At 39.2% G+C, this 124,871-nt stretch overlaps 2 protein-coding genes across 6 annotated transcripts; one reads left to right on the plus strand and one right to left on the minus strand.

Annotated features, from left to right (window-relative positions):
* Positions 1-8,133: 8,133 nt before the first annotated feature.
* Positions 8,134-76,831, minus strand: LOC131246419 (uncharacterized). Of its 3 annotated transcripts, none has more exons than XM_058246527.1 (16): positions 76,607-76,830; positions 75,628-75,795; positions 71,709-71,770; positions 63,161-63,198; positions 42,182-42,272; positions 39,009-39,114; positions 38,835-38,905; positions 38,181-38,247; positions 29,634-29,696; positions 26,325-26,396; positions 26,115-26,216; positions 25,699-25,773; positions 24,859-24,981; positions 14,447-14,563; positions 10,007-10,063; positions 8,134-8,369 (listed from the first exon to the last, which is right to left on the minus strand). In XM_058246527.1, exons 2-16 carry the CDS (start codon positions 75,766-75,768, stop codon positions 8,310-8,312), a joined length of 1,245 nt encoding a protein of 414 aa, XP_058102510.1. In that variant the 5' UTR covers positions 75,769-75,795; positions 76,607-76,830; the 3' UTR covers positions 8,134-8,309. The 3 variants fall into 3 exon arrangements, with proteins under 3 accessions (XP_058102510.1, XP_058102509.1, XP_058102511.1); XM_058246526.1 differs by having other exon boundaries at positions 76,614-76,829; XM_058246528.1 differs by lacking the exon at positions 26,325-26,396 and having other exon boundaries at positions 76,614-76,831.
* Positions 76,832-81,306: 4,475 nt separating this feature from the next.
* LOC131246420 (riboflavin biosynthesis protein PYRR, chloroplastic) lies at positions 81,307-118,467 on the plus strand. 3 transcript variants are annotated; one of them, XR_009171365.1, is made up of 9 exons: positions 81,307-81,731; positions 84,022-84,156; positions 86,177-86,276; positions 86,434-86,559; positions 86,673-86,986; positions 90,890-91,009; positions 107,145-107,390; positions 109,487-109,640; positions 117,791-117,811. XR_009171365.1 is itself a non-coding variant. In XM_058246529.1 (9 exons), the coding sequence occupies exons 1-9, from the start codon at positions 81,399-81,401 to the stop codon at positions 118,031-118,033; spliced, it is 1,743 nt and encodes a 580-aa protein (XP_058102512.1). In that variant the 5' UTR covers positions 81,307-81,398; the 3' UTR covers positions 118,034-118,467. The 3 variants fall into 3 exon arrangements, 2 of the variants coding, with proteins under 2 accessions (XP_058102512.1, XP_058102513.1); XM_058246529.1 differs by having other exon boundaries at positions 109,515-109,640; positions 117,791-118,467; XM_058246530.1 differs by lacking the exon at positions 84,022-84,156 and having other exon boundaries at positions 109,515-109,640; positions 117,791-118,467.
* Positions 118,468-124,871: the final 6,404 nt, after the last annotated feature.

Below are 124,871 nucleotides of genomic sequence, written 5' to 3' on the forward strand. Positions count from 1 at the left end.
ACTTGATTTTTATATGCCATCTAAACCGTTTATAAGGTCATTCACAATGGAATGAAGTGAAAAATCTATAAAGATAGCCTGATTCAAAACTTTTATGTCCATAAGAATATTTCAACGGTGCTCACTAAATCACCACTGTTTCCTCTCTTGTATCCCACTTAAGTTTTCGATGCACCTCATTTTTCTTAATATATCCTCAAATGAACTCCCAAAACGGATGAACAGGGTGGATTTCTCACAAGCATCATAGTGTGCCCCACCCAGCATCCTTGCTCAGGAACTTTTCCCAAGAAATCCGCTCTTTGGGCAGTATCGTGCTGCGCACCTATCTTTTATTTTATTTATTTTTGTTGCATACGTGGACGTGTATTCCAACCCATGGCCTCAGTGTTAAAACTCTTTATGAGTCTACCAGCATCATGTGATAATTAGATTGGCGGAGTGATGGGTGTTATTTTTATGGAATGTTAGACATGGAGCCACCAATGGATATTCATAGGATTCTGCCCAAGACCACCTGAAAGCAATAATATCATATTTTTAAAATATAAAATAAGCATATTCATAGATTAAATTATACCAAGACGCAATTAAATATATAGATGATCTCCACGATGGAGATATGCCAATGACAATCTCCTAATTCAAGGAGTTTCTTAGGAAACGCCAATCACCCACAAAAGTGGACCATAATGGGAAGGCTAGTAGACAATGCAAATGATAGAGTGAACCAATGGTGGACATCTCTCTCACTCTCTCTTCTCTTCTACCGATGAGACATCCGAGGGGAGCTCTCTGTCTCTCTTGAGTGATGTATCCTCTCTGGAATAGGATACTCAAACATATGAAGGGTTAAGTTTCAATAGTATGCTCAATATTATGCATTGCAATCTTGTAGACTTTGGTATAACCTACTGTAGATGAAGATCGTGAATCCACCTCTCACATGCACATACATATGATCTAATCCTGCTATTATTAAGTTCATCCAATTATGAATCAGATCTCATATTGATTATGAAGTGGACAATCAAATCATCATTGAGTGCGATCGAAACAGTTTTAACAATTAAGATAAAATTTTAACGATTGAAAATCTTTTGAAAATCTATGAAAACGTTTTAAGTGTTGGGCCTAGTGAAAAAATTATTTGATGAGTTCCCAATCTAACTAGATATTGCCCTAAACAAGTCCCATGGTAAACCAATGGCTTCCTTACTCGTGCAAGAATCAATAAACTTTGATGAACGTACCTAACATTACCTACTTTCAATGGCTTCTAAGAAACTTTGTGAAGTGAGTCAAAGACGTCTAGTTAAGATCCAAGACTCTCACATGTCTTCATGTCTAAGGATTGATCAATTAATATGCATTATCAAATCCTTGATCAAATGATTATAGTCCCGGCTAATAGGCCCCCCAAACTATTAACTTGGATTTCGATCCTCCAATGTATATGACCAAGAGTCCATACCAGGATCTCGTATCCATGACATACTTACATTCCTGTGTAAGCTAGGTAAGGATAAAAAGGCACGATCGACACTATGTTGATTATCAATGGTGAAAACTTTCCATCCTAATCCAAGTCAATTCCCTCATACAGTATGACCATAAATCTCAAAGATCAATGTTCACAAATGTGTTCCAAGCATCTGTGCCAATCATAACTCATCAAATACTTATATTAATAAAACACAACTCTCTAAATTAGTGATCACTTTGTCCAATTTCAAGTTCTCAAGGATCAGAAGATGTACTATGTACTATCTTAAAAAATAAGATTAAGGTAGCACTATATCTATTTAAGGCATGTAGTACTTATCCAAAAGAACCCATGGTTATCAAGATCAATAGGTGAGATCAACCCGTTCACATCCACATGTTCAGTGGATCAAGGCTCAAATTGGTTTTCTAGGGCACAAACTCCAACACCGCTTTTAGGCACACAATGATGGAGGCAAACAATTTTTACCCCTCTAATCTCTTTTTTCCTTTTATTTTAGGTTATACATGTGTGTATGTGCGTGCTTATTTATTTATTTTCTCTCCTTTTGTTATAAAAAATTAGGAGCATGAGAGTGTATGCATGTAACTAAGGTTTTCTAACTTCAACATGTTCCCATGCAATATACCTCACAGGCTGGGTGGGTTGGTCCTCAGGTATATGCTTGGGTGGTAGGCTTATCAACGATAAGATCATAGAGAAATCCCATACAAGTTCAAAGGGTTCTTATACAGCAAGATCGTGCTCATGTTATTCAATGTCAATAGCGTAATAGCTTCCAACATATAAGAAGAAAAAATTCAAAAAAGTAAAATACTAAAAGATGAGCTATCGATGACCTAAAGGGGGGTGAATAGGACTATACCAATTCCTTATAGTAAAATGCAGAAAATATATTCTCAATCGCACATTGTATTGAAACTTTGATTCCAATTAATTCGTAGGACAACATTCACCTGTTATTTTAGGCAGGACAACCTTATTTCATGACGTCCTTGAAATCAATCTTTTAAAATAGTAAAGGCAGAGAATCAAATAAATCAATCACCACAAATTCACAAAGAGTTATAGTAGTTTGGTGTTTAACACACTGTTCACAACCCAAAGTAAAAGGCTGCGATGTAGTAACAACTCGGCGAGACTGAGGTTGAATCCATAGGGATTTACCTTGTACGTATTTTGAAAATAATTAGAACCAGAACTAGAGTAAGATGTAAACTAGAATGTAGAATAAGAGAGATTAATTGTAAATAAACTATCAATAATAAAAGGGAAACTAGAGCGCCAATTATCCGCATGTAGCTATTAAGATGCTACCTTACTAGATCTAACAAACATAACTAAAATCGAAGTCTTATCCTATCAAGTTGGATGATAGAGCAATTAAACAAAATTCAATCTTTATATTGATTTAGTTCCCACATGAAGCACCATTGTGATGATCATAGGGAATTCAACCATCCACCACGCCCAGGAGATAATTGTGGATTACGAATTTTATAGATCTCACAATTACAAAACAAGATAAGAAGATATCAAAAGCTTTCTAAGCATTTATTGTAATTGAAGTCACAATAAACCAAAGAAAACTAAAAATATCCATTCATTCAAACATAAATCAATAGAAATTCAATATAAACATGCATCAAAGTAAGAAAATCATCTAAACAAACTACAAGTTTTACCTCTTAGCTCTAACTAAGAGATTAGCTAACCAAAGACATGATTGAAACTAAAACTCTTAAAAGAAAACATAAAAACTAACTAGAAGAAAAGGATTGGGAAAGAAAAGACTCCTTGGTGAATTTGACCAGTACTCAGTGAATTTTCAAGTTCTCGATGATTTCCTAATTCTATTCTTATATTAAAGAGGTACAATTAAAAGGCATGTGGATGTCTATTTAGGTACGCCCGTCATGTTTGAGCCCAAGCCAAAAAAGCATCCTGATCTAAAACTCAAGTGAGCCACACAATAGGCAACAGGAGAGGGCGCCGCCAAAGGAAAATCTTATATTCAACCATGAAGCCCTCTATGATGTATGTAAGCCACCCAACCTGTTCATCACAATTCGCCAAATGATATTCAAGGTGGGCCCAATGCCTCGAATGTTGCATACACATAATACGTTTGCCTGTATATGTTTATTGGATGTGAACATTCTGCACACAAAAAATGAGATGGATCCACTCATCACGTGGGCCACACCTTAGCAAACAATCTAAAGCCACTAAGGGATTTACTTAGTGTAGACATGTGGCCTATCTAAAGAATATATTGATCTCGTTTTCCCACCCAATGATCTTGAAAGAATCATCCAATGTTCTCAAGGAAAATAAAACCTATCGAAATATTTTCAACTTATTTATCCGCTTCATTTGTGCAGATTGCCTTCCACCTTTGAGATTATAATCCTTGCAAATGCAATGGGTAAAGTAATGGGGAAAGGTGGGGCAAACTTAGAAAATATTCGGAAGGTATGTTGTCCCCTTTCATAATTATTACTTTTATTTCCACGTCTCAATTTTAATAGTAAATTCGTAATTTCAATAACGTTTAAAGACATCTTACAATTAAATCATTCACCATCATATTTCATTCAAACATAAAATATATTTAAAAAAATACATTATTCTTGTGGTATTAGAAACTTGCACCTCCGTCGATTATGCCTCATTTGTTTGCACCTTCTGCACTTTACTATTTTTCATTCATCTCCACGTGAAGGATTTCTTATCTTTTTGGTCTTTCAGCTGACCTCTTTTGTCGTGGGGGTTTAATTTTCACACAATACTCCCTAAATTCATTTGATATTTTTCATTGGCTCTTGTCACATATTGGGTACACAGATTCGTTATATGTGATCTGGTAATTTTGTGCCATATATAATGAGAAATATTATATTTTATACATGCCGAAAGAACATGCAAACAAGGGAATCTTTGACGTTAAACTCCCGACATGTACACGAAAGCTCACCGAGCTTAACTGTGTCATTATAATATCTCATAACATAATACTCATCTCAAGAAATTTTATGACAACGGACATCTTGCATCTTCAATATAAGACCCTTTAGTTGCTCCTCTGCCCATGGTGTCAACGGTCCAGTATATGATTATGCAGATTCTCTTCTCCTATAGAACATTTCTTGTATCTTAAATCTGATAGCCTCTATCAGTATAGTCATAGGGTATTCTCGCTTCTTTAAACAAAGCATTAAGGCGCTCTGATATGTTAGTAGTGACCAAGTTGAATATTTTTTCTGAAAAATGCAAAGATGCTCATCTTTCGTATCCTATTTTTGTCAACCATGCATGTATTGGGGGGTTAACCATTTCGATATCATGCATTAACTTTTCAAAGGCATGCAGCCTTCCTACACGTCTTTACAACCTGCCAATAATGCATTTCCAATGACTTGTCTTTAAATGCGTCAACTAAGTTTCTTTAAATATGGTAGGTGAAGTGGCCATGGATTACATTTTGGAAGACTTCGAAGACTTGTTTCATTAAACCTTTATATCGGTCTGATATAATGACAAGACCTGGAAGACACCCTAACATACAATTGAGATAGGTGAGGAACTAATTCCAACTGCTACTGTTTTTCGATCTCTCGATTCCAAAGGTTACTGGAAAAATATGATTGTCTCCATCCAAGGCTGTAGCCACAAATAGAACACCCTTGTATTTACCTTTTAGGTGCATCCCGTCAATGACTGATATCATTCGCAAAGAATTTTAAAATTTTCTAACATATTGTCCAAGAGCAGCAAAACATCTCTCGAACCAGCTCATATGTGGGTTAACAAGCAAGGGAGTCACCGTCCCCAAGTTGACCCTCCTCAGCTCATGCAAATAGGCTGGGAGTTTATTGTAAGTCTTCATAAGATCTTATTACGCATTTGATTGCGATCTCCTTAGTCCACCATGCCTTCTTATAACTGATAAGAATAATATAGTTCTCATGCATAGCCAATATAATGTCACCCGGACTTAATCCCATGCGTTGCTCAATACAACTAATAACCAACTCATTAGCTAACTTACCACTTGCTTGTCGGTGATCCCTCTTCATTCATGACATTTCACATGTGCGTTTGGATGTATAAGTCTTTATCTTGAATATTCCTACATCATTCACCCTAGATGCATGAACTCTCCATTCACAATTATCTTCGAAACACACCACGGTGAATCTCTTCGATGATTGGTACAGTACCTTATATTGGAAGTTTTTGCGAATTGTAAATTGACTCAAAACATACTAGCACCGGCTCTTATCCTTAAACGTTTGTCCAACAGCTATCTCAATCGGGTCATCCAATGAATCTGAATATTCTGATAGATATGCATTGATGAATACACCATCCTTGAAAGGGACATTAACTTGACATGTTTGAGGCAACTCGGACAGTGGAATGTCACTTAGACGTACACATTCGTCACTAGTGGTGGAGGATGAAGGCACATGCACTATTGTAAATGAAGGTGATGTCATATATTCACATTTGAGGTTAAGCTCAGCTGTCCAGCTAATGCCACGTTCCTCACACGAATTTTCATTCTAAAAAAAGATGTTAACTTGACCAGTCATGAAGTTTAATGTTTGAGGCGGCTCGAGCAGTGGAATGTTACTTAGACGTACTTGTAAAGGTGATGTCATATATTCACATTTGATGTTAAGGTCAGCTGCCCAGCTAACACCACATTCCTCACACAGATTTCCACACTCAAAAGGTTTTCACACTCAAAAGGGACATTAACTTGACCAGTAAGGAAGTTTGATGTTTGAGGCAGCTCAGGTGGTGGAATGTTGCTTAGGCGTACTCGTAAAGGTGATGTCATATATTCATGTTTCACGCCACGTTCCTCACACACATTTCCAATTGCAAGGGCATCATGTTTAACACCACTAAAATCGACAAGGTCTTCGTGTATTGTCTCATTAATGCACTATACTATCTCTATGATTAAAAGCATGTATATATCTGAATGCTCCAACTGTGATGCCAAGAACACTCACACATCTTTGTCGTCTTTGATTTTAGATGGAGGGATTGATTGGTTTAATCATAGGTACAATACTTTCATCCTAATATCATAATCTTTCGGTGCACTCTTAATAATCATACACGTTTTATATAAAAGCTCTTATATGTAGTCTCGACACTCAAAACAATATTTTTTAACTTTCCACCCTTATACGTGTATCCATTATTTTCACATATTAACTCTCCACCATAAGAGCATACGATGATTCTCTAACCAAAAACAAATATGTTAAAATATTCTCATCGATTCTTTACGCAATAAGAGCATACTATAAGAGAGAACTCGGTCAAAATTCACATGTACTAGGTGAATTTGATCAAGTAGCAAGTGAATTTGACCGAATACTATCTGAATTTGCACTTTGACCGAGTACTAAGTGCTAAGTGAATTTGTACTTTGACCGAATACTAGGTGAATTTGACCGAGTACTAGGTGAATTTGTACTTTGACCGAGTAATAGGTGAATTTGCACATGTACTCAATGAATTTTCATTAACTACGAAAAAATACATTCATTCTTCATCCTTGCCTCACATGGTCGTTGTACCAGTGAAACACGAGTTCAAGAAGAAGAAGAGTGCATTGAAGTGAAACGCAATTTACAATCCTTTGAAAGATTGCATAAAAACCTTATGGGCAAAACGCAGAAGATTCCAAGTTTATTAATACGACCGGCTTGAAGCAATGAACATATCCCTGATAACGATTGCAGATGTAAAATGATGATTAAGTTTTTGGGTATAACTGAATAAAAGGAATATAACACAAAAAACAAGGGTATTTTTGTCTAAAAATAATCAATCTGTGCAGCACGGATTTAGAAATGGAAAGTAAAGTTTTAGATGTTTAAAAAAGCCGGTGGGTTAAAAGTGAAGTTTACAGTGGGAAATTTCTCTTTTACATCATTAACCGGTTCAGAGGTATAATTTTGGAAATATGAAAGTTGGAAGTATGTTTACAGAAAACCAGCATGATGAATTTTCCGGTAAAAATCCCAAATATCCATTTGCTATTAGTGATCGCTGAGCCTACACGCACAGGCAATAAACCTCATGTACGCACCCCACATTTGCTAGCATGGGATGATGGTTCCAGAACTCATTTGCACCACACATCTGACAGCATGGCATGATAGGTCCAAAATCCAATCCATCCATCAGAGCAGGAGCATTATATTAATACCATAGCTCAAAGAATCAATTTGTTCCACTGGTCAGGTGGGCCATAGCTTGAAAAACAAATGTACAGCTCTGAAAATGCTGTCGTGTTTTCTAACCCATCAGAGCCCACATGCTGATTGGAACAGATCTCATTTCTGGGAAAACACATTCATCGACAGACCAACCTGATGGATGGATTAGATCTCTCACGTATGTGCCATGCTGGCACACGTGTGTGCGATTATCAAAGTTCTTGCCATTATATACACAATCATGCGCCCAATCCTTCGCAACCATATGTTTTTAAGAACCATAGATTAGATGATTAGCATCATCAAACCAAAATGCTTCTTTCTAGTTATAAGAGTAGAGAAACCGCCAAACACTAGTCTCAAAATGATCAAGAGATCGGGAAACAGATGTTCCATTTGAAACCTCAAGAAATTAGTCAGTAAAAACATTTGAATCTTCATCTTACTCAGAGGGCATGCATGATTAGTGCATCCCACATCGCTATTCACACCTGTACAGAATAACTAAATAAAAGAGATGGGTAAATGTAGTAGTTCCGCGTGCATGATCGGGATCACTGTCTTGAATAGCGATCTACCAGCGCCTTGGCTTTCTCCGGTGCAAAGAATCGCGCCTGCATCCAACCACTTGAACTGGTTACACCAGTTTCATATTTTACATATAAGAAAATAACTGCTCCTTTATGACTAAAATACCCTGGACCCACATTAGAAAATGCAAAAACACTTGCTTCAAAGGGATGACCTACCAAAAACTGGTATAAGAATGGATATGCTCTCTAAGGGCTAGTATGAATAAGAGAATTCCATGGTAAAAGAAATCAATTATGCAATGAGCATGATTTCCTTTTCAATCATGCAGAACATGTCCTGGATACAGGAATCAAATTTTTTTGTTGCAATCCAAACAGATGAGAATTGTAATAATATCGCTTGTGATTTGATTTACCATGGAAATCTCTTATCCAAACAGATTAGGGCCAGTTTTGATAAGAGAAATGAATCAATTTTGTAACTGATTACACTACCCTTTTCCACCATGTAGGAGATCTCCTTGATTCCCTTTTTCGTGGAATCCACTGGATTTATCGCAATCCAAACGGAGGAGAATTGTGATCCTATCACCTGTGATTTGATTTACCACATAAATCTCTTATCAAAACTGGCCCTAAGAGCCTATTTCCAGTTTGGATGGTCGGAAAAGAAAAGAAAAGAAAATTATAATGATTATCCAATGATTGATTTCCCAATATTTCCCATGAGCATGGATTCCATTTTGGGGGTCTTGTTTGCATAACAAGTGGAAATCCAAATATAGTTCTCACAGCTTATATTTTGCGTGTGAGAATTTGAGTATGATGTTTGAGTAATGATTGCATTTTCAAATCCAATGTTTCCTTTGCTACCAAAATATGGTGAAATGTCCCATCATGGGAAAAGTCATCCATTTTATTCTTTTCCCACAATCCGAACATGTCCTAAAGGAATTTTAGAAATGAGAAAAACATTCTCCATGAAAACCATTAACATTTCAAATGTGAATTGGAAGTCTGCCCACAAATTATGGAGTCAATGGTTTCTTATTGTAAGCAGTTCTCAGTACCATAGACACAAATCTCAATCTAGGCAATGCCTTAGTTCAGGAATTTCTCATGAAATATTCAAATGTTGATGTTTTGATTGGTATATATTATCAGGAAAATCTTGCTGAAAATATAAATTTTAAAAATATTATTATAAATCAATAAATCATTTGAAAATTTTAGACAAAGTATATATCTACATAATGAAATACCAAAATTTAACTTAAAAAGATAATTCTGATACATTGCGAAATTTTAGTATCATGATATTAACATGATAATATCCTCTAGTTATTTTGTCATGAATTTATCACAAGATTTTGAAAATCTTAGCAATATTTGTGACAATGCTCACTAGATTTGGGGTTCTAGTCCTCATGTGAACCTTAGCATAGTCAACATCATGGATTTAAAGAAAGCTTAGGGCTTGAAGTAGAAGTAACCACAATGATGAAACTAACATCACAATTTCTCAAGAATGTTGAGAACGAGAACAGATGTCTAGGACCCTTTTTTTATGTAACTGCTGATAATGAAAAATGGCAGTCCAGAATTTTGAAGATCAGTGGCCCTTTTCATTAAATTTTGAAAAGAAAATAATGTTTCATTAATAATTGTGAAACGTGAGGAACTGATTACTACAATAAAGAAAAAATGTATTCACATACTTGAATAAACATCCTCTCAGCATCACCAACTTTACCATTTTCTTTCAAAATGATTCCCTGCAGAAGCATCAGTGAGAATTCTCATTCTATGAAAACCTTATCACATCATTGATGGATAGCAACTAAAATCGGTAATTCATTAGCGATACAAAGAAAATGGGACATGTTATAGAAGTATGCAGCCGAATGGGAATGAACGGTATTCAATGAAATAAAACACTGTTCAAAATATTGTTATCATTACATGTATCATAGAACCAGGATATGGAAACATGTAGTCACTATGGTTGATAATGTAACGGTCCAGCCCTAACAGTATAATATTGTCCACTTTGCCGAAGCTCACGGCTTTGTTCTCGGGGTCGCCCCCAAAACGTGTTATACTATTGAAGGCTAGATCCCACATATAACACCATAACTTCGGACAGCGCTTCCGATGTGGGACAAGTTCAACCTCCACTGCATACACAGTAGTCCGTTAGCACAGTAGTCTGCCAACCACTAGTAGCTCGCCCAGACCCTTAGGCCCCGCCCACATCAGGGTCCGCCCACGTGTGCCCGCCCACATGTGCAACAATGACGGAGCGTCACAATATCCCCCACCGAGGGCAGAACCGTCCTCGGTTCTGATACTATATGAAACGCCTCACCCAAGGACACAATATTGTCGGTCCAACCCCAATAGTATAATATTGTCCACTTTGCCGAAGCTTGTGGCTTTGTTCTCAAGGTCGCCCCCAAAACGCGTTATACTATTGAAGGCTAGATCTCACATATAACCACCATAACTTCAGACAGCGCTTCCGACGTGGGACAAGTTCAACCCCCACTGCGTACACAGTAGCCTGCCAACCACTGGTAGCTCGCCCAGGCCCTTAGGTCCCGCCCACATCAGGGTCCGCTCACGTGTGCCCGCCCACATGCGCAACAGTGATGGGGCGTCACAATCTTGCCCTGTAACAGCCCGACCAGCACAGTATGATATTGTCCACTCTGGGCTTGCGCCCACATGGTTTTGTTCTCAAGGTTTCCCCCAAAAGGCCTCATGTGGGGGAAGGATATTGGTAGCTCGCCCCAGACCCGGTGCTCCTGTGGTCCCACCCACATTAGCACATATCCCACAGATATTGTCCAACCTAACTGACAACCATCAGAGTACACAGCGGTGGTTTTTTCTCACGCAGGAAGGCCTCATACTATGAAGGTGCTAACTCCACATATAACCACCATAAATTCGGACAACGCTTTCGATGTGGGACAAGTTCAACCCTCACTGCATACACAGTAGCCTGCCAGCACAGTAGCCTACCAACCACTGGTAGCTCGCCCAGGCCCTTAGGCCCCGCCCACATCAGGGTCCGCCCATGTGTGCCTGCTCACATGTGCAACAGTGATAGGGGCGTCACAATATCCCCCACCGAGGGCAGAGCCATCCTTGGCTCTGATACCATTTGTAATAGCCCGACCAGCACAGTATGATATTATCCACTCTAGGCTTGCACTCGCACGGTTTTGTTCTCAGGGCTTCCCCCAAAAGGCCTCATGTGGGGGAAGGATATTGGTAGCTCGCCCAGACCCGGTGCTCCCATGGTCCCGCCCACATCAACACCTATCCCACAGATATTGTCCAACCTAACTGACAACCCATCAGAGTACGCAGCGGTGGTTTTGTTTCCCGCAGGAAGGCCTCATACTATGAAGGTGCTAACTCCATATATAACCACCATAACTTCAGACAGCGCTTCCGATGTGGGACAAGTCCAACCCCCACTGCGTACACAATAGCCTGACAGCATAGTAGCCTGCCAACCATTAGTAGCTTGCCTAGGCCCTTAGGCCCCGCCCACATCAGGGTCCGCCCACGTGTACGGGGAATGTGTTGTTGTCTGAGGGAAACATTAGGGAAAATTAGAAAAAAAAAAAAAAAAAAGGGTATACTGATACTTTATGAGATGTTAAAAGAGACATGATTACACACTCAAGACTTAAAATATTACCAAAAAAAAAAAACACAACTATATATAAGGTATTCCATTGTGTCAATGGCTCAAACAATGCATTGTCAGACAAAAACATTTAATTAATAAATATGATTTTAATGCACTAATTTTTAAGAAATAACGCAATAATTCAACACAATGTACTAATTTAAAACACCCTAGGAAGAGATCCCCCAATTTTTTTTTGAAAAAAATGGATTTTTATTTTCTAGAATTCCACAAGTATAACACTGGTATCATCAATATTATTGATAATATTAGCAATATTTTCACACGCATCAACGATACAATATATTTATTTCAAAGGGCACACAACATTGAAAATATTGTGTAAAGGCGATATTATCAATAATATTGATGGATACAATGTGCTTCTTATATTACACCTAGTATCTGTACCAAATACCAATATTATCGATAATATCAACGATATGAGGAACACTGGAATAAAAGAATAAAAGATACCTTTGATAATCATCCATCCCTAATTGAAATAATGTGCATGTACTTTTTCTTTTTCTTTTCCCTAAATCATCACAATTTGTCATTACTTTCTATAAATTAAATTGTTCAGTAGTTACTTACAAGATATGTCTTTTCTTTCCATCTCAAATGTATACCAACCTTACATGTACTATTCAAAATGTGAATCAATTGTATATTCCAAGTTTGCCTGTTTTCCCATGCTCATTCACTTATCGGAGCATTGTTAGTCATAGCCCTACAAGGAAATTGGTGAAATGTCCTGTTGGTGGGGAATGAAGATCAAACGCAGGGGGGATCCTCTTTTAGGAGGTACAGCTCACCATATATTGGGCCAGGAAAAGGTGATCCTAACCATTTGAAAATGTAATTCAACATAAACCAATGGACAACCTGTGATTTTATTCCCATGATAAGAATCATTTATGGGAAGTCTTATTCACGATTGGGTCAACCTCTTGAACTGTTCTAATCGTCCATACAGTACGGTAGCGTCTATGATTTCACTTTACTAGTTAGAGTGAACCTTCTTATTTAATTTATTTTTATCAAGATCTTTGTTGCATGCCTTCTAAGAGAATAAGTATCTGCATTGTCATAAGTTGGACTTTTACTAAGCATGAATTTCAGTGCAATAATTCTGTCAATTCTTTTTTCTCAGTTTTTTTTATTTTTATTTTGACACACAGATAAACATTAACCATTAGTTTTGAGTTCTTCCATATCAATATGAAACTCTACTATTAGGATTTCCTTTTTATTCTAGAAATACACCATTATATATGTGTACGTGTAATGAATATGATACATGCGCCAGAAAACAGCTCAGACAAGCTATCATAATGATGATGATTCGTTTATATGAACATTGCGCATGTGTTCCACAATGTAGACTGCTGGTCCATGATCATTTTGAGATCTCACTTCCTTGATCAGACGACCCATTGATCAAAAGAATATGGAGGCACAAACACACATCTGGAGAAACATATCGTCTTTGCTTTACATAAATAATATATACCAAAATAACAATAACATTTTAAAAGCTCCCCTTTAGCTATGAACAGAGAGCATGGGTAGATCTTCCCATGTGTAGAGAAGTTCGTATGCTTGGTTATGCTAACAGTTTTTAATTAAAAATCTGGTTTCATTGTGCTGTATGCCGGTGTCTGTAGTGATTGGAACTTTAACTGCTTATCAATGACCTGCATATTTATTTATTTATAAATTTTTGTTCAGGATGCAATCCCATCCTTTACACCTGCAAGTTACTTCTGTCTGTCTATTCAGATGAATGGGTCCTCATTTCTGCTTTTATATTCCATAAGCTTCATTGGTGAATACTCTTAACATAGAGGCCATATCCCCTACAAACATTTGTAGGAAAAAAAAAAATTCTACCACTCTTATTCACCTGCATGCAAAGGGTAGAACCAGTGTTTTTAGTATCGGTATCAACAGGTGTATCACGCCCTTCGGATATGGAAACATACTCGGTATCGCAAGGGAAACATCGCATGTATCGCGTAATATCTTGTTGTTTTTTGGGAAACATTGGCAACTTGGTTAAAATTTTCAATGAAATTTCAGGGGATGCTAAAAAAGACATTAATATACACTTAAAACTTAAACGATCACCAAAAAAAAAAAAAAAGAGGAGGAAGAAGAAGAAAAGAAAAAAGTACGCATAATAAGTTTCCTTTGTATAAGGTCCTAAAATGTGCGTTGTCTGATAGAAGCAATATTCCTGTTATCAGCAATAATATCGGTATTGCCTGGTTGGTGATATTGAAACCCATTTTAATCACAATGTATTGCCGACTTATCAATATTTTTCACATATTGCTATAGTATGATGATATTCTCGCCGATATTGGGTTGGGGATAAAAACTTTGGGATAACTGAAGAGATAATTACATGCACTATTTAAATTAAAAGAAGATAGATAAAAAGCACCTTTGCTAAGTATCCCCGAAAGTCATCTGGATACATAGAAATGAGTCTATCATAAACAGATACAGCATCACTGACATGGCCCCAGTCAGAATAGGCTTTTGCAAGAAGCAACTCAACCTGAAAGATACCTAATATCAATATTTTGAGAAGCAAATTGACAACTCACAAGGAAAAAAGAAAAGTTCAGTGATAGCATAAAAGATTCTTTTATTTTAGTCAGCCACATTATAGTAACTTCTCATATTCATAAAAAAAGACAGGTCCTTGTTGTAGTGTATTGTTCGTGCTTATTCACAACATTATCAAACTACATTTGTTTGAGTCTTATAGTTCATCCATGCTAAACAATAAAAGAGTGAGGTTCACCTTTAGGGTGAAATGCCTTCTGTATCCTAAAAGTATACTCTCATTTGACATCATTGACTGATATGCATGCCCATGTACATGTGTGATCTGAGTTGCACATCAGGTGACCCACACTTTATGTATGCTTTGGAAAGAACTGGAGTAAAACCACATATGGAGAGGGTGATCATTTTGATTGGGTTGTGGCCATTCATCAATTAGTTTTGCAAATGATGGACAACCTGAAGAATTGAAGTACCTCAGTTCTCCATACACTGAGCGTACATGCATGTGCAATGAGTAGAGATGTACAAGCCAACACGTGTCTGAGCGTTGAAGGAAGATCCCAGACACCCGGCTAAAGACGTTCCTCCACTCGCTACAGTGACACTGGACAGATCATGCTTGTGAAGGAAGATCCTCTGCCAGCTGGCGAGACCCTGCCCAAACAAGTCAGTTCTCTCCTCTCCATGAAATCCAAGCCGATTGCATCAAAATTGCTTTTCAGTAATTACCTATTGTCCTTCTTGAGGCGCACAAGAACTAATGATGTTAATTGTCCCCTTGTCTAAAACCAGTACAATTGTCATTGGTCGATCGCCCATTCACTTAGCCTCCACAACTATAGTGCTTTAGTCATTATCTACAGTTATCCCTTCCCCAATCCTAGTCTTATCGTTTCTTGTGTACATTAATTGTAACCAGTGTTCGAGTTGTTGGTATCGCTACAAGTTTCGCTGGCCAGAGATAAAGATATAATATCGTTACCGCCGATAATATCGCCGATAACCGGAAATGCAGGGAAAAAGGGGGAAATATGGGGAAAATGATGGAATTTTTCAGTGAAACTTCAGGACATGCCTAAATACACATATTTACATATTCAGGAATGAAAATTTTGCAAAAAGAATGCATTAAATTAGAAATTTTCATTTAATGGGGGCCAAAAAGTATGCGTTGTCGTAAGAAATCACTTAAATAGTAACCAAAATTAGTTTATATAATACAAATGCAGCTGGTATACAGTAATTAAGACATGTAAAAGTAAATGAACTCAAAGATGCCAAATCAAGGATGGATTAGATTATCCAATCAGTGTGGTATTTGATACTTTGGCTGTGTATGACGCTTGATACCTAACATTTGAAAATGGTACATGTGGCAAATTTTAACATAATCTAAACCGTATTTTCGCTTCATCAAGATCTATGTAACCTAATCAAGAGGTTGGATGGCAAGAAAAAAAAAAACCATTACAATGGCCCTATGAAGTTTTTAATGGTGAGCATTTAATCGCCACTGTTTCCTTTAGTGTGGTCCACCTGAGATGCAGTCATGCAAATCTGTCTCATTTTAGACTCATGCCTTAAAATTATCTATCAAAATAAATAGACAACAATGATAAAATATTTATCATTATGATGGCCCCACATAACATTGACCCATCAATCCACGGATACAAACAAGTGACACGTGCGCACCCTATAAATCAGTACGCTTATCACTGTGTGGGGCCCATTGTGATTTATGTATTTTATCCACCCCATCCATCCATTTTACAAGATAATTTTAAGGCTTGATCCCAAAGATGAAGCATATCCAATGCTCAAATGGACCACACCACAGGAAACAATGTGAATTGAACATGCCTACCATTGAAAAATTATTAGGGCCACAAAAGTTTTGGATCCATGTCATTTTTGTATCTTACCTTCACCCATCCCCGTGTGATCTTATGAACAACTTGGATGATAAATAAACACCACTGTGGGCCAGAGCGCCTAGGAAGGTTTCAACAGTAGGAATCATTGTCCCCATTGCCTTGGCAGTGTGGTCCACCCTAGCTTTGGATCTACCTCATTTTTGGGTTCACTACCTAAAATGGTCTCGCTAATTGGATGGACCATGTGGATATAACACATACATCATGGTGGGGTCCACAGAACTTGGTGACGTCCACACACCACTTATGTTAAAAGGAAGAGCGGATTGCGTACCAAGTAACTCAATAGGTTAAGTGTGCTGTGTAAACTCTGTGGGTCCACCATAATTTATGTATTTTATCTACTCCGTCCAACCATTTTAATAGATAAATTTTGGGCTTGAGCGTAGAAATGAACTATATCCAAACCTCAAGTGGAACACATAATGGGAAATAGTGTGAATTGAACATCTACTATTGAAAATTTCTTGGGGGCCACGGAAGTTTTGGATCAAGCTTGTATTTGTGTTTTCCCTTCATCCATGTCTGTGTGATCTCATGAACAGGTTGGATGACAAATAAACATCACTGTGGGCCCAAGAAATGTTTCAATGGTGGAAGTTATTATTCCAACTGTTTCCAATGGTATGGTCCACTTGATCTTTGGGTATGCTTAAATTTTGGTCTCAACCCCTAAAATAATATGAAAAAACGGATGGACGGCGTGGATGGACTAGATGCATTCACGGTGGGCCTACTAGAGTTTACTCTATACGATTAGAGCGTATAACTCAGTACGCAATGTGCTTTCCGCATAAAAACCGGACGCGGATTAGATACTGCCGTAGGGACACTCGCTACACGTCATCAAGTTCCGTGGACCCTACTAGGATGTACATGTTGTATCCACAACGTCCATTCATTTGGAGATATTATTTTAAGGCATTACCTAGAGAATGAGGCAGATCCAAAGCTTTAGTGGACCCCACCACACAAAACTGCGAGAAGATTGATGTACACAGTTGAAACCTTCCTAGGGACCACCGTAACGTTTATTTTCCATCCAATCTGTTCATAATGTCACAAAGACATGAATGAAGAGGAAAAACAAATTTAATATTGATCCAAAACTTTTGTGACCCAAAAACGTGTTTTAATGGTAGACGTTCAATTTCCCACTGCTTTTTGCAGTGTGGTCCACTTGATAGTTAGATCTGTCTTATTTTTCTTCTAACTCCTTACGACGAGCTCGCCAAATGGATTAACGATCTGGATATAACACATACCTCATCATCAGACCCACTTAACTTGCTGACGTCAATACAGCAGGTATACAGCTGGTGTAAGGTACACCAGCCAATCCGCGTCCTCATATCAAGCCCGAAATAAAGAAAAAAAAAAAGAGAGGAAGAAAACCCTGAAATGTCGTTCGCGAGGGATTCTTGCCGAAGAAAGGGGGTTTTTGAGGGAGGGTTTCGAAACCCTATATTATTCCCAAATCGCAAGGAAATTCCTAAAATCGCTGATTTTTTGCCGAAATTTCAAGCTTCAAATGGAAAAGGGAAAGAGGATTTTGCGGTTTTTCTTACCTCTTTGCAATGTTCGAAGATCGACAGGAGGCATTCTTCAGAGCTGTGAGTTTCAATTAACCGGGTACGCTATCACTCTCACGTATTTACAAAAACAGCGAAATCAAAGCGATTTTTTTATTTTTTTCCCCTTATTTTTACCTATTTATCGAAAAAATGGGCTGTTGGCTGCGTGGTTGGTGGCTACGGTCGATATTCTCGGCGATAATCCAAAATTATCGATAATATCTCCGTTTTTTGCCGATAATAGGGAGAGAAACGAAAAATTGGGGTTTCGGTATCGCTAGCCTAGCAACACCGATATTATCGCCGATAATATCGACATTTCGTCGACAATTTGAACACTGATTGTAACCATCATGAATCTCTTTGGCTTTTGCTCCTCTCCACTTCGTCTCTTGCAAGCACACCATCTTCATTTTTATTGGAATTACCAATTCCATACTCACGCCAAACAATTTTTGGATACTCTGTGACAAATTGAATTTTCATCATCTAGACTTGTTTCTTTACCTATGCTTGTGTAGTTTGATGTAGGAACCCTTAAATAGTTTCCACTATAATCAGGTAATTACATTTCTAGGTTTACATTTCTAGTTTGATGTAGGAACCCTTACATAGTTTCCACTATAATTAGGTAATTACATTTCTACGGAACAGCAGTCCCACTTGTTGTCAGATGTCTTCAATCTATACATGCAACAGGAGTTCGATCGATCGACCACCCTGGTCAATCAATTGAGAGCACCCCGAATTATATAGATTGGTCGTTGGATAGTTTTAGACACTCAATCGACAATATTCGAAAATACTTGAAAACTCTCTGGACAATTTTGAGCATGTTCGAGCGATCAAACATGTGGGGCTCGATCGATTGATAGTTCTAGATCAATCGACCCTTAGATCGAATGTGAGCATAGTTTTGCGTAATTGTGTAATATGTTTCCTATTTCGATTGTAACACTATATATATATATATATATCAGGTGTAATCAAAATTAGGGGATTCCAAAGCGTCATTAACGAGTTCTAGAGAGAAAGCTCGGGTTTTTCAAGGGGTTCACCGCAAGGGTTTTCCACGTAAATCTAGTGTGTTTTCTGTGGTGCTTGTTTACGTTTATCTCTTTCTTGTTTGATTAGAATTAGGGGTTTGCTTCCGCGATTCCCCAACAAGTGGTATCAAAGATAACATTGGCTTTTGAGTTTGAATCTGAAACATATCGTCGAATGGATCAAACGTGAAGTATGAAACAGAAAAGTTCCGAAAGAAACAATTTTGAACTATGGAAGGTGAAGATGAGAGGCTTTTTAGTTTAGTAAGGATTGCAACAGGCACTCCTTGGTAAAGTGAAGCGTCTTGAATCTCTGAACGATGTAGAATAGGAAGAACTTGATGAGAGAGCCACTACCTCAATACAATTATGTTTGGCAAACAATGTTCTTTATAATCTCCTTGATTAAAAGACCACCGCAAGGGTTTGGGCAAAACTAGACAATTTATACACGAAGGAATCCTTCAGCAATCATTTGTATCTTAAGAAACGGTTCTGTAATCTTAAGATGGCGGAAGGGTGAACACATTAGCATGTTCAGTGAATTGCTTTACAAATTGATGAATGTGGAGGTGAATATCGAAAAGGAAGATCAAGCCCTAATCTTATTAAACTCTATTCCAACGTCTTACGAGAATATCGTAGACACTATGTGCCACAGTAGGGAGACCATAGACGCCAAAACTGTCATCTCAGCCCTTCATGTGAAGCAGTTAAGAAAGAATGCCAACAGCGAGGGTTCTTCTACGGATGCGTTGGTCACTAGGGGAAGGAATTCTGATTAGGAAGAGGGGAACTCACGATCGATATCCAAGTCAAGGGGTAGACGCAAGAGGAAGTGTTGGAATTATGGCATGACTGGACACATAAAGAAGGATTGTTGAAATCCCAAAGCTCAGAAGGGAGAAAAATTAAATAATACGCCGAAAGAAGCCAACACAGCAAAATCCAATGAGGAAGTTGATGGTGGTGATGTTCTGACTACATCCAAATCCGGGTATCTCAGCAACGAGTGGATTTTGGATACAGGGGCCTCACACCACATGACTTTTCAATGAGATTGGATCACTAGTTACAACGAGTGCAATGGTGGACAGGTGTTTATGGGCAATGACATTGTTTGTAAAGTTGTTAGTGTTGGATCTATGCGCATCAAGATATTTGATGGGGTGGAGTGTATCCTGACGGATGTGAGACACGTTCCTAACCTAAGGAAGATATCATCTGATATCTCTGGGTGCACTCGAGGCACTTGGATGCAAGTTCACTGGTTTTGATCGGGTACTAAATGTTTTAAAGCGGCACTTATTGTCATGAAAGCATAGCAAAGCGGTAACCTTTACAAGTTGATCAGAAATACTGTATCGAGTGGAGCTACAGCATATGTAGCAGAGTCCACGTCGCCACGTTTGTGATATGTGTATCTATGCCACATGAGCGAACGCAACATGAAGGTACTCTCTAATCATTCCTTGATTCCTGTATTTAAAAGCGTTAATTTTAATGTATGTGAGCATGGCATATATGGTAAACAATCACAGTTATCTTTTAAGTCGGGAAAACATGTAAGGGTATGCTTGATTATGTGCATTCAGATGTATAGGGGTTGTCCCCCATGGTTTCTGATGGAGGATTGTCATTCTTCATCACATTCATTGACGATTACTCTAGAAAAGTGTAGGTTTATTTTTTGAAAAATAAATCCGATGCTTTTTGCCACCTTCAAGGTGTGGAAGGTGATGGTTGAAAAGCAGACAGGGTGGAAGTTGAAAGTGTTGTGGTAGACTGAGTGAAAGATACCTCGTTTCAACACCGAGGTCTTAGCATCGATTCCCTAGTGGGGGTGGCTAACAACGAAGTGTGATCTGACAGTGGGTGTACTAACAAGCTAACAGAAAAAAATAAAATAAAAATAAAAATAAAATGGTGGTGAATTCACTTCTAAGGAATTCAATCAGTTTTGTACATATGATGGGATAGTGATGCACAATACGGTAAGGCACACACCATAGCACTATGGTGTAGCGGAACGAATGAATCAGACTCTCTTGAAGAGAGCCCAAAGTATGTTAAGTAATGTTGCATGAGGCAAAGGAACTATAAACTGAGGTTGTAAATATGACTTCTTCTTTTTTTCTTTTTTTCTTTTTTACACGTACACACACCCCCACACACTCACACCGTAGTGGGATTTCACCACCTATGGAAACTCGAACCCATGACCGGGTGTTGAAACTCCTAAGAGTCTACCACCGGAGCAAGAGTAAGGATCCAGATTGTTACTTAGTGAATTGGTCCATAGATTGTAAAATTTCAGAAGAAGTGTCGAGTGGTTATGATATAGACTACTCAAAACTGCGAATATTTGGTTATGATGCTTACGCTCATGTACCTTTAGTTACGAGAGATAAGCTAGACCAAAGGGCAAAGAAACTTACGTTTGTGAGCTATAGTAATGGTGTGAAGGGATACAAGTTGTATGACCAGGTCACACAAAAGATCACGATTAACCATGATGTCAGGTTTGGTGAGAATTCCTTGTTTCGTAAACATAAACACAAGGAACCAGAAAAATCAACGGTGATTGACATTGAAATAGAAAAAGACGAGACGCAAATAGAAGCCGAACTGCATGATGAGGTATAGGAGCAGGTGGAGCAGCCACCTCTCAGAAGAAATCCGCCAAGAGATCGCGGATTACCAACGAGATACAAAGACGACTCGAACATTGTATTTGCCCTCATTACGGATGAGGGGGATCCGTCTACCTTCCAAGAAGCATTAGATGACAATGATGCTGAGAAGTGGATGGTGGTCATTCATGACAAGATGGATTCTTTGTACAAGAATGAGACGTGAAAGCTGGTGGAGCTTCCAGCTAGGTATAAAGCAATCCGGTGTAAGTGGATTTACAAAAAAAAAAAAGAGATAGGTAGAAGGCAAGATTGGTTGCGCAAGGATGTACTCATAAAGAAGACGTCCACTTCAGTAAGATATGTATCTATCAAATTTGTGTTAGCGTTGGTTGCCCAATACAACCTGGAATTGGAACAAATGGATGTGAAGACTACTTTCCTACATGGGGAGTTGGAAGAGCAAATGTACAAGAAGCAACCGAGGGGGTTCGAATTACAGGGTCAAAGAATAAGGATTGCAGGTTGAGGAGGTCATTGTATGGCTTGAAACAGTTGCCTAGGCAGTGGTATAAAAGATTTGATACTTTCATGACGGGTCATCAATTTATCAAAGGTGAATATGATCATTGTGTCTATTTCAAGACATTTGAGTAATGAAGAATTCATTGTACTGGTATTATATATTGATGACATGCTTATCGTCAGCCATAGCATGTCAAAGATTGATACATTGAAGACTCGGTTATCAGGGACATTTGAGATGAAAGATCTGGGGGATGCAAAGAAGATTCTTGGCATAGACATACACAGAGATAGAGAGAGGAGCAGCCTATGGTTATCAGATGCAAAATACCTTGATAAGGTATTGGTTAAGTTCAAAATGGACAAGGCAAAACCGGTTAGCACAACCCATGCTGCTCACTTTGGGCTTTCTTCAAAGCAATGTCCTATTACAAATGAATAAAAACATATTATGTCTCGTGTGTCCTATTTGAGTGCAATTGGTAGTTTAATGTATGTCATGGTCTCTACGAGACCAAATATTTCACATGCAGTGGATGTTGTAAGCAGATACACGTCAAACCTCAGCAAGTAACACTAGGTGGTAGTGAAATGGCTACTTCGTTATATACGAGGTACAACGGATTATGTCTTAACATTTGAGAAATCAGAGGGAAAGTTTGTAGGCTATGTTGATTCGGACTACGCAGGAAATGTGAACAACAGAATGTCGACTTCCGGCTACTCGTTTGTGCTTAGCGAGTGAAGCGGTCAATTGGATGTCGAAGCTTCAATCTGTGGTTGCTCTTTCCATAACTGAAACTGAGTATATGACAGTGATGGAGGCATTCAAGGAAGGTGTTTGGTTGCGAGGGATGATGAGCAAACTCAGGCTTCAGCAGGAGGTCGTGTTGGTTAATTGTAACAGCAAAAGTGCGATCAACTTGGCAAAGAATTTGATTTACTATTCTAGAACTAAACGTATTGATGTTCCTCATCATTTTATCCAATATGTGCTTGAGGAGAACGGTGTGACTCTCAAGAAGATCCACACGATCGTGAATCCAGCAAACATGTTTATAAAGGTGGTTCCCGCAAAGAAGTTCAGATTCAGTGCGACTTCTCTAGGACTCAAAAAGGTTTGATGAAGATAGAGTGTGCACGAGAAGTGACAATGAAGCTATGATAGAAGACGATTAGAGATGGAGCTTAGAGTTGTGGTTCATGATGATTAAAGCCATGGTAGAGATGTTATTAGATGTCTTCAATCTGTACATGCAATAGGGGCCGATCGATTGACCACCCTGGTCGATCAATCAAGAGCACCCCGAATTATACATATTAGTCGTTGGACAGTTTTAGACGGTCTCGATCAATCAAATTGTCAGGTCAATCAATCGACAATATTCGAAAATACTTAAAAACTCTCTGGACACTTCTGAGCATGTTCGAGCAATCGAACATGTGGGGCACGATCGATGTCAATCGATCAATCCTTAAATTGGCGACGCACGTAGTTTTGCATAATTACGTAATTTGTTTCCTATTTTGATTATAACATTATATATATCAAGTGTAATTGGCATTAGGGGATTCCAAGGCATCATTAAGGAGTTCTAGAGAGAAAGCTAGGGTTTTGAGAGGGTTTGAGAGGGTTCTCATCTCTGTGCAAGTGCTTCCATCTCTTGCAATTCGTTTATCATAATGGATTTGCTTGTCACTTTGTGTCGTGGTTTTTCCCGCAAGGGTTTTCCACGTAAATCTTATGTGTTCTCTATGATGCTTACGTTTATCTCTTTCTTATTTGATTCGAATTTGGGGTTTGCTTTTGCAATTCCCCAACACTACTTCCCACGGTAACTGATTGTACTTGTGCCACATCACTTCCACAACACACACATTTGTGGACTTTCCACCACAATTGGGATTAGAAGATGTGGCACACGCTTCTAGGCTAGGGAATGACCTAGCTTGATCAAGATGCAAAATAAAAATGCTAATCATTGCTTACAAAAGTTTAAGATCAGCTGCCTATGTGACTCCAACCCTCCTTTATCCAGGCTGGGGTTCAAGTCACGTTGTGCTATCAGGCAGAATTTTTTTATATATAAATTTATTTATTTTTTTACAATTATTAAATATCCATTCTTGACTTATAAGTAAAGTTGAATTGTCAGCTAAGTCTTCGAGTTGACTCAACTCAGTGGACTTTCAAGTCAACTTGAATCAAGTTTTCAGGTATGGTAACTATGATTTATAACCTCATATGTACCTTAACTATTATTACAAAAAGCATGAGGAATATAGGGGTGTAGCAATTGCCATGATTGTTGGGTTTTGCACACCATGTCCTGGACTTGAACAACATAAAGTATTCATATCTCAATTACATAAGCAGAAACACATTGAACAAAAATCAGAACATAGGTCATCTTTCCATGAAAAGCAAAAACAACATAAAAATAGATATCTTTTTAATGAAAAAAAAAAAAAAAAAGATACAACATGAACATGGAGAAATTGTGTTCTTCAAATTGCTTCTAGAGAATTTCCACCAAAAACAATTAAAAATAAAAATAGAACTCACTTGAATAGGATCGATATCCTGCATTTCCATGTTGAGGTTACTATTACCATCAACCTGAATGTTACGTTTGTCCAAGCTTCTAGAGTTTAAAAATTCACGAGAAGCCAGAAGTAATTGAACAGCCTGCCAAAAGACTTCAAACATGAGCTAACTATAAGGGATAAAGATTGACTTTAGGAAATTATACTACAGAATATGAACCCTTTTGATTTAAATGGATGTGAATCTAATGTATGGCCTAAGATATCTTTACTTTATAAACATTTTGGTCCAAATATGGATATCAATTAGATTATCCAGTGACTTTAAATAGCTATAACTTACAATAATCTAAAATTTTGCATAATCACCACTAATTAACATGCTAACATATTGATCTCATATACAGCTACATAGATAGCTATAAATATACACCAAAATTCCCTTCCTCCCTATCATGTTCTCCTTTATTTAGTATCAAAGACCTATTTGATCCCAATGTGTGATCCATCATCCTCTTCTTCGAACGTACCTTCACATTCCTTAATCTTCTTATTCCAATATCCCCTTACAATAACTGATTGGTCATATAGACTGTTAACTGAAATCTAGATGCCATACCTAAGCCCATTCTCAAAGATATTTGTTGCAAGTTGCAACCAATTCAATGATACACCTGGTTCTTATCTCTTTCATGTTTTGAAAGATTAATGTCCTATGCACTGATATTTCAGACTAGAATATAAAAACTTATCCAAGAACATCAACATAAAACAATTCATTAGAAAATAATTATGATAATATATCTCCACGCAAATGGTAAATATGTGACAACAATAATGACATATCTACATGACTAACCTCATCCGGTTTCTTAGCAGCAAGCAATGCATTTGTAAGGCCACGCAGAACCTCAAGATTAATAGTTTCAGAAGCCTGCTAGGCACAAGGAAGAAATTAACCAAAAAGTCAGCTAATTAAAAATTTTAAGTCACTAGAAAAGTACTAACACAACAAAAAGAAATAATTTCTACAAGGTACTAAAAACTGTAAGAAAATTTTCTTTTAGAACACTTTTTTATTTTGTTGATTTATCTGATTGTCATTTTTCGCATGCTCCCTTTTTAGAAATTAATGAGAAGATATATATTTCCAAAGTAGTCATCAATTAAAGATAGGTTCAAAGGGAAAGGGACAAGGGAAACAACAGTGTCTTCATTTGAGGAAGGAAATAAATCAACCACTATTCCATTATTGGGTCACTGGAAAATACTGACAGATGCAGATCTCCTGTAGGCAGCAACACTTCCATCATAATCCTTGAGCTCGTATTTTATCTCTCCAAGTAAACGATATGCATCTGAATCCTTTGGCCTTTCCTAAACAACAGAAAAAAGGTTTTTGACTGAAGTTATCAGTTTGAAATGTTCTTGGATAACAAAAAAGCATTTCTGACAAGATTCTAATAAATGCAAATCCATGCAAACCTCAAGAAGCTTCTCAAGTAAGGAGGCTGCTCGGCTATAATCTCCTAAGTCTGCCAGGGTCACAGCTGCTCCCTACAAGATCACTATTGCATAAAGTAAAAGTGTGTGTGATAAGATCGAAAAGGAAACATGATGCCTCACTAAACTAAACAATAAAGAAATTCGATCGGAATTATAAAACCGGTAGGTAAATGATAGCGTTATTAGAAAATATATAACCACAATATTATGATACAGATTTGTGACAAAAGAAATACAATTACATATAAAAAAAATATTCAGACTTCATAAATGGTTCTGTGACACTAGTTGACATGCGAGAAGATTTCACATGTCACTAAAAAAACCAGAGACTAGTAGGTAACATATTTCTTATATTTTCATCTATGGAGGAATGCCACTATCTGCAAGCACCAATGACAAGTACCCTACGCATGTCAAAGTGGCAAAATGCATGCAAAATCTAGAAAAGTACACCAGCTGGATCCCAAAGTGACTGTGTTGGTTAGTGTTACGAACCATATCTCAGCTCATTACTATGTGTTTAGCTGTCTTTACTTTATTTTACATGAGTTCAGTTGTAGCCTTGTAGGACATGTTGGGACTGACACAGTTCGGGCCAATTTGGTTTTCCAATTTCCTATGAAATGCAAGGTAAATGGGCGATCACTATCATTTCCAGGTGTTTGTTTAAACAGGAATTACGGCTCATAAATCGAGAGCCAAATAAACATATAAAGAAGGTAGGTAAAGTAAATTGCAATCATTACATTTTCACCTTATCAAACTACCATTTTTACAATGATTTCTGGGTGAAACAAACAATGTAGCAAAATCATCATCATAGTCAAATGTAAGTGATGTCACCACACAACTACAAGAGTAAATAATCATTACCCATTTACAACCATTTACTGTCGTAATTGGAAAACCTAACAGGCCCTTAGGTATTGTTGAGACATTGCGATACATAGAGATATATAGTGATACATTGCGATATGTCGACTGATATTGGGAAGTTTCCCGACTAAAGCCCAGTATCATATCAGTAGTGTCCGATATCGATAATATTGGCTGATATATCGGCCAATATTATCGATACTCTAAGCATTGTTCACATCTTAAAGGCTGAGCTTCATCATGTTTTCTAGGAAAGCAATCAAATCACTAATTCTCTTGCAAATTTTTTGCTCGTGATAGCAATCAGAGATAAGTATTCAATGGCCCATATTATCTTCCTATTAAGGCAAAGATGCTATTATTTCTGATAGGTTAGCCTGTTCAGGATGGTTTCATATTGAAGTTTGTAGTCTGTTCAGATTCACATTTTTTATGGGTTTTGGTTGTTTATTTTTAAAAGGTGAAGTCTGGTTCCCCTCTTTAATTTGTATCTTTTTCCATAAACTAATGAAAATATCAATGCCAATGGCTTGTCCACCTTCAAGAAAAATTAAAAAGAAAAGAAAAGAAAAGAAAAAATCACCAAAAGCTCCCAGATTGAGTAGGGAAACTAAAGATTAGGGTTTTTTGTATGATTTCAACTACTTACTAGTTAAGACCAGTATTCACACACCCCCTCCCTTGTACCCAAAAAAAGCAAACTCAAAATTTTCTTATTCACTTGGAAAGATATGAAAAAGTAGTCCATACATAATGCCCTTATTCTTTGTCTAGGCCTTTTACCTACAAGAAATTGAAGAACCTCCAACTCCATCTATTTTTTCATAAATGTCACTCATCTTTAGACTTCTTTTAATAGCTAAAACTTACAGATAAGTCGTAATCTCCTTGAGATAGGACTATAATGGAAATTAAATAACTAAGCCACTCCAACTATAACTAGAACAAAAAATACACCAACTTCTTACTCAGTTCATCCCCAATCCCATAGGCATGGATAATTTGGTGATTCTATTACAAACTTATGGCATGAGCCTTAGGATCCACGGAGATGAGTCCAACAACCTATGATCACAATTGTAGCCACACGGGACCCAGTTTGAGCTTCCTGTTGTACAATCATGTGATGGTAAGCTTGGATGCATCAACAGGGCCATGATGATTATTATGATTAATATATTGCAAGTTTTGAGCTATTTTAGATTTATTTTACATGGGGAAATGATCTAGTTGGCTGTGTATGGAAATGTTTCATGCACATAGTTGCATTTGGAGTTTTCGTCATTCATATCAACCATCTGGTCCGTCCATTAGATACAATCTAATCTCCTTTCATGCCTGTACAAAAACCACATCAATCAGATGGCCCTAAACATCCATGAGTGAACCTATGTTTAATGAACAATCTTCTCCATCAACTTTCGCAAGCCAGTGATGGATAGGTATAAATTTTTTAAGGCTGCTGCCGATGAAGAGCAGACTGACCTAATGGACAGTCCAGATAGGTGATATGGAAACAAACGAGTGAAGAGTCCGAAAGTGACCATGTCCATGGTAAGGTTCCAATACACTCAGCCCATGAGATCATTACTCTTCTATCTGATCTAATTGCAAAGAATTTAACTAGCCGCATACACATAACTTGTTCATGAACTATCCATGGTTAAATACCCTTCACCAAATGTCAAACAAACACACAATTGAAGAAAGCTTATTAGAAGGGTCTCCTTGATGATTTATAAGTTGCACTCAGCTTTATTAGGCCATAATAATAACAAAGCTACAAAACTTGCGTTGAATCTGTCAATTTCCATCTTCCAACCTGGAGTGCAAGGGCGTTGGTGATTGAGTGTCCTCTAATACTTCCACTATTTCATTAATTTCACCAGCTAGATTATCACATTACATGTCATAGAGGTCTTGGTGCTAACAAATCAGAATTTTCAAAGTGCCAGGCTCTCCCAAAGCTCATTCAAAATGATCAAGTCTGAGCAGGTACCCTGTTTCTCCAGGGTGCAGATTAGAGCCCTACCTCTTCATCAAATCATGGTTCTAAATATGGTTGATACCGAGGCTGGGTCAACTTGGTAAAGGTGGAAAACAAAATGAGTCAGTGGGCACTCCAAAACCAGCTTGATCAAAACCAAGAAGGAATGAGATGAGGCAAGTTTTATCAGTTTCCAGTCTCCAAGAGAATCGCACCAGGAAAATGATTTAAAACCATGCACTGGATATAGAGTCGAAGAGTACTTAATAGATTTATCACATCGATCAAAATATACACGAAATTAGTATGTTATGTTCAAATAGTCCAAAGTAAAATAAGAGTACTTCAGAACAAATAACGGACAGTACTATAAAAACAAGTTTAGAATGATTACAAGGTGTTATAGAATTATCATCACTCACTTCGATAGCATCTGGATCTTTTGGGGAGATCTTAAGCGTTGCCTCAAATTGTTGAAGCCTATTCTGAAATAGAAAGGTTTTCATATGAGTTAAAGAGAACCTCTTCAAAGAACATCAATGTCAATCTGCAAATTTGAAATATAAAACTCGTGATTGTAAGGGGAGAGGCATTAATCAAAATGTGTCCTGAAATTTTCCAAGGGAATAAATATGATGATAAATGGAGATTAGAAAATGAAAACTGCATGCAGAATAAAGGAAAAGACTCCTATGCTAGTTCACCAACATTATGCAAATGTTGGAGACTCATCCTTCTCGCATATCACACTCATGTACAGCTATCCAGACTATCCAAATTGTGGTGTGCACTGTGCATCAAATGGTGGTTATCAAATGGATTACACATGGTTACTTTTGGACTCATGAGATCATTACTTGGGTCACAAGATCATTACTCAGACTATCCAAATTGTGGTGTGCATTCCTCTTATTAGTGTACTTTTAAAGTTATGCTCCATTTGTACTTGGGTCGCATTTTGGACGGTCTCAATTGTAGTCCAATCAAGTCATGTGTATGATTGAAGAGTCGCCAACATTTTTAAAATGGTGGTGAGCTAGCATATTAGTCTAGGACAAAAAAAAAAATGATCAGAACAAACTGGCAAGTGGCAATGTGTAGGCTTGCCCATTATGCCCAACCAAATGGTGATCCAGGCCATTCATCTAGATCATCACAACGCACATAACCACATGGAAAAAAATCTCACAGATCATAGGTCGTCACAAACTGTACAGTGTTAGTTAGAAACAAGTGTCCAATTATCAACACATGTATGGATAACTAGGATCACCGATTATTGGGATTTTCTCTCTTTAGGTCATCAACAGTAAGACAATATATATTAATAATCCGAAGCACAACATGGTGAAGAAAAATTAGTGATCTTCCATGGCAAGCCTCGCATGCACAAACACAAAACACAAGCACGGGCGCCCACATCCACACACCCAACCACGCACATGCGCATGCACACCTCGCACCCACACGCACACACTCTGACACATAGGAGGGCTGCATGCACACACTAGGGGTGAAACTCGGACAAGTTGGGTTGGGCTAAGGGACAGTAAGGGTTAACCCAAGCCCAATCCAACCCATTGTTCTAAGTATCCCCCCGATATATTGATAATATCCTCGATATCATCTATATCTTCAACGTGGTGATACCAATAAAACTGGTAGCGATATCGATAACACTGGCAGTATCAGAAATTCCAAGTATTTGTGATATTATTGTAAAATACCGCTAATGTATCACCAATATTTTTTACTGTGTAAATTCAGTGTCGCTTGTATCACCAATATTTTCGACTATGTAAATTCCATGTGTCGCTTGTATCGGCAATGTATTGATATCGCCAAAAATCTATTTATATATATAATATTAAAAAAAAAATCCACTTCAAATTTTTTAATGGATGCATGGTCGTATGATGAAATACATGTTTGTATGTACATATATGTATGCATGCATGGATGGATGGATAGATGGATGTATGCATGGATGGATGGATGTGTGTATATATAGTTGTTGTTGTTGTTGTTGTGTGTGTGCACGCATGCATAGATGGATGGATCATGCATGTGTGCTTGTATGTATATATGTGCATGCATGTATGGATGGAATAACAATTTTTCCCATGTTTCCCAGAGTCAACAATACATGCTTTTAGGCCCAATTAAAGGAAAACTTATTATTCGATTCCTAAATATACAAATATGTCTCTTTTTCATTATTATTTGATTCTTAAATATGCAAATATGTTAGTTTAGCATATCCTGAAGTATCATTCAAAAATTCCACCATCTTCCCCATGTTTCTCTAATATTCCCTTGAGTCAACGTTACTTGCTTTTAGACCCCCATTAAAGAGAAACTTATTATGTATGCATCTTTTTTACAATTATTTGATTCATAAACATGCAAATATGCATATTTTAGTATCCCCTAAAGTTTCATTAAGAAATTTCACCCTTTCCTCGTGTTTTCCCATTGTTTCCCTCAATTAGTGATACATTTCCAGTTATCGATGATATTATCAGTGATAATAATGGTGTTTCTGTATCCCTGGCCAGCGAAACTTGTATCAATACCAATAACTCGAACACTAATCCAACCTCAAGAGGAGTTGGCCCAAGGCCCAACCCAACCCTACACAGGCATTCAATACTCAACCCTAAGGAAATTCCAGTTGGGTTAGGTTAAATTGGGGGTTGGGTCGAGTTAACACCTACAATGAGTAAACAAACACATGTAACTATTGAAATAACAAAAGCAAGATAAAGTCAACAATCTTAACCTTTGACATTTAATTTGACTTAGAACCCCTAAAAAAGTTCTCTTCATTGTTTTAAATTCATAGAAATGATGCTCACAATCATCCATTTAGTGTGAGTTTCCTATGGTGGCCCATATAGCAAAAAGTCCATAACAAGGACGGTTCCAATCATCGAACCACTCACACGTGGGCCCCAATGATTGACAACACCCCCTGGATCACGAGTAGTGATAGAGCCAAAACGAACTCTTCTAATAGATTCGTGAGTCGTGACTCATAAATATTCAATGACGATCCCTCATGTTGGGGGTGAAACACATGAGATATCCTAACGGACAGCATAGGTGCTAAAGATCCATGCCATTCATCAACTAGTGCGCAATGCGAACATGCTATGGACCAAAAATAATGTTGGTCGGTTAATCATACATGTCAAACTTGCATGAATCGTGTTGCTATCTAGACACAATTTTACATTCATATCATGTATTTTAGTCATTACTCACATGTATATGTACTGCACATAACGTCAAGTTCATTTTGGGTCGGGTTGCCCGACGCCTCAACCAAAACCCAACCCAACCCAACCTAGGCCATGTTGATGATTTTCAACCCAAACCCAAACCAACCTCAACCCAACATGACCCAAAGTTTGGGTTGGGGCAATCAGGTTTGGGTTGACCAACCCAAGTTGCACCCCCATCGCACGTGCATAGATAACATCATCATCATCATCAACAAACACAACACTATCATCACCAGCATCAACATGCACGCACTCGCGCAACATCATAGCTTTGTCCAAGCTAGCTATGGTCAGCTTTATGAATTCGGTTTCAACAAGCATTCCTATCTAAGGTCCTAGCCTCAATACGTGACACAAACAAACAAATATGTACATATATGCATACGAAGCTAAACCAGTGCATCGGCACAAAGGTTGTTGTGCCACTACATTTGTTTACTGTACATGTCGCCTAGAAGTACAAGATCCACAGACATTCATTCCATGAGCTTTATGATTGATCCAATCATAATGGAACAAATCAAATCACCAAATCGCTGAACTTTTTTCTCATCAAATGTAAACCACTGCTTTTTCATTCTTTCATTGCTTTCTTCTTCTTTTCAATGACCATTTATACACCACTTTCTGATTGTCCGGTCAATGTGAACTTGTCCGTGGTCCATTCATCATTGGACCAGCAGAACTTATGGCCTGGATCTCATCAACATACGCCATCTGTTCTGTGCATTGATATTCATGAACATATATGAGTATATGCCCATACCTATGGAAGAATGATCACCAACAATTCATTGTACACCCAACTCACTCTATCTATCCTTTGCACTATGTTTTCCAGGATCTAACAACGAAAAGGAGATTAATGAAGAAGATGAACATTGTCAGTGCACACAAACTCTTGTACACCTGAGGGGTACATAACACCTGTCGTGTACACATTCTCATGCACCAACGATGTATTCTAATTAACGTTAGTCTTGGTATTCTAATTTTATTTGTTCTCTTATTCTTTCAAGTATCCTATTGTAGTTAGGTGTTTCACCATCTAAACTTCTATAACTATATGATTGAAGGGGAGAGGGTGGATACAATCAACACTTCTCACCTCCTCTTCTTTCTCCCTTCCTCTTCTCCCATCTTTCATGGTATCAGAGCATCAAGGAATGAGAGTGTGTGTGTGTGTGTGTGTGTGTGTTGGGGGGGCACGCATGTGCATGAAATGAATGCATACATCCCATCTATGTAAAACCCTCCATGCATCATCATAAAATTTGCCAATTTGTTTTGATAGACATCCATGTCATGCATGCCACCAGATGAACGGATCAGCCTAATTTTTTACTCCAGTGATCTTCACGACTATTCCCACATTTTGCTTTGCTCAAATGTACACATAATAAATTGGCACATTTTATGTGGATGCATGTGAAAGTTCACATATGGGGATGTGTGATGATTTTCCTTCATAACAATCCAGGCAGTGTGAAATAATTTTATTGGACACATGGAGAGTTTGAACCATTAACTGGACCATCTATGAAGTTCTCCATGGGCTGCTATGCCAGAACCACACTGATTGGATGATCCTAACCACTAGAATAACTGTCATAATTGCCTGTTTAAGCAATTCATAGTGGGATCGAGACAGTCTAAGGTTATTGTGATGCTTGCAACAATCTTCTCACACCAATCCAGTGTTCGTGGCATCAGATCGTTACAGGTATCGCTAGCTGGGGATATGGAAACATGTATAAATATTGCCAATGTTATCATCAATACCCAGAAATGTATCTCTGACTAAGAGAAACATTAGGGAAACATGGGGGAAATGGTGAAATTTCTTAATGAAACTTCCGGAGATGCTAAAATACAAATATTTGCATATTTAGGAATCAAATGATTGCAAAAAAGATGCATGCATAATAAGTCATCCTTTAATGGTGACTAAAAGCATGTAACGCTAATTTAGGAAAACATTAGGGAAACATGAGGAAAATGGTAGAATTTCTCAATGATACTACCAAGTTCCCTTTAATAGGGGGGCTAAAAACAGGTATTGCTAACTCAGAAAAACATTGGGATAACATGGAGAAAATGGAGGATCCATCCATCCATGCACGCCCACACGCACACACATGCATGATCCATCCATCCAATCATCCATGCATACATACAATGACACATACATATATACACGCACAATCCATCCATGCATGGAAAGATACATACATACACACATACATGCATACATCCATCCATCCATCCGACCATCCATCCAACCAACCATCCATGGACGGATGCATATGTATATACATCCATGATCCAATCATCCACCCATGCATGCATACATACACACACATACATACATGCATTTCATCATACAACCATGCACCTATTAAAAAATTGAAATAATTTTTTTTTAAATAGGTTTTTGGCGATATCAATACATTGGCAATATAATTGATAATATTGTTGATACATTGACGAAACAAACAATGTCTGGAATTTATATAATCCAAAATATCCTGATATATTGGTGATATCGATACATTGGCGATACTTTGCGATATACCACTGACCTCGAATTTTTTATACTACTAGTGTTATCAATATCGCTGAGTTAGCAATACCAATAATATCAACGATATTATCGATAACATTGTTGATACCAGTGTTCGAATTATCTCTGATATTATCAAAATATCTCCGATATTATGTTTATCTCCAACTCAGCGATATCGATAACACTGGTAGCAATACCGATAACGCTTGTCGTATTAGAAATTCCAGGTATTAGCAATGTATCACTAAGTATCGCCAACGTATCAATATCGCTAATGTAATCGTCAATATTTTCAACTATGTAAATTCTAGGTGTTGCTTGTATTGCCAATGCATCAATATCGCCAATGTATGGCCAATATTTTCGACTATGTAAATTCTAGGTAATGCTTGTATCATTAGTGTATCGACGATATTTCCATAATATCGCCAACTTATTGCTATTGTCAAAATTTTGTTTATTTGAAAATTTTTTATTTCAATTTTTTTTCTTGGGCACATGGTTGTATGTAGTGTTCAATTTGTCATCGACAATATTAATAATATCTCGATATTATCGATATCGCAACATGCGCGATATTAAGACCACAATCTTTCATTTCTTTTCCAATTGTTGATGATTTCTTGGTGAAATATCATGTGTTGTTGATATTTTGCAATATCGATGGATGTTTGGATGGTTAAATAGGTTGGACAGGATGGTTGGGCTGATTTCTTACAACAACACATGCTTTTAAGGCCCAATTAAATGGAAACTTGTTATGTATGCATTCTTTTAATAATTTTTTTAATTTTTAAATATACAAATATGTACATTTAACATCTCAAGTTTCACTGAAAATTCTACTGTTTTTCCCATGTTTCCCTACATTTCCAATTATCAGTGATATTATCGGCAATATCGATATTGTTTCCATATCCCTGGCCAGCGAAACTTGTAGCGATACCGATACTTCGAACACTGGTTGATACTCAGAACAGTGCACCAATCAAATGATCCTATTCCTACCATAATAATAATTGATTGTTTTATATAATCACCTGAAACAAGGAATCAACAACGAAATTGAGACACAACAAATACAAGTGCTCGCATGCGTCTCTCGGCCACTAAAACCCTTACTATAGGGTTTCTCCAAACACAATGATAAATACTTTGGGGGTCATTGAAGGCACCAGTCTAAGCATGGTGAAAACAACAACAATGGAAGTTGTAGAAATGGTAGTAAATGGCAATGATGCCAATAGAAACTCTTCATATGCTATATATTTGATAATAGTGCGAGCAAGGGTTGTTGAAAAAGAAAGAATGGTCCATGTTTGGCACCTTGGTCCACTCACCATTCAGTATAGAACTCATCAAGTTTTTGGTCCACTCAACATTCAGTATAAAATTCAGTCAAGTTCACAAAACTTCAACAGAGTTTTGTAGAGGATGATGCATCAAGTGACATCACAGATTTTTGGCCAATCCCAGTTGACGTGGATGAGTCATAAGCCAATCCACTGAATTTTTCGACAATCAACCCACCTTTCTAAACAGTGACACACACACACACTCGAATAGGTGCGCACGCGCACGCACACACATACAAAATACTTTTTAGGTGAAGCTTTTCAATGAGTCAAACCAACCAAACAAATTTATAAACAATGAGTGTGCACACAAGCATACACAGGTGATGCTTTTTGGATGAGTCATAAGCCAACCCACAGAATTTCTAAACAGTGACAGACACAAGTAGACACACACACACACACACACAAATACTTCTTTAGGTTTAGGTGCACACACAAACTACTTTAGGTGAAGCTTCAATTATAAATTCCATCTCCATGGGCACACACACACATAATTGTAAATTCCATCTCCATGGCCACACACACACACACAGACACACACACACAACACTTCTTTAGGTCTTCAATTGTAAATTCCATCTCCATGGCCACACATACACAACACTGTAGGTTATGTATGCAAGCATGCATGTAGGTATGTATGTATGTGTGTGTAGGTGTATAGGTATGTACGTATGTATGAATGTCAACGTGTATGTAGGTAGGTAGGTAGGTAGGTATGTACATGTGTGTGTAGGTATGTATGTATGTATGTATGTAGGTAGGTAGGTAGGTAGGTAGGTATGTACGTGCGTATGTAGGTAGGTAGTAATGCGAGGGCATTTTCACACTGGGCTCAAGTAGGGTGGCCTGTGGGATGTAGGGGCACACTCAGGGTGGGCGGCCCGTGTAAGGCGGGTGGATCGTATGAGGCGGAACCCATAAAGTTGGGGGGGCCTCGTCGGAGCGGAACCCATGGATTTGGGGCCCACGAGGAGGGTTCGGCCGAGGACCTAACCCATGGATTTGGGGCCTGGGCTATGAGATAAAGGGATTAATTCATCATGCTCTACTGTTTGAGCTTTTAGAGCAAGTGGTTAATTGTCCTACATCAAATTGGTATCAAAGCGGGAGGTCTTGTGTTCGAGACTCCTTGTCGGGGGTGATTAATGTGGGCGTATTTTAGCACCAGGCTCAAGTGGGATGGAGTATGGGATGTAGGGGCACTCTCAAGGTGGGCGGCCTGCAGAACCCATAGATTTGGGGGTCATGTGAGGCAGGTGGCTTGTGTGAGGCGGAACCCATGGATTTGGGGCCCACGAGAGGGTGAAACCCATAGATTTAGGGCCCACAAGGAGGGTTCGGCCAAGGACCTAACCCATGGATTTGAGGCCTGGGCTTTGAGATAAAGGGATTAATTCACCATGCTCTATCAGTTCGAGCTTTTAAAGCAAGTGGTACATCCGTCCATGTGTGTGTGTGTGTCGGGGGGGGGGGATTCAATATTCAACTACAAAATATTTCTTTTGTAAATCCCATCTCCATGGCCTCTACAAGATGAATATGTTTACCAGTTTACGTAATTCAAAAGGTAAAGCAATCAGATGATAAGAAAACACATTCCAATCTTTTATTAACGGGAACATAATATTCTTGTTTACGTATAGTTGGGTTGTAAAGCACATAATGGTCTAGCCCCATAAAACTTAAATTTGTAAGCAAGATTCATACATCAATATTCTTAGTAAGTAAAGAAATATTTCTCAATCTTTCTACCTGCAGAGTTGCTTTCTCTTCATCTGTAAGCTTCTTTTCAACTGTTGTACTATCATTGGGGCCAACACTAAAAAAAATAAAAAATAGAGAGGGAAATGGTCAAACTCGAATCTCAACTTTTAGAATCCCGTTTTTATATGTGAAGAGATGCAATGGACATATTTTTGTCATTGTACATGTTTTAAACTCTTCTTTTCCTACCATTAGTTACTTTTTTAACATCGCTAATTGCACCCAAATTTTATGAGAATTCTCCTAACCTTACAAGGTGCTAGATGATTTAGAACTACCGAAAAGGTGTACCTTTCCAAAACATCAGCCCGCCCTTCTTCCTTTTGATCTCCAATTTTCTTATTATCTTCCTCTCTTTCCTAATCTCCATCCTCAATCACTCACACACACCCTCACCCAAACCCTAAACTTAAAACCCTAATTACTCTATACTCCAATCCCAATTCCAGTCACGTATTCTTAAAACCCAAAATCCCATTTTGAAATCCCAACCTCCTCACATGAGACTAGAATGCCACTAGAATATAGACGTACTATTGTCAAGATTCATGACAAAACTTTCACGCCGGCTGCCAGAATATAGACATACTAGAAGCAACAAAAGCCAAGTCATGGAAAACCACAAAATGTGTTATTCGATACCTTTCAGAAGGAAGAAAGTCTCCCAAAGCAAACACAAGACCAAAAACCACAACTGCTATTCCAACTCCTACCTGTTTTACAACCAAGTTTCAATAGGTGGCCAAAGTAATGCATGAACAGAAATGTAGAACTACACTTTTCAGTGAAGAAAGCATCCATTGGTGAACATCTTACCTTAGTACCAAGTCCAATTGAACCCTGATCTGACTCAACCGGTGCATCATAATCAATTGCTTGATAAGTTTTGTTCTCCTCTGCCTTTTTTTGCTCAAGTGCGGACCTGAGGACTATGGTATGACTTCAAAAGACCATGATAGTTCAACTAAAAAATAATGCACGAAATATGAGAGAACTGTCTTAACTACATGCTAACTGTGTGACAATTCCGAACCCAAGATAGGCTAGGGAAGCAGACCCAGAAAATGAATGAAAAAGAAAGAAGTACCAATATAGAGAAAGCACCTCTGAGCAGCGTTTAGAAGATGAAAATTTTGTTAGGGTTTGCTGCAGAATTTGATCCATTAACATGGCGGTTGCTGCAGATTTGGTCCATTAACTTACTCCTTTATGATGTTTCATTTCCATTTCCTCTAATAAAATCTTTGTTATTTGGCTATGAAGTCACAAAAAGAACAAAAAGAGAAAACTGAAACCTGTTGTTTTCTAGTCTATTCCACATTACAGTCTTATTGCTTTTAGAATTTAGATGGAGATTTTGAAAGGGGTAGACTCTCCAATGTTCGTCAGCCATTTGGTAATAAATTGTAGCTAATCATATGAGATACATGTGACATACATGAAGACCAATCAGAACACAAGACTAAGCATAGATCAAAATCACATCAATGGACAATCTAAACCATCTAATTTCTTCCAATGAATTGGGACCATTCAACATTTTTTTTCCCACACAACCATTTGACAGGTACCAACTGGAATGTTATTTTTTTTTTTTTGAATGGCAATGAGATATTTACTAGCATGAAACAAAAAGGAGGTACATGAAAAACATGAAAAGGTAATGGTAAGGAATCATCCTGCATTACCGTCAAAAAAGGAAAGACAGCAATACCTCAATTATCCAAATTATCTTCCCATTTACAACTCTTAAACTGGGTATTTCCCAATTCCCACAATATAACCCTCCACTTACAACCCTTAAACTGGATGATTAACATTATTGTAGTAAATGATAATCACACCAATTTAACCATCTGTTTTATGGTTGACTTCTATCGAGATATTTTCTTTTATGTATGCATGTGCATATTCTATTGTATTACTCTGGAGTACCATACACCTTTCTTTATCTCATACATAAATATATGTTAGTCATTGGGCTAAAAAAATCTCCGCCCTAAACTCTCTTAGCCGCTTTCCTCTCATATTTCCACCTTTCTCATTCTTTCCTTCCTCTCCTTTCTACTTGGTATCAAAACAACATTAGTGTGCCGACCGCAATAGTTTTTCGTGGGGCCAATGCTGATGTCATCACATTATAGAGGTGATGTCAGCAGTGTAGGGTCGGCTGTCCCCATGACCAAGAAAGTGTGGGATCTGAAAGATCTTCATTTAGAAGATTTATGGTGATTTTTCTGAGATTTTTTGGTAAGTTTTTCAGGCATCTCACGCAAAATAGAAAAAGTCAGGAAATGGTCCAGATTTTGATTTTCTACTGTACTGTTTTTTTTTTCTGAGGACTTGTGTGGTGTTTCTTCACATGGATATTCTGAGTGTTACGAAAATATAAAAACATGTTTCATGTATGGATGAGATATGAGTGAGTTATGAAGGTTTTTTAATGGAATAGCTTTGTCATACAAGTAACATAGCTACGTTTTCAAAATTGTTTTGAATTAGTGTACTAGTTAGGTGACCGTATACGGTAACGCGCGATGAATGATAGCTTTCGGTTAAATTTGAGGCTGCTTTATGATTAGTTGAGACAAGCTCTTCCATTATTGGATGCACTAGGGGTACTTTGCAATTTTTTGAAATTTTTGGGGGGCTGTTTTCCAAGGATGATTACTTGTTTAGTTATTGTAGTGGGTTGAATGTGTTCTCTTTCCGTACTTGGGGGAGAGTGTGGGCTGTGTGTAAGCTCATTTGTGGAGTGTGAATGGTGTATTTGAATTGGAGCATGCTCAAGTAGTGGTGCATGTCTTGATTGATCTATGAGCATGTGCAGTGCTATCTAGTGTGGACAAGACCTACAGCATTGAAATTTATAATTTGTGAGTGTGTGTGGTGCTCTTCTGCAATGAGAATGAACTATGGCCTTCATAGGCATGGCAATGGTGACAGTGGTAATTTCCCCACTGGTGTCAAAGACAAGTTGGCTTGCACTCATTGTGATCGACCTTGTCATACGAGAAAGATGTGTTGAAATCTAGTCAACCATCCTCAAAAGAAGGCCTATTTTGCTAGTGTCGAATTGAGAGACCCCTTTCACACACTTGCGTGTAGTGATCCAAATATCCCCGATATATATTGATATTATCGGTATCGCTAGACTGGCGTTACTGAAACCCACAGGAATCTCATTTCTTTTCTTTCAAATATTGCCAATATATCAGTGAAATATCGCCACAAGCCCTTTATAACTTTTTCCATGTATCACTTGTATCGACGATATTATCACCGATGACACAGGGGCAGTGTGCGCAAATACTGATAAATTGAGAAAAATTGAAAAAAAAAAATGATTTTCCTTTTTTATTTTTTATTTTTTTGGAGATCTGTTTGGGAGTGGATTTCAACCACTTTTCAGTTTTTGTGAATAATATCCCACATTTGGGGGAGAAATTGAGACGGAGTCGGTGGATCAAAACCAAAAAAGTTAACAGCTAACTTAAAAAATGTTTTCCCCTTTCTTTTGGCACAGACTTCACAACTAATCCATGTCGATGCATGATTCTCATGCATTGACATGGATTTGAGTTGAAAATCGAATATTCGAGAATCAAAATTGGGGGAAATTGGGAAAATCCAATATTCCCCCATTTTCTCACCTAAATTAACTAATTGAAGGCCCAACTTTTAATATGTTGGAAGGACCTCCATACAAAACCCACAACAAGATATCTAATGAGCACATATTATACAAATGACTAAAGTCGGAAGGACCGCCATACAAAACCTCATACCTACAAACGTCATTCTTATTAGGGTCATAATCATATAAACATATACCAATAATTATGAGTCGACTTTGCAAATCAAAGAAGCAATTTCAATTAGTCAATCCAAGAAATGAAGGCATAGATACTTCCATAAGAAATTTTGAAAATTGTATATATGTACTTCAAAAGAAAATGATGTGCATATTAGTATTGTTATAAACATACCTTCTAACCACTTCCAACCGCTCTTCAAATTGACGATCCGATACAACATTTCTAGATGTTCCGCTTAAACCACTAGCTAATCCAGGTGCCTCTACAAGTAGAAAAACATTCTAATATGAATAGATAAACAATGTCTAGTTAAGCACTCAAAAACGAGCAATTAATAGATCAACAAATGAATATAAAAGAATAATTTCTTCAATATCTAGTGGAAGCAACCTACAAAATTGAAAACGTGTAAAAACATTGTTGCTAAAAACGTGTGTGCATGGGTATACTATCGTTGTACTCCTGTGGAGTACCTTCCAATAATTTCATGATAACATATATTTGTTATGAGGGACCAACACAAGGACTACATCGCCCTATAGCCCTCTCCTTTCCCCTTCTTTCTACTTAGTACCAGAGCGGGATTCTTGCACTGATTGAACATCTTGTCGGTGGGACCCACTGCTAAAGTTATTGTCCATAAGGGTGACATTAGTGGTGTGTGATTGGATACCCCCATGGGGAAAAAACTATGACATTTGAAAGAGCATGTTTTAGAAGATTTATGGTGATTTTCATGGGATTCTTTGGTAACTTGTTGAAGGAGTTCAATCAAAATAGGAAAAACTAGGGGAAAAAACACTGATTCCCTTTTTTTTCTCTGTGTTTTTCTTTGGGGGTTTTTTCCTTCTTTTTTTTCTCTTTTTTTTTCGTAGGGATTTAGTGCAGTTTAGGTTAGGGCTTCCTATTTATTGAAGTAAGAACCTTGCTGACAGGGTGAGATTTGAGGATTGTTATGTGAGGAATAATGGTCGTACAACCCTATTTTAGGCATTTTCATGTTCTTTTGTGGTGTGATTACCTCATATGGTGACTCAAATGTATGTTGAGACCAGTGTTTAAATTATCGGCGATATTATCGAATTATCGCCGATAATTTCGATATCGCTAGAGTTACGACACCGAAACTCCCTTTTTTCGTTTCTCTTCCTAATATCGCCGATTTTATCGATTTTTTGCGAAAAGTCCAGTTGTCACTCAATGTTCTCAATATCGGCCGATATATTGGCCGATAGTGTCGGTATCGCAGTCCAACGATACGAAACATGTCGGAAGAAATATTCTGAAAAAATTGGGAAAAGAGAGAGAGAGAGAGAGAGAGAGAGAGAGGGAAACTTTCAATAGGGTGGATTTCTGCACCTGCAGAATAGATTACCCTGATTGGAAGCTGTATTTGGTGGGCCATTTGAATCGAAGCTCACCATTCGTAGGTTACCATAAAGAAAATCTCAATTCCCTTTTCTTTTTTCTTCTATTAGATTGTTAACGGAATTGATTTAGGAAGAAAATGAAAAAAAAGATCCAGAGAAATCCGAAGATTTGGGGAAGAATCTAGGGTTTCAGGGTCTCTCGGATGAAAAATGGGTTCGGAGCCCTTTTTTATCGAGCGCGGATGTGCTACTGACGGGTTGAGTAGCGAACTCGCTACTGAAGTGACGTCACCAAGTTCTGTGGGTCCCACCATGATGTATGTTTTGTATCCACACCGTCCATCCATTTTGAGAGACCATTTTAGGTCATGAGCCAAAGAATGATTCAGATCCAAATCTCGAGTGGACCCCACCACAGAAAAAGTGGAGAGAGTGACGCTCACCATTAAAAATTTCTAATGGCCACAAAAGTTTTCAATGAAGCTGATATTTGTGTTTTACCTTATTTAATGTTTGTGTTAACTTATGAACAGATTAGATCTCAAATAAACATTACGGTGAACCTTAGGAAGGTTTCAATGGTGGGTGTAACTCACTCCACTATTTTCCGTGGTGGCGTCCATTATAGTTTTGGATCTGCCTAATTCTTTTGATCATGCCTTAAAATGTTCTCTCCAAATGGATGGACGGTGTGGATACAACATATACATCATGATAGGATCCACATAACTTGGTGACGTCACTTCAGTAGCGAGTCTCGCTACTCAACCTGCCATATAGCAAATCTGCGTCCTTTTTCATCGGGCACGGCTACATGAGGCACGTACGCATCTTTTCACACATGTAGTGGGCCTCCAATCTGAACTATTCATGTGATGTGGCATCCCATGAAACTCCAAGGAACCAAATTTTACCCTGATCTAAAACTCTGGTGGGCCATAGCAAAGAAAGATGCAAATCAAGGGAGAAAATTGTTTTCTTTTATAATGGCCCACTGAAGTCTTAAATAAAAGCAAAAGTTGAACCATAGAAGTTTCATGGAGTGCTGCATCACTTAGACTGTTCAGATTTTGGACTCACATCACATATGATGAGTTCTCATAAAGTTCTCAGGTAACTCTGCTGCTAGGAAAATCGGCGTTGGCGCGGATCAAGAGCCTAGAGATGAATGGTCTGTCAGGGCTCTGTAAGGCCCACCATGATATATTTGTTTTATCTACACCGTCCATCCATTTTGATATGTTATTCTAGGGAATGAGCCCAAAATGTAGCCAGATATGAGGCTCAAGTGGTCCACACCACAGGAAGTTGCGGTGGGAATGATATCCACCGTTGAAGCTTTCCTGGGGCCCATCATGATGTTTATTTTCCATCCAATTTGTTCATAAGGCCTAATAGACCTAAATGAAGGGAAAACATAAATATTAGCTTGCTCCAAAACTTATGTAGCCCCCATAATTTTTTTAATGGTTGCCATTCAATGATCACTTTTTCATGTGGTGTGGTCCACCTAAGATTTGGATTCGTTTCATTTTTTGGCCCATACCATAAAATGATTTGTCAAAATGAGTTAACGGTGTAGATACCAAATCATTTTAGCTTATTATCCAAAAAATAAGTACATCCAATTATCAAGTGGACCATACCAAAGGAAAAAGTGGTGATTAACAATTAATGGGCCACGAAAGTTCTGGATCAATCATATATTTGTTTTTTTCTTTGAGTTCATTTACTTTTTCCTGTCTTAATTAATGTATGCCAGCTGCATTTGTAATATATAAACTCATTTTGGTTGCTATTAAAGTGATTTTTTATGGCATCGCATGCTTTTTGGGTCCCATTAAATGAAAACTTATTATGTAATGTATTCTTTTCGCAATTTTTTATTCCTAAATATGTAAATATGTGTATTTAGCCATGTCTTGAAGTTTCACTGAAAAATTCCATCATTTTCCCCAAGTTTCCCCCCTTTTCCCTACATTTCCGATTATTGGCGATATTATCAGTGATAACGATATCTCTGGCCAGCGAAACTTGTAGCGATACCGACAACTCGAACACTGGTTGAGACAGCTACCGCACCTCTATATGTGTAGTTGTGGTCAGCCCTGAGTAATTCCAAGTCGTTTGGAGCTGTGGACAGCTGTGTGCGCGTGTAGTTGAGAGTAGCTTTGGGTGGTTTCTAGTAGTTGGGAGTATTTTTTAGCAAAATGGAAGGCACATCTTCATATTCAAGTGATATTTCAAATTCCTCGGTCATTCCATGGGGAATTAGTCTATGTGGAATAGACGATAATCCAGGTTGGCAAATTACCAATGTTAGATTTGATGGTGCAAAATATCTGTCATGGTCCCTGTCAGCCCATATGTTTATTAACAGTCAAAAAAAACTTGGGATAAATATATGGGACCATTCTAGCGATTGAGAAGTCCAAACTTCCTATGTGGATTGAGAAGCCGATGATGTGATGATTATGGGATGGTTATTGCGCTTAATGAAGGCTGAAATTGGAGATACTTTTGGGTATTTTGTTGAGTGTCAAATATTGCATATTTCCCCCTGTTTATACCTTGGTTTTATGAACATGATAGCACTTAATCAATATATTTATACATGTTTGTCTTACAAGGTAATTTTGAGAGCTTGAAGTGAAAAGGATGCTAGAAGTATGGATTTGATGCTCAAGAATTGCTAAAGCAATGATTGGATAGTTGGAGGCCAAGATTGAAGATTTCAAGAGTCTAAGATCCAAGAAAACTAAGTGAAGAAAGAAGAAAATCGAATTTGCGAAGTGCAGAAATTCAAAGTTGTTGAACTTGACATGTCGATTGCAACAAACACACTTCAATGCTATTGAAGTAAGTGTTCGATGCCATTAAAGGACAATCGTTCACATCGAGATTTTAGTGAAAATTCAAGTTTGTTGCAGGACAATTGGGTGCAAAGTTCGATTCCATCAAAGACCCTTCACTCTCATCGAAGGCAAGGTTCGATGTCATCGAAGACAATTCGATGACATGGAGAATTCTAGATTTTCAAGCTCAACTCGTTGGATGGTTCTGGACCATTTTCGATTGCATCACGAACCTGTTCGATGACATCGAAGACTATTCAATGAAATGAAAGGCTACGCAGTGCAAAAAGGCGCGCAATTTGAATTCAACCTGAACTTCCATCTTCGATGACATCGAAGGTGCACAAAGTGTGTAAATTTGAGGTAGTTTCCAAAGTCAGCCGAACAAAGCCTGTATATTTGGGTTCTCCAAGGGATTCTAAACACGAATTAGGGTTAGAGGAGTAGAGTCAGGGAGTTCTTTCTTCTTCCTTAATTTTTCATGTTTTTCTTTAAGAGTTTTAGTTTCAATCATGTCTAAGATTGACTAATCTCTTAGCTAGAGCTAAGGGGTGAAGCTTGTAATTTATTTTAATGCTTTTCTTACTTTGATTCACGTTCATGAAGTTTATGTTGAATATTTCATAGTTATGGTTTGAATTAAAGAAGTGTTTTTTATTATTACTTTGATCTATCGTCGACTCCGGGCACGGTGGATGCTTAGGAACTTCATGAATGCTCTCTCTTTCATTTATGGTTGTTTGATCTATAGAATTCTTTAACTACGGGTATGGTAGATGCTTAAAACTCTCTACGATCAATTCAACAAGACTGTTATACCTGGACCATTACTATGAATGCTTAGAATTTGTTTTGGAACAGTTTATGATGTTTTAACCGCTCTATCATCCAACTGGATAGATCAGGACTTTGATTCGGGTTGAAGCATTGATTGAATCAAGGACGCATTAGGATATCTGCAAGTGGATCCTTAGCGCTCTAGTTCCCATAATTTGATAATTTTGCTTCAAAACAACATCTCTTCAAATACAGCATTTATTTTAGTTTCTAGTTCTAATTCTCAATTGATTCACATATATTCAGTCCCTATGGGTATGACCTCGGTCTCACCAAGATTATTACTACATCGCAACCCTGCACTTAAGGTACAAGCGAACATATTTTGAAACTGCTAAAGACGTGGGATTCTATTGCGACAACCTATTCACAGAAGAAAATTACAGCCTGAGGTTTTAGTTAACTCAAGAGATTGCTAACTTTCATTGGGGAGAGATCTTTGGGAGATTGTTATACCATGCTTGGAGGTTTGTGGCTAAAGTTAGTTCACCATAGAACAATCTGGTCATGTTGTGCTCAAGAGTGACAGGTTAAGATAGAGGAACAACAAACTTTTTTCATCTTTTTGCAAAGCTAAATTCGAAATATGAAACCATTCTTGCACAAAGTCTCAGTCATGAACCCTTCACCTTCACTTGGGGCCATCTTCTCTTTACTTTAGCAAGAAGAAAGTCGTCGAAAAGTTATGATGGAAACTACCTCCAATTCTTATGATCAATCTACCATGTTTAGTTCAACTATGAGCGGCCGTCATGGACAAAATAAAGGATATGGTGTCAAAGATGATCAAATAGCAATGAGCGTTTTGGATCCAGTGATTATATTTTAGGATACAGTCATGGTGTAGGCCTTGGCAACACTAGCCGTAGATATGGAGTTTTGGATCATGGTCTTATTGATCTTGGACGAGGCTGCAATAATTTATCAAATGATGAGCATAACAAGTTAGTGTGCACTCATTGTGGTCACCCCAAGCATGCTAAAGATACATGTTAGGATCTAGTGGGTCGACCCCCGAGGGAAGCGTTAATGGCTACAATGGACTCGTCTGACAGTGTTCGTAATGAATCATGAGTTTGAGATCTTCTATTGGTAGGTTGCCAGCTCACGAAATTGCTCGCTCGCATCGTCCTCTTCCTCTCAAAAAGCTTCATTATACCATTAGGTGTATCAACTTCTACACATTTAGTCTCCACCTCCACTACTGATCTGTGATTCTAGAAACTCATATCATATAACCAGTATGACTTCATTATTTCACTCTTACTCGTCAATATCCACATCTGATAATAATTTGAAAAAGGCAGATGGCTCCTAAATTCACAGTCTCACAGTGAAGGTGTTGGAACCACCAATGCCTCACCATCCCTTCACTTGTCTTACATTCTCTATGTTATTATTTTCTAACTTCTTGTTTGTTAGTCGTCTTACTGTCTCTTAACTGTAAAATCAATGTTCAAAGTTTTGACGAGAAATCATCGACAACTGGAAAGAAAATGAAAGACTATGGTCCTAATGTCGCCCATGTTGTGATAACGATAATATTGTGATATTATCATCGACAATTTGAACACTGACTGTAATGTAACCTTCTTTCCTTCTCATGATGCCTTCCAGGACCTAACGACGAGACAAAGGATTGGGGTTAAACACAAATAAGACAGACTTTGATCTTTATTAACCTTTGGATGATGTTGGCTAGACTCTTCAGACTTCAAGTTCTTCTCAATTAGCTATTGATCAGCTTTTGTATTACCATCTTTGTCTTGGGCATATACTGAGTAGAAGTCTCAAATTTGTTGTTTCCTTTTTGGGTTTTAAGTCTAAAAGTGTGAATGAATTGTTTTGTGAGACATGTTAATTACCTAAACATTATTGGTTATCTTATCGAAATAGTTTTAATGCAAAGTGTGATGTCCATTCACTCGTATATACTAATGTTTGGGACACTTCTTTGGTGCTTTCTGTGTTTGGTTACAAATATTATGTTTTTCTCATTAATGGTGGTACTCAAGGTACTTGGCATTTATCTTGTGAAATCCACAGAAGAAAGTTTTCTCCATCTTTCAAATATTTCATGAGATGGTTATTGTCAGTGTACATGGCCTTCTGTGCACCAGTGGTGCATTGTATTTGAGTTATTAATGTACACGGACTTATTTGCACCCGCAGTGTACCATAATTATAGATATCCTCTAAGGTAGATTTTGTTACAATCGTACTTATCTGTGTAATTTAAGATTCTTATTTCTTTTTAACGTTTTTTATTATAAGTTGAACTATTTGGTAGAGGGGGAGATCTCTCTCCGTTCCACATTCCCACCTTCTTCTCTCTCTTTCTTCCATTTCACATGATATCTGAGAATATCTTATTCCTTATTCCCCTAACACTACCTCCCTCCTTTCTCTAATCCCTCTTGTTGCTCTTTCTTTCTCACTTTTCTTCCGATTTGAGAATCATCTAATTCTTCCTGCTTCCCCGAACCTCTATATGACAGTGAAAGAGGGATGACTGATGGGGACATCATGCACACACCCCCTCTACACACGTATTCAAGGAGGAGGCGGGACCCGGTATTAATTTGGATCGATGACGTCTTTGGAGCGCCTCATAATTAGGGGGCTACATTATGGAGCATTGGAGTGGACCCGATCATCAAATAGATCCTACCATCGGATCTCATGATCGTGGCCCACTACTTTAGATGATCTAGGATTTTGAGTTTTGACTATTTTTGTCATTAGAAACATCATGAACGGCTTTGATTGCTTAGATTAGTTATTTTATTTGCTTTAGCATTGGTATTAGTGCGCGCACAAGATGCAAGGGTAATTTTGTCTTTTTTGGGTTTAGGGTTTTCTTATAAATATAGCAATCCCATGTAGGTATTGAAATGATATTTTATGAAGAAAAATTCATGCGTTTCTTCCTCTCTCTCTCTCTCTTTGGGTTGAAGAATCAAATTGGGTGCGAAGCCCTCCCTTCTTCGAAGGGTTAACTACAGTGGTGCGAAGCCACATCCGCTCCAAACCATCTCCATCTTCTTACACATCACATCCATCACCCTCTGCACCCCTTTCAGCATCAGTTTCATCCTTTTTCGCAGCCATGTTTTCTCTAACAACAGTGCACGAACAGATCTTCGGATTCTGGCCCATCTGAGGGGCTGAAACTTCGGCGGAGTACTACGCACACACCTTGCGACGGATCGACGTGAAACTTGGTATGGAGGCAGCCCATCCCTGGCCGATCCTAGCCTAGAAGTCGGTTTTCGACTTTGTGGGCCCCACACACATGCAGACGACCTGTCACACACGTGCGTGCCCATCCGCGATCTGGCGTGCGTGGCTCATCCCAGGTTCTCTTTTTCCTCTATTTCCTTCTCTTTTGACTATAATTTTAAAAAAAAAAAAACCCTTAATCCAAATCCCTAACCCTAAAGAGTCCCAAATCCCAATTATCCCCAATTTTCAAACCCTAGATTTTCCCCAAAATTGAAACTTAATGAATCTCTTGAGTTGAGAACAATCCTTTGCAAGAATGGATGATTCTTACACTCCTTTGGGCTTGTTTGGCTTATAATTTTATTTAATCCAACCCTAAAGTTGTGTAGGCTTGGACCCCCATAGATTCCCCTTTTTGAATGTTTAATAGTATATAAGATGTGGAATTTTGTGATTGTTTAATATTGGTATAATCACGAGCTTGATCTCTTGCACTTCATATTTAATTTCATGTCCTGCATCAAATTTGGTGTCAAAGCACAAGGTTGTCATAGGGGAATACAATGCATGATTAGGGGTTAGTTCATTTTTTTTTTCATACACCACACCGATTCAGTTAGGGCTGTTTAGAGGTCCATAATTCATGATATAAGCTGTTGAAATTTCTATTATCAAAAAGTTAGCAATTCACATCGCTGAATTTTCTGTTGTCCATTTATTTTGACAGCCATATTGTTGGATTTTTGTAGAGTTGTGTAATTTCGTCCATATAGAGTCCTATAGGTTCATCTAATGTCATTAGGGTGCATATAGTGGAGTCTAGGCGCATATAATTGCATCTTAGGACCCCTTGAGTTGTGTAGTGCATGCCCACATGTACTGGACGCGGCTTTGGCCTGCACCCCATCATGAACACCAACCAACTTACCGAGTCTCTTAGGAGAATAACCCTAAAGTTGGACACCAGGGATGCAAGCATCAAAGCATCTTCGCAACAAGTTAATAATTGATTGGACCAATTAGATGCACGCATCCATCAAATTGAAACCTCCACCCGAGCAAACACCACCATTGGTCAAGATACCCAATCTCAAGCAGGTGGTCAGGAGGATAGACATGGAAATGGGAGTGGCCAAGGAAACAATCATGGGCACGCACCCGTGCACCCACCCCGCGAGGGGCATCGTGATCATTATGACCCAGATGCGCAACTCCTCGAGGGAGTTAGGATAGAGGCCCCTACGTTTAATGGCCACAGGGACCCTAAAGCTTTTTTAGAATAGTTAGCAGATATGGACCACTATTTTGAGTGGTATGACATGTCAGATGCTCGCCAAGTCCGATTTACTAGGATGAAGCTTGTGGGCCAAGCAAAGAGGTTTTGAACTATCATAGAACGAAAGGAAGAAATGTTAAGGGAACCCCCAATAGTCCATTGGGAAGAAATGAAAGAAATTCGAAAGGACTTGAGGCTGGTTGAAAATTAGTAATCTCTTCGACAGGGTTCCATGAGTGTGGCTGAATGCATTGAGAAGTTCGAAGGGTACTTGACCCGATGTGAGGTTGAAGAGAATCCCGTGCTTACTCTTTGCTCGATTTAAGACGAGCCTCCGTTTTGACATGACGAGAGAGTTGCTCGCCAAAGACATAGACACTCTTGAATAAATGTATCAAGTAGTGTTAAAGGTCGAGCAATACCTCAAGGCATATGTGAGAAGGCGGTTTGAGTCCCATAATTCTGGCGCTAAGGCCAACCCTTCTGGGGCTAAGCCTGGCACTGGATATCAATACAAGCCTTCCAGTAGTTTTCAGTCTAGGCCCAAGGATGATAAGGGTAAAGGAGTAGTTGGGTCTAGCTCACGTAGAGGCAATGCAACTAGGTGTTTTAGATTTCAGGGGTTTGGTCACTTTGCCCACCAGTGTGGGACGAAAGAGGGCACCAAGGTGTTCTTTGTTGATGCACAAGTAGAAGTAGTGCCCCCAGAAAGTGATGGTGATGAGGAAGAATATGAGCCAGCGGAGATTCCTTGTGATGAGGAAGAGGGAGTGCAAGAAACTAAGAAACTTGCAGTTGTTCGTTACGCCTTTGCACAAACAAAGAATACCGACAATTGGCGCCGCAACACGATCTTTTATATCTATGCAAAATGTGGTGATCAGAGTTGTAAGATGATCGTGGATAGTGGTAATTATACCAATGTGACATCAACTGGCAATGTGAGCCGTTTGGGCTTGAAGCTTGAAACCCATCCTTAACCCTATAAAGTGTCTTGAGTTGATGAGACTTTCATTCCAATCTCGCACCGTTATCTTGTTCCTATTCAGTTTGAATCGTATAAAGACACTCTAGTGTGATGTTGTTCCCATGGATGTTGGCCACATCATTTTGGGTAGGCCCTGGCTCTATGACAGGGATGTCACCATATTTGGTCCTTCGAATGTGTGTACATACTGGTTTGAGGGCAAGAAAGTCAAGCTAAATCCTCTCCCACCCAAGAACACAACTGGAAAGGAGTCCACCACAAAGAGCGGTGTGAGCGGCCCGAAGGAATTGAAGGAATCGAAGTCCAAGTCTAAGCCTCTCCATATTCTACATGACAAAGACTTTGAACGAGAGACAGAGTCAGACTCGATGGTGTATGCCCTTGTGGCTAGGGAGAGTGCACCAGAGGCTAGTGTAGAGTTATCCACTGAAGCCATTCCGATAGTGAATGAGTTTCATGATGTCTTTCCTGATGATCTACCGAATGAGCTTCCCCCTATGAGGGATATACAACACGCCATTGATTTAGTCCCTGGGCGACTCTACCAAACCTCCCTCATTACAGAATGAACCCAGAGGAGCATGCAGAGTTGAAGAGGCAGGTTGGTGAGCTCCTAGAAAAGGGTTTCATTCGAGAAAGCACGAGCCCGTGTATTGTGCCCGCCCTTCTTACACGTAAGAAAGATGACACATGGAGGATGTGTGTTGATAATAGAGTCATCAACAAAATCACAATCAAGTATTGGTTTCCCATACCGCGTCTTAATGACATGTTGGACATGATGGCCAATGCTACTATCTTCTCGAAAATTGACCTCAAAAGTGGTTATCACCAAATCCGTATACGCCCTGGCGATGAGTGGAAGACGGCCTTCAAGATGAAGGATGGGCTATACGAGTGGCTAGTCATGCCTTTTGGGCTGACTAATGCCCCGAGTACCTTCATGCATGTGATGACCCAAGTGTTGAGGCCCTTCGTGGGGAAGTTTCTAGTCGTCTATTTTGATGATATCCTAATTTATGGCATGACCAAGGAACAACACATCAACCATTTGAGGCAGGTTTGTGGGATCCTTAGAGCCGAAAAATTGTACGCCAACCTAAAGAAGTGTGTGTTTATGTCTAGCAGTGTTATCTTCTTAGGTTCTGTTGTGTCATCTGAGGGTGTGTCTGCAGATCCCGAGAAAGTCAAGGCCATTATCAATTGGCCTAAACCCCGCAATATTCACAAGGTGCGCAACTTTCACGGCTTGGCCACCTTTTATAAGCGGTTCATTCGGGGCTTCAGTTCCATTATGGCTTCCATCACGGATTGCGTAAAAAAATGAGAGTTTCAATGGACGAAGGCAGCCTCGAAGGCCTTCAACGAGATAAAGGCTAAGATGATCGAGGCTCCAGTCATGCGACTTTCGGATTTTTAGAAAGTTTTTTAGGTCACATGCGACACATCAGGAGTTGGTATAGGAGTACTTAATCAGGAAGGGCACCCTGTCTCCTTTTTTAGTGAAAAACTAAATGAAGCGAAGCAAAAATACTCCACCTATGACAGAATTCTATGCGGTAGTGCAGTCGTTATGCCACTGGCATCACTATCTATTGCCGCAAGAATTTGTCTTGTTCTCAGATCATGAGGCGTTGAGATATCTGAACTCTCAAAAGAAATTAAACCCTAGGCACGGCAAGTGGGTTCAGTTCCTACAAGAATACACTTTTGTGCTTAAGCACAAGGCCAGTGTAGAGAATAAGTCTGCCAACGCGTTAAGTCGTCGAGTCACATTACTCAATTCCATGAGTGTCGAAGTCACGAGGCTCAAGCGTGTCAGAGAGGATTATTTTGAGCGCCTAAATTTTGGAGTTGTGTACGCATCATTATTAGAGAGTCCGTCAGGAGCTAATAGTGAGTATTTAATATTGAACGGATATTTGTTTAGGAGTGACCGTTTGCGCATACCTCGCACCTCCCTCCGTGATTTTCTTGTTTAGGAGTTACATTCAAGAGGGGTCGCAGGTCATTTTGGTGGAGACGAGACCATTGCCCTAGTAGAGGATAGATTTTATTGGCCAAGCCTCAAGCGAGACGTGGCCAAAATTATAGGGCAGTGTTATACTTGTCAACTGGCAAAACAAAAAAAGCATAATACAGGGCTATACACACCTTTGCTAGTTCCATTCGCCCCTTGGCAGGACATCAGTATGGACTTCGTGCTTGGGCTCCCCAAGACCATTCACAACCACGATTCCATATTTATTTTCGTGGACCGTTTTTCTAAAATGGCCCACTTCATCCCTTGTTCGAAGACCTCTGACGCATCCCCTGTTGCCAAATTGTTCTTTAATGAGGTTGTCAAACTTCATGGGTTACCCAAAACAATAGTGTCTGACCGTGACGTGCAATTTATGAGTTATTTTTGGAAGACACTATGGCATATGATGAGTACTAGACTCCAATTTTCTTCTGCCTACCACCCTCAGACTGATGGTCAGACTGAGGTGGTCAATAGGAGCCTAGGAAATTTGCTCAGGTGTTTAGTGGGGGAGCACACCAGGACGTGGGACACTGCACTACCTATCGCCGAGTTTGCATTTAATAGTTCTGTCAATAGATCCACAAGTTTGTCCATTTGAAGTCGTTACTAGTTATAAAGCTAAAAACCCTATTGATCTTGTCCCCATTTCCCTGTCTCATAGGCCATCAGAGTCTATAGAATCCTTTGCATATCATATTCATTCATTACATCAAGAAATCAGGCAAAAGATCAATGCTAGTAATGAACAATACAATTTTTTTGCAAACCAACATAAACGATTCAAGGAATTCAATGTAGGGGACTCTGTGATGGTACGCATCAAGCCAGAGCGGTATCCTCAGGAACAGTTCGGAAATTACACGTGAGTAGCACTGGACTATTCAAAATTATAAAACGAAAGTCCCAATGCGTATGTGGTAGATCTTCTACCTTCCATGAAAATTAGTTCCACATTCAATGTGGAGGATCTAGTTTCATTTCAGGGGACCACTGACACATTGTCAAGCCTTTCTCTTAACCATCCCAGTTCCCCAGATCTTTCCCTTGACCCATGGCCTCTTCCCGACCCATCTTCCCAGCATCTACCTCCTATGACTACCCTTCCCACATCCAGAGAGGAGATAGAGGATATTCTAGACCATCAGATTGTATCGACGCGAGACGGCAGTTTTCAAAAGTTCCTTGTCAAGTGGAAGTCACGCCTAGCTTCAGACAGTACGTGGCTTACTGAGGAGGAGCTTCGGAGACTTGATCCAGACATCTTGGAGCAGTTCAGGAGCTTTGTTTCGCCAGTGGCGAAACCCTCGCAGCCGCGGAGAGTTGATGGGGACATCATGCACACACCCCTTCTATGCACGTATTCGAGAAGGAGGCGGGCCCCACTTTTGATTTGGATTGACGACGACATTTTTGGAGGGCCTCATAATTAGGGGGCTGCGTTATAGAGCATTGGAGTGGACCTAATCATCACATAGATCCTACCATCGGATCTCATGATCGTGGCCCACTACTTTAGATGATCTAGGATTTTGAGTTTTGACTATTTTTGTTTATTAGAAACATCATGAACGGCTTTGATTGCTTAAATTAGTTATTTTATTTACTTTAGCTTTGGTATTAGTGCGCACACATGGAGCAAGGGTAATTGTCTTTTTTGGGTTTCGGGTTTTCTTATAAATATAGCAATCCCATGTAGGTATTGCTATGATATTTTATGAATAAAAATTCCTACGTTTCTTCCTCCCTCTTTGAGTTTAAGAATCGAATTGGGTGCTAAGCCCTCCCTTCTTCGAAAGGTTAACTACCGTGGTGCGAAGCCACATCCGCTCCAAACCATCTCCATCTTCTTACACATCACATCATCACCCTCTACACCCCTTTCACCATCAGTGTCACCCTTTTTCACATCCACGTTTTCTCCTACAGAAGTGCACAAACAGATCTTCAGTTTCTGGCCTATCTGAAGGACTGAAACTTCGGCGGAGTACTACGCACACACCTTGTGACGGATCGACATGAAACTTGGTATGGAGGCAGCCCATCCCTGGCCGATCCTAGTCTAGAAGTCGATTTCCAACTTTTTGGGCCCCACACACATGCGGACGACCTATTACGCACGTGCGTCCAGGCCCATCTGCGGTCCAGTGTGCGTGGCTCATCTCAGGTTCTCTTTTTCCTCTATTTCCTTCTCTTTTAACTTTTTTTTAAAAAAAAAAGGGAAAAAAAAAAAAAAAAACTCCTTAATCCAAACACCTAACCCTAAAGAGTCCCAAATCCCAATTATCCCCAATTTTCAAACCCTAGATTTTCCCCCAAATTGAAACTTAGTGAATCTCTTGAGTTAGGAACAATCCTTTGCAAGAATGGATGATTCTTACACTCCTTTCGGCTTGTCTGGCTTATAATTTTATTTGATCTTGCCCTAAAGTTGTGTAGGCTCGGACCCCCATAAATTCTCCTTTTTGAATGTTTGATAGTATGTAGGATGTGAAATTTTGTGATTGTTTAATATTGATATAATCACGAGCTTGATCTCTTACACTTCATATTTAATTTCATGTCCTGCATCAAATGACTTTTCTCCCATCACCATCATACAAATCTCTCTTGGATCTAATAAGATTTTCATGTTCTCATTTTGGTTATGGAAGTGTGTATTAGCCACTAGAACTCTCGTTGAGCAAAACCTACTGTTGCAGTGGTGGGATCACAAATGAAACTTGTTCATCGACAATTGGCACCTCTAACAGTGGTGCGGCCACCTAGGTCACTAACGTCATGGCATGAATTGTGCCCCTATGGTGGTGATGAGCGTCAACATGGCATCTAGGTTGGTTTCCATGTCTGCATTTCTCTGAAGATGTGGGCCATTTGGTCCTAAAGAGTACTAGAATCTTATCCTCTAGCCATCATGACGAAGGTTGTCTGCAAGTGGGCAAATCAGCTAACTGGCAGACTGATAGCACGAGCCAGCATGTGCAAAGATTGCTCGAAGGAGGAAGTTGTGTTGATTAACCCAAGTGATTGAGCATCCAAGGAACTACGTAGTGGACACAAAGGAGATCCTTAGAGAGAGGGAAGCAAGGTGTCCCGTATCCATTACGATATGGCCGTAAAGGCCGGTACGTATAGGTAACAATTGTGACCGTTACGTGATACGAGTGTGAAACGGGGCAGTTGTTTTTTTGGGGACCGTATCAGCCATTACAGGGGCCATAGTGGCCGTTACGGGGCATAACAGTCGTTACCCCCATAATGGTAAAAACAATGGCCATTTTTCTCCTCATTTTTACACTTTTCTCATTCCAAAAACTTTCTTATATCATTCTACAGCAGATTTCGACCACTTGTACTATAGTTTTTAGGATTAAAAGAGTAGATTGAAGTGATTTGGGCGAATAGAAGCTTCGAGGGCCATTTTTTCATAAAATTGAAAAAAATAGTATATATGCCTTTTTTCTAATTTGTAATTCTAATGCTTGATTATGATATGTAAACATTAGAAACACATAACCATGTTCATAAATTCACCAGACAACCCAATACAACACTCTCACAAAAAGTGGACCATTACGCTACCATAAACATGTTCAAAACAAAAAATGAATACATATTTAGAATATTTACATTATTATGGATTTTCAAAGTATTTTTTTTCAGAAATTTTCTGGCAAAAAAAAAATTCAACCCTTATGGGGTTTGTAACGGTTGTTACACCCCCGTGTCGGTCGTTAAGGTTGATACCCATATCGGTAACAATGGTTATTGTTACAGCCACTGTTACCGATACAAAATACCTAGGAGGGAAGGAAAATCCTATGTCGAAAATGAAAATTGTGATCGCGTCTGGACAGCCCATTGTTGGGAGATTGGCAAGGGCACCTTGTCAAGAAGGGCGCAGGCCAACCGCCTTGTGAGAAGGCCCTCAACACCCAAGGTGTGTGATTGACGACATGTCGGTCGGCAAGCGGGGGTGGAAGTAGATCTACCCCAGGAGCTATTGGATGTAACAAACATACATCTCTCAGGACCAATGGATTGGGATCTAGAATAGGCCGAAACAAGTCCGGCAAAGGCAATGGAAGCCATGGTTGTTAAGGTAACTAAGGCTCAAAAGAAGACTTCTCGGGTGCAACTTGGCTGCTGGAACTCAGGCTATTGCATGGGCCTTAACCCGAGTTGACGACTCATATGAGGAGGTGGGCTTAGTCATTAATGCAATGCTAGCTCGAGCAAAGGCCTTCACCGTTAAGGTAGTCTTAGCCATGGATGTTGTCTTAATGACGAATTGTGTTGTTATGGCAAAACCAACCCTACGAGCAGCCTTGGCCATTGAGTGGCCTTGGCTGGAGTGAAGGCCTTACCTATTATTGTGGCCTTTGCCTAAGCAAGTGCAATGGCGAACAGTGTGGGCAGCCCGAGTGGTATAACAACCGTGAATCCTCCAGCGAGGAGAAAGAATAAGAAGACCTCTTGAGGAGTGAATGCCAATGTTGTAGGGAGGTTTGATGTTGTTTCTTGTAAATTCCAACAATAACAATGAAGTCTTCTTTGAAGCATAAAGAGTGAGCCAGCCACATGAGGACATGTCTATTACGCTTTAGTTCAACCTTATAGATGAAGGAATGTCCCGTTAGGAGTTGCCATTTTTTGCACTAGGGAGATGTCAAAAATGGCACTAAGTTGTTATACTTTGGGTGTACAAGACATAGGCAATGCATGGTCTACAAGGGAGAATACTTATCAATTCTCTTGATGTAACAATGTTCTTTTTTGCATCATAAAACTCACGAAGACACATCCCCTACCCCAAATCACTAAAACATATTCTGGCAATAGCGTAAGGAAAGGTTATAGATTCCCCAGTGGAGTCGCCATTTTTGTTTGAGATAAAATGTATCATTATAATTAAGGGTTTGGAGGAGTGTCTTGACGTTTTTGGTAGCCGTTAGGCGTTAAGTGTTTCATACAGGCATGGTTGGTGTCATGGGCTTGACCATGAGAGGCGGTATCAAATAGCTTATTAGCCAACAAGGCACGAGAAAGGGAAGATTCATCGTGAGGGAGTTTCGTCATCCTTTGATTGCGTTGAGAAAACATTGCTCCCATTGGAGAATTGTCAAGTATTTTGGACTCTATTTGTGCACTTACGGAAACGCCTACATGCTGTGCACCCAAAGAAAGTCTGGTTGAGTAGCTTTTATTAATATCTAGGAATTATTACAATCCAAGCGATGGTTTGGCACGGGCCCTTAATTACATCCCTAGGGGTTTTTTTTTTTAAAGCCTTAGTTAAAAGGTAAAAATCAGAGTACATGTCCTACTGTGTAGTGTAAAACATGTTTTAGTTCTTAGTTCCTTGTCTTTGGAGTGTATAGAACCAAGAGGCTCGTGATGGTCATAAGCATACACAAACGGTTGTCATGACAATGCCATGGGGGCTTACACACCAGAGACAGGTGGAAGATGGTTCTCTAGCTTCCATAATCGGGTGATGAGATCCTCTGGGCCAAGCACTAACTATAAAGAAGTTTGTGCCCAGTCCAAGGCATGGTTGTGTGAGAGGTTTGTTGTGGGTTGTCTGTGCCCATAGTCCTTTGGCAGGCTAAAGGAAAACCCTGCACCTGGGCACAAATATTGTTGATAGATCTGCGCTTGGGCATAGAGCTCAATCCAATAGCGCTTGGCGCATGGCATCGAAGCTTGTATTCAAGAGGCCCTAACCCATGGCAAAAGGTCTCTCCCTTTGCTTGGTTCCTTAGTACATGGCACAAGGTCTTCCCAGTGAATGGGGCAGAATGTTTAGGTAAGTGAGGCTCACCTTATGACTATTGCACCTGAAGTTCCAAAGTCCAAGCCCTGCTTTGTCCTTGTACCTGTGTCATGGCATGTTATGCATATCTCTCTGTGTTGATCTCTCTCTCTTTCTCTTTTCGTATGAGTGCTTGGGGTATTTATAGGCTTGTGAGCCCAATTTTGCTAGCACCCGACCTCTACTCTTGCCCTAGCAATTTCCTAGCACAGAGCCCTCTGTTGGTTTTTGCTTCCTTGTCATGACGTTATGATATCATCGTTTGGCACAGAGCTGCTGGAGCTGAGTTGATGTGGCGCAAAGATGCCATTGGATGCATGGAGGCTCGTTTGGCTAAGTACGAAAATCATGTGTCAAAAGTCATCAAACTTTTCTCCTTTTTTGTATTTAGTTTTTTTTTTTTTTTTGTATTCTTTCTCCGCCCCCTTGCTTTTGCTTTAGTAGGTCTCTCAATAAATTTTGTATCTATAAAACTAAAAAATAGACCTTTGTCATTAGCAAGAAGCCAACCAAATGCAACCACTCAAGGACCAAGATGATGCCACATGGATGCAGTATGGGCTATTAAACCACTCATGGCACCAACTCTGAGAAAACAATAGAATGACCTAACCATGAAAGCTCCACAAAGATTGATCTTCCAATGACAACTATCCCTTGTCTGAGTAGAAAGGGCAACTATCCCATATCTAAGTGAAAGTGATCTCGCAATCTTGCCAAATCATTTGTTTAGGAATATAAGCCAACTAACAATGCTCTCATTTTGTTTGTAGTAATTAAATAAAAGCAAGAGAACGCAAACACCATTGAGCCATCATGCTAACGAAGAATCTATCCACCCCCACTCAAACCCAAACTGCCTTGTGATGCACTATCCAAATTTAGTTTGAACACATCAATAAGGGGACAAACCTATCTGCTTATAATCACCTTATGCTTTTCACAGGACAGAGGAATGCACAAAGAACTTAAAAGTCACATTATCCATGAAGCTGATTTCTCTAGGGAATTTGACACCCAACTAAGTAAGAGCTACTGGATGAACAATTCTTTGGCTAAAGATGCTATAACCAAGACTATGGCCATCAAATCTACGCCTATTGCATTCTTACCAAAGTTCACAAGAAAGGAGAATAGGAATGAGACCAATATAGTGCTTAGGTTGAGAAGAGGATATAGATGTGTGGCAGAACCACAGATTGCATCTCTCCTAAAAGGACTAAAAGGCATCAAACAGAATACCCAATATCATGCTAAAATGCCACCAAATCCAAATTGCTAGGTGCCATGTTCTCAACACGTGATCCACGAATTCATCATATATGGGAACCAATGTTTTCCGTATCGTTATCGCGTAATGTATCTCACCCTTGGGATACGGATACATATTGGTTATTGTATGGGATATATCGGTTGTATCGCGTAATGTATCGCTGTTGTTGGAAAACATTCAGAAACTAATCAAATTGTTCAATGTAACTTCAAGGATTGTTAAAAAAGACATCAATACAAACTTGGAAATCAAAACATCACCAAAAAAAAAAAAAAAAAGTGCACATAAGAGGTTTCCTTTGTATAGGGTCCTAAAATCTGTGTTGTCCGACTGGACTGATGCAATTATATTCAAAGTCAATTCATATAATTCACAAACGTAAGAAGACGCGTATGGTGAGCATTTAAAGAGTTAGGATTTCTAAACAGTCTAACCCTTTAAATTCTCACCAAAAAAAGACTTCCCACGTTTCTACGGTGACCAATTCAAATGACCCTTTAAATGCTCACCAAAAATAGACTTCCCAAATGTATATGGTGACCAATTCATATGACCCTTTAAATGCTCACCAAAAAATAGGCTTCCCATGTTTTTGCGCGATATCGATCGATATCGAGAATTCTATAAAAGGGACTGGTCGCGATATTCCGCAACATCTGCAAATTATGCAGTACATTGTGATACCATGAGATATCTTCTACAATACAAAGAATTTCAGAAACTAACTTAGAGTTTCATATCGCCTAGGTGGGATACAAGACATATCGTAGGATATATTGGCCGATATCATCAATACTGAAAACATTGATGGGAATAGACAGCACTGACAACTGGACACCATATAAATGCCAAGATACTGAATATTGTCATCTGTGGGAAGTTTATTAGCCAAACCTCAACATAAGAAACAACCATTTTTGTGGGCCTTCCAATCTCCAAAGGCAGCAATGACATTCATATATATCATGCCATTGACAACTGACATTCCAAGCAGATTTAGTCGTGAAAAGCCCATTTGTTCAATGACATTCCAAGAAGATGCAACCATGCTGCATCTTCTGCTATACGATAAAATTCTAAGTTGTCCAGCATTAAACAAACAAACACAGCCATAGTCAGTGAAAGATTCGAATGTAATTCTACAATTGCCTAGCAAAAAATCCTGCTTCTTCTTCACTCTGCAACTGCTGAAGTTACCGAAGCCAATAATTCAACAATATCATCATCATGATAGCCTTGTCCCACATGTGTGAGCAAACAGCAGTACAAGCATACATGTTACTGTCAACTAAAAATGGGCCATACATTAAAAGGCAACAAATATGTAAGTAAACACATTATAGAATTCTAGAATAATAAACCTAGCCAATATGATCATAAATAATAATATAATGAACGATCTGGAAAGTCTGAACATTGAAGTAACTACATTGAATGATCAATAATCAATACATCTAAAAGGACAAGTCAAATGATCGATCCACTTACGATCAATTATTGTATCAGATTTCCTAGATGTGGATTTTCTGCACCAAAGATAAGAACAAATGTGCTATAAAAGGCGAGCTAGTTCAGGTAAAGATATTATAAAATTTTACAATGGGTTAAAAATAAAAAAAATAAAAATAAAAAAATCAAATTCCAGAGAAAAATGCAAAACAGATACAAGACAGACAATTAATAATTCTAAATTGATCAATCACCTTCAATGTTAAGTTAACGGAACCAATATTAGATTCATGATGTGATTTTATTGGTAAGAAACTATGCCCAAAATCACCAGGATGATTTTATTCTCCATCCGAGATCCCACAAAATGGACACCAAGCTGAGCCATGCATTATGAAAGATCTTGATTGAACTGTTACCATCATTAGATCAGGGTTACATGTCCTACTGCAGTCCATACTTAACCTACCCTATGCAATGGATTTGAAGCAATGGTGGGTGATGTGGGGCCAATGGCCCCATCTCAAAACATCAAGATCCTTGAAAGAGGAAGACATTGCAAGTGCTGAAGTCCAAGTGGACCCCACGCAGAAAAATCACCATCCATTTGAGTATTTTGGGTTTAAATTGCTCAGCACGGATTTGGGGTTGTAAACATGGAGACAATAGAGTGAAGAGCTTGCTTGTATATTCCATTGATCAACTGAAATATATACAGCCTAAGCACAAGATCTAACAGCTAATCAAGGTATAATACAGCTATGTAAAGATTGTACTGTACATATTATCCTATCCCCTAACATCTGCCCACGAGTTTGAAAGGTGAAAAAAGTAACCAATTTTTGAAGCATTCTTTAGCAGCAGGAACAACGATCAGGTCTCCAACACCTAGAGATGGTTTCCAAGGTGGGTGTGAGAAGCAACAAGCAGTGACGAGAGCTTAAAATGCCATGAACAGTAACAGACATCTTGATAAGTGATGCCAAACTTCAAATTCTGACTACCAGATACCATTGACTGAACACTTCAAGCAACAGATACCAACAACAGGAGCATTGTTGGTGAGAAAAGCCTTCATATTCATGATCAACAAGAACAGAGGCGGGGATCATATCGGTGAATGGAGTTGACATTGACGACGAATATCGGAATGCTGATGCAAAACAATGAACCAGAGAGAAATCCATTAGACAGGAATTTGATCTGTAAACAGGAGATTAGATCAATGAACATAAGATCCGATCCAAAGACGAGATCATATCCAAATTCAAACACCGGTGACTTGCAATTCATTAAGCAGCACAAATGTACTGAGACAAGTTTAGGCAGCAGCTAGCAACTGCTTCAGGTGCAAAATGGCTTGGGTTCACAATGCTTTAGGTTTGCTGAGCCAGGATCCAATGAATAGTGGAGATCAAATCTGATTATACGAGGATGATGGTGAAGAAACTGATCCCCCGACCAGTGTGGCAGATCCAGTAATTAGTTTGGAAAATCAATCAAAATCTTTTTTTTCTTGAATATCCATTGAAATCCAATAAGTTTCCATGCTAGCAAGGACTACGGATTCTCAAAACCCTGCTTATTCAAAAAAATACCCACTCATGAAAGCATCCAAATATGCGATCTCGGCACCTTCATTGCCACCAAAATGGCCAAACTCAAACATAATGAACATGCTTGCACTGCAATGACAGCAACCAAATTTGAACACACCAAAACTAATTCTCACCGTGCAAAAGATGGCCATTCAGATGCCAATACTAGCAAAAATTATGAACTACAATTTTCACCTTCAAAACATGTATATATCCTCTACAAGAGTTCTGATTCTTGGATGGCAATAATGAAAAAGTTCCACTTGGACAATGATTTGTCATTTGAGTACGATCCAACATAGATGTGGAAGCATGGTCAATGTTGAGAGTAACAGAGGTAGCATGGTGATACGACAATGATAATACCAACAATGTGCATGGCAATGTGGACCCCACATTATAAGCGAAATAGCCGAAAGTGGAAGAAAGTCCAAGTTGTATTTTACACTAACATTTTAATAAGTTGTATCTTCCCCATTATTTTAATAAGTATAGAGACTAGAAACATGGAAATATGATGAGAATGACTTTACATAACATTATTTCATTTTTATTGAAAAGCATGGACCATGAGAAATTTTTTGTTCTCTTTTCTTTGACTATACATTTGATAGATCCTACCATTGGAGTTTTTTTTTTTTTTTTTTTTTTTGGCTTTGGAATTTCTCTTGTTGACTAACATTTAACCCTCTTTCTCCAAATCTTTGTATGTTAATTGCTATCAAAGCCGTTTGTTTTTGTTATCCTAGGGACTAATTGCATTTAGTTGATTCAAGGGTGTCCACACAAAAATCCACCGATGGGATTTGATCCAAATGATTCCGGACAAACTTAATTGAGAGGATCCAATTCCTGGTGTAAATCGATTGGCCCCACCTGATCAACTGTCATGGATTTGAGATCAACATGGGGCTTCTCAACCCTTTCATTCATCTAAACTAGATGGGGAACCAGGAAAAACCACCACCTACCCATCCAAGACATCTTGAATAGGCATATCATCATATCTCCAAGGCCAACTTTAAACTATTCAAAAAGGAGGGTCATCCGCAGTTGATTATCTTCATCATATTAAAGTCATTACCAATTCCTTGGCTGCCATAAATTACCCAGTTCCTGATCATGATTTGCTTTTATACACTGCAGAAGCCTGGCCCTCTTATTCGAATCAGTGTGAATCGGCTCTGTGATTCGCGCGAAGGTAGTTTGCCTGAACTGAGTCAACCTTCTACCTTGTACTTATTGACCCTATTAGACACTACCTCCTATAGATCCTACAAATCGTCCCTCACTGCTAAAGAAGTCAATATTAGATTCACGTTCCTCCCCCCCTCCCTAACGCTCATTTTGAATGTCCCTCCAAAAAGGCTCCACCATCTCATGTCTAGGGAAACCGTTAGAGACTTCATCATCATCTAAGCCTTATCCCAATTAATTGGGGTCAGCTACATGAATCTTGTTCCGTCATTCCCTCTAACAAGGGCCAGAACTTCAGTTAGACCATAGGCCAAGTCTTTTCTTATTACCCCTATCCATGTCCTTTTAGGCATTCCCCTTACCCTTTTAGATCCTTCAACATGTACTAACTCACTCCTAACCAAATCAGTTCTTAGTCTCTAACGCACATTACCAAACCATCAAAGTCTATTTTCCTTCATCTTACCCTCATCTTATTATCTATTGATGCTACTACTAAGTTCCCTCAAATGCATTCTAGTTCTATCCTTCCTCATCTTCCCATTCATCCATCTGAAGATCCTCATTTCATATGCACTCATCCTATGAACATGTTGTTCCTTAACAACCCAACATTCTGTTCAATAAAGCACGTTGGTCTTATATCTATCCTACAAATTTTCCCTTTCAGTTTGAGTGGTACAAGTCAATCACATAAAACCCCAGAGGTGCATTTCTTCCACCCAACTTGAATTCTAGGGCAACATCCTTCTCAATCTCTCCACTCTCATGAACTATTGACCCAAAGTATCAAAAGTGATCATTTTGGGATGCTTTTTGGTCAGCAATCTTAACTAATTCCTTGTTTTCACTTCGGTTGTTACTAAAATTGCACTTTATATACTCTTGTTTAGTCCATCTAATTTTAAATCCTTTAGATTCTAAAGCAACCCTTCATAAAGCTAGGTTTGTGCTTATACCCTCCCTCATCTCGTCAATCAAAACTATGTCATCTACAAACAACATACACCAGGAGATCTCTTCTTGCAAATGCCTCATTAACTCGTCCATAACCAATGCGAAAAAGTACGTTTTAATGTCGACCCCTGGTGCAAGCATATGGTAATTGACAACTCATTCGTCTCTCCACTAATGGTCCTCACTCACACACATCCTTAATCACATCGATATATCCTCTTGAAACTCCTTCCTTTCCCAAGATCCACTAGATTAACTCTCTAGGGACCCTATATTATACTCTCTAAGTCAATAAAAACCATGTGGAGATCCTTCCTCCTCTCACAATATTTCTCCGTTAATTGTCTGATTGAGAAAAAAAGCTTTCGTGGTAGACCTCCCAGGCCAGAAACCAAAATGATTTGTTGAGTCATTCGTCTCATGCCTTAGTCTTTGCTCAATTCTCTCATAGTTTCATAATATGGCTTATAAGTTTAATCCCACGATAGTTAGTATAGCTCTGTAAGTCTCATTTATTCCTATAAATAGGTACCATGGTACTTTTCCTCCATTCCTCTAGAATTTCTTTGATCATACAATCTTGTTGAACAACTTTGTCAACCAAAATAACCCAGTATCTCCCACACACTTCCAAACCTTTATTGATATAACATCTGGTCCAAGGGCCTTTCCTGCTTTCATCTTTCTCAAAGCTTCTTTTCCATCAGATATCCTAATCCTATGAAAGTATCTATGATCTCCTATATCATTTGAGTGTCTGGTTCCTTCTATCCCTACGCTCTCAAATTGGTTGTCATTTAACAAGGTCTGAAAATAGTTTCTCCACCTTTCATTAATCTCATTGTCATTTACTAGTACCCTTTGGTTATCGTTCTTAATCAAGGTATGTAAAAACGATTATGTGATGGCCATAACGATAATAGTGGGTGTTGTTATGCATTACGGGGCCGTAACAGTCATTTCAGGGGTGTAACAGTCCATTACAGGCCGATATAGGTCACCCCCCCTCCCCCCCCCACTAAATGTTGTTATGTCATAAACTTAACAGTGGTGACCATTACGGACACTGTTACCATTATTGAATACCTTGCTCTTAATGCATCTAACATCATCTACGTAGCTACCCATCCTCCTTTCTCTCATTTTTACAAGTTAGAAGATATTTTCTCACCTTCTTTTGACCCCAATCTGTTGTAAAGATCATAAGCCATACATTTAGTCTCACTTGCTACTTTCCTAGCAATCTCGTTGGGGACTATTGTCCTCACCACTTTTTTTTATATGAATATTTGTTTGTGTAGAATGGTTACCTCAGGGGAAAGGGGGGATGGTAAGAATCAAAAGCCAAATTAGCACCCATAGGAAAGGTAAAACCATTAGTGCTTCCATGGGGAGAGACCTAGGGATTTAAATCACTGTACTTGGGGATGAACACATGTCACGATTAAGCCTCAAAACATCCTATCATCCAGCTAGAAGTTTGACTAATATTATGAGCAAGCGACGCATCAAAAAAGGTGGTCGATTTGAAATTTAAAGGGACTGACCTAGCTGGAAAGCCCTAGAATATTTGAAAATTTTGGAATCCGAGGGCCAAGTGTCGCATCAGGTATGAGAAGGATTAATAGTTGCATGCAAGCCACATGCCACAACATCCATGCCATTGCCATGTAGGCCATTCTGTTGCAATATCTACCCTCAATCTCTCCCTCAGTTAAGAGCAATGAATAGGGGGATCCTTGCTAGACAATCTACTATCCTAGAAACCGTTAAAATATGGATTGGACTTCAGGGCAAACTGAAAGCCACCATTCACTAGAGCTAGCCATGGACCTGGCCCAGCCAAGCATAATCAATATTTTAAACAGGCCCGACCAAACCAGTTTATCTCAAGCAGCAAACCCTACTATCCGCCACCTAGGGAACACGATTAAGTGGCAGATTATATAAGAGGCTTCAGTAATCATGACAACCTGAAACAAAAGGCCACCCACCTCTCACTCAGTCACCTATCGCAAGTTAGTGACAATGTCTGCCAATGCCTTCACCCTTGCAAATAATAAGAATCTTCTCCCAGTAGCAGCAGGATCAATGTCCAACACCTTACAGAATCAAGAGGCAATTTCAATGAGAATTGATCCCATCCATGCGTAGTTGGGTACCAAATAGTCTGATCCACATCCCTGTTTAGGGCTACTTCTCATTGGCACTAGGCCCCAACTGTAGAAATGGCCTGGCTTGCTTCAAAGCCAAGGAGGGGAATCGAACCCTCACCTATAGGGAGCAAACCTATGGTGAAGACCATTCGCCCAAACCTCGTTGGGTGCTCTGAGGTCACCTTTGGATGGAAATGAGAGGAAAAAGATTGGGACGATGAGCAACAAAAACCTGATTTTACAGAATGGATATGAACTCAACCCATCCACGATGCCAATCAAGCTCAAATCACTTTCATTACCAAAATAACTAAACGGGTCAGCAGATACTTGCATCTTTTATCAACATCATCTAAGCCTTATCCCAACTAATTGGGTCAGCTACATGGAATGGCAGAAAGGATTCATTTAGCCAACCCGATTAGTTGGGATAAGGCTTAGATGTTGATGATGATGATGATGATGACTGGATGATGATGAACTCAACTAATCCACGAACCCGATCGGGCTCAAATCACTTCCATTAACAAAATAACCAAATTGTTCAGAAGATATTTGGATCTTCTATCATCAATGGGATAATGAATTTGAACCGTCAGATTTGCATCCAACCCCACCGGGAAGATCCAGCAGATTTGGATAAGTACAAAACATCAAAAAAAGATTCAGCCTTCCTGATATTGACCTTGTTGAGTACGAGGCAATGTTCTGAGCTATTCCCAGACAAACGTTGCTTCCCTATTCTAGCCTTGTTCACACGGCCGGGATCATTTCACAAACCAACAAAACTCTGCATCTATCTTTCTACCATTTATCTCCTGGATGGCCTTCTGAGCTTCGTCGATATACCACAACCTCAAAAGTCAAATTCTTTACTACTCCCAGAAATCATGTTCGCTGGGATGAACTATGAAGACATCAGAAATTTTGCCAAAGAAGATCTTTACAATCTCTTTCCGAGATATGGAGTAATGGATGTTACAAACAAATACGAGAACGGCCCCTTTTTTCTATTCTTTGCTTTGCTGTTCTTTACCAGATCCATTTGCCATCATCCTCTGCTTCACCCACCATCTTCCACACAAATCTGTAAGGTGGGTTTCTTTGTTGTATGGTATCCAATGGAAGGTTGCTAATTGGGTTCAATAAATATAAGAGTCCATGAATTGCTGCTCATCACACACCAGGAAAAAAATAGTGCTACATATATGCCGAAAATTCCAATCTTTCATGAACATACAAAACACATCAAGCTCGAGTATTATTCTGTTCATGAGAAAGTTGATTCAAGGCAGCTTCATACCACAATACCATGTTTGTCCCTTCTTCTCAACTGTCAACCAAAATGCGTGCTAAGCAGCTTCCATGAGATCATCACTAGACATGTAGCAAACTGGATGTCCAGCCTTCGCCCACACATAGTTTGAGGGGGAGTGTTGAGAAATAGTGATGTAAGTCGTACTGTAGTGCGAAGATCAAACTGCACAGGTTATTAATGTAAAAGCCTCCAAAATGCGTAAAGGAACTGATTTAAACAAGTTAGTACAATGGAAGAAGAGGGGGACTGTCTTCTGAAAGACTACCCTCCCTCCCCCCAGTTAATTCTATTGTTTTTGTGGTGTGCGACTCAACCATAAAGTTCTTCTCTTTAAAAAAAAATCCCAAAAAATGTGAAAACTCCCAAAATTTTAGAGGATTCTAAATATGTATTCCTTTTTTAACCATGTTTATGATAGCATAACAGTCCACTCTTTGATGAGAATGCGGATATGCCTAAATTTTTCCAAAGGTGATCCTCTTGATGGGGCAAACTTATTGGATGGAGTGGATTTTTCACACACAAGAAAGGTTGGAAGTTATCCGCCACTAGATCATAACTTATAGTCAAACTAGTTGGATGAATTTTTACTTTTTAAATGCATGGACACAAAGCAGCCATATATTCACTTCTTACAATAAAAGGAGAGGAAGAGAGAGAGGGAGGAGGGGGAAAGGTATGTTTCTTTTTTGTTTCTCTTTTAAATGGCTCTGTTACGACCATTCGAGTCTGTAACGAACTGTTATAGTGAGTTTTTAAGGAACACTGATTTGACCTCCTATCCAGTAACGGGGTCGGTCGATACTGTTACGTAACGGCTGATACGATCGTTACATAACTCTTTCGGCACACCTTGGATTCAACTATGTAAATACAAAGCTTTTCAAGGATCCTTAGTTGCATAACAAACATATCAACAAAATAAAGGAGACAATAAAAATTTTCAAAATAAAAATCAAGGGAGAGAAAATGTGTGTATTTAGAAATGCATTCACAACAAAACTACTCATACATCTATAAAATAAATAAATAAAAATTTTAAAAGAAACTCATATTTCTTACAAAGTTTCCAACCAAAAAAGAGCGCATAAATAGACTTTATTCAAACATGAGAAAATCAAAATAGTTTAAGCTGCATCATTTTCTGAGGTGAAAATCATGGAATACATTATAGATGGTTAGTCACCTACAAAAGGTCAAAGTTACAAATGAACGAACAACTTTAGAATATGAAGAAGAATGAATTGAAGAGGTGTTTAAATGGTGGAAAAGAAAATCTTGAAGGAGACCATTTGCCTACACAAAGCATTACTCTTAAATAGATAGCCTTATACGCATCAAGTATAGGTCTATTACTCTACCTTTGCTGCGAGTCTTGCGATGAATTATTCCCACCCTCTCTTGGGGCCTTGGCATTATTACCCTGTGGATAAATATCAAGCACTTAGTATACATAGTCTTGCACTAATAATATAAGGAACGATATAGCAAGAAGCCATTTCATGAAGCGTAAAGAAGCCACATTCTTGTGAAGTACAACTACACGGGACCCCATCCATTACTCATTTATTAATGAAACAATCAACGCCATCGGAGCCACAAAAACGTGACAAACATGGGGGATCTTATGAATTGGCATCTTACCATATTATTTCCTGAGATACAACTAAATTCAAACATGATTAAACAACATATTGAATCAACAAACAAGACCTTGAGCATAAATAATGGCATACTACACATGCACAGTTTGTCCAAAATAACTTGAAGATGGGAGGAAGGAACTGTAGGTTTTCATCAGAATGTCAGCTAACTAATTATTTGAGCAGTGAGATGGAGTAGACAATAACTTGGCAGAAATCTTCTCCAACAAAATGGCAGTTAACATCAATGTGCATGATTCTCTTTTGTAAGATTGGATTAGAGGCTATGTTAATTGCAGCTTGATTATCGCGATGTACGGGAACAAGAGTAGGAACACCAAACCCCATTTCCTGAATGGGAGAACAAAGCTATATAATTCCACACACAACATGAGCATTCAACACTATTCAGCTTCAGCAAAGGGTTCTGCTACCACAGTTTGTTTCGTACTCTTCTAAGTTACTAATTACCATCAATGAAGGTACCACGGCCGCTCATAGACTTCTTGTCATTGGAAGATTTTGCCCAATTAGGATCACAGTACCCACTCATATCCAAGGGGCCATGATTAGAATATTGTAAACCCTTTCTAGCAGCAAACTTCAAACAAAGAATACAATAGACAGCCTCAAGATGTGGGAGCATGGAAGCTGCGTGTTCTGGCATGTCACACTGACAGCATATGCAGGTAAATAAGCTTTCCCACCAAACAATGACACATGCCAGGTTCACTAAGGACTTCTGACTTATCATGAAGATTACGATTTACTTTGATAGGAGTATCCACTGGTCGAGAACCAAACATTCTCTATATCAGTAAGCACGTTAAGAAAATATTTCTGTTGCGAGATAAAGAAACATTGTATTGATCTAGCAACCTCATTCCAAGTAAATACTAAGTAGGCTCCAAATCCTTAATACTAAACACATTGGCCAAGGACTCCACACCATCTCTAGATCATTGTTACCAATGAGGACTATCATCGACATCGACAATTGGGATGGTCGTAGAGTCACCATTTCACTTTATGAGCATAGCGTGATCAAGGGAACTCCTTAAAAAACCAATCTATAAGATAGTGACACTAAACTTTTCAAACCATGCCCTGAGTGACTATTTAGACCATAAATTGCTTTCTTCAGTTGTACATCTTTCCTTTCTCTCTTGGTCGATGGAACCAAGGATGTAGGGACATGTACAGTTTTTTCCTTAAATTTCTCCATGAAGAAATGCATGTTCGCTTCAAGCTTATGAAGGGACCAGTTGTGAAATGCAGTGACTGATCGAAGAACCCGCACAGTGTAACTTTGCCGCGAAAGCAAACATTTCGGTGGTCAACTCCTCACTATTGGGTAGATCCTGTTGCCACAAGACAAGCTTTGTACCTTGCAATAGAGACATCAAGCTCATATTTGAGGGTGTACCTTACAATATAAACATCAAGCTCATATTAGGTAGGGGCATGCTTTCCTGCTGGCAACTCCACCAAAGCCCATGTCCCTATCCCTCTAAAGCTGTCATCTCCTCCATCATTGCTACTTTCTAGTGAGGATCAAACAAAACATCTGCAACTCTAAAAGAGATGGAAACGAAGGAAAAGGGAAGAAAGATTTGCCTTAAAGAAAGGAAAGATGGATCCATAGAACAAAATTATTGATTGGATGTGTACCTTATTGCTTTGTTTTCAAAGGGGAATTAGTAAGTCAGAAGGAACCAAAGGAACTAAATTGGAGGATGCCATAGATAGCGGTCATGATTGATTGTTTTGAGGGTTTGTCCTTGTCTTTCCTTCAAGGGTACACCTTCAACTGTTTCTCAAACAACTAGTAACATTCATGACCTGAACTAATTGGACCATCCACAATTGCAAGAAGATGAAATGCATCACCATAAGATGGAGTGATAAGAGTATCTCGTAACGAGAAGTGCAGTATAGTTTCAAAGAAGGCAACTTCCTTCAAGATAACAACATATTCTAGTCACCGGACAAGAACGCTTCTTCTCTATTGAGTGTTTGAATACCCTAAGAAAACACATTTTGTTGCCCATAGTCCCAACTCATGTTTTGATTGGCCTTGAAACTAGAACAAAACACACATCAAAAAAAAAAAGGAGAAATGGAGAACAATAGAAGATTGGGTTTCAGAAGCTTTAGAGGATAACTGTCCAGGGATAGGAGTCAGCTATCACATTTTTGGTTTTGGATGCAACTGAGGATTCAAATCTGGAATCCCAGCACTGCTCTCAAACATTCCCCTCCTCCTGCAATGAGTATATCGGAGTTTGTCTTTGTCAATGAATAAAGGGGAAGGAAGAGTTTTTCCTTTTCCAGAATGCTCACCTCTAGAGACTTTGAACCCAGCAGCAAAGCAATTATCTCTGGAACAGTAGAGTAAAGCCTTGTTCCACAGACATTGATTGTCAACTACCCTCTTCTCTCAAATAATTGTAACCTGATTCCAGAGAGGGTAAGGACTCTTTTCCAAAACCTTGCACCCGGTGTAACTCAAAGTTAGAGTGCAGGCCAGCAAGAGACTCAAAATTCTTCTTTGCTCTTTTTGCTTCTTGATATCTTCCGGGGTGGATGCTATAGTCTGGCAGTGATCTAAATTCTTCCCACTTCTGTCTCATCACTGCAAAATATTCCTCTGTTGGTGATTCTCCTTGATGCATGTTTTTTACTTCATGGTGCAATTGAGAAGCACATCCAAATCATCCTGCTAGTAGTATTCTTCGCAACAGTGCTCTGTATATCTTTTGGTTGCTTCAAAAAAAAAAAAACAGCTAATGTTGGGTTGCATGGAGTGAAGAAGCCATGCAATTACTGTTACATTCTCACTTTCCTAAACGTCATGGGATGGGTCATCTTTAGCAGGTTCCTTATTACCCGCTATATACCCCAATTTCCTTTTACTCCCAGCGAATATTTTGCCAACTCAGACCACTCCAAGTACCATCGAGTTTTATTATAGTAATCATCAATCCAGGGTGGTGATCTTGTTGAACTGTCCCCATTGGCATATAGGCCTGTACATCAATATCCAAAACAAATGTGATAGACTTTAAAACCCTGATACTAACCTAACTAGGAGACTAAACACAATAAGAAACTACTATAAAACAATTAACTAAATTGCAATGTACCATAAAATCTCTATACAGTTTATTTCCTTAACATACTCATAAAAAATTAAGAAACCACGCTACCCTTAAAATCATTGCTAAAATTGAACCATATAAAATAAAGTTGAAATAACTGAATTTGGTGAAAAAATTCAACAAAAATATCGCAGCCTCAGAGCAGTTGAAGACTAAAATGAGAAAATCAAACATCAAACCATGACGTTCCAACAATCTGCTATTACTACTACTTTCATGCTTGCATATTACCACCTAAAGCATTATAGCCATTAATCAGAAGGATTTTTAACATGTTAAATTAGTATCACAGCACAAATCTGGGCACAACTTTTTTATAAAACTAAAACTAGTCCAAAAATTACAATAGAAAGGACAGTACATCATTCAAGATAAGAGTACTGCAGAACACTGAAACAGAAGAGGCAATCCATTAATAAAAGCATATCAAAACAATTATGTTTCTGACAAATGAACGGGATCTATAATCTGAGTACCTTCTCTTTGCTTGAAGGTTGAGACCCAAAACCACGTCTCCCTCTTGAAGCTGAACAAAGAATGATACCTGCCTTGCAAGTTTGATCATTTGGGTAACCAAAACAAGCATCAACTTTTAAAAATCGGCCCTTGGTACGCATATCACATCTCCCAATTTGCACATTTACCTGAAATTTTGGCTGTTAACTCATCAGAAAATAGATAGATAAACTAAGCATACTAGCAGAAGTGAAAGGAAAGGAATTTTAAAAAATAATTACAAATAGGATGATATTCAAAAATTACAAAGACCATTGTAGCTTCCTAACTAATAGCCAACAAATGGTTGCTCAAAATGAAAAAAGAAGAAGAAGAAGAAATCAACAATCCAAATTCAACTAACAAATATCCATAACAAGAGGCTATGATCATCCAATCAATTGGGATACAAGTACAAAATATCTCAATGTTTAAAGTATCATCTGAAACCGGTACGTATCAGGAACCACTTTCGTCCATAACCGATGCAGCTGTATTAGCTCAATGTTGGGCAATGCGGCCCGGTTTTAGTGGTGACCTACATGGGACACCAAGACCCATTTTCAATCATTGACCCATCAAAAGTGGGATAGTTGTGGACCTAGTGGTACATGAATTCCACATATACAGTTGCAGTTTGCATGTGTATCAACTCCGCCAGTGTATCAAACAACACCCTGTAGACTAAACACAAAGCTAGCCTAAAAAGTAAAAAACCAGTTCTGAAATTCAAATTTTCAACAGGACCATCCTTTGGGGGCTATGACCCATCTACTTGAACGGTCTGGATCGATCACATGTGTGCAGTGGCTGTGTGCATGCGTTTTGAGAATAGATGTTCAGCAGAACAAACGAAAGGAGGGAATTCATAACATGATTGCAGGGTGATTCTAGGAGTAGAAGCGGCTGAAAATGCAATCAATCAATGAATTAATAGAGGAGGAAGAGAAAATATTTTACAACGAACCGCTGCAGGGAGATGAAATGCCATGCTTTTCTTGACCAAGTTCCCAACCACTCTTTCTTTTGCTTTTTTTCCTACAGAAACCCTCCACCAATTTTCAGAATCGATGCTCCTCACCTCATTTCAGCATTCGTTATTCAGAATAAGAAGAGAGGGGAAGCTAATGGCCGTTGTTCCAGATAAACTCGGTGGTTACTCGATCCTCCTCAGGGAGCGGATTGCCTGTTACCCGGGCACAGAGATATCTTTGTACCTGGAGTTTTGTGGGGCCCATAGGGATGTTCGTGATAAATCCACTCCGTCCATCTGTTTTGAAAGACCACGATAGGATAGGATTCTACAATTCAGGAGATCCAAAACTCATGTCCGCCATACCACAGTTAAAAGTGGGGATTTAACGCCTGGCGGGAAGGCTTCAATGGAGGAAGTTGTTGTTCCCACTGTTTTGTTAGTGTGGCCCACCTGATTTTTGGATCTCTCTGATTTTTAGAATCCTGCTCTATTTTGGTCCTTCAAAATAGATGGACGGAGTGGATTTATCATGGACATCTCTGTGGACCCCACATAGCCAACGGAGATGTCTCTGCCCCCTGGTCACAGGCAATCCGCTCCCATCGTGCTCGCATGTCCGCCGATCCATTCGTCTTCGATCGATGTCCGACGATCCATTGGCGACTCGCTAATGTATGGTGCTACGTGGGCCCACCATGATGTATGTGAGCCATTTTTCCAGCTAATTTTAGGTCATGAGCCTAAAAAGGAGGTAGATAAAAATCTCATGGACCACATTATAGAAAATAATAGTGATTGAACGCCCCCATGTAAAACTTCTTAGGATTACTAAAGTTCTGGATCAAGCCCATATTTGTATTTTTCCCTATCATCTAGGCCTTTGTCATCTAATTAATATATTAGATGGAAAATAAACATGACAGCAGGTTTTAGAAAAAATTTTATTGTGTGTGTTAAATCACCTCTATTTCTATAGCATGGTCCGCGTGAGAGTTGTTATTTACCTCATCTTTAAAGTAGATGGACCGCTTGGATAAAGCATACACATCCTAGTGGGTTCACATAACACCGTCATTAGCAAGTTTGTACTAGTAATAGGGATGCCAATGGGCTCAGCTCAGGCTTGAAAATCAGAATTTTGAATAGGGCCAGCTTGATAGCTTCGACAGAAACAATTCAAAAATAGCCTGTCAAAGAGTTTTATATTACTAAAAAAAGTTCGATAAAAATGGCTATAAAATTTCTAGTGAAAATAGTTGGTTGAAAATATTAAAGCTACAACAATTGCGGTAAAAAAGAGCTATTTAGCGGTTTATATCGTTTGATTGGAGAAACAGGGGTTGACGATGCTATTGTTGTTAATGTCGTGACAGACTCTACTATAACATATCACATGCAATTAATCCACGTGAGCAAACAATGATTAAATATATCTCTTGATCGAAATTTATTTATTGGTTTAAAGTCTATTAATTTAGATTTTTGTGAAAAATATTTATTTGGAAAGCTCCATAAAGTTTATTTTCTTTCATCCACTACAAAAAATAATTATATTTTATATTTAATTCATTTTGATACTTGAAAAGCTCCAGTCGAATCCTTGATAGTCTCAAAAAACTTTATTTCCTTTATTTATTGTTTCTCTATAAAATGCATGAGTTTAAATGTTGAAAATAATAGATGATGTTTTTACTTATTTTACCAAATTAAAAGCATTAGTTGAAAATAAAAATGAAAAGAAAATTAAGTGTCTAAGAATTAATAACGGAAGAGAATGCACTCCAAACAAATTTTAAGATTTTTATAGTGAACACGACATTGAGAGGCACTATACAGTCCTCGGTATTCCACAATAAAATGGAGTTTTACAAAACGCATGAACCGTATGCTTATGAATCGCGTTAAGAGCATACTAAGTTCAGTTAAGTTTTAACAATATTTTTTGGTATAAGTCATTAATACGGCTTGTTATTTGATAATTTGCTTTCCTGTCATTTTACTAGATTGCAAGATCTTTGAAGATGTATGATATGAAAAACTTGTTAATCATTCATTCATTCATTTGTGGTTTTGGTCGTGACGTTATGTATAGATTCCTAAGGAGCACGAGACTATGTTGGACATGAAGTTCATAAAGTGTATATTTTTTTTACTATACGGATGAAACAAATGGGTATAGATTGTGATGCTTTATTGCCAATAAGTTAGTGATTAATCGATATGTGATTTTTAATGAAAATTTGTTCCAGAAATATATAAAATTGTTGAGGGTGTGGATGTAGGTTATGTATTAATGTATCAAATCGTGATAAAATAAGATATACGATAAGTTATATTTTATCTCTAGCCAGTGTTGTGGTTAATTGGATGTTAAGACTGTAATTAGTGGTGGCCTTGTCTACCATACAAGCAAAATACATATCAGCCACACAAGCACGCAGGCAAGTTATTTGGTTGGAAAAGAATAATAGAATTCAAGCAGAAAATGGTGGTAATTCATTATGACGGTCAAAGTGCACTACACTTAGCTAAGAATATAATATTTTATTCTCGGACTAAACACATTGATATTCAATATCAATTTGTTCATGGCGTGGTGAAAAATGGCCATATATCATTGCAGATGATTTACATCAACAACAACATAACAAATATGCCGACGAAGCCTATTGCAAGGGAGAAGTATGTTTGATGGAGGACTTCTCTTAGGCTCATTGTTACCTAATGATTATGAATGTTTGGACTGTAGTTACTGTTGCAAGTCTTTTTCGTACCATTAGAGAAGCTAACCTTCAGGTGGGAGAATATCATGCCACCAAGAACTCTCGTGTTGTTTTTAATGCGCGTATGTACCCACATATATATGTATGCGAAATAAAATCTTATTTTAACTTTTTCAGGATTACTCTCCACTGGTACGGTATATATAAAGGAGGGCCACAGAGAGTGGTATTCCCTTATACTAATTTTTTGAAGATATTTATCGGTGTGTGATTCCTTATATGAGTGAGAAAAAGGTAAACTTCGTATTTATGTTTCTCTTATTTATAATATAGAAGAAAGCTATCGTAGTACTCCCTTGTGGAGTAGGCAAATTGTCCAACCACGCATATTCGTGTACCTCATTTTTTGTTTAAATTTGTGTGCTTTGGCTTTTGTTTGACAAATTTTTTATGTGTTTAAACATTGCTTACATTAATAACATGTGAGGCAAGCATTTTTCCGAAAATAGTATACAGTAGAGATCCATATGGAACAAGCTTATTAGAGTTATTAGCCTCATAATGGCAAGAATGTTGGGGTTTTCTTGTATGGGCTACTGGGGGACCGTGGAAGCACACATAGATTAATTAAGTGACATAATCTAATCACACTAAGCAAGCACAGAGACAATACAATGATTTTTACGTGGAAAAACCCATTCGAGAAAAAACCACGGCACAAAGCGACAAATAATAATTATGAAAGCATAAATTACAAGAGAAGAGTGATCACCCAATCCAAACAACTTCGAATCAATCCCAGGCTACACACATGAAGCTCTGGAACGAATTAGAAAGCTATAGATACATTTTGATCCCAATTACACCAAAATATATAGCCTTTAAAAGAATCACAATCAAATTGGAAACAAATCCCACATATCCGCAATTATGTGCATACGTTTGACGACACCTTCGACGGGATTACAATGTCATTGAGCTTAACCTTCAATGACATCGAACCCACCTCAATGTCATCGAAATAAAACAAAAACAGTGCAGAGACAAAGCATGAAAACTCAGATTTTATCGATTGCATCGAACCATATTCGATGGCATTGAACTTGAGCTTTAATGTCATTGAACCCTATTCGATGACATTGAAATAATGCCCAATATGTTAAGCAACCAATGGGAGAAATTTCAGAAATTTTCAATGGGACTGAGGAACTATTCAATGGCATTGAATGGTCTGTCAATGGCACCGAGGAACACTTGTTTCTGAAAATATTTAAGACAAAAAAAACAACATGGGCAAGTTGGAATGCATATTAGGTGAGGCACGGATAACAACTTTTGGGGCAAAGTCCTCAACGTGGGGCCCAACTCGATGTATGTGTGCATACAAAAATGAGATGGATCCAAACCTAAGGTGGACCAAGCCACGGGAAAACACCTGTGATTGAAGGCAAACACCCACCATTAACTGTAATGTTTATTTGCCATCCAACCTGTTGAGAAGGTCATACGGTCCATGTATGTGTGCATACAAAAATGAGATGGATCCAAACCTAAGGTGGACCAAGCCACAGGAAAACACCTGTGATTGAAGGCAAACACCCACCATTAACTGTAATGTTTATTTGCCATCCAACCTGTTGAGAAGGTCATGCGGTCCTGGATGAAAGGAAAACACGAACAGCCTTTTGATAAGGTCACACGGACCTAGATGAAAGGAAAACACAAACAGCAGCTTGATGCAAAACTTCTGTGGCCCTGGGAAAATTTTAATTGTGGGAATTCAACTTGTGTGGTCCACCTGAGATTTGTATCTGCCTCATTTTGTTGACTTTGCCCTAAACTGATATGAAAAAAACGGAGGGACGGCGTGGATATACAATACACACATCGAGGTGGGCCAGGGCCTCACCCACTAAGCTGTAACACCCGCCTCACCAAATCTGCGCTCCCTCCCTCCCCCCCCCCCCAATTCCAGACCCCATGGCATAGCGTATATGTACTCGATTTGAAGAATATGGTCATGGTTGCGAATTGAAGATTAGGATCAGAAAAAATGTCATTATCGTTGGGAGCTACTTTTTCAATCATGGCCTGCGTCAGCAAGCACCAGCAACAGCACAGCTTGGAGGCGAGCCACATCCGGCGGGCCGCGGAGGTCGCAGACAAGTCGGCGGGCTTCTCGGCTCCCCACCCGAATTTCGGATGCGTGATTGCGAGGGGAGGGAATGTAGTTGGAGAAGGGTTTCTGTATGCACAAGGGACTAAGCCTGCGGAGGCGCAGGCCGTGGAAGCAGCCGGTGAGCTTTGCAAGGGCGCCACTGCTTTTCTCAACTTGGAGCCTGGCGATTGCCATGGTGACCACACCGCCCTTTCCGCCCTTATCAAGGTCCCTCTCTCTCTCTATTGTCCCTCTTTGGCTTATTTTAATCTTTGTTTTGTTTTGTTTTTTTTTTTTTTCCTCTCTCTTATTTCTTATTGTGGAACTGCAATTACAGGTATAGTATCTGCTGAATAATAGTAGATGTAAATATTCGCTCTTCTTTTGTGTTCCCTGCAATTAGTCCACATGGTATCTTTACATCTAGTTTGCACCATACTATGGAACAAATGAGTTGTATTGGAGACATTGAGCGTTCAAACAAGCAATGCGTGTGTGCAAGGACGAATCGACATAGAGATGAGGTGATGCCATTAGGCTATATGGATTGCTGGCCAAGGCTGGATTTATCAATAAACGTTATATATGGATGTATTTCGTCTCATCATCTTCATGCTTTCATTGGCTGCTACGTATAGTCATCAATGTTTGGATTTTTTCCGTTTCACGAACCGTAGAAACCACTATCAAATCCTTGAAAATTTGGTTGCACGATGTCCAGCTGGAATGCTTATCTAGTGTGATGGTCTCAGAGTGGGAAGTTACAATTGGGAGAGCTTCTAAAGCCATATTGGCTGGACTTGTACATGCACACATACTAACAACTCTCACTTGGCCATATGGTTGACATAACTAATATATCGCAAGGTTTGCTTCATTAACTGTGGAATTACTCTTTATGATCATATAAGTCATATATTTTGCTTTTTCATTTATTTGTCCATTGTATCTTAACATTTGCTCCCACGAGGTAGTGGTTTTACCCATTATGATTGTATCACTTTGATGAGAATTTTTCTCGTGTTTGTGGATATTTCACTCATGACCAAAACTGAGTTCTTTAGAATTCCTTGACTTAGGTGTCCCCAAGTCCCATCAAGCTTATGCTTTGAATTTAAATTTGAATTTGAATCATATGTAAATTTAACTGGGTTGCTGAAGTGGATGTGTGCCTCTAGAGTTTTTTGTGATTGCTGCATACAAATTGAACTGAAGGGGAGATTTTATAGGATGTTTATAAGGCCAACCACACTTTATGGTACAGAATGTTGGGTAGTTGAGGAGCAAGTTCATAGGATGTGTGTTGCTGAAATGAGGATTTTGAGATGGATCATGGATGAGTGGCAAGATGAGGAAGGATAGGATTATAAATGAACGCGTTTGGGGGAACTTAGGAGTTAGGAGAAGCACCAATATGTAATAAGATGAGGGGAAGTAGATATAGATGGTTTGGCCATGTGGAGCAGAGACCAAGAACTACTCCAGTTGGAGTGGAATGATGGAGCAAAAATCATTTAGTCAACCCCATTTAATTGGTGTAAGGCTTTGACGATGATGATGATGATCAAAATTCAAAGAATTCTTGCAGCACATTGTCTTGTGATCCTAGAAACTGCTGAAAAAATTCAGTGTCACCTGTATAAAAGAAAGCTAATTTATTTGCTCTAGAATTTGGGTATTATTATTATTATTTTTAAAATTTTTTAAAATTTTTTATCTTCTTCAAAATCTAAGTGTATTAGAGGAATGCACACACTAGAAGTTAGGTCATATGCTATACTTTAGCACATTGGAATGCACAAATGCATGAGAAGCTGAACTTGTTGCAGCTGATATGATTCCCAAATTCCTGTGACGCAAGTACTCATGGCCAAATAGAAAGAATATACCTTTCAAATGTAGACCGCGGGCATGTGAATTCACTCTATCCGTTGTGCATTAGTCTATGCTGATTGCTGACCTATGTTGCCCATACAATCATTCTAACTATCCAACTTTTGTTTTAACTGCTCTTACCTCTTATATTGTGTGTTTAGAAGTCTAGCATTTTTTTAACAGACCATGATCTTGGTGAATCATCTCATCCTTGTCATCACTTCTTACTTTTGGTCTCTTTATCACTTGTCTTATGACTGTTAAAAAGAGAAGAAGATAATTTAGTATATTGGTTTTTCATTTATCTAATACATCTCAAGTCTCACAATTTTTTTCTGATTCCAAATACTGCTGTCTGCTTGCAGGTAGTTTCTTTTTATTTTTTCAAATGGAGAATATGATAGCTCTTTTGTTCACATTTGTAGTAAGCTTGGTGACTGGAAATTTCATTTGAAACATGATGCGACGTGCTATGGATTCTTAATCCTAATTATAATCTCTACAAAAATGCATGGACGGTGGTACTGTTTTGTGGAGTTCCGCCCCCCATCCTTTACAGATGGTTTTTTATTTTTTATTTTTAAATTATTATTTTAGCTTTCTGATTTTGGAAGTTGCTAGATTACTAACGTTTCTGCATTAGGCAGGAATTTCAAGAGTTGTTGTGGGGCTCAGACATCCTTTGCAACATCTTCGTGGGAATGCAATACGCTCATTAAGAAGTGAAGGGGTGCAAGTTGATGTTCTTGGAGAGGAACTGCAAAGTAAACTATTTGAGGTGCTGGAATTGTTAAATTCATGTACATACCTTTAACTACACTAGTCTTTGTGGCATATACAATATACATGGAGGAAGAGAAGTGGTTTGCAAGACGCGGGAGAAAAAAGGAGAAGCGGTTGTAAAATGGGCTACTCCTACAATGGTTCGCCACCATTTTAAACTGTTGGTGACTCATCATCGTCACATGTGACAATCATGTACCTCAACCGGACCACCCAAATTGTAAGAAATGTTGTGAATGGACCATTTCTAAAATCAAACTAATCAAGAAATTTTAACCATCTACTTGATGTCTAATCAAATGGATGGTTAAAAATATAATGGTGAGTGGTCTGAATTCTAAGCTCAAACACATGCATCATCATCACATGTGACATTCATGTACCTCAACCGGACAGTCCAAATTGTAAGAAATGTTGTGAATGGATCATTTCTGAAATCAAACTAATCTAGAAATTTTAACCATCTACTTGATGTCTAATCAAATGGATGGTTAAAAGTATAATGGTGAGTGGTCTAAATTCTAAGCTCAAACACATGGTTATTATCAATTTATCATCTCATAGTGTGTGTTCTTGTTTTTGCTGCGTCCATAGTTTATAGATTTGGATGGTCTGGATTGACTTAAAAGTAGATCAAACATGGGTTGGATAGTCATTGCAATCTAAAAAATTGTAGTGAACTATGGGCTAGCCCGTATAATGTCGGACTCCTGGTAGAAGGCTTCACTTCTAAATTATTTAAATTCTCTCTCTCTCTCTCTCTCTCTCTCTCTCTCTTTATTTTTATTTTTATTTTTATTTTTATTTTATAAATTTAAAACCCTTCCCTTGTTCTTTAAGCATATTTGAACCAATGTTTTATGTATCTGTATCGCACCCCTAGGACCCGAACATATTGTCATTGCATTTGAGATGATACCTTTATTAGGGAATGTATCATAGTCTTGAGGGACACATTGGGGAAATGGAGTTTTGAATGAAACTTCAGGATATATTGAAAGACACATGGTTAAACACAGAGAACTCGAACCATTAGAAAAAACAACTGTGTAATAGGTCCCCATTATATAGAAGCACAAACCATGCGCTATTAGACAAAAGTGATTCAATTATATCCAATATGAGAGGTATATGTATAAGTTTTTACTATATCAGTATCGTGTTATGTATCACACCCTTGGGATATGGATACATATCGGTTATTGCATGGGATATATCATTTGTATCGGGTACTGTATCGCACTTTTTAGGAAACATGAGTAAACATTGGGAAATTGGTCGAATTTTTCAATGAAACTTCATGGATTATTAAAAAGACCTTAATACACACTTTTAAATCGTAACATCACCAAAAAAGGTGCACATAATAGGTTTCTTTTGTATAGGGTCCTAAGCTACGTGTTGTCTGACTGAACTGATGCAACTATATTCAAAGTGAATTTATAACAATTATAAACGTAAGAAGACATTTATGGAAACACAAAAATGCATTCAAAACTAAAACAAGAGATAGAAATTTAGAAATATACCTGTGATTGATGTGTCTGTCTGGCACAAACCCACATAGAACAGCATGGTGGGTTGTACTATAGCCATAATTTATAATATTTATTAATTATTTTAAAAATAAATTTGTAATTATATTATTCCAAAAAATTATCGACCACCTTTAAATGGTTTAAAAATGTATCCAATTGACCAGTGATACAAAAGAAATTTTAGTAAGGTGCAGAAAACTTTATTTATGTCATAAGCAACCATGATTCTTCTTATGATGTTTTATGAATTATAATTATTTATTATACATCTTGTTTTATTTCTATTTAGTCCCAGTGTCAGTCTGATTGCATGAATCTGCATAAAAGCCTTTGTTTGTTGCCCTTGAGCATTGAAGTTCTTTTTGCTACTACCTATATTAGTACAAATGTTTTATCTCTTAGCTTTTGAAGCATCAGTATGATTGGTGTTATTCTTCCTTTTTATCTTCTCTAACATTTCGGCTATAAATATTGTAGGAAGCTTTAAAGTCCTGCATCTTAGTCAATGCTCCTTTATTATATAGAGCTGCTTCTCGAGTTCCCTTCTCTGTTCTCAAGTACGCAATGACCCTAGATGGTGAGCCTCATGGATTCCATCTATGTTTCTAATTGGATATCTTGACTAGGATGCAACATGAGTTGGTCATCTATGAGACTCCGACTTTGAAGATTCACACTGAAAGCGCAGCGCAATAACTCTTTGTTTACAATCTCTGTTTCTCGGGTGCTTGCAGGAAAAATTGCATGTAGCAGTGGACATGCATCATGGATAAGCAGCAAACTGTCTAGGCATCGAGTATTTGATTTGCGTGGTAGAAGCGATGCCATTATTGTTGGAGGAAACACTGTACGCCGTGATGGTATATTTCTTCTTTGAAAATTAGTCTTACTTTTTCCACAGTTGGATCTTGTGGTTCAAAATATCTGCTTAAGAGATTGTTATGTATCTCCCTCATTCACATTTTGATTTCAGATCCACGGCTAACTGCAAGACATGGAGGTGGTCATTGTCCTGTACGGATAGTAATGTCGCAATCGCTTAATCTTCCTGAAGTTGCAAACCTATGGGATGTGTCTGATGTATGCACAATAGTTACAACACAAAGGGGTGCTAGGAAGAATTTTCAGAAATTCCTTGCATCCAAAGATGTTGAAGTAGTGGAGTTTGATATCTTAAACCCTAGAGATGTCATGGAATATTGCTACGACCGTGGGTATCTTTCAATTTTGTGGGAGTGTGGAGGGTCATTAGCTGCGCCTGCTATTGCATCTGGTGTCATTCACAAGGTTTTTTCCCCCCTTTTATTTCATTTTCTAATATGAATTGATCTGATATACCTGTTGATACAGTTGCTAGTTTCCTTTCTCATTTTCTTTATTGTATATTTGTACCTAAGAGTGCTTTTTGTTATGTTATTTAAGATTTAAGCTGGAGTTTTCTGGTTTCATCTCTAGTTCTTTGCAAGAGACCTACTAGGCCTTTTTAGATCCTTTGCACCTTTGTAAAGTCATTGCCCATTATTGTAAACTTCCAACTGTATGAGCATCTATATGTTGACCTTCTCTCCATTTTTTTCAGTTTTCAACAATCTTCTTTCTAGCATTATTGTAAATTGCCTTCTATGCGCTTTTTAATCGTTTTACCATCCTGTTCTCTTTGGTCATCATTGTGGGCCTCAATATAGCATTGATGGCCTCCCTTTGTAACTGAAGAATCCATCCACGAATATGCTTGCATTCCTTCTACATCAATGAAGGATCCTGGGATCATTTAAAAATCATTTATTGCTTTACTTGTTCATATGTCCAATGACAATTAAGGTTGCGTGTTATATGGGTCTGGCCCCATGGCTCAGTGGTAGACAAACATCTGTTTCAACACCGAGAATGGGATTGAGTGTCCATGTGGTGTGGGGTTGTGTGTAAAAAAGAAGAAGGTTGCATGTTATATATAGGATGTCCTTCCATATTTCTTCATTCAATCAAGAATAATGGTAGGAAGCTGTTATCATACTCACACCGATTGATTTACTTATAGCCATTCTCCATTTCAAAAGTAGAAATGGTACACTTTTGTACTTCCTCTTTAATGGGAGACAACTATTTTATTACACAAGGAAAAGAAAAACTAGAATTGCAAGAGGCAGGGAATCCCTAGTCATTGATAATTTGAGCTGGATCCCTAACCTCACAATCCATCAATTACAATATTTCCCTCGCTATGGGGGTAAATGGAAGAAACGGAGAGAACCTCCCCCATTTTCAGAATTTCCTCCACCTATCTTTTTCATCTCCAAGGATACACTAGCAGAAAATGCCCATTTTTACATTTAGAAGAATCCACATAGTTGTAGCTTTGCATTTGCCTCCTTGTCTTGTCAATCGAAACTTTCCTCTGCATACAACTTACACTAGAGGATCTCTTCTTGTAAATGTGTAACACCCCGGCCCCTCCGGTAAGATATTGTCCGCTTTGCTGGCACAATGTCCACCTTCATGGCTTTCTTCTCGCAAGTGGAAGCGGTTAGCGAACCACCTGCAAGACGCGTCCTACCGGTAGTTCGCTAACCGCTTCCGCTGTGTAGGAACAAAACCGTGAGGGTGGACATTGTGCCAACCTGAAGCGGCCAATATCAATCTTTAATTGGAAAGATGCGTTTTACGGGTGGTTTGCTAATCGCTTCCACTTGTGAGAACAAAGCCATGAAGGTGGACATTGTGCTAGCCAAAGCAGATAATATCTTACTGGAGGGGTCGGGGTGTTACAAATGGTATCAGAGCGAGGGTGCTCTATCTCTCGAGGTGGGGTGAGTCCCTGCCCAGCTGGGTTGGTGACGAGCCAGCTGTCAAGGAGGTGGGTGTCTAGTCCCACATCGGAAAGGGAGAGCCTAAGATCTTGGTCTATATGTGGGGCTTCGACCTTAAGGGTAAGACGCGTTTTGCGGGTGGTTCGCTAACCGCTTCCACTTGCGAGAACAAAGCCGTGAAGGTGGACATTGTGCCAGCCAAAGCGGACAATATCTTACCGGAGGGGCCGGGGTGTTACAAAATGCCTCGTTGAGTTGTTGATAACTAATGCAAAAAGATATGAGCTCAATGCTTACCTTTGGTTTGAGCCTATAGTAATTGAAAAATTACTTGTTTGCCCACTGGATGTCCTCACATTTGTTACCGCGACCTTGTACATATCCGTAGTCATGTCAATATATCCTCTTAACGCTTCTTTCGTTCCCCACACCTACTAGATTATCTCTGTGGACTGTATTATATACTTTCTCCAAGTCAATAAGGACCATGTGGAAATCCTTCATGCTCTCCCTATATCTCTCCATTGAGTGGGAAAATAGGGTCAATAGTTGACATTCTGTGCATAAATTGAAATTGATTTTCTGATACATTCATCTCGTGCCTTTATCTTTGCTCAATCGCTCTCCCAAAGTTTCATAGTATGACTCACTAGTTTAACCCATGCTAGTTATTGAGCTATGTATATCTCCTTATCTTATTAAATAGGTACAATGATGCTTTTCTGCATCCACCTGGCTTTTTCTTTGATCTTACAAGCTTGTTGTACAGCTTTTTTCAACTAAAATAAACCAATATCTTGAATGTGCTTCTAAACCTCTACTAGTATGCCCTCTGGTCCTAGGGCATTTCCTGTTTTCATCTTTCTCAATGCTTCTTTCACCTCCTAATCCTAAGAAAGTATCGATGTTCTGCACCCTCATCTAAATTTATGGTTCCTTACAGTTCCTAATCTGTTAGAGCTGTCAACACTTTCGAGTTCTTGAAATAGCTTCTACATCTTTTTTTGATATCATCGCACTTAACCAATACCCTCTGGTCATCACTCTTAATGCATCTAATGTGATCTAGGTGGCAACCCTTCCTCTCGTTTACTTTTGCAAGTTTGAAGATATATTTCTCACCTTCTTTTGTTCCCAATCTATTATGTAGATCATCATGTCTTAAATTTAGCCTCACTATTTCTTAGTGTTCTTTTTGACGTTTTTATATTCTTCTAAAATTTTCTTTGTTTTTAGTTCCTTGCCAGGCCTTAAAAGATGATCGGTTTTCTCTTAATTGCCTTTTGGATCTCATCATTCAACCACCAAGTTTCCTTATACTAGTGGCTTTTCCCTCTAGATACTTCCAAAGCTTCTTTCACCACTTTCCTAACACACTTTGCCATCTCATGTCACATAACAATGATAACATTAACTTCTTCCTCAATATTCCACTTTCCTTCTTCTATCATTTTATTACTCCTTTAAATTCCATTATCTTGTTTTAAGACACCTATCAAATTCACTACATCTTCCCTCTCGTAACGTGAATATCTATAACTATTAGCCTATGTTGCTTAACTCTCTCTTGATATGACCTTGCAATCTTTACTTATGGATTTTTCAATCTTCATAAGTAGAAAGAACTCCATCTGGCTTGTATATGATGCACTTTTGAAGGTTATCTGTTCATTTCTCTTTTTAACTTTTATTTTTTATGCTAGAGCTAGATTGTATATCATATCAAAATCAAGCATAGCATCCCCACTCTAATTTTGTCTCACAAAACCATATCCTCAATGTACCTTTTCACTTCCACTACTATCTTTCCCTACATGAAAATTCAAGTCACCTCCTACATATATTCTCTTAATATGGGATTTCCTTGCATTAGTTCATCCATGTCCTTGAAGAATTGTTTCTTTATTCTATGCTTTAACCCTACATGCAGAGCATATGCACTAATGGCATTGATTATCTTATCTCCTAACACAAGCTTTATTAATAAAAGTCTGTCACGTACTCTCTTAACATCTGCAACTTTATCCTTTAAATTTTTGTCTGCCACTATCCCTATCCCATTTCTCTTATTATCCTTTGCTATATACTGGAGTTTATATCCATCTATTTGTCTAGTTTTTGCCTCTTTACACATGATCGTTGTCTTCATGCCATGCTCACTCTCATTCGTTTCATCAATCCTTCGTCAATCCTTCATCAATCCACTAACTCCACATTCTTACCAGTCAACATTCCTAAATTGCATGTTGCGAGACTAATTTCTGTGTACTCCAGTTTTTTCTTTTTGGTAAAATCTTCTTGTTTGCTTGCTGGGTGAGAATGCTAATATAAAGCTATCAACCTGTATTCAGGCCCTTGGTATTTATTCGATTTGTTGATGCAGGTGTTTGCATTTGTTGCCCCTAAAATTATTGGGGGAGAGAAAGCTCCATCTCCAGTTGGTGAGCTAGGGATGATCGAAATGTCACAAGCACTAGATTTAATCGATGTCTCATTTGAGCAGGTTGGTATTGGAATACTTCTTTATGCTGTTGTTTGTAGTAAATTTTAACTAAAATGTAAATCATATAGTACATAGTTTGCAATATATCATCTTATTGGATTCCAAATGGAATATGGATGAGCTTCTTTGGCGATCTCTTTGCTTCTAGTAATCCTGCACATTTTCTTCTCTTTTGTCATTATATCATGATGATTTTCTTATTGGATCTACGATGTTTATCCTAAGGTGTAGAGACCATTTCCAGACGTCCTTGCCAATCTAGGGGTGTGAGGCTCTCATCCCTACTAGAGATGCTAATATTCAATGAGTAAAATAACCTAACTTTTTCAGATATTGTAGCAAGCACATCGACATAGAGGATTTAAAAACATTTAATAGTAATCCCCATTTCCTGCAATTTTTTCCCTATTATGTTGTGCCCAATTGATCAAGTGGCAAAATATAAAAAAATGGATCTCTTTCTCCTCTCTGCAGACTTCATGGATAAACTTCCCTTAATATTTCAGAGGGGCTTGCCAAATCGGATGTCCTATCACTGCTCCATTATTTTAGAAATGGAGGAGAAATGGGGCCCTTGCCCATTCAAATGTGAGCCTTTTCTGCTTGAAGTAGATGGTTTCTCAGATCTAGTAAAAGAATGGTGGTCATCATTCTCAATCAACAGTGGAGCTGGCTTCGTTCTCTTTCAGAAACTTAGAATGCTCAAAAGCAAGATTAATGTATGGAACAAAAGATGTATTAGGGGCACGGGAAGAGAAACTTTCCAAAATTTTGAAAGAAATTCAAGCACTGGATATCAAAGAAGAGAGCAAGGGGATTTATCCCACGAAGAAAGAGCATGGCGGGAGATTTATAGGGCTAAATACAACGCAAGGCTTAGAGAAGGTGAAATCAAATGGAGGTAACGATCGAGGGCCCTATGGTTAAAAGTGGGAGACAAGAATACAAAATTCTCCATGTAATGGCAAGTGCTTGTGTACGATCAAACACAATCAAGGGGTGTCGGTTGATGGTGTAAGGGTGGAAGAAGAAGAAAATGTGTGCGTCTCAATAGTTAAGTATTACATGAACTCTTGTCCAAGGAAGATTGGAATTGGCCTTCTCTTGATAATCTTTATTTTGATTCTATCTCGGCGGAAGCAGCAGAAGTTCTCGAGTCTAAATTCTCAGAAGATGATATTTTGAAAGCCATTTCTAATCTTGGATGTGACAAAGCGCTCGGCCTGGATGGTTACGAAATGGCATTCTATCAGAAATTCTAGGAAGTTCTTAAGGAAGATGTGGCCAACTTTGTTAACGAATTCCATGAAATGGGATTCCTTCCAATAGAAATGGGTGCCACTTTTATTGCCTTAATTCCGAAAAAAGGAGTGGAAAGATTGAGGGATTTTTGGCCTATTAGCCTATTGGGCAGTCCCTACAAGATAGTCCCTACAAGATAGTTGCAAAACTACTAGCATCCATATTTCGGGAAGCTATCAATGAAGTCATCTCCAAATCGCAAGGGTCCTTTGTGATTGGCCAACAAATAGTGGACAACGTCCTCATAGCAAAGGAATGTGTTGGCTCTTGCCGTAGGAAAGAATCTAAAGGGGTAGTATGCAAATTAGATATAAAGAAAGCTTTTGATCATGTCGATTGGGAATTTCTCAATTATATGCTACGTCACCTGGGATGCAGTGTGAATTGGAGGTCGTGGATTCAAAGACGTGTTGAATCGGCAAAATTCTCAATTCTAGTGAATGGCTCCCCGAATAGCTATTTTGGGGCATCAAGAGGTTTGAGGTAAAGTGACCTGTTCTGATCATATCTTTTTGTGGTGGTCATGGAGGCTCTAAGCAAGTTGATCACAAAAGGACCGGAGCTAGGTCTAGTAAGTGGTTTTAGGGTGGCCAACTCTTTCTTTCAAATATCTCACCTTCAATACGCAGACGACGTGTTGCTTTTTTGCGAGGTCGATGAATCCAAGACATTAAACCTTTGTAAAATCATAATCTGTTTTGAGGCGGTCTCGGGGTTGAAGCTAAATATACACAAAAGTGAACTGCTGGGAGTAGGTTTGTCATCAAAAGAGGTTGGAGCTTTCATTAGCATCGTTGGTTGTGAGGTTGGCTCTTTCCCAACCACTTACCTGGGGTTACCATTAAGTCTAGGCAATCCATCCAAGCTAATTAGGGAGAAAGTTATAGAAAGGCTCGAGAGAAAATTATCATGTTGGAAACATAGATATTTATCATTGGGAGGGAGGTAAACACTAATTGAAGCAACTATGTCTAACCTTCTAGTTTACTTTGTCTTTATTCAAGTGCCCAAAAGCTGTTTTGAACAGACTGGAAAAAAAATAAGGTGGGACTTCTTATGGGAAGGGGTGAGTGACAAGCATAAATTTCATCTTTTGAATTGGGATGAAGTTTACAAGCCACAATGGTACGGAGGAGCCAGTCTACCATTATTGGGAGATATGAACCTAGCACTCCTGGGCAAGCCGGTTTGGAGATCCAGGATAGAAAAAGGCCGCTTGTGGAAGATGGTATTGGAAAGTAAATATGGGGTTCAAGAAGGTTCGTGGTGGACAAAAGACTTCGTTATGTAGGGCTTCATTCTTTTGGAAAGTTGTGGCTGCTATTAGACCCAAAGTATGGGAAGGTGTTGGTTTCACTTTGGGAAATGGCGAAGATATTAGGTTTTGGGAGGATATTTGGCTAGGAGACCAAAAGCTAAAGGAGGTATTCCGTAGATTAGTAGGGATCTCGGCTGAAGCAAATCTGAAGGTAGCTAGATGTTTCTCTCTCATTGGACAAGAGGTGGTGTGGGCCTCTCCATGCAGAAGGAATTTGCAAGACAATGAGGTAGTCGAACTCCTACAATTGTTGAGCATGTTGCGCATGGCACGTCCATCTCCTTCGTCTAACTCTTTGAAATGGCCAATAGATTTGGAAAATTCTTGGTGAAATCCTTCTACCGCATGATCTCCGGTGAACTTCATGACAACACGATTTGTTATACCGTTTTCTTTGGAGATATGGCACTCCCCCAAAGGTGGCAAGCTCTAACTTGGTAGGTGGGTAAAAACAGGGTTCTCACAGTAGACAACCTTCAGAAGAGGCATGTGATTCTCCCAAGTGTGTGCCTTTTATGTTTTGAGGATGAGGAATCAGTTCATCATCTATTCATCTGCTGTTTGTTTGTTAGAAAAATATGGTAGTTCTTTTTTAGCAAATTCGGCATTCATTGGGTCCTACCGGGCTCCATCGAATCTCTGCTTTTTGCATGGCATGGGAGAGGAACAGGGCAATGTTTGAAATATCGGTATCGCGCAATGTATCGCACTCGTGGGATACAGATACATATTGGTTATCGCACGGGATATATCATTTGTATTGCATAATTTATCGCACTTTTGGGAAACATGGGGAAACATTGGGAAAATTATTAAAATTTTCAATGAAATTTCAGGGATTATTAAAAAAGACTCTAATACATACTTTTAAATCATAAAATCTAAAAAAAGAAGTGAACATAATAGGTTTCCTTTATATAGGATCCTAAGCTATGCGCTGTTCGATTGAACTAAGACAACTATATTTAGTATCCATCCGTCCATCCATTTTTTCATATCATTTTTGGACATTATCCAAAAAATGAAGTAGATCCAATAATCAGGTGGACCGTACCATAGGAAACAATGGTGATTGACCATTAGTGGGCCACAAAAGTTTGGATCAAGCTGATAATTGTTTTTTCTCTTCATTTAAACTTATGTGAAGTTATCAACAGATTAGGTGCCTAATAAAATACAAGGAAAATCAAGGTACACCCTAAGAAGTTTTTAATGGTACCGTGTTCAACCATCACTCTTTCCTTGAGTATAGTCCACCTGATAATTGGATCTTCTTAATTCTTGGGATCATGTTGTAAGATGATTTGTAAAAACGGATGGATGGAGTGGATACAAAATACACACGTCAAGTTGAGCCCCATGGTAGGGGTTGTACGTTCTTGGGTGAGGCCAGGTTCTCACCTAATCCGCTCCTGGCAGCACACTGGATCTTATCGTACTGAGTAAACTCTGTTCCCACCATAAATGTATGTGGTTTATCCATGCTGTCCATTCGTTTTTTCAGCTCATTTTAGGGGTTGAGCACAAATTTGAAACATATCCAAAGCTCAAATGGACCATACCGCAGGAAACAGTAAGAATACTGATTTCCACTGTTGAAACCTTCCTAGGGCCTACAATGATGTTTATTTTTCATCCAACCTGTTCATAAGATCACAAAGACAAGAATGAAGGAAAAGAACAAATATTAGCTTGATCCAAAACTTCTTTGAGCCCCAAGGATTTTTCAACGTTAGACGTTTAATTCACACTGTTTTCTGTGGTGTGGTCCACTTGAGCTTTGGATATGCTTCATTTTTTGGGCTAAAACCATAAAATTATTTGGTAAAATAGATGGGCAGAGTGGATAAAATACATGAATTACAGTGGGCCCCACAGAGTTTACTCAGTATGCTATACTATGCAATCCGCTTCCCCCCACACTGGCAAGAAGAGCATTGACACTCCTGGAGCTTGAGTTGTACAGAAGGTTCAAAGTAATATGGGCCCCACTATAATTTATTTATTATATCTACACCATTCAACCATTTGGAGAGATCATTTTAGATCATGAGCCCAAAAATGAGTCATATCCAAAGCTCAAGTGGACCACACCACAAATAGCAGTGGGGACAGTGATTCTCACCGTTAAAACATTCGTAGGGCCCACCATAACTTTTATTTTCCATCCAATATGTTCATGAGGTCACACAGACCTGGATGAAGAGGAAAAACAAATATCATATTGATCCAAAACTTCCATAACCTCAAAAGGGTTTCAATGGTAGACGTTCAATCTCATACTGCTGCGTGCAGTGTGGTCCACTTAATCTTTGGATCTATCTTATTTTTTGGCTCAAGCCTTATGACGAGCTCGCCAAATGGACGAATGGTTTGGATATAATGCATACCTTATGATGGGACCCACAAAACTGGGTGACGTCAACACATTGGTCAGCTCAGTGGTGTGCGGTGCACTAGCCAACCCAAATTCTTATAAAAAGGGCTCGGACACCCTTTTTTTTGACGCAGAGAGGGTTCCAGCCTTTCGGAACCCTAAAATCTCTCCCAAATCCATGATTTCTCCGGATTTCACCCAAATATTCGGATTTCTCCAGATTTCTCCCAAAGTTCCTTTTTTTTTTTTTCCCGGCAAATTCCAGCCCAAATCCCCTTCTTCGTCGGCGGAAGTTAGATTTCTTTCGAAAGGTACTCTCTTAGGCAGATTGAGCAAGTAAGAGATTTTTTTTCTATATATATATAATTTTTTATTATATATTTTTGGAATTTCTGGATGGGATGCGGATGCGATGTCGCCAGATGTTGCGCGGCTATAGTCCTACGCAAAAATCTGCAATATCAGCCATTATTGTGCGATATATCGGCGTTATCTGACAATATTTTGTGATATATCGCACGATAAATGGAGGTTTGGCAGATTTTCAGTATTTTTCTGTATTTCTGAGGGGTTTCATATCGCCGACTGCCGATACTGATATTATCGGCCGTTATTATCAATATTATGAACACTAGAACGGGGATATCAGGGAAAAGGATATGGCAGCATTTAAGTTTGCTAGCCAGAATTTGGGCCATATGGTTGGAAAGGAATCGGCAGTGCTTCGAAAACAAATCCCTCATATTGTCAAAGGATTGCATACTGGCTGCTGATTTAGTCAAAGATTGGGTTGCTGATCTATCAGCTTTGTAGCAGTTTCCAGCTTGCTAGGCTGCTTCCTTTTAGTTTTTAGTTTTTTTACTCTCTTTTCTTTTTGTATATTTTTGGCCTATGGCCTTTTTATAATAATATTACCTTTCCTCAAACTTTAATTTCCCCGAACTATCACCAGAAAGGGCTTATCTGCAGTTAATCCTGTTCTAATTATACCATGGAAACAAAGGCCTAGGTGATGCTTGAATCAGGTTTAGGGAATAACCCTGGCCAAATAGCATGCTGTTTTTATTTATTTATTTATTTATTATTTTAATGATTTGTTGAGGTTATATAGCATTTCATCTCATCAAGAGGCGACCATTTCCCAATGCTTCAATTTTTGGGGAACTTGATGACATGGTTTTGTTGATTTTGTAGAAACCTTATTGAGGAGGAGATTGAGGATTTTGTTGGACTACAATAGAGAACTCCGTATACCGGCAGGTGGCAATAGATGTTTGAAACCTCCAACACATTCATAGTATTTGAAATCACACATGTTATCACACATTCGAAAATGGAAAATATTGTTGGACATATTAGGAAATATCCCAAATATCATATAAACTTTCGCAATTTGAGGGAAGCTTTGGGGAAACTATTCGAAGTTGGTTGTCAATGGAGCTTTAGGGGATGCTAGAAACCCATAATTATACATAGAGGTGTACATGAGTCGAGTTAGCTCGTTAGCTCGCTCGGATTGACTCGGAAAAGCTCGACTCGACTCGGATTGAAACTATGTTCGAGCCGAGTCAAGCCAGTTTTATTGAGCTCGAAACTTTTCGAGTCGAGTCCGAGCTGGACCTAGCTCGACTTGACTCGACTCGGTATTGAGCTCAAACTCGACTCAGTTCGGCTTGATCAACTCGGATCGATTTTTGAGTTAGTATATATAAAAAAATCGGACGCCCAAAATAGGTTTAAAAAAAAACCCTAATCCCCTAGTGCCCTCCTCTCGGCTATTCGCCCAACCCTAAAAACCCTAACCCTAGCTCGAACTCGACTCTCTTTAGTGCCCGAACGACCGGCGACCAGTACCACTCTCCTCTCCTCTATTTCTCGCCGTTCTCCAGCGCCCGTCAATGATGTTGCTCACCAAGTGTTTGATGAAATGACTCAATGCAGTATGGTTGGTGGCAAGGAAGGTATGTTTATTAGTATATGAAACAAATACCCTTTTTTTTTTCTTGATTTTTATGTTGCTTGGAAGGTGTTTGATGAAATACCTGTAAAACCACTGCTGATGTTTTACATACAGTGAGATTTTGAAGGTGCAGTCCATGTGTTTGTGAAAATGCTGCACAGGCGAACTTGGCTTGATCTTGGCTCAAACTCGGCTCGAACTGGCCTGAGTTGCTGACCGAACCGAGCCGAGCTGGCCAGTCAGGCTCGAGGACCGAGCCGAGCCGAGTTCGAGTTGGGGTTAGCAAGTGGCCGAGCCGAGTCAAGCTGTGCCTAGGTCGACTCGGTTCGACTTGTCTACACCTCTAATTATACACTTATAAATCAAAACATTAAAAAAATGCATAAATTCCATCATTTAGGGACAAAACTGTGTGGTAGGCAGCGTTAGCTAATTTATGCATTCTCCAAGTAGATGTTGTTTATCATATTTTTCAGTATTTAAAAAGATGCTATGGATGTGATGATTTTCTATTTCAACCATGATCTCATACACTAATATTGATTGGGCTAGGTTATATAATCACAAAAGATCTACAATTGGATATTGTACTCTAGTTAGTGGTGATCTTGTTGCATCTCATGTGAAAGAGTATGGAACAACTAGTTGCTAGTCAAACTATTTTTGAGACCGATCGTCGCGCTATGGGCAATGGGGTTTGTTACCTACTTTGGTTGAAGACCCTGTGGACAGAGTTTGGTGTTCCTATTAATCTTCCAGTGACCGTGTGACACTTAAATTTCTCCATAACTTCATCCCATAGATTTTAGCTGGTTTTCTAAGTAAAGAGGGAAGCGTAGGCATTTATCACTAGGAGGGAGTCTAACTTTAATTAAGTTGGCTAGGTTGAATCTTCCAATTTATTTTATGTAGCTAATCAAATGTCCAAAATCAATGTTGATCAAGTTGGAAAATATTGGTAGGGAGTTCTTGTGGCAAGGAGCGGAAAAAAGGCATAATTTCCATCTTATGAGATGGGAGGAAGTGTGCAAGCCATGGGAGCAAGGGGGAGTTGGGTTAAGGAGTTTGGAGGTTATGAATTTAGCTTTACTAGTTAGGTGGGTTTGGAGGTTTGGGGTGGAAGAGGGTAGCTTATGGAGGGAGGTGGTGGGCAAAAAATGTGTGGTTGAAGAGGGGGGATGGTGGACTTGGTCATTGTCGTTATATAGGTCCTCATACGTTTGGAAATCAGTGGCTTGTTAACAAGAAAATATGGGTAGGGGTAGTCTTTTCATTTGGAAATGGGTTGTAGATGAGATTTTGGGAGGAGATGCGTGGGTGATAAAAAAATGAACGAGTTATTTCCTAGGTTAGCAACGCTATCGAGTGAGGCAAATGTTTGGGTGGCAAGTTGTTTTAATATGCAAGGGGAGGAAGTCATTTGGGCTCCCCCATGCATAAGGAGTTTAGGTGATGATGAGTTTGAGGAATTAATCAATTTGCTAAAGCTATTATCCAAGGTTTGGCCGGTGATAGAAGAACTAGATTCTTGATCTGGATTGATAACTAGTAAGAGCCTTGGATTGACCCCCAAAGTTAGACTTAGCTCCCTGAGGAGTAGTCTTAGCATTGGAATCTCGAGAGTCAAATCGCCTCCCAAATTGCGTCTTGAGGTACTGCTTGATGTCTAGCACCACTTGGTGCATTTGTTCTAGGGTGCTGATATTGTGGGAGAGAAGTTCTCGCTGAATGTCGACTTGGGGGCTCGTTTTAAATCGAGAAAGAGTTATCATCAGGTCCTCAATATCACATCGCATCATGTATTCTTCAAACTTAGCGATGTAATCTGACACAAGCATGGTCCTTTGGCGAAATGATTGCCACAGATCCATAAGCCTTTGATGATACGAGAGGGGAAGATATTTTTCTTTCAACATTTCTTTCATCTCTTCCTAGTGTGCTACTGGCGCACCCTTGAATGTTTCAATCTTTCGCTCAGTGTTAGTCCAAAACAAATTGGCCTGGCCCACCAATTTCATCTTAGCAAACCTTACATGATGGGTATTAGACATGTCATACCACTCAAAGTAGTGATCCATGTCTGCCATCTAGTCAAGGAATGCTTTGGGGTGATGCAGGACATGAAATTCAAGTATGATGTGCAAGATTTTCAGGCTTTAGATCACACTAGTTTAGAAACAATTACATAAAATTCCACATCCCACACAAAAGTTCAAACACTCAATCAAGGGGAATCTTATGCGGATCCAGCCTACACATGCTAGGGTTGGATCAATCAAAATTATAGACCAAACAAGAATCAAAAGAGGGTAAATTCATCCACACATGCACGTAAATAATTCCCTCAATCTAAGGGATTCAGAAATTTCAATTCGGGGAACTCTAAGGTTGAAGAAAGGGCATAAAATTGAGGATTTGAATAATTTAGGGTTAGGTTTAGGGATTTTGGGTGAAAGAGGAGTGAAAGAGAGGAGAGAGACGAACCAGAAAAGTACCGCACGTGTGGATAATAGTAATGGCCCAGACGCATGTGCGTGTGATCCCGGCCGCACGTGTGTGGGACCCACTATTTAGAAAAAGGCTAGCTTGGCCTTGGTCGGCTAGGGGTGGACTCCAAAACTCTCAAATTTCAGCTTAATCCGATGCACGGTTTGTGCGTGGTGCTCCGCCGAAGTTTCAGCCCTCCTGCAGGGCCAGATTCTGGAAATTTGCTGTAGAGAGAAAAACGACTGCAATAGAGGATGGATTTGAAGCGTAGATGATTGTAGGAGGAGAAATATGGATGGAAGAAGGTGGGGGCGAATCAGGATAGGTGTGGCTTCGCACCACGGTAGTCAGCCCTTCGAGGAAGGGAGGGTTTCACACCCAATTAGATTTCCACAACTCAGGAACTCAGAGGAGTAGAAAAACGTAGGAATTTTTATTAATTTTTAATGAGAAAAAAAGACCACAAGGGGTGCCTATTTATAATAAAACCCTATACCCCAAAACTCACGCCATGTGCGCAACCTATTACTTGGAGACGGAGTAATAAAAAATAATAATTAATCAAAGCAATCTAAACCGTCCATGATATTCCTAATAACAATAATAAATAAAACTCGAAGTACTAGATTAATTAGAATAGTGGGCCACGATCATGGGAACCCATGGTGGGATTCACATGACTATCGGGTCCACTCCAACAAACCAAAAAGCAGTCCTCTAACTAGGAGCCCCTCCCTGGACATCGTCATCGATTCAGATCGATGGCGGGGCCCTCCTTGCGTATGTGCGTAGGGGGCGTGCGTGTGCGTGTGATGTCTCCATTAACTGTCCTCGGCTGCGAATATTTCGCCATTGGCGAAACAAAACTCCTGAACCGCTTCAAGATGTTAGGATCAAGTCATTGAAGCTCCTCCTCAGTGAGCCACGTACTGTCTGAAGCTGGGCGTGACTGCCACTTAACCGGGTACTTTTGAAACCCGCCGTCCGACGTGGATATTATCTGATGGTCCAGAATATTCTCTATCTCCCCTCTGGGTGTGGGAATGATAGGTATAGGAGGTAGAGGCTGGGAAAATGGGTTGGGAAGGGTGGGTATGGGAGGTAGAGGTGGGATGATGGGTCGGAAAGGGTAGGTATGAGAAGTAGAGGCTGGGAAGATGGGTAGGGAAAGGGCCATGGATTAAGGGAAAAGTTTGGGGAATCAGGATGGTTAGGCGAAAGGCTAGACAATGCATCGGTGTCCCCCTGAAATGCAACTAGATCCTCCACATTGAATGTGGAACTAATTTCCATGGAGGGTGGAAGATCTACCACAACGCATTGAATGGTCCAGCGCTACGCGCGTGTAATTTACAAATGGCTCCCTGAGGGTACCGCTCTAGCCCGATGCTGACCATCGCAGAGTCCCTTACATTGAATTCATTGAAACGTTTATATCGGTCTGCAGAAAGTGTGTAATGTTCATTACTAGTCATGATCTTCTGCTTGATTTCTTGATGCCATGAATGAATGTAATGCACAAGGGACTTTGCAGACTCTGATGTCCTATGGGATAGTGACATTGGGACAAGATCGATAGGCTTCCTAGGAACAACATAAAAATGTGGCTTTATATGACCCAAACTGAATAGGAACAAGACAACGACGCCAACTATCGGTATTATTTGTTTGTGTAAAGGCGCAACACACAACTGCAAGGGTTGTAGACACTTGCACTCCCTCTTCTTCATCACTAGGGGCTTCTATTGGTTCATATTGTTCCTCCTGACTGTTACTTTCTGGGTGCACTACTTCTACTTGCCCATCAATAAGGAACACCTTGGTGCCCTCTCTCGTGCCACACTGGTGGGCAAAGTGACCAAACCCTTGACACCTAAAACACCTCGTTGCTCCATTCTTATGCGAGCTAGACCCGATAACCTCTTTACCCTTATCATCCTTGGGCTGGCACTAAAAACTGTTGGAAGGTTTGTCTTGGTATCCAGTGCTAGGCTTAACCTCAGAAGGGTTGATCTTAGTGCTAGAATCGTGAAAATCAAACCGCCTTCCCACAAGTGTTTTGAGGTATTGCTCGACCTCTAACATTACTTGATACAACTGTTCAATAGTATCTGTCTTTGGCGAGCAATTCTCTACTAATATCAATATGGAGGGCCGTTTTAAATCGAGTAAGGGTGAGTATGGGATCCTCATCAACTTCACACCTGGTCAAGTACTCTTTGAACTTCTCAATGTATTTAGCCACACTCATGGAACCTTGTCGTAGAGACTGACATTCCTCAATCAACCGTAGGCGATAAGAGAAAGGGAGGTACTTCTCCTTTAGTGTTTCTTTCATTTCTCCACAATGGACTATTGGGGGCTCCCTCGCTCTTTCTTTTTTTCGCCCTACAATAGCCCAAAACCTCTTTGCTTGGCCCACAAGCTTCATCTTGGCGAATTAGACTCGACGAGCATCCGACATGTCATACCACTTCAAATAGTGGTCCATATCCGCCAGCCAGTCTAAAAAGGCTCTAGGGTCCAAGTGGCGATTAAATGTAGGGGCATCTACTCTAACTCCTTTGAGGAGTTGCGCATTTGGGTCATATTGTTCATGATGTCCCTCGCGGGGTGGGTGCACGGGTGCGTGCCCATAACCAATTCCTTGGCCACCTCCATTCCTTGGTCTAACCTCCTGATCACCTGCCCTGGCGGAGGTTTCTAGTTGGGTAATGCGCACATCAAGCTGTTCAAAGCGTTGGTCCACACGTTGTTCCAAGCGCTTACCCAAAGACTCAAACTGCTGGGTCAGCTTGTTCATTGACTCTTGCAATTGCTCCATGTTTAGTGTAGGGTGCAAGCCAAAACCACGACCCGTATATGTGGGCATACACCCACTAACTCAATTAAAAGACCTTCTAATACGACTATATGCGTCTAAATGGGGCTAAATGATCTTATAAGACTCTATATGAGGGAAACTACACAACGCTACGAAAATTTAGCAATATAGTTGTCAAAATAAAGGGATAACAGAAATTTCAGCTATGTGAATTGCTAACTTTCTTATAACAAAAATTTCAGCAGCTTATATCAAGAATAATGGACCTCTAAACAGCTCTATATGATGAGACTTAATGCATAATGGACATAAACAAACTAAACCCTAAACATGCAATGCATCCCCCTACAAGAACCTTAGGCTTTGATACCAAATTTGATGCAGGACATGAAATTCAAGTATGATGTGTAAGATTTTCAGGCTTTAGATCACACTAGTTCAGAAACAATTACACAAAATTCCACATCCCACACAAAAGTTCAAACACTCAATCAAGGGGAATCTTATGGGGATCTAGACCTACACATACTAGGGCCGGATCAATCAAAATTATAGACCAAACAAGAATCAAAGGATGGTAAATTCATCCATGCATGCACAGAAATAATTCCCCCAATCCAAGGGATTCAGAAATTTCAATTCGGGGAACCCTAAGGTTGAAGAAAGGGCATAAAATTAAGGATTTGAATAATTTAGGGTTAGTTTTAGGGATTTTGGGTGAAAGAGGAGTGAAAGAGAGGAGATAGATGAACCAAAGAAGTACCGCACATGTGGACAACAACAATGGCCCAGACGCACGTGTGTGTGATTCCAGCCGCATGTGTGTGGGACTCACTATTCAGAAAAAGGCTAGCTTGGCCTTGGTTGACTAGGGGTGGACTCCAAAACTCCCAAATTTCAGCTCGATCCGATTCACGGTTTCTGCGTGGTGCTCCGCCGAAATTTTAGCCCTCCTGCAGTGCTAGATTCTGGAAATTTGTTGCAGAGAGAAAAACGACTGCAATAGAGGATGAATTTTAAGCGTAGATGATTGTAGGAGGAGAAATATGGATGGAAGAAGGTGGGGGCGAATCGGGATAGGTGTGGCTTCGCACCATAGTTGTCAGCCTTTCGAGGAAGGGAGGGTTTCACACCCAGTTGGATTTCCACAACTCAGGAACTCAGAGGAGTAGAAAAACGCAGGAATTTTTATTAATCTTCAATGAGAAAAAAAAAGACTACAAGGGATGCCTATTTATAATAAAACCCTATACCCCAAAACTCGCGCTATGTGCGCAACCTATTACTTGGAGACGAAGTAATAAAAAATAACAACTAATCAAAGCAATCTAAACCGTCTGTGATATTCCTAATAACAATAATAAGCAAAACCCAAAGTACTAGATTAATTAGAATAGTGGGCCACGATCATGAGAACCCTTGGTGGGATTCACATGACTATCGGGTCCATTTCAACAAACCAAAACACAGTCCCCTAACTAGGAGGCCCTTCCTGGACGTTGTCATCGATCCAGATTGATGGTGGGGCCCTCCTTACGTACGTGCGTAGGGGGCGTGTGTGTGCGTGTGATGTCCCCATCATGGGGTCCAGGCGACCATCAAAATTTGGCGCATCTACCTTCACGCTCTTCATGACTCGCTCATCTGGATCATAGGGGTCATAGAACTCTCTCTGAGGTGCTTGAAAATGCACACCACCACGGCCTCGTCCACGTCCTCTAGTAGGACCTACGTCAATATGCACTAGGCCTCCCGCTTGGGATTGGCCATCCTCCCTGGTGTTGAGGTTGGCTTGTAGAGGTCTCTATCTGTTCTAAACGGTTATTTTGGGCTGCCAGTTGATTACTGTTGGCTCTACCCTGTGCCTATATTGTTATCAGACGGGTGTTCATAGTTTGAATGAGCTCGGTGAGTTGTTCTAGATTCATCGTGGGGTGAAGACCAAATCCACCTCCAGATTGCGTGGGCATGCACAGGGAAAGCCTAATGTGAGGGCTCTATATCACCCCATATGATCCTAGACAACTCTAAATGACCCTAGATGACTTTATATGATCAAAGGAACACTTTTCCCTAAAATTCCAGCAATGTAACCAATGAAACGACTCGGTATCCAGAAAATTCAGCAATATAAATTGCTAAATAACTAATACCAAAAAATTCAGCGGTGTGCATATGGGAATAACTAACTCTAAAACACCACAATATGATGAATGACACTACGTATGATGATGAAAAACTATAACCTAAATATAAGATGAAACTACCCTATGTTAACCTAGGCTTTGATACCAAAATTCGATGCAAGACAATGCTTTTCTACCCTAGGATGATAATAAAAATCAGATTCTAGTTGATGTGATGTGAGCAAGAACAATTAAACTTCAATAACTACATGCAAATCCAAATAATAACAAATTGAAATTATGCTAAATCTTAGGCTAATACATGCACGACGTTAGGAACTAATAAGAGATTGGAGAATTTGGTCCCAATGGAGTTGAGAAACTCCACATTAATACAGGGTTATGCCATAAATCAAAGGGACTCACTAGTTCCCTAAAGGAATTATGTGTAGGTTAAAGTATATTTTGAAATCAGTTTAGGGATTTGAAGGAAAAGAGGGAAAACTGAAATTAGGGTTAGGGATCTTGGGTATAAAGGGGAATTTGGGGATTTAAGGTTAGGGTTTTCGATTTTTTTTTATTTAATTAAATTTTTTTTTTTTTAAATAATTTTTGGGGGTGGGGTTGATTAGGGTTTTAGGGTTAGGGATTTTGGCCTAAGAGGGATGGGGAAACAAAGGGGAACAAGGGTGATTCAATGGGGCAGCCGCATGTGGCTGGTTGTGTGTGTTTGGGAATGGGTCAAGGAGATGGGTGCGTGGGTTAGTGGGGAATGAGAGAGGAATGGGTTAACGTTAATGGATTGAAGAATAACGAAAAAGAAAAGAAAGATGGGAGAAGAAAAGATTAGGAATTATGGAGAATACCTCATAGGAATGAAGAGAGAGAAGTTTGTGAATTCACACCATGTAGTGGCCTTGGATTCACCAAGGCAGGCTTCACACCTATACCAATCTCATAGAGAATTCAAATAGAAAGAGAACGTTTTTATTATTTTTTATATATTCAATATGCTTCATAGAAAGAAAGAAAAAAAAAAAAAAAACCGTTTGGGAGGGAGCATATGCGGCTTTATAGCCTTTTGGGGCCACAATGACCAAAATGCCCTCTCAATTCTTTTTGTTTCCAACTATGTCTCATCTCTCAAATAATGTAATAAAACCCAAAATAAAAGAAAATAACCACAATATATGTAATCCAAGCAACTAAAATAACAAAGTAATGCAAAATCCTAAAATCTATAATGGCCCATGATGATGATGGCCTGCGATCAATGGTACGTTCAAGTCATCCATGCGGTCCGATCGTCGTGTCCATCAAATCCAATGGTCTAAATGTCCTTCTCTAGCAGCCCACATGTATCTTCCCAGTGTGGGGTCTTCCAGATGCGCGTACATGCCATGTGAGGTCTTCAAAACAGGTATTCGCCAAGCCACAGAGAGACTGGGGCCTCTGATACGTGCGTAGAGGCGCACGTGATGTGATGTCCCCATCAACAGGCTACTAGAGACGAATTCCTTGGCGAATGTTTTAGTTGAAGGTTCTTAAACATTTTCTTTGTATTAGATGTTATCATCCATTCCTTGATCAAAAGTTGTTTCTTCTTGTTCCTTATTATTATTTTCATTAAAATTTCATTATCTATAAGAAAAATGGCTTGTTCAGTATCACATGCATGCTTAAACTTCTGTGTCCTATTTCTACAGAAAAATGAGGTACTGATTGTGGTTCATTGTCACAGATTGGGCCAGACATGCTTATCAGTGGCTATCTTCAGCCCATTCCTGACCTGTCACCTGTAATCCCATCTGTTAATGAGACTTCGGCAATAGATCCAACCATTGCACCTTATGAGGCGAGAACCATATTCTTTTACAAAACATGGGATCCATATGGAGCATTTTCAAACTTCTCTCCTCATCCTTTGTGCATGCCTGATGGAGATGGTGGTTATGCCAAATGGCCCAGTGTGGAGCATTATTATCAGGTTAATTTTGTCTCTTTGCATACATTGATAGGCAATTGAACATTTTAAAGTGTCTAACAACTATTCTTATTTTGTTGCACATGCATGGACAAGCGCGCGCACACACACACAGGGATGATGTCAGGCAGGCAGCCAGTCATTGTGCTTTGGACAAGCAATGATGAGGATTCCTGTTTTTGGTGAAACAGGAGACAGGGAATAGATATGTCTATATGTGTGTGTGGGCACAATTAGCTGTTTTTGACTAAATGAGAGACAAAGGCCACACTTCTTGGCCCCACCCATAACACATGAATGGCTGTATGGGACCCAAAACAGCTCTGTATCACCACTAATATTGGTGGTAACGGTACTGTTTGAGCCTGCACACACATGCACATGAACACACACAAACGCACATGAACACTCACACAAACACACATGCGCACATGCACCCATGAATGCACTAACTCGCACAGGAATGCACACATATGGACACGAATGTGCAGATGTACACATGCTCACGCACGCTTTCACGCACACATGTACATACTCACACACGTATATCATCATAATCATAAAAGTCTTATCCCAACGAAACAGGTTGGCTTCACAAATCCTGTTCCACTATTCCACTCCAGGAAGGTCCATAACGTCACTTAAAACCACTGATAGACACACACACACATGGGTTGGCTGCACACAAATCCTGTTCCCCCGTTCCACTCTGGGAACATCCATAACTTTAGTTAAACCTTTGGGTGCACATACATCACCATCGTCATCATCATCAGACCCTTATCTCAACTAATTGTGGTCAGGCACATGAATCCTGTTATGCCATTCCACTCTTTTACGAACCATATCCTCAGGACATATTCATGGCCTCTGGTTAGTGTTTCACAAAGAATGTGAGTTCTCATGATTATATTTATGTAATGAGATCTAGTTCACATTGGTGGTGGAAGTTTTTGTCCTCCTAAGTCCTAAGTTTATAGTGCCATTTGTGTATGGTGATCCAAACTGTTCATTCATTGCATGGTAGCCATGTATTCATTATAGACGCCAAGTCACAGTGACTTTACTACATCGATTATATCTGATGAGTGATTTTTGCATTACTTTCTTCACACAGTTAGGACCGTCTGAGCACTGTGATGTTTGGCCTAATGGCCCATCTATGAAGCTTTAAGATGAATGGATGGATGGTTTGGATAATCATACATATGTCATTTATACAATATTTGCATCCCTACACACATGCATACAGATAGATTCATAGAGATATAGTCACACACACACACACACCCAACTTGTGAGAATGGACACCTACAGCCCATTGCATGGCAAGCTTTCCATCCTACCAGCCTTGGATCCTTTGATGTCAAAGGACTTCAAAATCCAACCCAAATCTTAAGGGAGTTCATGCATGTTACCATGCAATGGTTTGTAGGTGGACAGTTCTTGTATATGTGGTTAAGCTAGCAGTTTCTCCAAAGCTTTAAATGACACGTGGGGCCACCATCCATTTAGACTATCCATTCATTCCATATAACTATTGACCTCATGATGCAAAAGTCACACTGTAGCATATAATCATAACCATTTGATTAGTAGCATGAAAAATGGTCAGTTAAGATGAGCAGTGAAAAATCATTGAAAAAAATAATTCCAATATAATCTTGAATCATTATATTCAGTAGGCCCCATAATGGATTGCTCATAATTCAAAGCAGCACCTTGGTCAGATGATGCTCACTGCCCAATCTATGGCCCACTAAATGGACAGTTAGTACATTTACCAAAAAAAAGAAAAGAGTGAGAAAGGTTATTATAGAATGACAAACATCCGAAGAGTTGGGATCATCCGATTGGTGTAATTATTGCAACAGTTCTGCTCCTATTGGTATGGAACAAATAGACAGCTAGGATGAGTGTCCGACATGTCACTAGAAGTTTTGGAGACATCGCTGATGTCCCCATGATGGTGGGGGACAATAGCATTCACCATATATTTATATTTTGCGTCATTATCCCTTCAAAATATTTCGATGTTACAAGTCATTTCTGTAGCTAGTGATGCTCTTAGTATCTTCTAACATTTCTTGCATGGCCAGCAAGTGCTGAAGAAGTCCCATATCGCAGGCACATAAGTTCGTTGGGGTACATGACCCTATGGCCAGAGATTGTGTTGAGCAAATAAAGTCTGCAAAATGTCCAGAAGAAGCAGCACGCATAGGGAGGAGTATGCAGCGGAAACACCCTGAATTGGTATGGCTATATCCATGGATAATCAGTACTCTTCACAATCATATGCTGCAAACATGAAATGCCCTGTTTTTAGGTAGACTTTGGTGAAATGTGGCTCTGCTCCTAGTCCCATATGAATGGACTGTAGCCTGCATCTTCCAGCCAGTTTTTTGTTCATTTTCGTTGCATAATAAGCCCAAGGGAATCTTTAACTAGAAATGGCAGTAGTACCTTTTTAATTTTTATTTTTCCGTTTCTCATACTTTTCTTTTTCTGAAATAACCAAAAGTTTCTTAATATTATGATGACCTTAGTTTTTTAAATCTGGGAGATGAATGATTTTACAAAATTAGATACATTTTCAAGAAAGAAAGAAGAAAAGATATGCCACGGGATATCAGATGGCTCGGATGAACAACATCATCCACCATGTAGAAATTGAGATGGTCACATTCTTTTATTCGCATAGTACGTGCGAGGACGATTAGGTATGGAGTGGTCAAGCATCTAGTAGAAAAGCAATTTGGGGGAGTTGTTGCCAATAATGTGATGCTCTCCTCCAGCTTGTTTTTATGTATTGTCGTCATATGTATCGCCCCCTTGTTTAAAAAGCTCTGTGTCGATCCCCAGTGGGGGTGGCTAACATGGAGTGTGTGTACTGACATGGGTGTGTACCAACAAGCTAACCCTAAGTTAAAAAAAAATAAAATGTATCGCCCCTTGGAATACCAAAATACAAAATCCATAACATTGATGATGTCACAGATACTGGAAATGTGTTGTTGTTTGAGGGAAACATTAGGAAAATGGTGGAATTTTTCTGTGAAACTTTAGGAGATGTTAAAAATCACATGATTAAAGAACTACGATTACAAAGAAAAAAAATATGTTCAGTACACAGCTCTGTGTACATGTTAAGCACTGCACTGATGGTGCACAGTCTTGTGTGTTCTTGATGGACACCATACTAATCTATATATCTTAGTTATTGTCCTTTAGTTATCTTTTAGTTATTTGAATTTTTTTTTTTTTTGGCAATTATCTCTTTGTAAATAGAAGACTATCTTTGTAGTAAGGAGATTATAAATAAAGGATTCAAGAGGTGGAGAAAAACCACTCTCTCATCTTTTCACTATTTCTATGTGGTATCAGAGCCTCTTTGGCTAATTTTTCTTTTATGTTTTAAAAGTCTACTGTTCATCCCTCTCTTTTTAGACCCTGTATGATGATGGATGAATAGATATATACTCATCATTATCATACATGACCCCCCCTGGCAAGGAACAACCATTGATTTAAATCTCTGCCACCAGAAGTGTTGCAGCCATCAAAAGTGCTGTTAGATCCTTTGGCAGCCACTGGATGTGCCAATGATTCACATCCCAAGAGTCATTAGAAGTTCAGTTCGCCCCTATCGCAGCTCTTGGAATCATTGGCAAGCTGGGCATGTATACATGCTCCACTTTGAGGGGGAGTGTTGGAGCACATAACTCTGTGCGTATGTGCAGAGCATCATACTGATGGTGTACACGGTCTTATGTATTCCTGATGAACACCAATTGATATATATCTCTTAAATCTTAATTATTATCCTTTAGTTATCTTTTGTCGATATGTTTTTGGTTATTTAATTTTTTGATAATGATCTCTTTTTAAATGAAATTATCTTTGTAATAAGAAGATTTTAAAAGATTCTAGATAAGAAAGACACATTCTCTTCTCTTCTTTTCCTTATGTCTACACTCAGCATAGTAGTTTTCATTGTTTAAGATGATGTAGGACCGATGCATGAACTCAAATATTGTATGAGATCAACCAACAAAATTAAAATAATCAATAAAAATCACAAAACTTGCGACCATCATCACAAATACCAAAATTCCAAAAAGAGATCATGCATAATTCAAGCCTAGGTTACCAAGCATCATCTTAAAAGACCATTAAATAAGAGAAACTAGGATCTAATGGATGTAGGGACATCCAAATAGCATAGGTTAAGCCTATTTCCAAAGGGGAAAGTCTAATGCATCCATCAGCTGATATTATTTGTCGTATTGCCGATGCATAGAATACTGCTTTACCCATGTCTACAACAACTTTTGGGGAGTCTAAAGGTTTTCACTCTTATTTGCTTTATAATGCACATCTTCATGTTTATAATGAGAGACTCAATTGATACAAATACATATAGACACACATATGCATGTGAGAGTGAGTGTAGATTTCCTATGGACCATGTGTTTTTCCCCTGTTCTCTCATGCAACACAACCTTCTGTGTCTTCAATTTTCCTTTGCAGTCCTTGAGTCATTTGCTCCAATCTTCATGACATTATCCGTTAAACTATTCTACTAATCAAACCATCAATTTGTCTGTCCTTTTTTTTTTTTTTTTTTTTTTTTTTTTTTTTTTTCTGTAGATAAGATTTTCTATCCTTGTTGAATCATTTTATGATTCTTCTACATTTTTTTTTTCTTTTTTGTTGCTCCCTTCTTGGATTCCTCAGTTGATCCATTGATGGGTTCAAGAGTCAATCCATGGGTTGATTCATTAGTTAATCCATCTATGGAGTCATTAGTCAATCCACCAATCAATCTAATTGCAGATTCTTCTTGTTCATCATCTTGGATGGTGATGCTTTCTTCAAGAACTTCTTTCATTGGATCAATTAGTGGTTTCCTCAATTGATCCATCGGTGGGTTACTGGGTTCCTAAATTGACCCATTGGACTCAAGAGTCAAGTGGGTTCCTAAATTGACCTATTGGATTCAAGTCAATCCATCGATGGATTCCTTGATTGATCCATTGGTCGATTTAAGGGTAGGTACATCAATGGATTCATCATCTAATCCATTGTGGAGTCTTTAATTGTTCCACCCATGGGTCCGTCAATCAAGGGAATGGTGGATTCTTCGGCTAGCAATAATGTTTGGAGCCCTTCATTGGTGTCAATTACCTGTGGGATATTTCCTTCATTAACTTGTGTTTGTGTCATCCTATATCATGTTCCACTACTATTGGGCATCTGTGAGTAACTTAAATCATTAGATGGATGGATTGTTGTAAAGAGTCATGGAAAATCATTGGATGGATGGATTATTGTAAAGAGTCATGGAACACGGAGAGGAAGTGTTGTAAGAAGCACAGGAACAACCACTTCTTGACTTCTTGTGGACATCTCAATAACATCAAGTAATTGAATGGAGGAGGCTATTTACCTTAGGTAATGTTCAGGACACATTTTATGATTGGTCGGGAACTACTTCTAGGCTGGATTTAGGGATAGATTTTGGTATAGTTTGAAGACTGTTCAGGGTTGTAATTGAGGGGGGGAGGGGTGGGTGGGCATATTTGAGAAATAGTTTAGGGATTGGTTTGTAGACAGTTGGGTTGAAATTAGGGCTGATTTTCTAGTTTTATTAATGAGCTGGTTGTGGACTGACATTTTATGAAATAATTTTAATGTAGGGGCATTTTCACACCGGGCTCGAGTTGGGGTTGCCTGTGGGATGTAGGGGCACACTCAGGGTGGGCAGCCCGTGTGAGGCAGGCCCCACCCGTGTGAGGTGGTACCCATGTGATTTGGGGCACATGAGGGGGGTTCGGCCAAGGTCCTAACCCATGCGATGTGGGACTTGGGCTATGAGATAAAGGGATTAATTAGCCATGCTCTTACGGTTTGAGCTTTTAGAGCAAGTGGTTAATTGTCCTGCATCAAAGTGGTATCAGAGCGGGAGGTCTCGTGTTTAAGACTCCTCATCGGGGGGTGATTAATGCAGGGGCATTTTCACATCGGGCTCGAGTGGGGTTGCCTGTGGGATGCAGGGGTACACTCGGGGTGGGCGGCCCGTGTGAGGCGGGTAACTCGTGTGAGGTGGTACCCATGTGATTTGGGGCCCACGAGGGGGGTTTGGCCGAGGTCCTAACTTGTGCGATGTAGGGCTTGTGCTATGAGATAAAGGGATTAATTCGCCATGCTCTAACAGTTCAAGCTTTTAGAGCAAGTGGTTAATTGTCCTGCATCAAATTTGGTAGAGGGTATAGGCAGGTTTTAGGTTTAAAATAAAAATAAAAATAAATAAATAAAATAAGTTCATATTTGGGTACTCTTCTAGGGTTAATTAAAGGCTAACTAGTCGATAGATTAGTAGTTGTTCCTGGTGTTCCTTTGCAGGCTGTGTCTGGAGTGAGATGGGGATTGAGGTTTGTCCCAGCTATAGGGATTGGTTATGGGGTGATTTAGGAATGTGTTTTCATTTTTTCGGGACAGGATATGGGCTTGTTTGGTGCTGTTTTTATGTTCAAGAGAGATGTGAGGATGAGTTCTGTTTGGTGACTTTATTGGAGTGAAATTCAAAGTTTGGTTGGGTTATGGGTTGTAGTTAACTTCTCACGAAAAGGGGAGAGGTGTAGTTAGGATTTGGATATAGCATGATTTATTGAGTGTGGATAGAGTTAGGGTTTGGATTTACGCCTATGGTATATAATAAAGGTAAATATTGTTTAGTTAGTTTAGTTTATATATATATATATATATATATATATATTGGGAGTTATATAGGGGTTGTGGGAGTTGAAATTAGAACTGTGAGGAAGTTTATGGTTAGAATAGGGGTTAAAGGTTGGGAATTGTATGGGAGTCAAGCTTTTGATCTGGGTTTTGGGGTGTATGAGGCTATGGTTGTTGATGTGGGTTTATGGTCCGGTTAAGATTCGGGCAATAGGGGCTGTGGTTAGAGTTGAGGGAAATATTAGGATTTTATTTATTTATTTATTTTTATAATAGTGTGAAACTTAATAGTTGGGCTGATATGTGGATTGATTAATGTTCCCATGAGTAGAACTTGCGCTCTTTAGGAAAATTGATGTAGTATTAAGTGGGGAATTGATCCCAGACTGAAATAAACAAACTTAGATTTTGCATGCTATATCATGGATTTTAATCTGGATCTTGAGAGCAAGAAAATACTTGTAAGAATTGAAGGAGATCAGGAATAGAAGAAGAAATAGGAAAAGAATAAATCTATATCACACTACTAGAAAAGATAGAGCTAGGGCACATGCCACTACATTAAAGGGGCATCAGATACCAACAAATTCACTCATTATAGGGTTTAATGAAAGGAGTTCTTAATCATCAAATAACAATGCATTTATGGCTGTGTAGCCCCTTGTTCACAAAATTCCCTAATAAACTATAACTCTGAAGTCTTTGCTTGAAAGCAAGTTGTGCTAGAAGGATATAGTGGGCCATAAGGTAGTTGGTCTGATGTATTATAATGCAGGGGCATTTTCACACTGGGCTCGAGTGGGGTCGCCTATGGGATGCAGGGGCACACTCGAGGTGGGTGACCATGTGATTTGGGGCCCACGGGGGAGGTCTCATGTTCGAGACTCCTCACCAGGGGTGATTAATGTGCATTTCACACCGGGCTCGAGTGGGGTAGCCCATGGGATGCGGGGACACACTCGGGGTGGGCGGCCCATGTGATTTGAGGCCCACGAAGGGGGTTCGGCCGAGGTCCTAAACCCATGAGATGTGGGGCTTGGGCTATGAGATAAAGGGATTAATTCGCCATACTAATAGTTCGAGCTTTTAGAGCAAGTGGTTAATTGTCCTGCATCAAATTGGTATCAGAGCAGGAGGTCTCGTGTTCGAGACTCCTCACCAGGGGTGATTAATGCGCATTTCACACCGAGCTCTAGTGGGGTAGCCCATGGGATGCGGGGACACACTCGAGGTGGGCGGCTCATGTGATTTGGGGCCCATGAAGGGGGTTTGGCCGAGGTGCTAAACCCATGAGATGTGGGGCCTGGGCTATGAGATAAAGGGATTAATTCGCCATACTCTAACAGTTCGAGAGCAAGTGGTTAATTGTCCCGCGTCAAATATTAATGCAGGGGCATCTTCACACCGGGCTCGATTGGGGTCACCTGTGGGATGCAGGGACACACTCGGGGTGGGCAAGGCCCACGGGGGAGGTCTCGTGTTCGAGACTTATCACTGGGGGTGATTAATGCACATTTCACACCGGGCTCAAGTGGGGTAGCCTGTGGGATGCGGGGACACTCAGGGTGGGCGGCCCATGTGATTTGGGGCCCACGAGGGGGGTTCGGCAGAGGTCCTAACCCATGAGATGTGGGGCTTGGGCTAATGAGATGAAGGGATTAATTCGTCATATTCTAACAGTTCGAGCTTTTAGAGCAAGTGGTTAATTGTCCTGCATCAAATGGAGGTCTCGTGTTCGAGACTCCCCACCAGGGGTGATTAATGCGCATTTCACACCGGGCTCGAGTGGGATAGCCCGTGGGATGCGGGGACACACTTGGGATGAGCGGCCCATGTGATTTGGGGCCCACGAAGGGGGTTCGGCCGAGGTCCTAAACCCATGAGATGTGGGGCCTGGGCTATGAGATAAAGGGATTAATTCGTCATACTCTAACAGTTCGAGCTTTTAGAGCAAGTGGTTAATTGTCCTGTATCAAATTGGTATCAGAGCGGGAGGTCTCATGTTTGAGACTCCTCATCGGGGGTGATTAATGCAGGGGCATTTTCACACTGGGCTCGAGTGGGGTCGCCTGTAGGATGCAGGCGCACACTCAGGGTGGGTGACCCATGTGATTTGGGGCGCACGGGGGAGGTCTCGTGTTCGAGACTCCTCACCAGGGGTGATTAAAGCACATTTCACACCGGGCTCGAGTGAGGTAGCCCATGGGATGCGGGGACACACTTGGAGTGGGCGGCCCATGTGATTTGGGGCCCACGAAGGGGGTTCGGCTGAGGTCCTAAACCCATGAGATGTGGGGCCTGGGCTATGAGATAAAGGGATTAATTCTCCATACTCTAACAGTTCGAGCTTTTAGAGCAAGTGGTTAATTGTCCTGCATCATATTAGTCCGGGTTACCTCAATGTCCGGTCAATTGTGGGTATAACTATTTTGTAGAAAAGGGCAACTACATCTGTCAGTGCTTGAAACCTTCTACTTGAAATCCAGACTCTAACCAGTAGGCTAATAGAAGATTACCTGTTAATTCTCTCTCTCTCTCTCTCTCTCTCTCTCTCTCTCTCTCCTTCTTCTTCTTCTTCTTCTTCTTCTTTTTTAATGATTTTAAACAAAGCAGATTTACGTCCCAAACCAGGTCAGAATGGGTCTGACCATTTAGACTGCCACATAAATGAGTTGAGGTTCTGTCTGGGTTTTGAAACATTGAGAAATAGGATCGATCTGATCTTACCTTGGATTTTTGGGCAGATATCCATATATCCTCGGAGCATGCATCAATTTTGTCCACTCCACTGTGCTTGTGCACCTGAACCTAGTTCTAAAAGTCATTTGGAGGCCAGATTAGTTTCCTGATTCCTCATTTCTTGATCAAATCAGGGCCGGGGGAGAGCTGCCGATATCAATGTAAGACTGGTCAGGTATATTGATACTAGGCTCATTCCATCGAAGATGATCGTTATAGTAACCGTCTTTGAGGGAGATCACACACTGTTATTGATCAGGGAGTAATATGGTCCTTGACCTGTGGATATAGTAGGTTTTTTTACTTTGTATAAGTGGCATCTATGGTTCAGCGATCTGGACAATGATATAGTTGGCCGAAAAGTATTTGACAGTAGTCGTAAAAGGTAATCAATAGAACGGTCCTAACTCTTACATTGGTGGCCTGAGCATATAAATTTAAATAGAGCCATACAGCAACAGGCTACATTCATCTGAAAAAAAGGCCAAGATTTTGCTAGAATCTTCCAATCCAGAAGACCATATGGTCCTGTCATGGGACCTGTCTGATCAGCAATCAGGATCACCAAACCATGGGCTCCACTTGTGCAATATAAAAGTCCAAAGACATGTATATTCCTTTGGTTGAGGATCACGCAGTTCCTCCACCACTGGTTTTTCTCCATTCTTGAGAGAAGGTGGTGGGGATTTTCTTGAGAGAAGGTAGTGGGGATTTTCTTAGCCAGGTTTGTTTCCTGTTTCTAATACTACAAACGGGAAGGCATATACAGCTAAATCAATCTTTCTGATGTATCACATCTTGTTTGAAATTTGCTTTTCTTGTTTCCTTTAATCATAGACTCTTCACTTCACATGAATTTTGTTTCCTTCCATCAACCTGTTGAGCTCACAATTTACCACGTGTTATTCAATACGTCCATTCAGGTACGACCCGATTGGCACACTTCCAAGATCGATGTTATGTACGGTGCCCTAAAATGCAAGTTTTCTGTCTACCCGCATTTGAACTCTATGCTACTCTCGACTGTGGGTTCCGTTCTGGTTGAAGCATCACCACATGATCTCTTTTGGGGTGGTGGCAGGGAAGGTGAAGGCTTAAATTATCTGGGACGGCTTTTGATGCAATTAAGGTCGGAATTCTTGGGGAAAACCTCAACAGAAGAGTGAAACTGCTTGATTTACTTGCAAATTTATGCTGTACATGGATGTTTCATATAGACTGATCGGCTGGGGCCTAACTTATGTGGACAGGCTTTTGATGCAGGTAAGGCTAGAGTACTTGGGGGAGTCCTCATATATAAAGTGATAGGTTGCCTGATTTACTTGCACCTATACAGCATGCATGTTTCATAAGGGTCTGACTGGCCGGGCGGCTAGTCCTCTAAATCACCACCAGAGGACACCTTTAAGATCGATTCATTGATGGCACGTGTATTTTACCTTTTTATTTTTTTCAGGAGTTCTTGATTTAACCATGTTGCCAATTGCAGAAAACATTATCCAATGGGTCCTTGATTTTTTTTTTTAATGGCGATTTTTTAATGGTTCATGAATAATAGGCTTCAACTTCTGCCCTGTATAATGAAGAAGAAGAGTTCAAAGGGGGGAGTCATTACTAACCACACATGCAGGTGTAGAATAGTTTTTTACACGCAGAAAGTTATTTTAAGAAGATAAAGGGTCCATGCTTAACCTCCCAGCGCCTAACCAAAGGATGGGGCAGTTTCAGAGGACAGTGTCCTTGTTTCCGGCAAACCCGAGGTTAGTCACTGGAGGTAATAAAGGTGGAAAAACCAATTGCTCACCCCCTACAGTCATTGGGATTTGTTAGTCCTAGATGTCTCCTTGTTATTCATATATTTGCGCTCCTTATACATGCTCATGAAATGACATTTTGTGAATGCCATCATGGTATCTTGTGGATCTGGGATATGTGATTAGTTTGGATATTATATTTACCTCATATCTTCGGGATCACATGGACATGTTTCACACTTTCTGTGCAGTAAGGGTAGTGGTAATGGTATATGTCCATCTCCCTGAAAATTGATGGTTTTAAGAAATCTCTCATATGACATCATCAGGTGGTCTTGTTAGTTATTTCATGAATTATACGGAAAAGGGAAGGTTGCCTATATCGATATGTCATGTTATTTTATTTATTTATTTATTTTAATAATCTGATTTATTGTACATTCCCAATTGTAAATGAAAGTGCATGGTTCCTTATAACTATAATGGAAAGAATATGATAGTGATAAGTGTCCCATGATGGATGAGACTTCACATGTTTTGTGTTGGGAGAAAGCAAGACATAACACAACTGTCCTATTTTGGATCACAAGTATAATGGAAGTCGTGTTAGACAAGCTTCATGGTTCTTTTACTCTATAAACCACAGAAATCGGATTCCGTACTGAGTTACTCAGTACCCTCTTATTGTACTGAGTAAACTCTGTTGGGCCCACCATGAATGCATGTGGTTTATCCACGCCGTCCATTCGTTTTATCAGATCATTTTAGGGGTTCAACCCAAAATTGATGCATATACAAAGCTCAAGTGGACCATAACTTAGGAAAAAGTGGATGTATTGATTTCCACTGTTGAAAACTTTCTAAGGCCCCCAGTGATGTTTTTTTGTCATCCAACCTGTTCATAAGATCAGACAGACATGGATGAAGGAAAAAAAAACAAAAAAACAAATATCAGCTTGATCTAAAACTTCGGTTGCCCCCAAGAATATTCCAACAGTAGATGTTCAATTCACACTGTTTCTGGTGGTGTGGTCCAGTTGAGGTTTGGATATGCTCCATTTTTGGTCTAAAGCCATAAAATTATGTGGTAAAAGAGATGGACGGAGTGGATACAATGCATGAATGACAGTGTGGGTACTGAGTTACTCAGTACGCAATCCGCTTCCTAAACCACATTATGCATGTGTGGATCTTTTTCTTGCCATAATGGTTCAGTTCCTATTATCATCGATGATATGGGTCGGATTCTAGATGTAGAAATATAAGAAGGTGGATCTCCTCCCCCCTTCTTTTGTATTTTGTGATTGGATTTTTGAGAACCGGCTATACCTTTCTCCTTTGTTGATACTGTCATATTGCAGCATGTTTATGCATCGGGTACATATGGAGATCTGGATGCATGGTTTATTTCATGGAAATTGATATTATTTGAACTTGAGGTTTTGAGGTTGTTCGTTTTATCACCCTTGATATTTGTGGCAAACTGTAGGGCGATTGCTTGGATGTGTAAGTTTGGTTACTTAGGACTTCTCACTAGAAGAGATGTTGTTGACTGAGGATTTGTGATCTTTCAGTTTTATACTATTGATCCTTTGTATCTTATTGACTAGATCAGACCTGTTTTCTTCAGTGTCCAACTTAAATGGTATATAAAATAGGTGGCAAGTGCTTGGTTTATGTCATGCGGATTATAGGGAGGGATTCCTTAGTTGTTATAGGGGAAGGTGAGTTTGGACACAATGGCAATTGGCCAGTTTTATCGATCTTAGTACCCTACATTCCATGACCACAGTAGTGTGATTTGATGATAAAGTTAAAGTGGTCATCTTGTGTGAGGGAACCGATGACAAGGTGGCATCCACTGTTGGGCTACTGGTGCATTGCCCTATCTCATATGGGAACGTAAGTATTCATGATGCATGCTATATGTAGGCGTAGTTGAGCTGAACACTTTCTTTGGAGTGCATCAAGTCCATGATATGGGAGATCTGTCATGCCCAAATATGATTGACTTGATCATGTACAAGCTTCACTAAGACTTGAGGTCGTTTGGGGAGTATGAACTTCTATTGTTTTGTAATTTTAATGATCAGACTGTCCATCAAGTGGTCTTGTAGATGGGCATGTCACCTGGCACTTGAAATGTTTAAGACACTCGAAAGTTTTTAACTATTGATATTTTGTTTTAACTGTTAAAAATATTGTGTGCTTTAGGACATCTGATGGTTGAGATTTGTAGTTCACCTCTTAGGTTGGTATGAAATTATGGTCAAAAGTGGATTTCATTGGACAATAGATAAATGGTTTAATTTGAGTGCATTGATAAGGCATGCATACATGCATCTTCTTTACTGAAGTATGCAAAAGTCAGGAGCTCCATACCTAGTGCATCCCTTTGAAACCCTGATTCCTTAAAGGATGGTTAAATTCCCAAGGCAGAAAGAGCACTTAAAAGACAGAAGCTTGCACGACCCCTTGAGGGATGATTAGGGTGGAGAGATGAAAGAGAAGAAATGGAGATGTAGAAGAGAGTGAACCCTCTCTCATCCCATCCATCACAAGTTCACACTTATGTTGTCCACCCAATGGAGGGATCTCAAGGTGTGCACAACTTAGCCCTACTTTGGGACTTGTGCAAATCTCTCAATCCTAGGCTTTTATGGGATAAATGATGCATGACAATTAACCACTTGCTCTAAAAGCTCAAATTGTTAGAGCATGACAAATCAATTCATTTATCTCATAGATCCGGCCTTACGTCTCATGGGTTAGAACCTTGGCCAAACCTCCCTCGTGAGCCCCAAATCACATGAGTACCGCCTCACGTGAGCCATCCACCTCACACGAGCCACATGCCTCACACGGGCCGCCCACACCGAGTGTGCCTAGGCATCCCCATTTGAGCTCGGAGTGAAAATGCCCCTGCATTAATAGATCAATAAGGAACTTTTATAGCGATCATGGGACAACCCAATCTAAGGTAAAATTTGACCATTGGTACATTCATTTTTGGAATTGGAATGTATCTAAATGGGGATCTTAGGGTTCTTAAAATCTGAAATTTTTGCAGTACATTTTTGTGTCTTTTGAAAATTCAACAACAACATGTGCGTCTCTCAAACTTTGTTCAAGAGGATTAGGCGATTGATGCTTGCATTAGCAATTGCATATGCATATAGGTCAAATTCTGATAAGCACATAGGCTAAGATCAGATACTTGGTGGGCTACACCAAAGGAAAGTGAAAATTCATGCCCCCTCATCCTAGAGAGGTGCATATAATGAATGGATTGGAACGTACATACACGACATGGTGGGCCCCACAAAATGATTTGGGAAGTTTTATTGGCTGGGGTCCCTCCCAAACATATCTTATGCATGTGGGGTCCATCTTGTCCAATAGGTTGGACCCCGCCATAAGGCTCACTTTGTGCATAAAATCACACCTGTATTTTGTTGTTATCAACGGTTATACATTATTTTCTACGGTATGGTCCATCTGATGAATGGATGTGGTTGATTTTTGCAAGGGGATCCTCATGGTGGGACCCAACGTATTGGAAAGCTTGGATGTCACAGGCACATGATATGCTGAAAGTCATAAGCAGGGTGGACACAAATTATTGTCCAATGAATGTGTGTGCATCACTTATATTTTGAACAACTTCATGTACATGCTATACCATTCATTAGGTGCACCAACTAATATTATCTTTGATCCTAAGTATCACATTGATCCGAGGATCTCGCCATAAGAAATGGCGTAAAATCATGCCTAAAACCTAGTGTGTCCCACCTGAGTATTAAAAAAAGTTATTTATGGGACATTCCTTCGTCCTGGTGATTTGCATTAGATGAATGGACTGGATGGAATATATAAACCTTGGTGGGCCGACACTCAACTAATGATGTGCGTACCATTCAAACTCTTCCCTGCAGTGTGGTCTACCTGAGTCTTTGCTCGGTCTAATTTTTAGGGTCTGGGATGAACATGAGGCAACACACATGATAAATGGGGTGGATCTGATGCACATTGTCCCCCACATGCATGCATCGAATGTGTATAGACTTCATAGATAAAAAATAGGAGATGGACCAACAGGGCGTGGATATACACATGTGCAATCTAGGGCCGAGAGAAATTCCTAAGGATAGCAACCATCACCACTTTTTCTCCGGTGTTGTGGTCTACTTGAGTTCTGAATCTACCTCGCTTTTGGCAGACATCCTAACATTAGATGGCATAACATATAAGTGGATGTCAAAAATTCATCATAGTGGGCCAAACACAACTTTTGTTTCATGGCTTACTTAATAATAAATGCCAATGCAAGTTACACACAGAGAAGAACACTGATGTGGGCTACTAATGACAAGAAAGAATTATAAGAACAAAAAATGTCCTTGATTAAAGGGCTAACACATCCATTTTTCTTTTAAAATAAAACATTATGCCCGCACCCATGACTAACTATAGGGGTAAAATTCACCACATGCTACTTGCGTTTTATATAGTGTGGTGTGTGCATATACGTACATACATGCATTGTGCATATACACACATGCATGCATGTATAAAAATACGTGTTGTGCAAGTGTCTATACATGCATATATGAATATTGGTGGATATGTGTGCCCTGAAAAGCCAATAATACATATGTTAATAGATATTGTTTATTTATAACCACTTGGTTAAATACAATATACTTTGTTCTTCATTATTTATTATATGTCGAATCTATGCATTAAATATATTTAGCGGGCTACATGTTTCCTTATAAAATCTCTTTGAAAAGAAGTGGACATGGTGGCTGATGCGACATGATGGTTCTTGAGTACACTAAATTCCAAGACCACTCATTGAGTTTGAGCGATTTGAGATAAGTTTTACGGTTATCTAGGAACCAACAATGAGTTAGGATAGATTAATTTCTACCATTAGGATATTAATTTGTTGCTTATGCCCTTAACTATACGAAGTGTGAGTGTTCAATTGTTTGTAAGCATCTATGTTAGGCTTGATTAAACATCACATCTAATCTTATAATTGAGGAGCTTCTCATGCTTTGACATGATTGACTTGATTGTGTGCTAGCTTTAACTAATCTTTAGTACTCCTTGAAAAAAATAAATTCTTTTTATAAATAGGTCTTATCTTCAAAGAGTTAGGCTAGAGAAAACTTTGCACATCCCTACTTGATCTGGTCTAAGTCGATGCCCCATTCTGGAGAGAGGAAAAAAAAAAAAAAGAAGATAAAGAAGAAGAACATAGAGGTCCTCTTCTCCCTCTCCACTCTCTCTTCTCCATCATTCATATGGTTCACTTGGCAGACTAAAGTTATTCATCACACCCATAGCCTTATAACACACCCAGATCCATAGTTCTAGTGGTAGATTGAGTGAAAGATACCTTGTTTCAATGCTAAGGTCTTGACATTGATTCCTAGTAGGGGTGGCTAACAATGAAGTGTGACCTTACAGTGGGTGTACTAACAAACTGACAAAAAAAAAAAAAAAAAAAAAGAAAAAAAAGAAAAAAAGAGCCATATAATGTTGGTGCAAGAATACTTTTGAGGCATCCCCTTCCTGGAGATAGATTAAAGAGAAACCTACTTTGAAAGAACATTATTCAATTTCTAAACAATCAAAAATTATACAAGCGAAAGTATGATCTTGACCATTAGTTTGCATCTTTAGAAATTTTGATTCCATATAGATGGTAAATAGATCTCAACTTAATTAAATTGGTTTAGAAAAAACTTTCATGCTTCTGTCTTTAAAAAATCAATAGAAGTGGCACTAAAGAGGTTAAATCTTAGATTTTTTATTTTTTATTTTTTTCTTTTTTAAATTTTCACTCTAAACGATGTTCTATGTCCCGGCTTACCTATAGAAATTTATGAGGTATACATTGAGCCAAAAAGGGCATTTGGATTAGTAGATATGGTTGATTCAATCTACTGAATTGTCAGCGGTAGAAATTGAATCAATAGTTAATTAAGACACATCGGGACAAATTGTATGGTGTTCAATTATGTGGTTGATGATGACTATCTATTAATTGTTAATTGTTGTATTTTTATTTTGAAAATTAGGAACAATATAAGAGATTCTATCACGAGGATGCGTCCCGGCAGATCAGGATGCAATCCACTTCCCACTGTAAAGTGGTGATCTTTAATCCTAAACTCCTTATAAATAGATGCTATCCTCAAAGACGTGAGATCAAGAGAAAGTCTTGGACGTCCCA

The sequence above is a fragment of the Magnolia sinica genome, chromosome 5 (genome assembly GCF_029962835.1).
Source record: "Magnolia sinica isolate HGM2019 chromosome 5, MsV1, whole genome shotgun sequence".
Lineage (NCBI taxonomy): Eukaryota > Viridiplantae > Streptophyta > Magnoliopsida > Magnoliales > Magnoliaceae > Magnolia > Magnolia sinica.

What these genes read in the sequence shown, in the direction of transcription:
- LOC131246419 (XM_058246526.1), bottom strand. Translation starts at nt 76,637, where the DNA reads ATGGCATTTCATCTCCCTGCAGCG. An exon ending in CTGCTAAGAAACCGGATGAG is followed by an intron (nt 24,982 to 25,698) that starts GTTAGTCATGTA and finishes GTCTTTTGGCAG; the next exon opens with GCTGTTCAATTACTTCTGGC. An exon ending in CTGAGAGGATGTTTATTCAA is followed by an intron (nt 8,370 to 10,006) that starts GTATGTGAATAC and finishes GGTTGGATGCAG; the next exon opens with GCGCGATTCTTTGCACCGGA.
- LOC131246420 (XM_058246529.1), top strand. Translation starts at nt 81,399, where the DNA reads ATGTCATTATCGTTGGGAGCTACTTTTTCAATCATGGCCTGCGTCAGC. An exon ending in AAACACTGTACGCCGTGATG is followed by an intron (nt 86,560 to 86,672) that starts GTATATTTCTTC and finishes TTTTGATTTCAG; the next exon opens with ATCCACGGCTAACTGCAAGA. An exon ending in AGCGGAAACACCCTGAATTG is followed by an intron (nt 109,641 to 117,790) that starts GTATGGCTATAT and finishes ACGTCCATTCAG; the next exon opens with GTACGACCCGATTGGCACAC.